This window comes from Rhipicephalus microplus, chromosome 8 (assembly GCF_043290135.1).
Source record: "Rhipicephalus microplus isolate Deutch F79 chromosome 8, USDA_Rmic, whole genome shotgun sequence".
Taxonomy (NCBI): domain Eukaryota; kingdom Metazoa; phylum Arthropoda; class Arachnida; order Ixodida; family Ixodidae; genus Rhipicephalus; species Rhipicephalus microplus.
The window spans coordinates 99,095,736-99,239,914 of NC_134707.1; the positions used below are offsets into that span (position 1 = coordinate 99,095,736).

Below are 144,179 nucleotides of genomic sequence, written 5' to 3' on the forward strand. Positions count from 1 at the left end.
GTTTCCGGGTCATTATTTAGCTTTTGTGCATATAGAATAGCAGTTATTTTAAACAAGCTTAAGACCAGCTCTGCTTTTTGGCATGTGAACATTTATGTAAGAAGCAGTGATAGTTGCTGTAATTTTTTCTCACAGAAGGTCATTATGCAATTAAGGCGCTTTACTCGTGAATTGCTGTATGTGCTGGTTAATAGTTAGTTAAAGCAGTTAGGTGCATGGATATTGACAACGATTGCTGATTAGTTGAGGTCACGCACTGGGAGCGACGATTAGACACCACTACTATAATAGTTCATTTTCAGGTGTGGCCTCTGTCAAACATCAGGCGAATTCTTCCTTGTCTTGGTTACAACCATTGAAACAAGAGCTTACCACTCGACCAATCAGCTGTAGAAAAGACTGACGATGGGTAAGTAGGTCCTTGCTGGGGGCGAGGTCCAACTTCCAGCATTATCAATGGAATAGTTAGCTCAGCAAGATCGCCCACAAGATTTATTGGAAGCTGTGGGCTGTTGTGGAAGAGCGAGAGCTGCCTGAAAGGAAAGTATTACGAAAGAGTGTTGGCGCGGAGTTTCTTGCTGTATATATATACGACCAAAAAAAAGTCTGTCGAGCGGTCTGAATTGCACGCAGGCAGTCATCTTACGATGCTCAAAACACTACATCACAGGCATGTTTCATGTTGCGACTAAAGAAGCGCATGACTTGTAGAGAAAAATAAAACTTATTCAAATTAGATACATCTAAGAGAGAAGGCGTTCATAAAATCGGCACATTTTCCGGTTTTCCGGTAATGTTCTTTTTGTGGTATTAATTGCCCCTTACTTTTTCTAGCATCCGCATAGTGATTGAGCTTGTTGAGGGGCTTATCACTATTTTACGCCGCTGAGAGGTCACTATCAATTTCACCAGGTGCACAACACTTTCATGTTCGGGTTCCCACCGACTTTGGCGTCTATGTAACGGCTCGTATTATCTACAACCATTCGAATGCACGCATTGGCTGCACTGGCCGATAAGCTAATTGTGAAACGTTGTTCTCACATTTGTCACTTAGTAAACATTGACTAGCTAATACTGAACGGTAAATGGTGCAGACATTGCATTGGCTAGCGATGTGAAGCTTGTGTTGCACAGAAATTCGATGGATGGACGGATGTGACTACTCAGTGTTCATTCTCTAATAATGAGGGAGCAAATTCACGGACGGAAAACACCATATAGGACCATGCAAGGCTCAACAAACTCACGCGGCAGGCGAGACAAGGCGACGCTTGTCGCGACAAAATAACAAATCCTGCTCAAATGCAAAACTTTAGAGGAAGGCTCACCAGGCTCAAGAATAATTGCAGAGACCAACATTTAGAATTTAATTCTGGGTGTGTGGTCGAAAAAGTCAGCCAATTTTGCGTTGCTTCTGTGTCGAACGAACAACACCTTGCTGGTCTTCCACCATTAGAGACTGGGACGCCCCCTCGACATAATCATGTGTTCACCATCATGTGTTGCAAATGAGCTAAATAATGTTTTTGGTTCAGTATTCACAGAAGAAAATCCCATTCCGTCTGACCTTAAGTTCACGACTCTAAATTCGGTCATGAACGATTTAATTATTTCACACCAAGGTATTGAACGAGCTATTGAAAGGCTCCCAAACAATTCAGCACCCGGCCCGGACGGCATCTGCTCTAAAATGCTAAAAATAGCAAAGCCTGTTATTTCTCATATTCTAGCTTCTTTTTTTCAGCAATCTATTGATAGTGGTAGCGTACCAGACGCCTTGAAAATGGCCCACACCACTCCTATCTTTAAATCAGGTGACCCCTCTATGCTCAGTAACTCATGACCAATTTCACTAACGAGCATACCATGTAAACTTTTAGAGCACATTATATCATCTGCAGTTATGACATATCTAACCACGAGCAAGTTCGTCTTACCAAGTCAGCATGGTTTCCAGCGTGGCCTTTCAAGCGAAACTCAACTATTCGAACTAATAACTGATATACACGAAGCGATACATAATAAAACAGACGTTGATGCTCTCTTTATAGATTTCGCCAAAGCCTTCGACAAGGTTCCCCATAACCGCCTAAATATGAAACTAAGCGCCCTAAATATCAACCGTAATATCTGTAAATGGGTTGCTAATTTCCTGTCCGATCGCTATCAGTCTCTTTTTGTTAATAATACCTTGTCTCCATTAGTAAAGGTAAAATCAGGTGTTCCGCAAGGTACCGTGCTAGGGTCAATCCTATTCCTAATTTACGTTAATGATTTAAGTAACCAATTGTCATCCCCAATCAGACTTTTTGCAGACAATTGTGTAATTTACAGACAAATTACTAGTCATATTGATACGAGTGCGCTACAGTCTGACATTAACCAAATCACCCGATAGTGCTGCCAATGGCAAATAGAAATTAATGTTTCAAAAACAAAGTATATTCAATTTACAAAAATTACGAAACCTGAGCTGCATTTTTACATCATAAACAAAAGGCTAGTGGAAAATGTGAACACAATACAATACTTAAGAGTTCACCTTGCACACAACCTCTCATGGAATGGTCATGTTGAGGCAATAGCCAGTAAGGCTGTAAGAGCTCAAAGATTTGTTAAACAAAATTTGCACTCTGCTAACCAATCCACCAAACTTCTCGCATACACAACCTTAGTTCGCTCGAAAATGGAATACGCTGCCCTTATTTGGAATCCAAAGCAGCAATACCTTATTCATAAACTTGAGGCCATTCAAAACAAAGCAGCCCGCTTTATCACAGGAAAATATTCTCGGCTATATAGCATAACAGCTATTAAAACGTCGTTGAAATTACCGACTCTCGAAATACGTAGGCTTATCGAACTGCTGTCTCATATCCACAAGCTTTATTTCAGTAAGTCATCTTTCTTACATTCACAGACTAAACCAGCTCATCGCAATTTTCTACGTGTGGATCATGCTTACAAAATACAGCCCATGTTTGCCCGTTCTAACTTCCTTCGTGACTCACCATTGTTTCTTGCGATTTATCATTGGAATAAACTACCAAGTGATGCTGTAGCTGTGCGTGATCATGACACGTTTGTCCGCAGATTAATGAAGATGTGGAATGTTGAATCGTAACATTTTGTGGCTTTATTTCCTTTAGTCTAGTTCCAGCATTACATCAGGTATCGCACACATTGTTTCATGCCATACCGACTGCTACATTACGATGTCTTCTTTGGTGCGAAATTTGTTTTGCATTTACGTTTTTATTACTTTTTTTCGTGTTCTGTGTGAATATTTCTGTTTTGCACATAAACCTGCTGTATTGTAACTAACCCCCTCCCCCCCCTATGTAATGCCCAAATGAGCCTTCAGGGTATATAAATAAATAAATGAATAAACAAATAAATCACTTTCACTGCAAAATTTTCATTATCAGCTGAACCTTTCTAGGTGTATTTTGACAGGTGCATGATCTGATTTCATTGAGCAGTGTTTTTTTTCCTTCACACATGTACTTCCTTCTGTTTCAGAGGCGCCTCCGGTCATTCCAGACGCCACAAAGTTTCCCGAACCAGTCCCTGTTGTCTCATGTAAGTGCTCCCCTACTCGAGTATGACCTTTTCAAAAAAAATTACGCTCCGTTGCTACAAGACACACTACTAATCTCACAGCGCCACTGTTCCATTTAAACCCATCTTTAGTGTTCCAGACTTCCTAAATGGGAGTAAAGCTATGGCTTAACACACCATCTTCATTTCATGTCTTTGTGGACTGTGAACTGTGCCTTGTCTATTAGTGCATGTCTGTGCTGGGCGGCAATTCTTTTGATATCTATAAACTCTGCTTATGTAAGTGTACGTAAGAGGACACGTCCCTTGTCGGCATTTATTACGTGTTGCATACGTCGTCTGACTCGTGGCTGTGAAGTTATTTGCACCGCTAAAAGTTCATTCTCTCTTCTGCTTTCAGCTGAAGGTTCCCATGATTCGTAAGTAATTAGGTTGCCCAGCGTGGAATTTTTATTAAATTGAAAATATGAGACCTATAGGGCCTTCATTCCAAAACTATTATATAAGGGTTAGGGTTGGCTTCTCACTGCTTAGATATACAACATTTGTTTATTTCGTCATAGAAATGGTTGACAGAGGTATTATTTCGAAGAAATGCTGTTCGGAAATGGTAGGCATATATAGATTTGCTGCGGCTAATAAGTCATCTATGTGTGACGTGCTGTTGTGGCCGTCGGAAGTATGTGAGTTCAGAGGTGGCGTAAAGGTGACGTCCAAACCCACTGGAGACTATATGGGAGTGCTAAACTATTTCCTTAATTTCTCAATGCTGCTCGAGCGCGCGTCAGTTAGGCGCTGATCACTTTGGATTTATTTGTGCAAAGGTGTGAGGCGTAAACCGAGCGTCGTCTGCTATCATTAGTGACACATTTGTACACATCGGCGACTGTAATAGTGCTCTTTTACTGAATGAAAGCTTATGAAGCATTCGAACGTTCTTAAAGTAATGTAATGAATGTCACCTTGTGTTTCATTTTCCGGCCAAAGTTTGATGCTGTGACAAATTACAGTAAAGAAAAGATGCTACGCGAAACGTTATCTCACGCATCAACTTTTTACTATATTTCACTATTTCGGAGCTAACCGAGTACCGATATGCCATCAACAAGTGAAGAAGCTGTTTTCCTCAAGACCACGAATGTAAACATGAGGAAAACTGGTCGCATGTGGCCCGCAAAGTTGTATCACGTGGGCCCCGTCACGATGAAGTTTGAACATTTCCCTCCTCCCCTCTAACCAGCAGCTTCACGCTTCCCGACTAAGCGATAAACTCCAACACGACTTTCTGCGTCTGCTGGTGAGCAACATTCTTCTAGATATTGGCGAGCTGGCTAGGGCTGTTATGCATCAAAAGTCTGATTGAACTTGTTTTCTGCTTTGAACCTATGTCGATAAATTGCAGCTTTGCGCAAGCCATGCTCAAATTAAACATTATTTATATTAGTTTTTTGATAATATCGTTAATGCAAGTTTGCAGTTTTCTTTTCGTCTGTAAAGTCTTTCATTTTCTTTGTTTTTTTTTCAAATATTTTTTTTCTTTCTCGCCGCTTTCTCAACTCATGGCCCCCTAATTGTAGGCTTCAAGCAAGTTGCCCCTGTACCTCAGAAAGCTTCTGACCTTTGATCTAGGCCTCTAGGCATATCACACCTGGGTGATGACGAAACAACTTTATGAGCTGGGTGTTGTAAGCCACGTTGTAAACGATTTTCATGCTACAGTATTTATACAAAATGAATTTCGGGTGGCCTTGTTGGTGCCTACGCTCACGAATGTGTCTTCTAATATATCCCGAGCTGTTTTAGTGTGTTTTCGTAATAAACGGCAGGCATAAACACTTGATGTAACACATTAGATGATCTAAAGCGATGAAAGCCGTGTTTTTATAGTTACTGTGGCACAGCAATTTTTTCCACAGTTAGCCTAACGCAACAACATAGAAAATAGGACACTAGCCACAACTGACCTCATTTAGTTATTTACAGTAGTAACGTAATAACATGGCTCCCATGAAAAGCGGCAACGGTCAGTGTCACCTGTATGCGCTGCAGGCTTGCTTTCAGCTACGAGATTGCTGCAAAGCAACTTTTCAGAAGTGCAAATGTTCGTGTTCCTTCAGAAAACTGACTTTGAGGATAACCAGCATCGATTGTGCTTTTTGTACACAATTCACTTGTTGAAAGTTTGCAACGTGCTACGAACGTTATCCAATATATGTTTCTTGCAGTGCTGCATCTTCCTCCTATTATAAATTTAGTTGATATGATTAACCATTTTTTCGCCCCAATTTAGTATCTTACCATCGAATGCTACAGAGGCCAATTATATTAATAAAGTAGTTGAATTATTCATGAATGATTTGATTGATATGTGGGGTTTAACGTCCCAAAACCACCACATGATTATGAGAGACGCCGTAGTGAAGGGCTCCGAAAATTTCGACTACCTGAGGTTCTTTAACGTGCACTCAAATCTGAGAACACGGACCTACAACATTTGCGCTTCCATCGAAACTGCAGACGCTGCAGCCATGATTCGATACCGCGACCTGCGGCTCGGCAGCCGAGTACCTTAGCCACTAGACCACCGGGGCGGGGCTAGTTGAATTAATCAACTTAGTTGCAAAACTTAGAAACATACCACCTCTTAAATTCACCTTGGAATCACGCTCAATTTATATATCTTTTCCTGCCTTAGAAACACCCAATAGGCGTAAAAAAGTCACTTTACCAGATTCACTTATTTACCATCAATCTTTACCCACTATTCTCAACTATGTAGTATACAGGTACAATGAATGGCAATGCCTCTAAATCCCAGGAAATTGATATTGTACCATTCTCCCAACGTTCATACTATTTCCCTGTACACAACATCCGGTGTATCGATCGAGGCCATTCATTCATTGCAATATTTGGGAGGGGCCTCAAGCAGTGACCTGGGATGCCGCATTCGTAATACTAACATTGTATCACTGTCAATAAAACACGTGAATTCTCTAGGCGCCACTTTTATGATTCCCCCAAGCACGTGAGACAACTAGCCCACTTATCACTCGTTAGACCAATGCTTCAAAACACCCCTCCCCTCCCAACCACCAACCTACTCCCACACCTCTGCGCTGGCAGCTGTCCAAAACCACGCAGCTAGATTCATTCGTTTCGCCCATCAGTACGAAGTTAGCGCAACAACAATGAAAGCAGAATCCAGCTCATCTAATTTGTGTCCGCGTTGTCACATTGCTGCTTTGTCTTTATTTCACAATTTTTTTCCCAGTGATCTCAGCCATGCACCCCATATCGTCCACGCCACTCACATCACGGTGAACGTGAACCAGAAGCGCAACGCCCATGTGCTCGCACCGTTTCAATTTCGTCTTCATTTCGTTCCCCGAGCAGCATCAGATTTGAACTGCGTTCCCTAGAGTATAGCAGCCATCACTATTTGATCAAACGTCTTGGACAATGCAACAAATTTGCTGTTTGAATGACGTCACCCAGCTGTACTGCAGATCGAAGCCATATGTTTTACCCCCCTTCAGGGATCTTCAAAAAAATTAGGTGATGTGAGCATTTGGTGTAATAAACTAGACAATTTCGAGGATAGCTTTGTTTATCACCCTGTGTTCACCTTGGCCCACTTTCTTTTTAATCTTTTGTGCAGTTTATTTATTGACCAAAATTGGACAAATGAACTTGTGTGCAGTGACTACGAATCTAGGGAAACCATGCTGACAGTTATCATGTGTCTGTGCCTGCTGGCACTGCTGGGCATTGTGGGCGCCCTTGTGCTTACCACAACCTATTTCGGTGAGTAATCACTTGTCACCATATGTGAAAAATAATATGTGTACATAGACGAGGAATACTAAATAGAGAAAGTAAAGAAACATAGCTGCGTAACTAAGGAAGAGAATGGGAAACCATCATTACTAAGTTGGATGGATGAAAGCAAAAAAGCTCCTCTAAAAACTTCGCTGAAGGCTTATTTCGGAGGCATTCTCCAATTACGAACGATTGTTCACCACTCTCGCCCAAGGGAAAGACACACGAAAGATACAATTTACCGGTGCTTTCTATGTGATAAAGATGTCTGGAATCTTGTGAAAATTGTTCATTGTTAAGGGCAACGCTGTGAGCCATTTAAAGGAAGAAAAGTCGCCGTAAGTTCAAGCGAGAAGAACACAGCAGGTTGTGTAGGAATAGGCAGAAAATGCAGCACGAAGGCAAGATAATCACTGGCTATGAAAGATATGACCACAGGCAAGAACACCGGGTACTGACGAGGACAAACCAAGAAATGAGCGGACCCAGACACTGTATAACTGAACTTCAGTGCTCACACGCTGGTGAAGAAACTAGGACGTTTCACAATGAAAACCAATATTATTAAGGACATTAATTTGAGGAAAGTCAAACGCTGGAGGTTGAGTATACAGTAGGCTGGCCAGGGAGTTTGAGTATTAAGTTTGTGGCAATAACGCTTCCACGAAATCACATTAAGGTGTTAGTCAAGCAACAAGAGAAAGGCTATTGCAGTGAAGTTTGCACGCATAATCGACATGATGGTTGTGTACCAGCGTTGTCTAAGAGGCAATATACTTCGCGTGATTCCACGTGAGATGTACTGACAAATCAACGTTTGATATTTTGGCAGGGTTTCAACAATATCTTGCCATAGTATACTTAAGTGATTAGTAAGGAATAGTAACATAGTAGCCGTATCAATCTTAAACGTGACACGTTCATCGTCTCTCGAATTCAAAAAGAAACAGTTATCAGACAAAAATGATAGCTTAATGAGATCAGCCACCTCTTGAACAAGGCGGGTCAATGTAACCAGCGTTAAGGTAAGTGAACCTGCACTAATAAGAATGTCCTAATAGAACATTGGTTTTAACGTATCTTTTTCTAGCTTGTGTCGGGAATGCGAAGGTGAAGGTTCCAAATGGTTGGGTTGGAGAAAAACTAAAATGTAAATCGTCCTGCACGTGACTGATTCCCGTCTCCTATTCTGCAGATGAGGATAACTCGGACGAGGCCTCCACGGACGACCTCGCTGAGATGAGCGGACCTTCATCATCTCCACCTTGGACCACCAAAGTCCGAGAACCGATCTCAACGAAGCGGCAAATGGCGAGCAGTACTACAAAGGTCACGATACATTCTATGCCTACTGCAGCATCTACAGGTAGGTGTCTGGTTTGTAAAATGCGTTACGTATACTCTAGTAGTTGTACAGTGCAGAGGGCAGCTTCGATGCTGTGTGTACGACAGAGCCTGAGAATACAAAAAGAATGATCAGGCGTGTGTAATACGGGCCATTTCTCGAACCATTGTCGGACTTGTGCCTGGCGAGCACACTTTTACAGCAATGATGAGATTGCCAAGTTGTGTGTCATTTTGATAGTGATGGCTATCGGCCAGAAATGAGATGTACAGTGTCTATGACCGCATCATCTGATGTGTCTCCCTGCAAAGAAACCGACTACCTTCATGACAAGTGTCCTACTCTTCTCAATCATGTTGTACCTTCTAATCTCGGAGCACGAGGTTTTACCTATAGGTGACCACACTTATATTTCTTGCCCATGCATTCAATAAACCAGATTTATTGGTCAGCAGTGTTAGTGCACGCGCATCTTTCTTTTGCCCGTGCATCTAATTTTGCTGAGAACACTGAACACAAAAGTTCGCGCACAAGCTAAGAAGCAAACCCTTCTACTAAAAGTTATTTAAATTTACAGGCGTTGGGGACGTATAAAACGGTCTCTTTCAAAGTACTTGCTACTTCTTGTGACCCTGTAAACCTTAGGCATGCCAAGCGTGATGAAAAACTCATGTTTCTGGAATCCTAATATTTTTACAGATAATACATATCCGACGACGAGCCCCCTAACGATGGCGCCTACAACGATAAGCACCATGACTACGACAAAGACGCCGAGAACAACCACAACGACAACAACGACGGAAGCGACGAGAGCCCCAACAATGACAACCTCAACGACAATAGCGGTGCCCTCTGGTAAGGCCGCATATCAAAGCCCAGCTCGCTATCTAGAACCCACGAAAACTTTTAAACGTGCACACAGCTCAAGCATGCCTCGTGCTGAACGGGGGATCAAATCAACGCTTCAAGCACGCCGGCACGCGCGCGCTTTGACTCCTCCGAAAATATGAATCTTCGTTTCGTGATGACCTGTTGATATGACATAAATGCTTACAATGCGGTCTTAAGACGTTCCGGTCAATGGAGATGGTGTGGAAAAAGCCACATTTAACATCCTGTCGATCAAGATGGTGTGAAAAAAGCCATACTTAACATCCGGTCGATCAAGATAGTGTGAGAAAGCCATTTTTAACATAGTGGCATAATCCGCAGGCACAGAGAAACACTGCATTATCAGCTAACTAGTAATAACATCACGTAGAGTTATGTATTATACTTTTTTCTTCCCCACAGTGCCTTTCAATTATCTTCCGTCTGCTATGACCCATTTTTAAAATAAACATGGAGTGTCAAGCCACCGTGGATATAACGAGAACCTCTATCAGTGCATCAGTGATGAAACCGGTCCTCCCAGACAAGAGAAATATGAATCTCTCAATAAATAGTTTGATGTCCCACTTCCACTGATAGCCCAAACCGCAAACATCAGATCATCGCGAGGTTTTCGCGTGTAGGTTGAATACATGCTATCGTCTGACCTTTCAGTTGCAAATCATCGTCTTTTTTGCTTTTGTGGAGCATTCTTTAGTTTTTCATGTCAAGCTTGAAGAACGACGCACGTTGCTGGTGTCCTGTTATTTTTGTAGACCACGTGTTTTCGACGACAAGCCCACGAACTATGACAACCAGAAGGATGAGTAGCACGACTACTGCCACCACTCCATTGATAAGTACCATGAAGACAAGAACGAGGAGAATGACTACAACGGCAAGAACAACTACAACAACGGCAGCTACCACAACCACAAGAATGAGTAGCACGACTACTACGACCACTCCATCGATAACTACCATGACGACAAGCTCGAGGAGAATGACCACAACGGCAAGAACAACTACAACAACGACAGCTACCACAACGACAGTGATTACAACGACAACAACCTCAACGACGACTACAACTACAGCTGTCCCCTCTGGTAAGCCTTCCATTTCATGAGGCAGCTTGTACTGCCCCATGAAATGACGTTACTTGTGTCCTGTTATTTTTGCAGACCACGTGTTTTCGACTACAAGCCCTAGAACTATGTCAACCAGAAGAATGAGTAGCACGACTACTACAGCTGCATTGACAACTACCATGACCACAAGTACGAGGAGAATGACTACAACGACCAGAACATTCACAACAACGACTACCAGCACCACAACGACAACCACAACCACCACAACGACATCGACCACAACCACAACAACAACGTCGACGACAACTACAGCAGTTCCGTCTGGTAAGGTCCATTTCATGGGGCAGCTTCTAATCTACAACACCGCGCATGCTTTCAAACACGCGCACAACTCAAACGCGCCTCGCAAAAAACAGGGGTTTAAATCCACAAGTTAAGAACGTCGACTTGCGCGCACTCTGAGAACAACAAAATTGGCAACTGTATTTTCGTGCAGGCTCGCTGATATAGCTTCAAAGTGTGCAATACAGTTTTGAGCAGTTCCGGTCAGTCAAGCGGCAGTCGGAAAAGGTCATGTTGTACCATGTAGTGCGATCCGCCGGCAAAGATAAATGCGAGCTCGTATGCAGGGAGCAGCATTACCATGTGAGTGAGGCACATTGTGACGCCAGGCGACAGGCTCGTGGGGACGCGGAAATAAGACAGTAAAACGGCTGTCAAAGCACAATGTATGTGTTTGTCTCTTTTTCGTATCAATTTTAGGTGAGTACATCACAGCACAACTGTTCTGAGCAGGTCACCTAACTTCTAAGTGGCTGGCGGAGAGTCAGATTCAACGGTTGTTACTTCAGCTAAGCTCCTTTGGATTGTATTCTGTCTGCAGTACAACTGATTTCGTGATGCGCATAGAATGTCACGCCACCAAGCAGATGTAACGAGAACCTCCATGGAGAGCATAACTAGAAAATAAACAGGCAACTCTGGTAGTCATTTGCTGGTACGTCTACGCTAGTCTGACGGTTAGCGTTTTGGTAGGACAGAAAGACTGCAACTTTCAGGTGTCCTGCATCAGAGACGCAATGGGTTCTTCATTACGCGAAAAACTTCTTGTCACGCTTTGAATGTAAGAGCATGACCAGGCTTTCTGTAAGTAGGGTAGTTGAATGTTGTCGTCTGACCTTATGACCTCAAAATTGTGGTTTTTTCCCTTTATATGGAATTCTTCAGTTGCGTACGTCAAGCGGGAAAAAGGAACGCACGTTGCTGTTCTTCTAATGCTTTTGCAGACCACACGTTTTCGATGACAATGCCCCGAACTAGGCCGAGTACAACGAGAAACACGATGACTGCCACAACCGCATTGACAACTACCCCAATGACAACTATGACGACGACGCCTACAACGACCACGATGACAACCACGACAGTGACTACCCCTTCGACGACAACGACCTCGACGACAAGTACAACTACAGTAGTACCCTCTGGTAAGGGCGAATTTTGCAGGGCAGCTCGCATTCTCACAACCCCGCGCATGCTTCCGAACGTGCGCACAACTGAAGCGCATCACGCCAGACACTAGGTTTCCAATCTATGCGTTGAGCAGGCCGGCGCGCACCTACTGCAAGTGCACTCAAACTGGGTGTCTTCATTTTGTGCAGGTCTGTTCATATTTCTCCAAAATGCGCAATGCAATCTTGAAAACATTCGGCAAAGTAAGCCGGGGTTGCGAAAAGCCTTGCCCTATTACGTAGTACTTTCCACAAGCACAAATAAACACGAACCAGAACTTGTGCGGAGGTGAACGAGAAATACGAAGCTCCCTCAGAGTGACTCATAAAATATAGTTTCAAGCTTCGAGCTCCCTCGGACTCACCGACGCAAACATTTTCCTGATCGGACTCACAAGGACTCAAACTCACCACAATTTGACTGACTCGGACTCACACTACTGGCTCGATTCGGGTCCGTGTCCTCGTGAGTGAACTTACGAGTCCTCTTGCCGAGAATTAGCTTTTCCAGCTTTTGTGTCAGTGCTCTTTCACACCAGTATCCCACGTAATCAGGTGTCTTTTACATGGCCCTGTTTACCTTAGAGTACGAGTTACGTGTGATTGCTAACCAGTAAGGACTTTTTGTCTTGTTCAAATGAATAAAGACATGAGGAATATTTATCACGAACTTCTCTAGGAGAGTTGCCGGGGTGTAGACAAAGGGCTCGCAACGTAATTTAAGCAACTGTTTATTGAATATTGAAATGACGTATGAATGATACTGCTTTGAAATACATGCGAGTAGACGTGAGTGCCAACCTGAAATCTTGTAAGGTTTAGAGTAATGCGGAAAATGAGTAAATCGCACCCGAGGTCGCAAAAATTGGGCAAATTACTCACCCTAGCTCAAAAAAGTATTGTAATGCTTTAGAGAGCAGGAAATTGCAGAAAAAAAGGAACTACAAGAACTTTCGGAGTTGTCCTCTGCTCTTCGAGGCTAAAACGGGAGTATTGCGGACCAAGACGTACCGAGCTAAACACGGAGGCACAGACCTGTTATGTAGTGTGCCTAGAAAGGTGGAGAAAACGGTTGAACCTTCGGTATTGCTCTGTAAAGAGCTACACCATAGAATGCAGAATAATGGCGCGCAATTTTTCAAAACATTTGGGTTTAGGGACACTGAAGTCAAAATAGACTTTAAACGGGTAGAAATAACGAGGAGGAGGTAACTGATTGGTGGCTAGACCCAAGGCACGAGTAAAAATGTATTCATATTTCCACACAATCCCCTTCGGGTAAAGGTGGAAGCAGTTTTTTTACTTGCGTATAGCATTCTTTACTGATGCATGTCAAGCGCGAAAAACAAACAACGCTGGCATTTTGCTGATCACCTAACATCTTTGCAGACCTAACGTTTTCGACAAGCCTCAGAACTACACCGCTTACAACAACGAGAAGCACGACAACGACAATGATGTCGACAGATAGAACAACGTCAACCACGACGACAACGACTACAACGACAACCACTACAACAACAACATCTACAACTACGACTACAGCAGTTCCCTCTGGTAAGGGCGCATTTCAGTTAGCGACTCGTAATCTACAACCAGGTGCGCGCTTCTAAACGCACGCACAGCCCAAGCTTGCCTCGTGATGAATCCAGCTTTTTACCCATACAACGGCTCAAATTTGTACTCAACATTTCGTGCAAAGCTGAGAGTGTATAATAAAAGTTTGTAATGCAGTCTTGAGCTCTTTCAGTAAATCAAGCTTATGTCGGAAACGGCGTAGTTTACTATATTAACAATACAGGCGGGCAATATGCGCGACTTCGCATTGTGCTCTTCTATACCTGAGCAATCTGAAACTGACACTACATTAAAATAGGCTGGTTAAGGAATTGTCGGAAATCTCTGTTATGAAGTGCGTGAGCGACGTATGAGTCGCTCACAGACGCGTTCGCTGGACGAACGCTAGGAACGTTATCCTAGGAGTACCGGCTGATTTCATTCCTATGCGTCATGTTGCTTGTTTCAGTACGTCATCGATAGATGAAAGCGCACCAGAAATTATTTGTAATTTCATACATAGTGACGAGGAAAGGCGCAAGTCTTCCAGAGGGGGAAACTCTGCAGATTTCTTTTTCCAGTATTCACAGAAACCATCTTGGGGAGGAGTATATTTCTCGGGACGTGGAAGCATCGAGATTGACATCCACAACAGCGATCAGCTGATTCCTCTGGAGGACCGAATTGCACTTCATGTCCCCTCGTGATTGAATGTATTTTTCACACTCGCAAGTCACCTAGGTTTTACGTAATGTATAATGTTCTCGAGCAGCGTAGAAAAAGCACGATCTTTTTTCGCATTGCATATATGGCAACTGATTGCGCATACATCTGACTCCAGAATCGAATAAATTACAATATCTCAGCACCACAACCCCTTGGGATTAGCCGGCCTTTTACCAAGCGCGAAGATTCCGTGGTGACATCTCTTTGGCGTTATTATACTATCATAAATTTCGGCAATGTCTGATGTCCAGATTACGTCACTAGTGTCGGTGATCTCGCGTCATGATGACATCATACGGTCAATTAATGAGGTGCTAGGTATCCTTCGTTTAACTGGTGTTCACGCAGCTGACGCTAATGCTCACTTTGTGTTGAGAATAAGTGACATATATTAAATGAAAACAAGTAAGAGATACACAGAAGATTTGTTCATTGATTCATTATTACTTACTCCCAGTGAAGTTGATAATCTGCACCGTAAGCGAGACAGCCATCTCAGAGGACATGTACCCGGACGACAAGTACTGCGACTACCTCTTCTACACCAACGTCATCATATCAAATAGCCACATTCAAGCGGAAAAGAACCCCGTCAGTTGGGATGTTTTCCAGAGGAGGAGCCCAAAGTACACGCGCGTGCAGCTGGGAATTTCATTCGACTTTCAGTAAGTCAGAAACTTAAGCAAGTCAGAAAGTCAGTAAGTCAGAAGCTGTCCGAAGCTAATTATGTTGTTGCAAGAATTGCCTTTGAGTTCATGCGGAGAAAAACTGTGCGAAAGTGCGTTCTGAAGGTACCCGTTATTGCTTTTATAGAAAGCAGGAGATGCAGCGAGGGCATACTGGTTAGCCTAACGTGCAAGAGCACGGCCGCTGAATCTTGTGCGCTTTGATCGAGCGGGCTATTAGGGCTATTTAGTCTATAAAAGTACAGTAAAACCTCAATATTTTGCAGTTTATGGCACAGTAAAATATCCTGAAGTTAGTCATATGTCAAATAATCGAAAGTAACAAAAAACAATGAACTCTTGTCTGTTCTATCTCTGTATTTTCAATCTCTTGGTGAACATATGGTCATTTTACATTAGAGTGATATAAATGGTACGCCTTTTGTTCTTCGCGAAATAGTTCACAATGTGAACGAGGCTCAGGCCCCCATGTTTTAGGTAGAAATGTCCTCTAAACAATACCCGTTTGCACATCATTACCCCCAGCATCACCACGCGCATGCGAGGACCATTTTCCAATCGAGAAAAAAAAAATACGGGAAGCGACTCATCAACTGTACATCAGATTGTAGCTGATCATTTGTACGTATTTGTAGCCTCCACACCATGGCTCTTATTAACTACAAAAGCCCAGTTGAATTCACAAAATACACTTCCTTTTCCAAAAAATTGAAAATACCCGAGAGAATATTCTTCGTATTTGCCAAAGTAATGACGGCACCTGTCATACCTCAAGCGCAGCCGTGGCCCTAGTTCAAGGTGCTGGGGATTGTCCATTATGAGTGTTTGTATCGAAAAAGCCACCTTGACATTTTGTACGTCATAGCGTACTGAACCATGCTCGAACAGGCTCTTTGCGGTAAGTGATTAGGCGTCATTAGTTCTTCAAACTGCTTGACAGGAATGCTAAATTTACAGTGTTTAATTGGATGCACTCACATAAGAAACAAATACGGCTTCTTAAGCTCTTCGCAACTATAGTAAAAGCCGATTAATCTGGTTTTCAAGGGACCGGGAAAAAGATACTGAAGTGAGCCGAATGCCAAATTACTGAAAGCAACAAGAAAACAATAAACGGGTGTGCATTCCTTCAATGCACGTATGTTTTCTTGGTGGACCGGTAAATCGCGCGCTAATTTTGCATAAGAGCTCAGGAAGGCACGAATTTCGTCATTCGCGACTTTGTGAACGTGGCACGAAGCCCCCATGTCTGAAGCAGAAACGAGGTCTGAAGAACACTTCACCATGTACCGTTACCACAAATACCGCCGGAGATACGCAACAATAATTTTTAAGCTTAAAAAATGGCGAGCAACTTATAATCTATGCTTGCTCCGTGGTAAGTACGTTACGTAGCTAGTGAGCAATTCATCATGCGGACCACCACTTATCTACTTGTGTTCCATTCTTTACCAACTAGCACATATTACGACGCTATTATCTTGATGTTTAGTATTGGTTAATTGCACCAGAAGTGCCCCACATAAAAATGCAGGTACAAACCAACGGCAGTTTTGGGTATTAGCGAATGCGTTCATGCTTCGTTACTTCACACAAAATCACGCTTCGTGCATGCCGTGCTCCGAGGATTGTCTCTTTTAACCGGCTTGTTCAATTAGACCTAATTAAAGAAACATTAATACCATTAAAATAACAATTGCTTATCGCGACCCGCCAACAGGTCCGTGTTATGCTGTTTTTTGTATTATAAAAAGTGTCCAATAAACGAGCTTATACTGCATACGTGCAGACACTTTAGGGTTTAAAACGGCGAATGTTTGGCCTACTCACTTTTATTTCCTTGTGGCATTGCTGAGCTCAGGAGCGAAAAGCGCAGCAACGATAGAAAGTCAGAAAGCACTGCTAGTGGGGTCCACCTACGCTTTCGCTTTCTCTTGCTGAAGGTGCAGTTCAAGCGTCCTCAAAATTTCTTTCTGAGCACATTCGAGTTTTTTCAAGTGACACTGATTTCAAGTGCTCTTTATTATCCAGCCATTTTAATGATTACTATATCAGTCATCAGGATTACGTGCCACATTTTTTTACGAAAGACTTCACAGCAAGAGCTTTTTCCTGCATGTGTGTCATTGTACTGAATTTAAAAAGCGCACTGGTTTAAATCGTATTTTGTTTTTGTTTTTTGGTTCGCGTGATTCTGTTGCTAAAACATATCAAATGATGACAACGCTTGAATTAGGTATTAGGAGAAGCCTTCGCGAAAGAACTTTTTTTCTGAATAAGTACCCTAAGGAGCAATTTATTCAAAATTAACTTTACTTCATGTGAACATTTGCCTCAAAAACTTTTACTTCGTGTGAACACTCCAATATGTTGAGGTGGTTTTTGTAATTGCCATATTACAATTGGAACTTACAATGCAGGAATGTAACGCCGAACGGTTTGGACAGTGCCTCCAGTGACCTTGACGCACTCCGGAAGGAAGGCATCAGGCACTGCGGGCTCCTCACCGTTTTGTCGTTTCAAAAGGACTTCCGGCACACACTTAGGAGCACTAAGGGTGTGCTTCAGGTAGGTAGTTAGGTAGGTAGGTAGGTAGGTAGGTAGGTAGGTAGGTAGGTAGGTAGGTAGGTAGGTAGGTAGGTAGGTAGGTAAGTAGGTAGGTAGGTAGGTAGGTAGGTAGGTAGCAGGTAGGTAGGCAGGTAGGTAGGTAGGTAGGTAGGTAGGTAGGAAGGAAGGAAGGAAGGAAGGAAGGAAGAAAGGAAGGAGCCAGGCACTTGACTGCAGCACCCTGCAAGAAAGGCCGCGACGACCTGGCTTAGCACACATTTTTTTCTCTCTCCTTTTTGTCTTTTTGTCGTCATTCTTTTCTAGGGGCTTTACTGGGCACCTACGATGCCGTACAAAGAACGCAAGAGGACAAGCTGGGCCTCCAAAGCACTGCGCACTCAGTAGGGACGTAAAGGCCGCCATCTGAGATTCTCTAGGGTCGCTGCACAGATGTGGCCTCATAATGAGTTTGGCATATTGATATGAACGTCAAAAATGAGGCATTGTAATGCCAAATACATACCCAGAATATTTTAGTTTGAATGATGGTTGTAGTTCTTGAAATTTTATTGAATGATTACTGGAGAGGCAAAGTTACTGTAAACTGCTATTATTAAAAAGTACGTCAGGGGCGCTCGAGACATGTACTTTTTGCTTAAACTGTGAATGATTGATTGATTGATATGTGGGGTTTAACGTCCCAAAACCACCATATGATTATGAGAGACGCCGTAGTGGAGGACTCCGGAAATTTCGACCACCTGGGGTTCTTCAACGTGCACCCAAATCTGAGCACACGGGCCTACAACATTTCCGCCTCCATCGGAAATGCAGCCGCCGCAGCCGGGATAAACTGTGAATGGACGCTGACATAAAGAGAGGTAGGTAGGTAGGTAGGTAGGTAGGTAGGTAGGTAGGTAGGTAGGTAGGTAGGTAGGTAGGTAGGTAGGTAGGTAGGTAAATAGGTAGGTATGTAGGTAGGTAGGTAGGTAGGTAGGTAGGTAGGAGTGTGTGTGTGTGTGTGTTTGTGTGTGTCTGTGTGTGTGTGTGTGTGTGTGTGTGTGTGTGTGTGCGTGCGTGCGTGTGTGTGTGTGTGTGTGTGTGTGTGTGTGCACGCCCGTGGCACTGAAGTGCATGAAACGTTTGTGTTCGTACGTGCAGTTCATAAAAAATGAACTCACAGCTCTTCCAAAACGACGAAGCAGACCATGCGACTTCGTTCATAGAGACTCTCAGCTTATATGTTTGAGAAAGGCAGCTCCTCTCCAAGTCCCCCCTTGATTCACCGTCGCCCGCTCAAGCGTTTCATATCTGCTTGACCTACACCAGCCTGTAGCCTTGTCAAGCTTTCTCTCGCGCATCAAGCACAGGACTGGAGCGGCGATGTTATCAATTCGGACTTCAGAAAAAAACATAATGACTAACGCGAAATTGTGCCTCTAGTACTCTTATATTGCTGCCGCTATTAAGTATAGGCTTCGACTAGTCGAAGTTTGTGCAACAGCACTCATTACGTACTAGAAACAGCTTTCCTTCCGATAAATGTGAAATACGGTAAATCTTGTCACATATGTTAGACCGGATGTACAGGACGGTGACGATGAAGGACATGCCAAGATTTCTGGCTGGTGAAGTGAAACGACCATGTAGCGACCCTAGGAGCTACCGTTAGTAAGCAGTGCCATGAAGTTTCACATCATCCCCCCTTCTCACTCTAACAAGACACCAAAAACTTGCAACTCCGCAACTACGAGGTATGAGAAAGTGTGGAGAAAGGCCACCCAGCTATTCCTCTTCGTAGAGGTCACAGAGCTTTGTTTACTAAACAGTCAATGACGCAAAGACGCAAGCGTGTTCGTTTTACCCAGTAAGCATAGAAGCTTATTGGGCAGATTCGCAAGCTCAGTGCGCGGCATGCGCGCTACTTTTCGCTTTCGCTTTATATCGCCTTTCTGCTCGTTACGACAGCTCTATTAAGTGCCGCCTAGAGTGAGTTTCACCAGGTTAATTTCGTACCCTTCAAATGTAACGCCATAGATAGACGGTGAGAGAAAAAAAATTGTGCTAAGCCAGGTAGTGGTGGGCGCTCTTATAGGGCGCTGGAGTCAGGCGCGCGTTTCTGAAATGTTTTTAACCATGTTGAATATTGGTAATTCTTGTTGGTTGCATCTATCAGTTACAAAATTTAATATTTTTTCGTTCCTTTTAGCCCGGTTTGAGCAATCCTAGTCTTGTTTTCACCTGTATTGGGTGATTTATTGGCAAGTGCGATGGTTCGGGCTAGTTGGTATGATATGACGTTAGTTATAGCGCGCGACAGAACGACGACTGCTTTCGTGCTATAACTATCGTCATATCTTATGAACTAGCCCAAACCGCCACACTTCCCAGTAAAGCACTCAATATAGGACATAACAAGACTAGCAATGTTCAAATCCGGACTAAAATTAACGAAAAATATGAGATACTCTAACTGCTAGATGCAACCAAGAAGTATTAAAACTATTTAACATCGTTAAAACATTTGGGAAACACGCACCTGATTGCAGCACCCTACAAGAGAGGCCGCGACGACCTGGCTTAGCACAGATTTTATCCTCTCTCCTTGTCTTTTTGTCATCATTCTTTTCCCGGGGCTTTACTGGGGTCCTGACGATGCCATACGAAAAACGCAAGAGGACAAGCTGGGCCTCCAAAGCACTGCGCACTCAGTAGTGATGTAGAGGCCGCCATCAGAGTTTCTCTAGGGTAACCGCAAAGATGCGGTCTCATAATGAGTTTTTCATATTGATTTGAACATCAAAAATGAGGCATTGTAATGGCAACTATCAACCCAGAATATTTTAGTTTGACGATTGATGTTCTTGAAACTTTAATGAATGATTACTGGAGAGGCAAAGTTACAGTAAACTGCTGTCATTAAAAAGTACGTAAGGGGCACTCGTGACATATACTTTTCCCTTAAACTGTGATTGGACGCTGACAAAAAGAGAGTTGTAGCAACCGAATACAAAAATCTCCAGGTGAGGAAGATTGGGATGAGGCCATGTGATTTTGTTGTATTCCGAATTCACGTTCTAGAGCAGCACGAAGGATTCTTAGCGCAAAAATATACATTATTAAGCTTGATAAAGGCAAACGTCTACCTTGTCTTAGTTTTTTTTTTTGTCAAAATATCAATTATCTTGCTCCAGTAATAGCGCACACGCTACCGCTGCGACAATGAATAGAAACATTATATGTGTGGTCTTGTTAGGACAATAGTAGTGTGCTCAAATATGCAACATTTATCGAGTTGCCGTGCTGCTTATCATTGCTGTGTGCTTGAAGTGTGGGTCGCGTGGTGATCGAGTACGAGAGGTGAACCGTCATTCGCCGGTGCAAATACCATCACGGCGACTGCAAGTCGATACATTCAAAATGCTAGCAGCCATGTGTTTCGATTTTGATGCACGTTAATTCAACCAAGGTGGTCAAAATTTTTCAGTCTTCGCACTATGACGTTTGTCACAATGATATTGTTGTGTGACGTATAACCATAAATATAAAATTATTTTTTTTGTGATGTTCCAGAAAATGAAAGAGATGCAGCATGAAGAGATAGCGAAGATTGTCCTCGCTCTTGGCACCTACGACTTCGCTAATATATATAGAATGAAGATGAAACAAGGATTCCGTGACGCAGTAAAGTAAGTAGTTAAAGCGTCCACTATCTTACTTTCACCTGGCCCTGAAGACTGAGTCTTCAACAGTTCATCCTAGTGAACTTTTGAGAGATTGTGATAAGACCCATATCTGTGTAACCAGGGCTTAAAAATGTTTAGATGTTCTTGTACAGAAACCGTATCAAATATAGGCTCACTAAGTAGGTAGATAATTTTAATTGGAAAAAAATAAATGGTAGTATTCGTTATAAATAATATTATGCGTTATAGAAGGTTAAGCACTACTTGGAAAATTACATGAGAACGCTAGGACGTGTTTACTTCGGCCTTACTTAGGGGAGACGAGGAATGTGTTATATTCTTCTTCCTTTTTTTAATATTTTTTGTTATTTCAGTATACTGCAGACCCTTTCAAACCAAGCAGCAGCGGTTGGTCATAATATGACTACAATGGTATCCGAAAGTCATGAAGGACTTCCAAAAAAAAGTTGAATACTGGTCAGTGCGTGAAACAGTTTCAAAGATCCACCACTTAGATAACTTACAAGCAATCACAATTGTAACAGAATTATGCGACATTGAATAGAAGTTAGTAATTCACAAATTAAAAGAAAAAATATTTTATAGTTTTTTTTAATCAAAATATTCTGCCATTTCACAGCTCTGCGCAAATGGTGGAAGGTTATTTCAGCAAGCTGTTGATGCTGGAACAACATAGTTTTTATGAATGTTCTTGTGACTTTCAAGTAGCCGTTATGTCCTGTGGTTAGTTTTGAGGAGTGTATCAAGGGTTGAAGTAGATTAAGTAGATGATTTGTTCTGGATTAAATATATCGGTCATGATGCAAACTACAAAAAATAGTTTAAAAATTACCACGCACAGATCATGACAAATTAATTCGAGCTTTTTACGGAGAACAATAATGCTACTGTGCCTGGAAGAATCCGAAAACAAAAATTGCACTGGCTAATTTTGTACCCACTCAATTTTTAAGGCATTTTTGGTGGGGACACCAATTGATGCTGACACATTCTGGAGCTGGTATAATCAGTGCCTTATACATGGTTAGCTTAACCCCAGTTCAAGCGTTTCGAAAACCTTCGTTAGCACTTTCAAAATAATAGCCACCTTATGCGGTTGTTAACTAGGTTGGGAACAGCATAAGTCCAAAGTATTTTACGTGGTTCCTACTTTTGATGATCTTTGAGCTTTCTAATATATATTGTCACGCACCAAGAGCCGTAGAGACAAGACAGGAAAACCGGGGCAGAAAGACACGAGCGTGTATCTTCAGAACGAGGCGCTAACCACAGTTCTTCTTCGTTCTCTTTGCCCTTTTTGGCTCGCTAGGGCTTGCTGGCTCACAACTCTAGGTGGCATTATTCCCCCTCCGATTATAGTATCGACTTGATGCTCATACACAAGGGGACGGCAGCGCCGATAAGGAAAAAAAGAGAGAAACGGTACCTATAGTGCGCAGGGCATATGCCGGTGCAAAAAAATTGTCTGAGATTGGTCATAAGAGAAAAAACTATTAACTGAATTCACAGTTCGTTCGAGACCCAACGGACAATGTAAAAAAAACAAAAATGTTTGCTGCCCGGGCACAATAAGGCGAGTATCACCGCGTAATATAAGGTTTTAAGCGGACGACATGCACAATCTCTGTTCGTGGTGAGTGGCGTTGGGTCGTTGCCGAGCCTCCGTCTGGAATAACTTCATAGTTGACCTCGTTCAACCGCTGTAGTACCTTGTAGGGTCCGAAGTACTTGCTCAGGAGTTTTTCGCTCAGACCTCGCCGTCTAACAGGAGTCCGAACCCTCACTTGGTCGACAGGTTGATAGGAGACATGTCGATGGTGGATATTGTACCTTCGAGCGTCTTCACATTGCTGCGATCTTATGTGCACGCGAGCTAATTGACGTGCTTCCTCTGGACGCTGAATGTAATTGTCGACATCAGGAGTTAGTAGCTCTTGCTGGTCGATGTCACAAGGAATCATAGCGTCTAGCATGGTTTGCACGTCTCGACCGTAAACGAGGCGGAATGGTGCGAACCTTGTCGTTTCCTGGGTTGCGGTGTTGTATGCAAACGTTACGTATGGCAGGATTTCGTCCCATGTTTTATGCTGCACATCCACGCACATAGAAATCATGTCCGACAGCGTTTTGTTCAGCCTTTTTGTCAAGCCGTTACTCTGGGGTGGTACGCGGTTGTCTTACGGTGGTTCGTGTAACTGAGCTTGAAGATGTCGTCCAACAGTTTTGCCGTAAACGCTGTCCCTCAGTCTGTTATGATGAATGACGGGGCACCGTGACGAAGCACAATGTGGTGTATGAAAAACTGGGCGACTTTAGATGCTGTACCACGTGACAATGGCTTAGTTTCAGCGTAACGCGTCAAGTAATCAGTTGCGACGATGATCCACTTGTTTCCGGAGTGAGACAAAGGAAACAGTTCAAGGAGGTCCATCCCAACTTGGTCAAATGGCGTACGCGGTAAATCGATGAGTTGTAAGAGGCCTGCAGGCTTTACAGGTGGTGACTTGTGACGCTGACATTGCGGCATCCTTTCACGTAGCGTTTCACACAAGCTGCGAGTTTTGGCCAGAAATGTAGCTGTCGAAGCCGGTCGAGCGTCTGTGAGTATCGCAGATGGCCGGATGTCGGCTCATCGTGGCAGGCTAATAGGATGTCATCACGAAGGTCTTGAGGGATGACTAGAAGATAAGATCTGCTGCCAACACCGGTGTTTTTCTTGTATAATATGGCGTGTCGTAAGCAAAATGATGGCAAAGTACGGGAAAGTGGACGAGGAACGGACGCGGTGCTGCCTTCTAACTGATCGATGATGGGCCTCAACTCGGGGTCCACTCGTTGCTTACTGAGGAGGTCCGCCTCACTGAGAGTGCCCAGGAAGGCGCTGTCGTCTTCTACAGCTGTATGGTCAGATTCCAGAGGTTCCCGTGATAGCGTGTCGGCATCTTCATGCTTTCTACCCGACTTGTATACGATGGTGACATCGAACTCCTGAAGTCGCAGACTCCATCGTGCTAATCGCCCAGAAGGGTCTCGGAGGTTAACCAACCAACATAAAGCGTGGTGATCAGTCACAACCTTGAATGGGCGCCGATAGAGATAAGGCCTGAACTTTGTAATCGCCCATATCACCGCGAGACATTCCTTCTCTGACGTTGAATAGTTGGTTTCGGCTCCTGATAGAGTGCGGCTCACGTAGGCAATCACACGTTCGACACCATCTTGTGTTTGCACCAGGATAGCTCCGAGACCAATGTTGCTTGCGTCAGTGCGCACCTCTGTGTCAGCGTCCTAACCAAAACGATCAAGTACAGGGGGAAGACAATCGATGCTGCAGTTCCGCAAAAGGAGTCGCTTGTTTGTCAGTCCACTGAAATGGGGTGTCGTCACGCGTAAGTCTGATGAGAGGCTCCACAACCTTAGAGAAGTTTTCAATAAAGCGGCGATAGTATGCTCAGAGCCCTGGAAATTGCCGAAGACTTTTTTTGTCTGTCGGAGCTGGAAAAGCGGCCACAGCGGCAGTCTTCTCGGGATCGGGCCGAACGCCAGCAGCGCTCACAGCGTGACCCAAGAACTTCAGTTCATTGTAGCTGAAATGGCACTTCTCAGGCTTGAGGGTAAGGTGAGCGGATCGTATGGCTTCAAAAACACTCCGAAGGCGACAAAGGTGCTCGTCAAAGGTTTCTGAAAAGACAACGACATCATGTAGATAGACGAGGCAACTTTTCCACTTGAGGTCAGCGAGAACGGTATCCATCATTCGTTGGAATGTGGCCGGAGTGGAAGAGAGGCCGAACGGGAGCACTCGGAATTCATTCAGGCCGTCAGGAGTTACAAAAGCCATTTTTTTCGCGGTCCCGTTCATCGAGTTCAATTTGCCAATAACCACTTTTGAGGTCGATTGAGGAAAAGTACTTTGCTCGCCTCAGCCTGTCAAGACAATCGTCACTCGAGGCAACGGGTACACGTCTTTCTTTGTGACGTTATTCAGCTTCCTATAATCGACACAAAAGCGAAGTGCACCATTCTTCTTCCTTACAAGGACCACTGGCAATGACTAAGGGCTGCTTGATGGCTGTATTACAACGTCTTGAAGCATTTCCTTCACTCGCTTTAGAATCGCGCGTCGCTCAGTTGGTGAAACGCGGTAAGGCTGTTGCCGTATAGGGTGCGCGTCTCCGTAGGTGGTAATACGGTGTTTGGTAATCGATGTTTGACGGGTTCTCGATGAACGTGCAAAACAGGCGTGGAATTCTATCAACAGGCCATTAAGCCTTCGTTTGTTTTCGTCAGAAAGCGTTGGATTTATATCGACGCCTCGGAGAGGTGCTTCGGCATTATCGGTTGCCTCGGAAGCAAAACACTCAGTCACATTGGTTACTGGGTAGGCATAGGCGATGACAGTACCAGGAAAAAGATGTCGGCGCTCGTAGCTGAAGTTCGTAACAAGTACCTCGTAGTGGGTAGCCTGTAGGTCTACTAGGCTTCGTGCTACGCAGAGACCTTAAGAAAAAAGTAGGGATCGATTGCTCTCCGCCACCATTTCAACGTGTGCTGATTTGCTACACGCCACTTGAACCATAACACTTGAGCGTGGTGGTATCGTCACAGCATCGTCAATTACCCGCAGACATACTCGATCATGGCTGGGATTATGCTCTGGTGTGGCGCCTTTTGTCGAGAACGTGACGAGGCGTTGTCGAATGTCGATGATAGCACCGTGCTCCCTCAGGAAGTCCATGCCAATGATCAGGTCTCAAGAACACTGACGGAGAACGCTCAAGCTGACAACGAAGGTAGAACCACGAAATTGTATTCGTGCTGCACAAACGCCGACTGGCATGACGATGTGCCCACCAGCAGTGCGAATTGGCCTGAGGTTTCAAGGCATCGTCACTTTCTTTAGGAGAGTAGCCTGTTTTTCACTTATTATAGAAAAATCCGCACGCGTGTCAACTAAAGCACTGACTTTGCGACCGTCGAGCAGCACTGGAATGTCTACTGAAATCTTTGCGGAACCAGCAGGTGTCGTCGTTCTCGGAGAATCGTCAGTTTGCGGAAGCGTCGGTAGGAGGCCTTGAGCTTGTCCAGTATGAGCGGCCTCGCCCCCGAAGGTCCCTGCGGCTAGTTTTCCCGGCGTGGACTGGGTGACCGACCCTGCGCCACGCTCGAATACATGCGGCGATTAGGAGAAATTCGCCGCGGTGACGGGGAGCGTGACTGGTGCAAAGATGACGAAGTTCCGCGCTGTTGAGCCACGTACTCTTCAATTTCAGGGGGCCGCTCACCGAACCTCGGTGGTGGCGAGTTCGTCAAAAATCCGCTTAGTCCAAGTTGTCGGTTAGGACACTGTCGGTACAGGTGCCCAGCTTTACCACAGTGGAGGCAGAGAGGACGTCGATCTGGCGCACGCCAGACTTCTGACTTCCGCGAGATGAGGTGAGGTGCGCTCTAATATGGCGCCGCTTGGACCGTCTGCAGCATGTCTGGGGCCACGGTGGGATACAGAATTGCAGGCGTAACAGGTTGCCGCAAGGCTTGAGCATACGACATGCGGGGAAAGTCACCGGGTGGTTGATAATCCCGCATGCAAGGCGGTTCTCTTAAGGCATGCCGGACTTCATCTCGGACAACGCTGGACAACGAGGAGGTAGTAGGCTGTGAGGGCACTGACAGCTTCTGGAGTTCTTCGCGGATGACTGAACGTATGATCTCTCGGAAGAAATCCATTTGCCACCGAAAGCTCCTAAGTAGTCCGTAGTTGAAGCGTTGACGTACCGTTCGTATGACGGGGCCCGGTGCCTAAGAGTGCTTTTTGAGTTACGGCTTCCGTGAAAAATTCTGACACAGTCCTGGGTGGACTGCACACAAGCCCACCGAAAAGCTGCTGTTTTACCCCGCGCTTGAGGTACCGTACCTTTTTTTCTTCTGGCATGCCGGGGTCAGCTCGGTGGAAAAGGCGCGTCATTTCTTCGACATACATCGCAACCCCTTCGTTCGGCAATTCAATGCGGGACTGCAGATCGCGCTCAGGTCTCTCCCGACGGTCAGGGCTGGCATATGTACCAAGAAGTCGGCGTTTGAAGTCTTCCCATGTTGTAAGAATACCTGCCCGGTTCTCATACCAGACACGTGCGCCATCCAAAAGACTGAAATAGACGTGCCGCAGTTTGTCTGCGTCGTCCCACTAATTGTGCACGGCAACAAACTCGTAATGAACAAGCCAATCTTCTACATCCTCAAATGCAGTGCCATGAAAAGGATTTGGCGTTCGCGGTGTGAGTAAGGTGCAACGAAGCGGCGTTGTGCCGTTCATACTGACTGGGTTGGTGCTGGTTGGGCTGGTCGGAGCTGCCATGTTGTTTGCGAGCAGTCCAAACTCAGGGGATAGCCCTCGGATTCTTCTTCTGGCGCAATGCACAGGTGTGACTACCGGTATGAAGCTTGTGTTCCTGCTATGTGGAGGAGTACGGTGCATAGAATGCCCAGCACGTCCACTAGTTTATCACGCACCAAGAGCCGTAGACACAAGACAGGAACAGTGGGGCAGAAAGACACGAGCGTGTATCTTCAGAACGAGGTGCTAACCACACTTCCTCTTCGTTCTCTTTGCCCTTTTAGGGGCGAAGCTCCTTAGGGCGTGGGCTGTGCGTCCCCTGTAGCCTGTATGTAGCCACCTCTCGTTTAGTTCTTGCAATGTCCACTAGATGGCGGTACCGTCTCCTGTATGTCGCCCCCTCTCGTTTAATTCTTGCAGTGTTCACTAGATGGCGGCACCGTCTCCTGCATGTAGCCACCTCTCGTTTAGTTCTTTCAGTGCTCACTAGATGGCGGGACTTGTAGCTGGTGATGAAAAGATGCAAGATGTTATAAACTAGACGGCGGTACTTGTAGTTGATGATGAAAGATGCGAGATGTTATAAAATAGGAATGATGTCACATATGGCACGTGTCATTGGTGGAAGGCAATCGTTCGATTTAGTGCGGCGACGTACGCTAGGGGGAGCATTGTAATAAAATCGAGTAGGCAAAATATACGGAAGATTCATGGTTTACCTGGTTTTCCTCCAGAGCTTCGCCCACTCATCATCATTCACTTCGTGCATATGGCGGCACTTTTTTTGGCTCGCTAGGGCTTGCCGGCTCACAACTGTAGGTGGCAATGTGAAAGCTAGGAGATTTTTTTCGTATACTTAAAGCTTGTAGCTGTAGTTTTTCTTGTGTTTTTTTTTTGTCATTATGCATTGAAGGCGCCTTGGCGGAAATTTCAGTCCTGAGGGATTAAACTTTATTTGTTTTTCAGTTTGACATCTGGCCCTGTACACAACGCAGTCATCTGCGAAAAGATTGATTGATTTGTGGGGTTTAACGTCCCAAAAGCACTATTTGATTATGAGAGACGCCATAGTGGAGGGCTCCGGAAATTTTGACCACTTAAGGTTCTTTAACGTGCACCCAAATTTGAGTACACGGGCCTACAACATTTCCGCCTCCATCGGAAATGCAGCCGCCACAGCCGGGATTTGATCCCGTGACCTTCGGGTCAGCAGCAGAGTACCTTAGCCACTAGACTACCGTGGCGGGGCGTCATCTGCGAAAAGACTAGTTTGAATGAATAAATCATTACTGCAAAAATGTCGTTATTTTTGATAAAACATCGATAAAAATTGACTCTAAAACTGATCGTTGTAAAATGATTGAAAGGACGTAGCACAAGTACTAGTGGTGGAGAACTTTCGGTTTTTGAATATTCAGGAAAATTTTTGTAAAAATAATAACTGCGAAGAAATAGTTTGTCTTAGTTCAAGATTTAGGTGCGACACACGTATTATCAGTGCGCAAGTTTACTTAAGACAAAAGCCTGAATACTCCACCAACAGACGTTGCTGATGAAATATGTAGGTTAATAACCAGACCAGGAATCACAATTACATTGCCCACAATTTGCAAGTTACACAGCACTTTCCACGCAAAATGTGGCAGCGTGTTTTATGTCGGAACACCGTCAACTTGATGGCGAGTTTAGCCTACACAAACGTAGGTGTGCCCTTGAGTTCAGTCGTACAAAAACAGCTGCGGGACAAGTAGAAGTTACGTATACGATGCTGAAGAACCTTGGATCAGCGAATAGAATGGCAATGCTAGAGCTATTTAGTGATATCTGTTTATCAGAGACCCTTATTGATTTATGGAAATTAGGGCGAGTAATTCTAGTCCTAAAACCAAGAAACACCCTTTTGTGTATTCAATCATTCTGCCCAGTCAGTCTCCAAACTGTACTTGCAAGTTGATGGAGATACGGGTATACAGGAGACTTCAATGATGGTGCGAACATAAAAGAAAGTGTCAGTTTATATGACAGGTTTCCGTCAAAGGCGTTGCACAATGGATGTGATATTACACATAGTCACATGTGTTGTGCATGAACTCATGTGTGGAAACATCAGAATAGCGGTATTTCTCGCATTTAAATTAAGAAAGCAGTCGACTCAATATGTCACGTTCACGCGCTGGCGGGGATGTTAGAACTTGGACTATGTGGTCGATCACTGCAATGAATCTCAAATTTCTTGAACGATAAGAAAATACACATGAAAACTAGTGAAAGATAAAGCAATTATAATTCCGTCACATAGGACATCCCACAAGGTGTTCTAAGCCCACTTATTTTCCTCAATTGTGTTATGGTGGCGTTACCGGGAAAGTTACCAAGCGGATCGAGGTATTTCCTCTACACAGATGACATCTGCATTTGGGCTTCAGTACCAGATACACGCGAAGTTCAAGCAGTGCTACAACGTGGTCTTGAGGTAGTCAACAAGTTTCTGAAGTACAGAGACATCAGTTTCTCGTATGCGAAAACAGCGCTATTGCCTTTCGCTAGACGACATATGAACAACTTCAAAATCATACTGGATGAACAGACGTTGACATTGGTGAAAGAACGTAAAGTTCTTTCTGTTACCCTTGATAGAGATCTGTAGTGGGCGTCGCACATCCGCGCTCTCGAAATAAGGACCAGCATTGTTTTAAACTACTACGTCAAAAAGCTGGCACAACCACGTTGGGGGGGGGGGGGGGCGATCGGTCTTTTTACTATTGCAAGTGCATAACACACTAATAAAACAAAAGATTGCATATTCAGCACCAATTCCACAGAACCTATCGCAAACTACTGACGAACGTCTTCCGAGATGACTGACAAGGGGGTCAAGGGTATGCATGGGTGTCCCACAGGCAACAGCGAGTTCTCTCGTAATAGCCGAAACGTGTCATCCGCCAATCTCCGTAATACGAACGGTCGAAACTTGTCGCCATGTTTCACGTATTACAACTCAGCATGAGACGCATTCATTGAACCTCGCACTTACAGAAAGAAATAATTGTAAGCTACAGAAGATTGCGCAGCAACATAAACCATTACTACCGAGGTATGAGGTCAACAGCGTAGATATTATTTTCCTCCTTGTACGCTGCCAAAACTAATAATACAGTTATCGGTCGAGGGACACGTTCGTGACAGTCGCATTGCAGCTGACACTATTTCAGATTTATTCCCTATATCCGCAGTATATACAAGTGTAGGCAGACGGTTCCTGCAATGCGAATTCATCCTCTTCAGCTTTTATCATCCCACACTTGGCATTAGAGCAGACATTTAAATAATTTCGAGTGACGTCCTCTACTGTTGCTTCATAGCATCTAAAAAAGGCACAAAAATGGGTCATTTTTAGCAATTCAGTGGTCTTTCTAGCGTCGCTACAAAGTGATAAAAACCTCTTTCAGAACGCTGACCAGTTATATGAGACCTCAAATAAACACGCAAAAGCAAGAAAAATAAACCACGTGATCAAGCTTAAATCGATTCTAGGTCATTGCAGCATTTTAAGAAACACTGAAGCGGACACCATGACCAATAGGAACCACATAGAAGAGAGATTTCTTCTGTCAATTTCACGCACTAAAATGCGTCTGGTTCTCAGACAGCTAATCTGCAGCCTCACCAAAGACAAATGGTTCAACAAAAACAATAAAAGTTCAGACAAGCTTAATAGACCCTTGCGTAAAACTAAGAAACCCACAAGACTTACGAGATATAGAAGAATTGGAACATTGGTTCGCCACCTACGGCTTGATACAACATTTACGCGACAGTTCCTACACTAGATAAATCACGCGCCAACTACAGAGGGCTCCTGCGCTCACCCAGACGAAGATGTACCTCAGCTGCTTCTGGAGTGCCCGAATTATGAAACACAAAGATAAGTATTACGAGGAAGTTTGTAACTTTTAGATAGGAGGCCCTTCTCAGTGGCAAAAATAATGGGTTCATGTGCAACTGTAGGCCTTCAGAAAAGAGTACTTGTCGCCCTCAAGGCGTTTCTTGAGAAAACAAATATTTTATGGAAATATTGACCTACCATACGCGATGTCGTCTTCATGCAAAAAGAAGTATGTAATATTTATATAGTGTGTTTCAGATGATTAATCATGTCTCAGCTGAACTGACCTTGTGTGTGAAAAATGTGTCCATATGTATCTATTAGGCGAATATGAACTGTTATGTGAGGTTAACTGAGCTGAGAAGTTTCGTTATTGTGTACTTTCACATCGCATGTTGTACACACTTGCATTTTGTGCTATAATTTTTGATCTTATGGCATATCTTGCCTACTAAGAAAAAAGGAGTAGCCAGTGCCACCATAATGACACCAACCTCTCCTATTTCATCAATTTAATAAAAAGAAGGCCAGCTGAGTGGGTGGACAGTTGTTGAAAGTTGTTGAATTCATTTAAAAGGCAGATTGTCTTCTTCTGGGTACCTAGCATCGTTCTGGTGCTCGGAAGTGGCATATCTCAACCGATCAATTCGCTGTACATAACTTCTCATAACCGCTTCGTAGAGATACGAAACACAATGTTAACATAAGATCAAATCAGGAATGCACCAGACCAACCAAGAAATGCACCAGAGTGTCAATACTAGACACATCTTTCACGGATATTAGGGTGGCCATTGTTTGTATTTCATTCGCCTATTATTTACGCATATTCAAGTTTCTGCAATGCCCGAGTTGATACAATTCAATTTCCTAAGAAAAACAGCCTTCTTTTGACTCAGGTAAGATGTATATTTTAAATGGTGATATTACCAGCAAAATGCTCTGAAGTCTACGGCGGAATGAATGTAACACGACATCTACTGACCACATTTCTGCCATGGGATTTATTACTGCTTTCCACCGAAAACGTGAACACCTTAGCGGATCCTTGTGCTGTTTACGATAAAAGAAATATCGTTAAGAGATGTCGCACACAAAGAAATGCTAGTTGGTCAGCTAGAGAATAAAGTAAGGTTGCTGACTTAACCATGCTAGTTTTCAGAAGCAGGTATCATACCTTGAAACACGTAACTATCAAGAATGGCACCTAATTGTTTCTAAACATTCCGTAATGAGAACAGAAGGCATACAGGTCAATCGGAGAAGACTAATTGCTAACTTGTACCTTTTTCTCTATTGACCTATGACATGAAACAGCCAACATGAAGCCACATTCGGATTATGCAGCAAACAGCCTGGCTTCAAGAATAAACTTACTTTCTGTGCTAGGTTTCCCGGTCGGTCTTGTAATTTCTCCTTTCGAGAGTCATCTTCTGTTGAATACACCTGCGAAAATGAGACACATCGGTGGGTCTAACTTAAGCAGCTACAAATAAATATATTTCTCCAAGAAATGCGAAAAAATATGTGAAAAGCATCATTATTAAAACTCATCTTAAGATGGTTAATGAATACTTTGGATAAGTAATCACCTCACTGTTATCCGTTAAACTGCTTCTTTTGAACACTGATGTATATCAGTGAACCCTTATCACAGCCGAAAAATTTCTTCCACGATACTCCAAAATTGTTCCAATATTCATTTCATTGTTCGGTTATTACCGGCTCTTTGCCTTAGGGAGTTTCCGTAAATGGAAGATTACTGTCAGCGTTCAGAACCGGCCACTCGACCAGCCCGCCGAAAAATGCTGGCCTAATAAGTTTGATGTCACTCATGAAAAAAATTTAGGTAAAACAATAGGTCAGCCAGTTTTATTGGTAAATAACTTTGTGCTCGCAGAACTATAGCGCGATAGTTCCAAAGCCAAGAATTTCGAACGTTGCTTCGGCAGAGTAAATTCACGGTAGACAATGCTGATAGCCGGCCAACGAGGACACACAGCAGGGCAGCCTCCGCTCGCGCGTTAGTACCGAAGTACCACCCGAGAGATAACTTCAGTATTGTGCTGCAGAACACTCATATTGAACGTATTTTTGTTCTTTGTTTAACAAAAAAGCATGAATGTTTCACAAAAAGCGCTTACGTAACCAGCGTTGAGTCTTGCATCACTCGTCGACAAAAAACTCTGCAGATGCACCTTATTGCACTCTTGTCGATTCAGAGTCACATCACGAAATTGTAGCGGTAGAAATGTAGTTACTTTGTCTTGAATGCTGATGCAGCCGTTTCGGCTTCATCACATTTCTACAAATACGTTTGTAAGACGAGCATACTTCTGGCGAAAATTCCGTCCACAACTTTTGTCATGTCCATAGCCGTAGGGCCCTCCTATCCTGCTACTTCTTTTCGAAATTTGCTTGGTGAGCAATCTTTTACCGAAAATAATGAATGGAAATAGGTGATTTTCCAACTAGCCAGAACCTTCGACAAGTGTGCTTTCAATATATAAATCGTTACTGGCCTGATTTCAGGAACTATTTATGGTTGGCGTGCCTCCGTGTAACTCACACCAGTCATTTTTTGCAGTAGTGGTTAAGCTCTTTACGAAAGTTATGCGGAAGCAGCATTCTTCCGAATGAAACAGCAATCAGGACTATGACATTATATTCCCTGTCACGATAGTGCGTACAGCAAGAACAGTGCATGCCCTCTTTTTTGTAAAAAGCAACAAAGCAACTTGCGAGCACATGGTCTGCCCTACAGCGCGGCTCAGTACAACATCACCAACGAGAGCTGAAGAGAGCGTGTACACTTAGGACCGGCACCACTGGTTGCGAGACGACAGTGGGATCTTAAACTAGCGTTGCTTGTACATTGGCCATGACTCGTTGTTGTTTTTTTGCCAATCCCTGACGCTTGGAGCGGAAGCAATTTTCGTAGCTGTCATTTGATGACACTGTAGGCAACTGCCACTGAGCGCAGACCACGAGCTCGCATGTTACCTTTCATAAAGGATAATAGTTTACAACACGCGCAGAGTGTTACCTTTGGCACAAAAGCATGCTGAAAGCGTGCACATTCCCACCTTTGGCAATCTTCAGGTGATCTACTGACTTGATGCGATACGAACATTTCGATTATGAATGTAGATGAGTGGCATATTGTTTGTTAGATATGACCTCAGCTGTGGAAATGCAACCAATTCAGCCTATTTGTGAACGTACTACCACGAACAGTGCTTCAACGATTCATGGTCAGTGTTTCCTCACTGCAGAAATTTGAAGGCAAATATCGTCATATTGATTGCTTCGGCGGGATGGATCAGTCCCCAAGGTGCCTGTGTCGCCGCACCGCCCAATCCAGTCAAAAGTTCGGACCAACACTACTTCGACCTGGTGAGTTGTCTCATTGCACGAGAGAGTGGTGACTTTTGGCGAATTTGTTTGTGCCGTTGCATCAAAGTCTGTCGGCACGTGAAGTAGCGGTACAATATGCAATGAAGTATGCTATGCATGTCATGCGACCAAAAAATCCTTTTTGGCTTTCTCAATGTATGAGCTCTAGGATAGGACAGCTTATATGCCAAAAAATTATTCAAAGTTGTGAGCTGCAGGTACTGTTGGCGCCACGCGCCACTTGCACATGCCACTCATTTCGTGCAATATCTACATCAGCCTTTACGTGCCCAATCGAGGACCTCACGATGTAATGAAATATATTGGTAACGAGCTCGCATAATAAACGAAACAGTAGTTGTGTGACCAGATATGTGCTAGCACGTCGTCTAACGGTTGACTTATGGCATTCATCAACTTTCACAAGTGCACGGATAGATGTTTTGGAACCTGACCCCCCACTAATCTTCCACTCGGCTTATCACGACGTGACACTACTTTCCTTGCCCATTATTGGTATGAAGTGGTATTCTCAAAGACATTCTTTTTGGCATGAAACGGCATTCCATATTCACTTCCTAATAAAGTGACTGACAGCCCGGTATGGGAAATATGGGAACGCAGCGAAACAGTCGAGCACTTTCTTAGCGACTTCACCCGCTTCAACTGTGAACGTGCGACCCTCTCAGCCGCCCTAGGACAGCTGGACAACCGCCGCCTGACAGAGAACAAAATACTGGGGCTCTTGGTCTACCCGCTGTACGTCATGAGCTGCTCTGAAGTCGTTGTGGAGGGTTTCGCAAGTAACGGAACTCACAGACAAACTGTGACTGTTGGCTGACAGCTTTGCTTCCAATAGTGCTCAAATAGTGCTCTAGTCACATCGTTTTCTCTACTGTCACCAACTCTTGTTCTTCCCTTTCACTCTTCTACACCTCTTCTCTCCTTCCGAAGCACAGGGTAGCAAACCGGAGCCTTATTCTGGTGAACGTCCCCGTCTTTCCTTTATTTTTTCTTTCTTAGTTCCTGAAGCATAACATGGCTCATACATGACGCAACAGAAGCAGCGTCCGCCGTAACGGTTATTGGATATGTCGAGTATGAGATGACGTCAGTGTACCATAATCATTTCTAAGGAATGCTTCCTGTGGGCGCTCGGAAATTGACAGCAGAGCCATCACGAGTGTCACTCGTCACCGAGGCGCATGAGTAACGCTACTGCGGCCTGTATGGAAGCGTGCCACTGCGCAGATTGTTTTGAAGGCGGGGTCCGTGAGGCCGTGTCGAGACCTGGGCCTTTTCGCGCTCAATCAAGACCTAGGCCCTTTACACCCCTTCTTAAGTTAGTGAACATCACTGCTGGACACTGCAGCATCTCAAGAAGCCGAAGTAAGCCATGTGGTCTTTCTGTGACGCCCCCATTCACACACAGGACACTTTTCTGAATATAAATAGGACCTTTCAACTGTTTTGGTATGTAATGCACGTATTTATTTTTGCTTCCTCGTGCAGTGATTGATAACGACCAACTTTTTTGGCCTAGCTGTTTGTAAGTTGTGGAAAGTTAAAGCTCGCCCCTTTGTTGCCGAACTCTCATTTTAAGATGCCTAGAAAGATTGTGAAGACAAGGTCTCCTATATTGTTTCTTACCTGACATGGCACCTGCATAAGGTCTGTTTGCAAAGAAGTTCAATACAAAGGTGTGTGCGCTGGGATATTTGCCTGACAGTTCAAGTGCTCATATTCTGTTCTGGCTGGAATTTTTCTTTTTTCGGTTGTGCCCAGTAGGTCACATCAGAAAATAGCGCCGCCAGTACGCCACCGTACAATTAAAACTAGGATGTGGAAAGTTTGTAGGCATAGCACGATGTTTAGTTCAAAATGTCAATTAAAAATTACAAAAAAATTATGCAGCAGGTTTCATGAAGCACTTATGGTAAGCTTTGTTCGAATGCATTTTCACTGTTCTTTTCAGGGACATGCTTGGTATGCAGTGTCACAGGGAAGCACATATAAGAAACCCTCAACAATCACTGGCATCTCCTTCGAAATGTCCGCCCTTCAATACGTCATGAATAACACAAGAAGATCACTTAATGTAAGCCTTTACAAGCCTTGCGTGTCCGTGATGAGACAACGGCAAGCGGTATGTGTCGTTCAGACCAATCTGTGTTCACTCTTTGCAACTGGTAGTGCTCTAAGGTGAACCGAAATAAAGAGAATTTCGACGAGCCCTTTCTTCCCTGCTTGGCACAACACAACTATAATAATAGACCGAAACTCAATGAAAGTAATATTGTGATTTGTAGCATAATGATGTAAATTTAAACAAAGTAAAGTGAACGAAAAGAGTGTTGGCAGGGATGGCAGCAGCGCCTTCCACGTAAGGTGTCCGTTGCTCTACCAGCTGAGCCACAACGGTGCTCAACTCCTTGTCGACTTTTTGGGCAGCATACGTGCATGGAAACTCTGGAACGTTAGTCAGCGCCATTAGCAGGCATGAAGGCGAGTGTCAAACACTGCTGCCAGCTGGAGTCATGAAGCACGTGATTATTCTACGTGCTCTGTGCTAACGAATAATTCCTCGCGTGCTACATGAAGGCATTCAGTCTAGCAAAACGAGAGTGCTATACAGGATCACGCGAGCTTCTCGCTTGGCTGCGATTTGCCCCACGTGGTCGTGACAGGAAGAAAATGCTCAGAGAGAGAAAGATGGCGTAAATCGGCAACAAAAACATGTCTGGCATCAAAAATGCATGTGCGGCATTTCAAACTGTTTTCTAGGAACAAGGTGCACGAACGTGTCAGCTCCTCTACTCAGCGAGCACATGAACAGTGCAGCAACGCCTGAGTGGTTGTCTCACTATCAGTTTTGCAACTGAACGTCACTCTATGTGATTCGGAGCAAAGAGCAGGTCAATCGTTCTCAGCTTTGATGGCATACTTAGCTACGGCTTAACTTGACAAGTATTTTTTATGTCTTGACTAGAAATGTGTTAATTGACGTGAGATTAGTGATTTCAGTTGTAGTGACCTACGTTCTAATTATTATGCATTTATATAGCATACTCCTAATTGGCACAATAACAGTGCTTGGTGTCTCAATAACACGGCTTCTATTAGGGAGATTTACAACAGCGTGAGCAGGCGTTGCGGACGTTGTGGCCGCCATATGAGTTTTAGAAGAGCGTGTGAGCCCCAGGGAACAGTCTAACTATATCTTTCCCTGGGAGAACTTGGCTCATAGTAAGTAACGCTATTGTGGGTTACAGCAACTGTTTTCCGCTTGAATATACCGGTCCAGTTTTATTGTCACGTTACGAAAAGATATTCGGCCATCATTCAAGACTTCCTTCACGTGCGTCTATATTCACCGCTGCTGTGGCACTGAAAATTTTACCGTTGCTTTTCTATTTCATTTCTTTTACTAGAGCTGATGAATGTGGAATTTTCAACACTTTCCGGGCGTTGAGCACTCTAGAAACTTGGTTTGTCAACCATCCGTGCGTTTCTTGTAGCGTGACCCTGCTAACAATAAAGCGCTCATTAGAGTCTATAATAAAGCTGGTAATAAAAAAACATCACGTGTGCAAATTAACAAACCACGTCTAAGATACTACATTTAAAAGAAATAACTGAGAAGTATTTCCAGTCATCTCCTTTAAAGTGCTATAAACAGTTCGGGAACATTCACCTCTCTCCCGTGGCGCCCAAAAAGATGGCATTACCACCGAACGAAACACAATCATAGCTCCTCGTACACACACTTTGCCAGTGCTTGGTCTCTACATCTGACGCGTAAAACTATCATGATGCAACTGGCTACAGACGACATATACAGTGTCAATTTTTAGGAAAGGATACACAGGAGCTCGTGGCCTTCAGTGGGAGCGAAAACAAGCACAGCTTCTTTTTGCGTCATCTCATGGCAAGCGAAACAAGCATTCTTTGGTGATAGAGAACCCCCTTCAAGGATAATACACAAGACGCTGGTAATCACTTTGGAGAGAGGAGGAAGTTGTATTCTCTCCGCTCGTTCCATATCACCAATGACTGCTTGTTTTGCTCACCGCGATAGGACACAAAAAGAAGCTGTGCTTGCTTTCGCTCCCATTTGAACGCGCTTCCAGGAGCTGCAGGAGTGCGCAGACAATGCGCTGCTATGTTCGCTTTCATAAAAATTGACACTGCACACAACTCCTTTAACCAGCAAGGTGACAAAGCAAGATTCCACCCACACTCAGCAAACACTGCACCCTTGCCTCAAACAAGAACGTCCTAGTCGGTGTTATGAAAGAACCAGTGCGATCTGCAAGAATGGGGATAATTGCGTGGTCACGTTGTGATAACGTTGCTCTGTGTAACCTTGTATATGTTTTTTAGGATGCTTTCATTTTGTCTACGCTTCATGCTTAACAGCAACATTATGTTTTACTGGCCAATGCAGCTAACTATGTAACAGTGTTTGTGTTCATTCATGTCAGCCTGTACAAAGCAGCCAATGCTTTGGTCAGGCTCTCCAGCCTTTAGATACAGCCTTGCCGTTTGTGTGAAATGAACATAAACATCAGTTCAATTCATATCACATCATGCTACGCACTTTCTCTGTATTCATAGTAGGGTAACTGATTTCAGTTTTTTATGTCACTTTCAGCTTTGTGAGCCCACCAATGTCGCTGACCGCACCGGGGAATATCTCGGCAGTCCGACGTTCACGTACGGGATTATATCTAATTCGTCGAAAGTACTTACACTCGGCGAGCTGAACAACACATTGGCTCTAAAGGTAAGTGGTAACACGGAGTCTCTCCTGCCCTTTTTCAAAGACCTCATAAATGAACTTTGTCGGGCCGTGTATGTGGAAACAAAATACAACAAAAGGCGTCTTCTAGACGGTCGCAGGCTGTTCTGCGTATTGAATTCTATGTGACTGATCCCGAGTAAAATGAGTGAAATAAAAGAATACCAGGCGCTTTTTATACAACCTTAACAGTGACTGATAGATAATGAAGCCAAAGATGATACAGTGCACGGTAAATGTTCTGTTCTAAATGTAAATTTGTAATTACGGGATAAACGGGCAGAAAGTAAAGTGGGCGAAGAGACTTCTTGCCACCCGCCGAAACCAAACCTCCAACATTGTGATAATGCGCCCAGTGTTCGGTCATTTGATCTACGACGGCGGCCGTCTGCTCACCAATTTATCGCGGGTTTTCGTGCATGCAAACCGGGGAGTGTTAGTCAATGCCATACGCTGCCATAAGGATCTGTGTAGAATATATTAGGAACAGTCATCCTCTATATGCTCTTTTGCGTGGTAAAACATTACAAAAAAATCTCTTAGTTTTCAGTAACCTTACATCACAAAAGGAAGAAATCTTTGTAATTTTCTTCATGTCTTATGTCTGCATGGCTTTCGCGATTTGTTACCGTAATTTGCGATGACTTATCTCGGAGAACAATTGTTAGCGGCAAGATAGTTGACTAATCTTCAAAGGTAAGAGGTTTGCTCTTTTTATGCATTCAACCCATTAAACAATGTTTAACGTTATATAGGTGGGAACATCACAAAATATCCTTCAGAAACACCTAAAATTTACCAGTGTGTAACTGATTCGATATTATGATATCCTTTTTCTTTAGTTTATGTTCGGTGAGTCAAGCTTTACCAGTAGTAAAATAATTGTTAATAGTAATGACGTTTTTGTGGAGAACAGAACCATGCTGTCTGCGCTTCTTTATTGATGCGTGGGCGAGAACACCGAATCGGTTTGCACCATTCGTGACGAGCAAGGGCAAAAACCAGAGAATTCTTTCTGCCTCGTCACTCACGTAAGCCGTGCCATGAAGCTCTCTTCTTCCTTTGCGCGGCGAAATGCCTAAGACTTGCAGGGCTCTGCATTGGCTCCCGCACATAGCGCTTTGTGCGACTCGTAAAATATATACCAAATAGCGACCGAGTGAAACCGACTCTAAGTATATGAGTGACAATCCACAGGTTGCCCGTTGAGAATTCCCTGTCATCATCATGTAAAAGATATATAGGCTATCTGGCAGAGATCAATGCGGCTATGGTTTACGCGCGTCAAAAAGCCAAAAGCAAGAGCGTTCCTGTCGTATTATGTGACTAGTGCTCCTGCAAACGTCTCCTTTTGTCGAGACTGCCAAGGCAGTGCATAAAAAACAAGCGCTCTAAAGGGATTGACACCTACAAGTGAGTGAGCACATGGGCAAAAAACCCCACTCCCATCGACCCTCATATGGTAACACCAAAAATCACAAGAAAAGAGGAAACTGTTATGTACATTTTTCTCATTCATCCACGTTCCTATTTCAAAAGACGCTTTTTCAGACCAGTAAACACGTGTGTCGCCTTCACAAGAAACTGCCTAGCGATGACGCCACCTCACATTGTCTGTCAATTACTTGCCACAACCGCACTTTGCCAGCTTGGCAACTATGTTTTTCAAACTATAAATGCGTAGCATTTTTTAGCGAACTTTGGCGACTTTGAGCTATGGTGATCCCACCGCTACTAACTGCAGCGGACGATCACCGCGGGTTCACGCTTAGCGAGCCACAGGGCCGCTATTCCGTTTACTCGCGTGTAGCGCACCACTCCACGTGCGCTCAACTAATAAAGCGTTTAGCGCAGCGCGGCAAATAGACAGTGTTCTAATGCAAAAGTAAACAACACTTTATTGCCTATGGCGGCACCCCGAACAACAGTACAACGTCCGCTCCCGGGACGCGGGTATCAAAGGCACCCGCACGCGGACATTCAAATAAGGGGAAAACCGCGAGCACGTCGCAGCTGGCAATGGCGAGCTTTGACACGCCGGTCGGGAAAAGGTCCCTCGCGGCTATGCTGCGCACTCTCACGATGGCCAATGGGCCTGGTCGGGAGTGTTAGGGCAAACCTCGTACGCGTAGGCCTACGGCAAGTGCGGCTCGTTGTGGTACGACCACTTCAAGCACAAGGCACCACTCTGGGCTTAGCGTACGCTACCGAAGCTAGCACTCAAGTAAACACGCCTGCCGAGGTGCCCAAGGCCACCCCGGGCAGGTTACAGTCCGGCGATTCCCAAAGGGGACGCGGACGAAGGAAAACACGTGCTTACCCGGCGGCGTCCACGGAGAGAGAGACCGCTCCTTCAGCGCGCGCGTACCGCGTGCCGTGCCCGCACGTGGCGCCATCTATCGCCACGTGGTGTTAACAGAGTGGGAAAATAAAAGGGTGTGGCCGTGTGGCGGAATGCCCGTGAAATGGTCGCGGGCGCGCCTCAGATCCCCACAGAGCGTATCTATCTATCTATCTATCTATCTATCTATCTATCTATCTATCTATCTATCTATCTATCTATCTATCTATCTATCTATCTATCTATCTATCTATCTATCTATCTATCTATCAATCTATCTATCCGTCTACTACTTTGGTATCAATACCGAACTTGGTATGGCAGAACATGACGTATAAAGAACATATTTGATAAGTCATAACGTGATTTATATTGCTACATGCATACTGAGAGTCTCGGGGGCGACGCACGTGTGTGCCTGATGAGGAAGACGAAGTGTGGTCGCCGCTCGCTCGCTGGTAAACTCGTCGCGCCATTACCGCTGGTTTCAAATACATCTATGCTACAGCCTCGTCGATACGGCGTCTCTTCTTTTCCGTAAGATATTTGGTGGAGGTGGAACGTTCCCCGTCCTCACCACGAAGCTTCGCAGTGGCCGCACCGTTCAGTCTCCGGCCATGGCTACCAATAAAAACAACCCATCAGCGTCTCCATCTGTAGCTCCAGCCACCACATACCTGACGATGCCCAGTCCCCGTGATCCCGGTACATTCTCCGCACAACCTGGGCTTGACGTTGACTACCGGCTTCGTATGTACGAGCGTGTTAGCCAGACACACCGATGGGACCCTACAATGATGCTCGCCAACGTTATATTTTACTTGGGTGGCACCCCACGTGTTTGGTTGGACGCCCTTGAGACCGAGCTCACCAGCTGAGATATATTCAAGGAGCGACTACGCGACCTCTTTGGGGACCCGTCCTGTCGCCAAATGGAAGCGCGAAATAAACTTGCCACTCGTGCGCAGTCCTCAACTGAGTTGCATGTCTCGTACATACAGCACGTGCTCGCATTGAGCCGGAAAGTGGACGAGCAAGTGACAGAGGGTGGCAAGGTAGGCCACATTCTCAAGGGCATCGCGGACGACGCCTTCAACTTGCTCGTGTATACCAACGTCACGACAGTAGATATGACCACTAAGGAATGCCGCCGCTTCGAAATGGCCAAAAGCCGCCGTGTTCTGCCTCAGTTTACGCGGCTACCAAACACGGCTGTTACGTCAACCTGCACCAATTTCGGTTCCACACCACCCATTCAGGACAGTGTGACACGTATAGTTTGACGGGAGCTTGAGGCGCAAAGTCCGGCACCATTTCCTCCACATACGCTTGACCATGGCGCCACACAAACACCTCCGGCGGTCTCCGTTATCCAAGAAAATCGCAAAGCTCGGTATTCCTGTTGCCTGCTCCGCCTCCCGACCCACCTCCAGACCAATTATAATAAATTTACAATTTTATTCCGCGATCCCGCGATAAGACGGAATGGAGAACTGCAGACGACAGACCAATCTGCTTCCGCTGCCACCGCCTTAGCCATATCTTCCGCTACTGCCACAGCACTTGGACGCCCTCAAACTAGAGCCCATTTTCCTTCACTCGACCATATGAGGACTCCCGTAGGTATTCGCCCAGTCGTGTGTACCCTTCTTTTGACGTCCTTAACAGCCGCTCCACCGCTCGTTCGCCGTCACCTCAAGGCCGCCGTTCTCCATCGCCCCAACCACGCCGCTATCCGTCGCCGGTCAACTATGGATCCTCTCGGACAGAAAAGTAGATCATGCAGTTCCGGGAGATAGTGCTGCATCAATTGTGACTGATCCAAATCCTCCATTGACGCTCTCCACTGATACGAACTTGATTGAGGTGTATGTGGACGGTATTTCTTTGACGGCGTTAGTCGATACCGGCGCTCAAGTGTCTATAATGAGTGCTCATCTGTGTTGCCTGCTCAAAAAAGTCCTCACGCCTGCAGCAACTAAAGCCCTCGCTGTCGCTGATGGTGGAACTGTGGCCATCACTGCAATGTGTACCGCTCACGTTTGTATTGCCGGCCGTCATGTCCCCGTTTTATTTACGGTGCTTGAAAACTGCTCTCACGACCTAATCTTCGGCACGGACTTCCTATCAACGCATTCTGCCCTCATCGATTGTGCCGCCGGTACTCTCTGCCTAGAACTTCCTCTTCTCCCGGATTCTCACCCTGAACTCCCGAACAGCTTGTGCACCACTGAGTTTTTCCAGATACCGCCTAAATCTCTCACATTCGTTGAATTGGCGACACCCTCTCCCGTGCTCGACGGTTATTATATCGTGACGCCGATTCCTGATGGTCTCCAGGCGCGCGACATTACTGTCCCACACTCCATCGTAACCATGGCCTCTAACCGAACATATTTACCTGTTATCAATTTTGGTTTCGTGAAACAAGTGCACCCTCAAGGAATATCGGTCGTCACGCTAAGACCCTTAATTGAAGACCACGTCACCAGGTTTGCGGCAGATCCGTGTCCCGATCACCCACGTCACTCGCAGGATGCGATGTGCCTCTATGCAACCTTACGCTACATGATCGCCCCGGACCTCGAACCTGGGAAGTCAGCCGTGCTCTTCCGCCTTCTGGCTTCATACCGCTACGTATTCGACATAGACAGCCGTCCACTCGGCCAGACTTCGCTCGCCAAGCACCGCATTAACAAAGGTGATTCTCAACCCATTCATCGGCGACCATACCGGGTGTCTGCGACCGAGCGTAAAGTAATTCGACAAGAAGTCAGCAAGATGCTAGACAAAGGAATTATTGAACCCTCTTCGAGCCCTTGGGCGTCCCTCGTTGGGTTCGTTAAAAATAAAAAATGGCGCGTGGTGCTTCTGCGTGGATTGCCACCATCTGAATAGAATCACAAAAAAGGACGTTTACCCTTTACCCCGCATTGATGACGCTCTCGATTGTCTCCACGGCGCCCGATACTTTTCTTCAATAGACCTACGTTAGGGCTACTGGCATATTGCTGTCGACGAAAAAGAGCAAGAAAAGACTGCGTTTGTAACTCCAGATGGCCTATATCAGTTCAAGTTTATGCCGTTTCGGCTATGCAACGCCCCGGCCATGTTCGAATGCATGATGGACTCTCTGCTACAGGGTTCAAATGATGAACATGTCTTTGTTATCTTGACGATGTCGTTGTATATTCCCCAACATTTAAGACCCAGCTTCAGCGTTTCTCAGCTATTCTCGACATATTCCGCACCGCAGGCATTCAATTAAACTCGTCGAAGTGCCACTTCGGATGGCGGCAAATTACGGTGTTGGGCCACCTTGTCAACGCATCTGGTGTGCAGCCGGACCAGGAGAAAATTGGTGCAGTCACCAGTTTTCCTGTACCCCGGTCAGTTGCAGACGTCCGGAGTTTGGTAGGATTTTGTTCGAAGGTTTGTGAAAGGTTTTGCAACCATCGCTCGACCCCTCACTGAGCTTCTGAAGAAATACGTCACGTTTACGTGGGGTACCGACCAAGCTGCTGCTTTTTCTCATCTAATCACGCTTCTGACGACTCCACATATATTGGTTCACTTTGACCCATCCGCTCCGACTGAAGTCCGAACCAATGCTAGTGGTCACGGGATCGGAGCCGTCCTAGCCCAACGCCAACGGGGAAACGACCGAGTTGTCGCCTACGCTAACCGCCTCCTCACAGCTGCTGAGCGCACCTATTCCATTACAGAGCGTGACTGTCTTGCTCTTGTTTGGGCAGTCTCAAAGTTCCGCCCATAATCATAAGGCACAAATTTTTTCTGTATTAACTACCCATCATGCGCTATCTTGGCTTACGTCACTGAAGGAGCCTACTGGCCGGCTCAGGCGCTGGGCTTTACGAGTGCAAGAGTATACCTACATGGTGACGCACAAGTCCGGACGCCTACATCAGGACGCAGACTGCCTGTTCCGCTACCCGGTTGCTGAGTCAAGCACTATGCCTGACACCGACACCGAGCCTAGCGTCTTTTCCCTTTCGCAAATGACATCCATCAGTGACGAGCAGCGCCATGATGCGTCCTTGCGTGCTATCATTGAGCGCCTCGAATCCCCATCTTCCAAACAGTTCCATCGCTCATTCATGCTCCACGATGATGTATTATACCGCCAAAGTATTGAGCTGGATGTACCGGCCCTGCTGCTTGTCATTCCGAAGCACCTTCACTCGGAAGTTCTAAATGAACTTCATGACCTTCTGACTGCCGGTCACCTTGGTGTGTCACGCACTTACGACCAAATACTCCAACGCTTCTTCTGGCCAGGGCTTGCACGCTCAGTCAGAAGATACGTTGCGGCTTGTGAGAAATGTCAGCGCCGCAAAACGCCATCGACACTTCCCGCCAAACGCCTTCAACCTCTTGACATTCCGTCAGAACCGTTCATTCCGCGTTGGCTTGGACCTACTTGGCCCTTTCCCCTTGTCTTCCTCGGGTATCAAGGGGATAGCTGTGGCCACTGACTACGCCACGCCTTATCACACGAGCTTTTCCAACAAGCTTCGCCACAGACGTCGCCGACTTCCTCCTGAAGGACGTCATTTTGCAACACGGAGCCCCACGGCAGCTGCCTACAGACCATGGCCGCACTTTTTTGTCAAAGGTCATAGCCGACATCTTGCAGTCATGTCAAATGAGACACAAGCTGACCACGTCATACCATCCGTAAACCAACGAACTCATGGAGCGTCTACATCTAACTCTTACAGACATGATTGTGAAGTATGTTTCACCAACCACACCGACTGGGATCTTACGTTGCCGTACGTCATATTTGCCTATAATTCTTCGTGCCATAACACTGCCAGTTATTCTCCATTTTTCCCTGCTGTTTGGCCGAGAACAAACATTGCCTCTAGACCCCGTCATACCGTCCCCTGCAGTACCGACCAGTTAATATGCCATGTACGCTATCACTCGGGCCGCTCACGCACGCGAAATCACCCGCACTCGCCTTCTTACCTCTCAAGAGAAGCAACGGCGTTTGTTTGACCAACGACACCGCGACGTATACTTTCCGCCCGGTTCTTTGGTCCTGCTCTGGTCTCCAACCCGTCAAGTTAGCTTGTCAGAAAAACTGCTCACTCCCTACACAGGTTCATACTGAGTCCTTTGTATCGTTACTCCTTTGACATATGAAATAGGTCCTGTCGCCCCGTCGCCTTCATGTGCCAAACAGGCTACCCATATTGTACATGTTGCGTGCTTCAAGTCCTACCACTCTCCTAGTGACGTAGATATTTAGATGCGTCGCGACGGCGCTTCTGCCGCCGGGGATTAGGCTACATGCATACTGAGATTTTAGGGGCGACGCACGTGTGTGCCTGACGAGGAAAACGAAGTGTGGTCGCCGCTCTCTCGCTAGTAAACTGGTCACGCCCTTACCTATTCTACAGCCTCATCGATACGGCGGCTCTTCTTTTCCGTAACAATATTTTATGGTCCTGCAGCTGTTGCAGTGGTTTTGTTCACAAGGCATGTTTCAAAACTTGTATGGTATGGCATGAATGCATGGAGAACATAAATGACAGACCCTAACATGAAAATCACGACACTCACGACTACATGCCACGCTAATGATGCGCTCGCGGCCTTTTCGCTAGCGTCACATATACTAAATTTGATATTAGAGTACGTGAATGGATAACGAAGGTATGTGACTGGTGCAAACATAATAATTATGAGATGCCTGTCATGTAACAGCATGACTACATGCCACGCTCATGGTGCGCTGAAGGCCCTTTTGCTAGCTTTACTTATACTAAATTTGGTATTACGGGACGTGAATGGATGGCAAAGGTATGATACTGGTACAGACATGATAAACATGAGAAGCGTGTCATGTAACAACATGACTACATGCCACACTGATGATGCGCTGGCATCCATTTTGCTAGCTTCACATATGCCAAACTTGGTATTACGTGACGCCAATGGATGACGAAGGCATGTGACTGATGAAAACATGATAATCATTAGGTGCGTGTCCTGTGAGAACCTGACTACATTCCACATCGAAGGCGCCAATACAATTCTACGTGACGCGGTGCGCATGCTCGCAGATGTTGCCACGGCAGGCTCTGGTTCTGCCATATACTCGCAGGTGCGCGCCGCACTGCGTTGCTTTGACGCATCCACGTTTTAGCGCGTTCAGTGTCCCTCCGTCGCAAAACGTAGTAGTAGTAGCCAACATTTATTATTACAAAACAGGTTGCCAGGGAGACCAGCCTCTAGTGGGTCAGCCTCCCTGCAGTACTAAATGGAGTCCTTAGTCAGGGACCCCATTGGTCGTGGCTGCTGTCCTGGCCCACTGTACCATGGCTTGTTGGGCCACAGGGTCCTGGCAACCGAGAAGGGCCACCTCACAGTCCTCTCTTGTTGAATTTCGGTTCGGCGGTAAAGAAGGATTGAGCTGGCATGCCCATACCTTATGGTAGGTGTCAGCCACCTCGGCACAGTAATGGCAGAGGCCGGAAAAGGAAGAGGGAGAGCGTGTAAGCACTTCCGAGCACAGTAAAGAAGTGGTAAATAGCCGGCAAATTCTGTCGTCCATCTTCCTGAGTCCTTTGCAGATTGGATGAAAACATCGGTAGGGGTCGCGGTGATAGGTAATTATCTCTCTATAAGTTAGGAGAGATATGTTCTCTTCTGGAACATAGCGGTCATCGGTGGGCCAGGCTGTGACCCGGGGAACGAGTGTGGAAGGCGCAGTGTTGTCTAGGTAACGCATCGTCGAGAAATGCAGCATGTGGCGTTTCGCGCCGGTTGCCGTCGGGCCGCGCCAATGAACGCGGATCACACCTGGCGTCAAACAATTTAGTGCTCTCGTTTTGCTATCATAGCGTCGCAGTGCCCAGCGTGCGCGCGCGTCAATGCTACATTGGAGTATATTGGGCCCTTCATGATGTGCTCGCGGCCGTTTTGCTAGCTCCACATATACCGAATTCGGTGTTACGTGACGTCAGTGGATGACGAAGTATTTGACTGGTGCAATTCATGATAATACTGGCACGCGTGTCCTGTAAGAGCAATACAACATACCACGCTTATAGCGTGCTCGCGGTCGTTTCGCTAGCTCTACATATACTAAATTTGGTATCACGTGGCGTGAAGAGACGACAAAGGCAAACGACTCATCAAAACATGATAATCATGACACGGAAGTCAAGTACAGCATCATTTACCTCCACCTCGTAACGTTGTGCTGATTTTAAAGTGACATATCAACATTTCTCCTTCGTGCTTCATATAGGATCGACTCCCACTGTTTGTGGAATCTGCCAATTTTTTCTTGCTCTCTTATGTTGCCCAATCTAGGTATACGAACAGCTGATAGAGGCTGTAGTAAATACAAAATAAGAAATGACAACAATCAGGTCTCGTGCACCACTATAGGATAAATACCTGCAGCTGTATTGTTTATTGCAGCAACTGGCGCTAAGGGATACACACTGGGGCAAACTCGGAAACCATGAATCGAAAAATAATATGACGAAAAATAAAATATTGTTTCTTTGCAATAACATTGTTTTCTATTTTGCCCTAATATGGATCCATTTCAAGTGAACCGATGACTAACCCAGCTACAAGTTTTTGCACAACACTTAGTTCTTGTTTGTGAAGCTTTGCGAGACGTGTTTATGTCTGAATTAAATTTCCTGCACTGCACTGTCCTCTTTTGCACTTCTTGATTCGCCGTATTGGCGCCCACTGATTGGTTCATACGAAACAAAAAGCAGATAGGTAAAAGCTATGTACTTCATCTGCTACTTTCACTGTCACCATCTGCCACACTTACGGAATCTGTTAAAGTAGTGGTCTAACATCAACTATCATATTTCGTCCCTCGCAGCTCACCTACGCAACGCAGACCTTCGGAGAATTGCGAGCAAATACAGCGTGGCTTCTTTACAACGTGCACAATCTGGGCATCGGAAATCAATGCGGCGATCGTCCGTTCGAAGTGATCAGACAGTTTTGTTACTCTCTGAAAGGCGCTTCAGATGAAATGTGCCGTGGCTGAGCCGCCTTTTTTATTTATAAGTGATTTTATAGATACTGTGGACACAAAGTCCATGCAAGGTAGGCAAAGCACATTAAAAATAAAATAATCTTATTGGTTAATCTACACTCTTTTTAGCTTTGTCTATTGTTAATGAAACATAAATTATTTATTAACGAAACATTGCCATAAATAAAAATATCTTATTGCACATCTGTATAAGCCCAGTGATCAACACGAGCCACACTTTTCAGGTTTTCTAGTTAAAAATCCGTATAGAATGGTCGGGTGGGTATTTTTCAGTGCCTCTTCAATTATCTTTTTCTCGTTACATCAATCTTCTTCTTGACCAATTAGCAGCTGCTGACGATCTGGCCTCCTTCCACCAACTCAGAATTTTTATTACGAAAATATGCTTCTACTTTTGGCCACTTTTCAGGACTTCGTAATAAAACCCTGTGCCTTGGTAAATAAAAAGAAATTCCCGAAAGCAGGCTATTCGATTAACACCGAGAAAAAATCTTGCATTTGTGCCAAAAAAATAGTTTAAATGTGAAGGTTTCAATTCTTCGGGCTTTCTCTTTTCGTACAGTAGCCCGTACTCACTATTATCCAGCTGCCGGTGTCTTATGTTTACCGTCTAACAGCAGTTTACATGACCGTATGGGCCAACCGTAGGCGTAAATGAAGAGTGGCGTTTGACACCGGTGAAACTCTCATAGCTGGGTGGCGTCACGTGCTTGTGTAGTGCTTCGAATTCTTCTAGAATTACACAATAGGAATCACTAGGAACCATTAGGAATCACTGCGAATGAGATCACGCTTCAAATGAAAAGCATTTCTTGGTCAACTTCGGTTAGTTCGAGGATATCTATCTGTCCATCTATCCGCCCGTCCGTTCGTCTGTCTATCTGCCTGTCTGTCTGTCCGTCTGTATGTCTGTGTGTCTGTCTGTCTGTCTGTTTATCAGGTCACTTACGACTGCACTTTCTCCGAAACGTGTAGGTAATTGAATTCGCAACGAAAATAATATGTCATGACATGACTGTACGATGAACATAAGTGACAGCTCATATGGTGAAAGTGATAAAGTTTTCGTCACAAGTAGTGTGTTCTAAATGGCTTGGTAGTGGTGCTGTAGTGGCGTTTCGTTATCTTTATATTGCATTTGTAACTTCATATACCAAAATATGTATCACAATACGTTTCTTACGACTCACACAGATCATAGATGACAAAATAAAAATAATGACATTAGTTTCAATCTTTCAATAATGCCACAAGTCAATTAAATGCTCTTGGGCACTACATCCTATCTAAGTATTCACGAAATCGGGTGGTGTTTTACTACACGAACTCAAAGTACTGATGCGCGCAAACGTAGCCCTTTTCCTCTACGTAGCATCTTTCCACTGTGCCATCACTACTTCAGTAAATTGCTGCGCGGTCTTTGAAAAGGGAAAAGAGAGAGCTTCCAAATGTGTCGAGTTCCATTAAGCCCCTTCCTTCTTGAAGGATTAAAGATCTTTTTCTGGCAACCAATACTTAAGGCGATTTACTAAGCTATTATTTTCATTCAATCATTATACATGCACGATTGTCCAAGAAACATTAAAGGAATGTTCTGCGTTAGTAGTGCAATGTTAAAACGTTAGCACCACGATCAAAGTACAGTGTCTAGAAATATATTTCAAGACACTGTAATCAAAGGTATGTAGATGCAGATCCTAAACTTGTGGCTCATACCCACTATGAAAGATTTGCCAAGTAGCGGGTAGCTTATCAAAGAGGAATACATATCTATTTAAGCACTAGCCAAACGAATAGTAACAGAAATATTGGTTTGTTATAAATTATTCCTGACCAAATATTCAGATAAATTAGTTCCTACTGAAGGAGCAATAAACTATTAATATAAAAAAAATTAATTAATTTATATGTGGTGTTTAACGTCCCGAAACCACCATATGATTATGAGAGATGCCGTAGTGGAAAGCTCCGGAAATTTCGACCACTTGGGGTTTTTAACGTGCACCCAAATCTGAGCACACGGGCCTACAACATTTCCGCCTCCATCGGAAATGCAGTCGCCACAGCCGGCATTCGATCCCGCGACCTGCGGGTCAGCAGCCGAGTACCTTAGCCACTAGACCACCTTGGCGAAAAAAAACATTTTTTTAATAGTGTACATTGGTTAACTGAGAACCTTATGAAATTGAGGTTATTCAGTAAATCTCTTCGACTGCATTGTGGAATCTTGCACGGCCTCGCACACTTTCCCGTTTCTATGCCCTAGGGTATGTGTCCCTAGGGAAGTAAATTTGACGGTGTCCAAGTTAATTCAAGAATTCGAAACAAAATTTTAGTGATATGTTTCTTAATGATGAAAATTTTATACACGATATAAAAAAGCGTTCCACAGTTTCTCCTTCTCAACACACACAGAAAAAACACAGCGGGGAGAGTCAAGCCCGCTCTAAACAAATAAAAATTTGTACGTGTTGTTACAAATTTTCTTTGTGTTCACTTTCTCAACCATATTTAGATGTAGATTGAACACAGTTTACTGAGCCACTTTCACTGGCCAAATTTCAGCAATTTCGTGGTACGGTTCTTGCTTTGAAAGTCTTTGCCATTATGGTGACCTCAATTTTCATATCTAAAAACTTTCTTTACCTTCCGCGTGGTTATTCTAAGCCTAGGAAGAGGAACGTCGGCTTATCTGGATATAATATTTTAGAGAAAAAAAGAGAACTTCCTACCTATTCAATTCAAGATATAGTTTCACACTTCGTATTTTCTATCAATGGTTGACTTCGTTTTATGTTCATTTTTCATTCTTGTTTATTTCGTACAAGCTCGTCATGCGTGAAGTCTTCTATATACCCTTCACTGAATAGCACCTCTTCTTTTCTTTCAGTTGCAAAAATTTTGTTCCTTTCATCAACCGCCGGCTTTATGGCTAATTCATTGTAGTGCTAAGAGTAGACATTCAAGCGTCAAGCAAGAAAGCAAGGAATCTGTTGCTTATAAACTTCGCAAACGCTTCTAGGGCTCACATGATGCAGAAAATTTACCTTCTACTCGGCCAAAGCCCTCAATTACTTGTATGCCAAGCGCGGACGTCAAGAATAAAAATAAGAAATGTGTTTCCCACAGCTACTGATCATCCAAGTGGGTAAGCGCCAATCGTTCAATCATCATCATCATATTCATCTAGGCTTTACCTCAGGGTAAATAGGTGTATGCCATGTAGAAAGATAAAAAAAGTTACAGCTTTGCCGCAAAAGCGAAAGAATGAACGCGATAGCAACAAATTGGAAGGTCACGCGCAAAATAGCAAGCAGATCGAAACGTTCCCCGCGTTTATCACACACAAAGGACGCACAAAACGTACTCACAGGTACAGAATAACGCGAATATAGTCTTAGTTGTTACTTCGCTGTGTCTGAGAAGCGCGCCTTTTTCGCGAATGGAGGCTGTGCAATGATTGCAGTGACATTTGTGCGACTGGTAACTACAATAGAATCGTTACGACGAAACTGAAAGGCTAGCCAAAACGTACGATTTTACCACTGGGAGATAAAGGTGTGCGATCTAGTGTACACACCCTTATTCTATAGCGAACTCTGGTTCTGTAGCGGTGAAGTCCGGTGCTTTGACAACCAGGCTACGGGTGCACGTCTTGTAAGGAGGCATATGAAACGATATAAAATTGGCCAGGAGTATTATATTGCTTTTAGACAATACCACTGCGCAATCATAACAGCTATAGCCCTATTGATCGGACACGTCTCAAACGTAATCAAGTCAATGAAAACCTTCGCAAAAATGGCACAAGGCTGCTGGAAATTCTGGGTACATGCTTAGTTGTACATAATCTCTATATTGTCCATTCCATGCCTGTCTTTCCCGTAACAATACATTTATTTTTTTTTGGAGTGTGCCAATCATTTTTCTCACTCGTTCAAGCCGGCGCGTTAAAGGCTTGGTGCATTTGCAGAATGGCGAAGGTTTGCGTTGTCTTTCGATCTGTAAGAACACCATTTCTGAAGTGATTCCTGTACAATACTGGTAGCAGTGCCCCTCAATCAAATGTTTTCTACGATTGATGGAAGCCACCCTGTGAATAACGATGTCGTTGAGGGTTTTATTGCATATGCACACTCAGTAGGTCTGGCTGTGCCTAATGATAGGGATGAGATGAAGCATCGTATGTCGCTACTCCCTCAAGTTTGTGCTTCCTCATATGGGCACATTCTTCATAATATGCTATTTCATGAAGTTGAGGCCTTCGTCCAGTAGTTCCATCCAATGACAGAGAAAAATTACTCGCTGTGGGCCTGTCAACTATACACCCATAACCTTTTAAGATGCATTGAGGCGTCTGTCTGACTCGCAACGACTGGCTGAAAGCAATTGAAATGCTGCATAATCTTGCCTATTGTTTTGCATGACTTTACTCGCAGAATGACTCAGATTAGCCGAATTTTTCGCTACTCTTTCAGAGGAGACGCCACTCATGTATGGCTTCCCACCGAGTTCCCAGCCAGACGCTTTGTACGCAAGTAAGTGCTTGAGAGAATATCTGCGAGCGAATCGTCTTATATAGTGAGGTTCATCGCAGCTGTTGCATAATGTAATGTGCTTGATTAAAATTAGGCCATTTGGACCGTCTTGCTTCCTAACAAAGAGGGGTAGCAAAATGTACAGAAAATTAAGAACACGAAGGAACCCAGTAAGAGCGCCAGAGTTTGAAGTAACTCTATTCCGACTAAGAAAACCAACCATGAAGGCTTGCCAAGTATGCACGAGTCATGAAGGCGTAGCCCGTCAGGACCCTACACCATAATACACTTGCCATAGTGGTAGCAACATTTGTGCAGACATCTTGAACTCGCACGGGAAATTGATAGCACAAGTTTTCTTATCCACTCGTAGTATGCGTCAGGCAACTGTTTATATTTCATGGCTGCCGCGACAAGGGGGATTTCCTTCATTTCAGGCTGAGGGCGTATTGTACTAACGTAGCCCATTATTACCAAAAATACTCTTGTTTTTTACGAAGTATTTTGAAGCTGTTTTTAGCTTTTAGCTTTGTCTGAACCTCAATTCAGTTATTTCATACAGACTTCTGCTTCGTTTTTGATATATTTATATATAAATAGGTTTGAGAAACACCGGGAAAGAAGCTGATAAACAATGTTTTAAGTAACTGTTCCCTCGTATTTACACTGAGTACTTGTAAATGAGGAATACCTAGCATAACCCAAATCTTTGAAAATCTTCGTAATATATGCTACATAGGCACTGACGTTTAAACCTGTAGGCGCTGCAACTCTTCCAAGCAAACTCACATAGGCAGTAACAGAAGAGTCCGCACAATTCTACAAATATAGTCCCATATTATTTAACCTTATGTCGTGCTTGCTATTTCTCCTAGCCTCGAAAGCCCATGAGCCGTAAGTTTTTTTGCCAAGAGCTTCATTTTTCTTTTGTTTCTAGAGTATATGATGCATGCAGTATTCTTCAGAGCAACATCGCAAGCAGCGCAGTAGTAGTTATCCTTGCACTTCCATTTCTTTGACTTATATTCACAAAGATTGTCGCAGTCGTGAGCTACCTGTTTACATGATTTTATCAAAAGCTACAAGAATATGCAGTGTATTCGGTTCAGTAGTGTTCAAAACTGTTTATGCTAGTAGGCGTAGAAATACACCACGAAAGTTCACCTGCACCATTTTTGTTTTCAGTTTATCAGATTCAGGTTGCAAGAACATTCAAAGTGAACCCATTTCTATGCAACGAATGCTGTCGAGAAATGGAAGCCTTCTCTCGCCAACTCTCACGGCCAGTCACGACGGGAGACTTACTCGTCGGGCTCCTAAAGAGTCTTATTAGTGTTAGGGAACAGGCGTGGCGTACATTGACCCCTACTTTTAGGCTTACAGCTGGTCTATTCACTGTCCATTTCCTAATCGCACCACCCAACCATCGTCTTGATTGCCGCATATCAGGAGCGCACCTCCAGCGAACGCCACAAAGACATAACATGCTATCATCGACTGAGGCAGATACATAGGAATGTATCTGGGGGTCGGAGTGAGATACGACGGGCACTAGTCCGTCATCAGGCCCCGTCTTAGAACAACAGTGCTGTTAAAAAATGATTGGCTTGGTGAATTCACACGCATGATTTTCCCTGCATTTCAAACTAATTCACCTGCAGAAACTGTAGAAGTAGCATGAGGAGTGAGTAAATGGTTATTTGCAAGGAATAACTTTGCAATAAGCAGGCAGATTTGGCTGATTTCTACTTATTTGGCCAGGTTTTAAAGCTCATAGTGCCGGAAAGACGTGGTGGCTAGTTGACCAGAGTTATCAGGTAGAAACACAAAACAAATCTTGAAGATTCAGCAAACTAGGCAAAAAATAGCAAAATGAGACCCAGATTTGTGAAACTAGCCAAAAGTAGGTAAATTGTGTAAAAAATAGCACTGTTTTTTATTCTAATGACCAATTGCAAGTAGGTTTTGTTGAAAATTTAAATTAGCGCATCATGACAACTTTGAAGTAAGAACTGCTGAGATTTAAGTTGAAATTGTTGGCTTCAGCAATCACTTCATGCAGGATGGTGAAATTTGTTGCAAAAATGAGGCTCTCGTTGCACTTTTTCAGTCACTTCGTTTAAAAAAAAACTTTTTACTGCCGCCTTGAAGCGAGCGGAAAAATGAGTGCCGCGTTAGTGTGTGCACAATTACATTGCTGCAATTTACGCATAAATTATCGTCACTTTCGCAATCATTTTTGCACAATTACGATGTCTCAACCGTAGATATTTCTTAATAAAAACACGCACATACTTTGTCGCATATCGAATTGCCATCAGGCCATTCCACACCAAAGGTTGATATGTATAGTTTAACGTCCCAAACCTACCATATGACTATGAGAGAGGCCGTAGTAGAGGGCTCCGGAAATTTCGACCACAAAGGGTTCTTTAACGTGCTCCCAAATCTCAGCACACGGGCCTAAAGCACTTCCGCCTACACCAAAAATGCAGCCGCAGCTGCCGAGATTTGATCCCGCGACCTGCGGATCAGCATCCGAGTACCTTAGCCACTAGACCACCGTGGCGGGGTCCACGCCAAACGTCTCAGCCATTTCGCTATCATCTCAAAGATTTTTGAAGAAAAAGTGACTGATTTGCAGCGTTGAAAGCAGTGAATTACAAAAATATTTTGGATAATTTTCTTTTTCACTTGGGTGCCCTCAGACCTTTTCATGATGTTTGCTCTAAAGGTTGTTCGAAAAAAAAACCTTGGAAGTACCACTCGCTCACTCTATGCCAAACTTGGTATGAATTTAAAATAAAAGTTGCTAAATAGGTTTTTTGAATCTAAGTAATATTAGCGCATTGTTTCTGTCACACACGCCCCAAATAATTTATTCATATTGAGTAACGACTGCATTTTTACACTGCAATACCGCACATCGTATAAATATCGGAGCGTTAGAAAGTTAGTCAACAGAAGATTTGCTTTGCGAAAAAGATCATATTAGACCTCTTAAATAACAAAGCTCAACAAAGCATACATGAATTTTTACAATATCGTAAATTTGTCTAAATTGAGAAAAAATTTACACCATGTGGCGGTCCAATCAAACATCACTTGTATATCTCAATCGCAAGCAAATATACATTACTTTTTACAGAGCATGTTTCATGGTTACAATTTATGTTTTGAAGAAGAAAATTATCCGTGAATGTCCCCGCTGACGGGTACCTTTCCCTTTGGTCATAACGTAAGCTTTCGCTTTGAAGGTCCTTGTTGCTTTCAAGAGTAAACTTCAAAAGCTCGTTTTTTTTTCTTAAAACGAAAATTTTAATGATGAAAGTTCCTATTTTAATAACTATTTATCTGCTTTTGAAATGAGTATAAATATGTTTTTGTAATTTGGTGCAAATTGTGTTTCACTGTGGACAAAAATCACAATTTTGTGAAATTCTTAATTCTTTCGTAAAGTTTAGCAATTTGAGGGTTCAAATTAAATTTATTGCCAAATATACCATCTGTGGAGTAAGTATTTGCAGCTCAGATATTCATACAGACGGCGATATTGCAATAAAAACTGCAAACGAAGATATGGCTAAACTCTCAGAGGCACATGCAGCAAAAAAATTGCACTAATATCACTCAGCTTTCAGCATCTTCCACCAGCACGTTTATTAACATGAAAATCAAATGTGATATGAAAAGAAAAAGCGGCACTTTTACGATAGAGTTTCTTACAAACAACACCAAGAAAATATACTTTTTAGTTTTGAAGGCACCACGTGACCATTTTTTTAATGTATTCTAACAAGGCACTGTTATGAATACAGTATATTAGCACAATTTTTTTTGAGTGCGAGGGTCGCCGAAATAATTGAGATGCTTGACGTAAAATGACCCCAATGTGAAGGAGTTGAGGGCGCGGTGCAAATGACACGCTTTCACTTCTTACGGTCATTGACAATTACAAAGGGAAGTCGCGTTCGGGAAAAGATGACATGAAAGGTGAATATTTGACCTACTTTTGTCTGGTTTGGGAGCCGATAACATTGCGAAAAAGGGAGACACTAACCAAATAAACCATAAAAAACTGCTTTTGTACCTTGAGGTAATCAACCATAAAGAAAACAGCTTTTTTACCTTGAGCCCACTCGCCACGTGGCCATCACCCCTCCCGCGCCATCTCTCGCTCTTTGTTGGCGAGAAGCCGCGAGCCGGTGGGCGCGCGTGCTGCGCGCGCCTCGAGAGTTTTGCGGCGCCTACAATGTGAACAGTTCGCCGCTTCTTGCCACGCGACACTTCCCGATAGTGTTCGCGTACCTTTCCTGGCTGTCGTCGACATTGCGAGTGTTGCGCAGCCGATTGCGTTCGCGAATGGCGTCGTCAACACCGACGAACCGTAAGCCAGGGAAGCCGACCGCAAGCGGCGACAGTGGAAGACCGGTGATATCGAAGAGGTGCGAGTAAAATACACCGATTGCGTTCGAGAATACAGATGGCGCTCGGGTAACATCTATGAGATGCCAGCCAAGGAAGCCGAGTGAAAGTGTCTTCAATGCGTCCCACCTCCCGTGTCTTCGCGTTTCAAACAAGCGTTAACTCGAGTAAACGCTACAACAAGTTTCACTTCAAACCACTCTTGGAGCACGCGCGTTAACACCCGAGTCCACCAAGTCAACGCCGTGCGCACCGCTGCTGCTTCGCATCCCATCAGGGATTCCTTTGGGAAAATGGTCTGTAGTTTTTTTTTCTTCCTGCAACAGTACACTGGTATGATTTAGCATCTGACATTCCTCTATTTCTGGTCTAACCATCCGCATCTCCCGACTTGAAAGTCACGTTCATTAGCCGGAACAAGAACCAATGAGTCTTATCACAAGTTTGAAGACGAAAAACACAAGAAGTGAACTACGAAGAGACGATCGTCACCGAATTATACCCTAAATAAAACGGGCAGATGGGTACGGAAATTATAAGTTACGTCAATTCCACTCAAATTAGCAGAGTGTACTTAATGTCACGCAAACCTCAATTAAGTGGACGAAAATGTAATTTGCCGCAAGCAAGAACCTAACCTGCAACCTTTTTCCTCAATAGTTTGAGCGTAGCGTCTTTTTTGCTTTGAAGAGGCTACGAATTAAGCAGAGACTGTCGGAAGCATCGACGCTGTGTCATTTACAGATGTGTGAAACACTACCAAGTTACGTTTACACAGTGTTCGTTAAGGCAATCAAACTCTTTATAACGAATGACAATGATCTTCTCATGTTAGATGATACATAAAGAAGAATATTTTAAAGTTTATAGTCTCTCTGCGGATATGTCAACGCAAAAATATCGGTCTGTTTATATATCTGTCAACTGAAATGGCTTATGTAAGGTCATATCCTCAGAGCCCACCATTATTGCTTAGGTTTCTGTGTTTACACTTGCGCGATTGTCGATTGAAAGGCAAATATTGTGCATATCTCAGGCGCATTTTCAGCACGTCAATATTCTGTGGTTTGTTTTTTATACTAGAAAGGCATACGTAAAAAGTTCTAAGAACTGTAGGATTTATTACACTGAGTGGATAATGCGAATCTATGCACAAAATTGCCAGTTTTTCAGGCTTTGCTAAGGCAATACAGCGCTGCCACCTACCTTGAAATCTGCAAAATGTGGCGTCCAAAATTGTGCGCGCATGGTGCGCGCTCGCTATAATGGAGACCATCCTGTCGTTTTCTGAGACTACCGAAAGATGCCGTTCATGCCTCACGCAGCACCTTCAGAATCTAATCGACTGATTTTCCCGCGTAACACCTGAAATATTTTATTCTATTCACTTTCTCCAGACGGAAGACTATTGTCTTTCGACGACTTTTGCAATCGAACATGCAGCTATGGGGCCAAACTTTCAGCTTTATATCCTCCGTATTCATCACACTTCTGTTCTAGAATGTTGGCTTTATTGCCCCAGTTTTCTCAGAGGAGCTTTGAAACGAATGTTGCTCTTCACTTCACCAAACCGAGCACAGTACTATCACTCGACTGGGAATGACGCAGTGTTTCTCACAATTAGATGCCGGTTATCGCTCACATGGGGCGAAACTTCTTGCCCAAAGGTGGCTCTGCCATCGGCATTCTCGAGTGAAGGTCAACTGCTGAGTGAAGAGACGGTCTAGAAGGGGGGGGGGGGCTAGAAATATTAAAAAATGATAGCTAAAGTTCTTTTGCAGTTGGTTCCAACAAAGTCCAACCATGTTGGCTATCCTCATGTGCGCGTTCCTGGGAGCCATGGCAATCCTTTTCACTCTACTTGCATTTATGACTTATGATACAGGTGAGCGCCCGCTAAGTATTCCACTTGTCCAAAATGCACGTGACAGACAGAAATACTGAATGATCTTGCTTTTAGAATAATGCTTCACCTATGTAAGCAGATATTCCTGATTTGTTGCCTAATTTACACACTGTGCTGATACAGTTGTCATTTCAGATGCTGTATCTATATGGCACCGTAATTTTTGCCCTGGCCAAGCACGAATTTTTTTCCCATCGGTAAAATTGCCTGATCACGTGCCCGGCACTTGGTGCTGTATTTGTGTATCGACCTCTTTGAAAAATTCTAGATCACATAGTACTGCCTGTTTTACTTGAGACTTTAAGCCACACTAAAATAAAACCATACCCGGAAAATATTTTGTGCGCACTTCTTTGCGTAATCTGGAATAAAGTGAACCCTTGCAGTTCGCTCAGTTAATGCTGCATTTTCCGCCAGAGCCAGGTGAGCTGTTACCAAAACAGTGACAAAGATGTACGGTAGGATGGCCAAAATGAGATAGGTTTTTTTAATAATATTAAAAATTTATATAGAATTTAACGTCCCGAAAGCACTATAAGAACAAGAGAGAAGCCGTAGTTGTTAGATACGGAAATTTTGACCACTTGTAGTTTTTTAACGTGCACCAAAGTGTGAGCTAACGAGCCTAAAATATTTTCGCCTTCATCGAAACTGCAGGCGCCGCTGCTGGGATTCGTTCCCACGACCTACGGAATAGTAGTCGATTGCCATAACCACTAGACCACCGCTGTGGGGTAAATTGTTTAAGGTAGTAAACTTATAATTTTACAGCCACTCGTTACCAAGAAGGCCCCCGGCCGTCTCTGCTCAGGGTGGTTGGTGAACTGCATTTCGCACGACACGAACTAGAAATGCTGTGAACAACAAGTGCTCTTAATTTACGTCTCGAAATAACCTTGTCAAGCCTTTAGGGGTGGCACAACATAGCGCAAACGTATACAAGGCGAGGAAAAGCCCGTACCGATCAAGCCCATCCGTCAACGGAACGTACAGTACGAAACATAACGGCATGAAAGCAAACGGAACTCGCACGCAACTCGTAGTAGAAGACGAGTCATCGACTCACCGTAGCAGACACACCAAACCTGCGTAGCCTCTACTTTGCAGCACTCACACAAGAAAAGCTTAGCGCGTCGCGTGACCACTGTAGCATACCATCAGTCTGCCGCCCCAAGAATCCACGCGCCCGCCTTACCTTTTTTTATAGTCTAGCCGCTTTATCCCTCGCCCCCTGGGGATTTTCCTAAAGATGCAAGTCGTCGCACATATGCACAATGTCACATGTTTTATCCTAGCGCCTCCTTTCATTGTGCGTCCTGCAGTTAAGGACCTATCAGCCCGACACCCCCACCGAAACAGTAATAGACACTGCAGTGAGTGTCTTTGCCCTCAGGCTAGTGAAGGCAATAATGAATGCCACATGAAGTTGAAAAGACTTAACTAAGAAGCAATCTCAGATTACTCTGCAGAGTTCGTTGGGCATTACAATTCGTAGCATGCAGTTATCTACACAGTTAGTCGGGCGCCACAACACATCACAATTCATAAGCTGTCTTTGTCCCGCTGGTTGAACAGAACGGGACGTGCCCGTATCGTGCGTCGGGTGTTACAAGAGAACCCTATACTATTTCGCAAACAACGCCTACATAGGACAGCAATGTCGATGCGAGCGGGGTAATGTGTTTACATGTTTAGTGGGCACTCGCAGCAAGCTTTGAGGTTGCGCATGTTTGACAAGCTCCTTAATGCAACAACGGTAAAGAGCTGATTTCAAATAAATTGCGGCGTCATCGTCATTGGTTGTGAGCAAAAATTGAGCAAAAAGCAAATGAAATAAAAATTCAACAAGCCACAGCTTTGCCGCAAAGGCGAAGCAAGTGATGCGATAGCAACAAATTGAAATATCCCGCGAAGAATGGCAAGAAGATCGAGACTTGCCCCGCGTTTCTCACGCACAAAGAACGCACAAAAAGTACTTATATGTACGGATCAAAGCGAATAAGCGTTTCAGTTGTTACTTCGCTGTGCCTGAAAAAAGCGCCTTTTTCGCAAATGGAGACTGTGCAACAATCGCAGTGCCCTTTTTGTACCTGTTAACTACAAAAGAATTCTTCCGATAAAACTCAAAGCGTAGCAAATATGTGCAAATCTCCGCACTCTAAGATAAGCGCGCGCGCTTGAGTTTACACCCCCTTATTCTCTACGTGGGCCAAAGTATGTGTGAGAAATGAGAGCCGCCGCGCGCTCATTGTGCCATCTTGCTGATGATGCTGAAAACACGATAGTTCCCCCACGAGATGCCCGCCAACAGCGGGAAGTGGTAGATATGAAAAGCTTGCTGTTTGAACGTTGAAGGAGGTACCTATAGGTGACTTACTAGTGTTATAAATTTGCTCTGTCGCGATGGTAGCGGTGGCGAAGAGCGGCGCACCGTCGAGCGGACTTCGATGAAGCCTTAGCCCGAAGGTGAAACAGGGAGGCAATCCGTTTGGAAAACAGCAACAAAAGTAGCGTTTACTGCAGGAGGTTGTTGTTTTACAGAGCCGGCCAGCACGACAACGTCGGCTGGGGCAAAATCTCCTAACATGGGGCCGGCTCGGCCTTAAATAGCGTCTTTGGTCCATTCTCTCAGACCAGTTCTCGGGCTCGGAGGGGGAGACGTAGCCATACCCGGAACTGCAAAGTGGTTCGGCGGAGGAAACGACGTTATCCCCGGACTGCACGGTTCTCCTGCACAGAAGGCGGCGCTGGGAGGGGGGAAGACAGTTCGTCGAAACAGGGCTCGATCTTGTGAGGCGTGCTCCCGAACGAGCAACATGTCTGTGGCACCACACTAGATAACGCCTCGCATTCACGACGCGGGGGTACCATGTTCGATTACGCGAGCCAGAGTCTTCTTTCTGGGATTTTTTTCTTCTTTGCATTTATATATATATATATATATATATATATATATATATATATATATATATATATATATATATATATATATAGAGAGAGAGAGAGAGAGAGAGAGAGAGAGAGATGAAATAGATGATCAGAGTTATGCCAGAATTACCCGCTCGTTTCCGGCGGCTCTCCGTGGCTCCTTTCTAGTTCCTCTCCTTCTTCTGCTTCTTGTTGTCTGTTGCTACCTCGTTCGCCCGCTTGTCTTTTTCTCTCTCTCTCTCTTTTTTTGGAGGGTCTTTAAACTGTGAGGGTGACCCTCTGCTACGGGAACTTGTATCATTTCACTTACAACCTCTGAAGAAGGCTGGTCCACCAGCCGAAACTGTTAGGATTAAATAAATATTTTATTGCTTTGTTTCCTATACTGCACCATTTTCGAAGTTTATAACTATATATATATATATATATTTATATATTTATATATATATATATATATATATATATATATATATATATATATATATACGGTGCATGACATTGACGCCGGCGACCACGCCGGCGGTGAATTCCAGCCGAAAGAGTCCATTTATTTTGCTATCGCAATGAAAATTCTGGATCCTAGTTTTGATCAAACTCGCTTCGTTTGTGTGGCGAGCACGTGTTCCCCCTGCAGCCTCACCTGACCTTGTGATTACAGTGAAAGTATGTTATTCTTGGAAGTCTGGTGAATATAACTGTCATCCTTAACAAAGACGCAGCTTATATATACATGAATGTAAATACCAGATGAAACATTGCCGTTATAACAGGTGCTACAAGAGTACAGGGCTAACATGTGTCAGAACATGGGATTATCATAATGACTTCATAGTTTAATGCCAGGCACCCACTACGAACTTCACACGCTACTGCAGCCTTAAGGTCACGTAGTGGGTGCATAGGTAGTTCAAAAATATTTCACAAACTCTGTGTTTTAATTACTCACAAGGAACAGAAGATCGCTACCACGTTTAGCTCCTGAAGGTGAAGCTTAAGGATTCCTCCTCCTTTTCTTTAAAGATATGCCAATCTAGAAATTCGCTTTTCAATCACCTAGAGATCATTCCATCGTGTGCGAGGAAGGAAGCAAACCATTTTGCGGTGGTTGCGGGCGGCGGAGCACTTCATCATGAACCGTGAACTCTATTAGTGGTCGCCTGCCCTTGTTATATATTAAGTGCAACGTTCCAGGCGGGCGAGGTCTAAGTTTTCTCTGGCCTCCCGCAAAGTTTAGCTCTAGCGACTAGAAATATTTCGCGCGATGATCGCGTAGTTGCAGCGCGATGATTCGGAATGATGGGTGAGTGCATGTTCGATAGGAAATCGTAGCTAGCAACATGGTAGGACGGTTGCCGCAATGAAGTCAGCGGAACAATTCACTACTCGCCTGGCGAATACCATTTCCTGTACGTGGACCCCCAGGTCCTTTTTCTGTAAAGGGAAAGCCACCAACATTGTTTGTTGATCAGGAAAGCCACCACGTTGTTGAGGATAGTCACCAGCAACTCTCTCAGTACTGTTTACATGACGGTGAAATGGTGTTATTTTGTGATGCACGCCCAAAGCTTTACATGGCTCCGCAAATATTGTGGCTTCAAATTATGTGGCACTATCTTTTATTAGCTGCTTTGAAAAACCAAAGCACGAGAATGTCTTCAGCAGACAATCTCATATTACAATTGAATCCAGCCGATGAAATGTGTATAGCTCTAGCCATTTCAAAAAATGATCAATGACTAGCAACAAGTCTCGACCCCGTTCAGCTGATGTAAGGTACGGGCCCATTGCATCACAAGCGATGGTTTACCATGATTACCTGCTTTCCACGGATAGCATCAGGCCCGGTGTTTTGTCTACGCTCTGTTTTGCGGTCGGTCAAGTAAGGAAAGTGCAAATGTATGTAATGACGTCATTACTCATGGGCCGCTATGCGGCGACACGACACGACTTTTTAAAAACTGTCTTGCGATCCCAGTGAACAGCGAGGCATAAGTCATAAAAGCACTCCAAGAAAGTTTTGCGTGGCAATCTAGAAATTAAAACGCGGGACGAAGACTCGCCATCGTGAGTCTTGAGTACGAGTGAATCGTGCTGTTAGCTGTGTGGCGTGTCAGGGTCATTCATAGAATATCATATGAGTACAGGTGTAGCCCACCATGAGAAAGGCAAAAATAAACACCAAGCAGACACACGCTTGACGGTAAGGGTTCGTCTCATGCTTTTCTTGTGCTCTCTGTCAGTTGCGCAACCCCTATATTTCACAAACTTTCTGTTGGCCTGCAGATTTGGATGATTCCAGTGTCTCCATGACAGAGGACCTCGGTGGCTAAGATAGAGCCTCCTCATACGAGTATCCATCACCGACCGTATTAGTCGTAAGAACCGTTCCAATGAAGCGGTACACGGGAGGCAGTCCAAGTACACGTTAACGACCGCCTGGGGTTCGTTAACGTGTACCGAAATCTGAGCACACGGGACTACAACAATTCCGCCTCCATCTGAAATGCAGCCGTCACAGCCGGGATACAAATCAGCGACCTGCGGATCAGCAGCCGAGTACCTTAGCCACTAGAACACCGCGGCGGGGTGGAAGACAAAATGAGAAACATCGCAGCAATTATGGGAAAGCCTAACTTGTTACGTTTAGCCTGAATCTTGAGCTTTGTCACGATGGAAAGAAGCAAGTCATCATTATATGTGGAGAAATATTAACACCATCTTCCCAAAGGCAACTCTGATGAGATGCGGAGCAGCGGCGCAGGTTTAACGATGCTGACGTGGGTGCAGCCGTGAGCGATAGAAGATTCGTTTGAAGCGATGGCTGGCGTAGGTCTTGTGGCACGTACAGGCATGCTTCAACGCGTACATTAGGAGCGCGTCAGTTTTATTGCACGTGAACCAACGATTCGGCAGTGTAGCGAGTGGTGGTCGCGGTAGCGTAGCGAGTGGCGGTAGCAGCAGCTTTTGTGGGCGAACCGACGAGGCGGCATTTGCAGGTGCTGCAGCGGGTTTGCGGCAGGTGATGGAGAGAGCGACGTTAGCGCGCACTGTGAGGGGAGCGTGACGTCAACGCGCAGCTGCAATTTGACCTACATGGTACCGCTTTAACACATGCGGTTAGCGGAACGCGTTGCGGCACGTTCGTACGGACGTACGCACGTACGTACGGTGTTACACACGTGAATCAAAGAACTACTTCGCATCTAAAAACGACGGACACAATCTGTGATGAGTGAATTAAAGGTGTTTTGAACTATCACTTTCTGTAGAAGAGTTTCCGGAATGTCGGTTGGGCCGTAAACTCCTGGAGCCCTCTTTATTGCGTTTCTTGTTTCGTGATCGAGACGTGGATGAAGAACTCAAAAGGCAGATACTAACTTGGAAGAAAGCGCAAGGGGGGACATAATGTTGTAGGTGGTGTTTTTATCGGGGATAGAACAAATCCCACAGCATAACATGACGATGGGTAAAGCGATCATCAGTCCAATATAATCGACAGTGTACATGGTAGTGTGGTAGTAGTGGCCCTTTGCCACTGAGTATGAGATTTGGTAGTGTGTCTGTATGTTAGCAGACCCGCGGAAATCCACACGGTTATACAGCACACTGCCTCCAGGTCAAATACAATCGGTGCTGTCATTATCAAGCTCGGTGCCGGATTTTCAGCTCACTTAAACGACAAAGGGGCATACCTATGGTGAGGTTTCCCTGTTATTGCCGCTGGCTTCGAGTTTTAGTGTGAATGTGGCTTCACTTAAGCGCGGCCAAGAAGGTTACAGCGGCGGGTGGCATATTGTCGTTGCTCAGCACAAGAAGCCACTGATGGCTACGCTCTTCTGCAGCGTAAGGCCGAACGCAGTTGTCGCTATTATAGGATGCTTCGTATTAGTATAAAAATAATGTTAAACACAGTCAAAGTGAGCTGTGGCTCGAAGTTTTGGCATGCGATTCGTTTTTAGATATTTTGACGACGCCCGTAGAGCCTCAACCCGCGGTATCGCCTCAAAATACATACACATCGCCTATTGTACACACTGCGCACAAGATGTATATTTTACCTTGTGTGGAGCGCTGCGCAGGCCACGCTTCGTCGCCGTGACTACGCACATGCAGCCACCCAGGCGTTCACGCTAAGGCAATCGGATAAAGATCTGTTGAACCAACGTGAGAACGACACAAACATGTTACCACTAGGATATAGATATCATCTCCAATAGAGTGCCTGCAGTACACTCCACTACGCGAAAGCTGACTAAACCACGTTGGCTTATCATGAAGACAAGATCTCTAAAAATTGAAACTTCAATGACGCTTATGTATCACGTAAAATCAACTAATCATTATCTTTTCTGTGTGGCACTGAGTTCCCCTGAAATTGTTTGAGTGTCGTTGCTAATAAATTCATAAATTTTCACTATGAATATTAGAGCTGCCTCTGCTTTTCTAGAATGCAGGGTCATGTAATCTTTCATAGGGGATTCAAGGTGCACTTTTTTGGTATGGCTCCTTAATGCTTAGGTGCTCAACCGCGAAATCAATAAACGCTGCTCATGTGAACACAAAAGTGTTTCATGCCGTGTCAACCACGGCTTCGCTTACGCATTAGCCTCACGGATATGTCGTTCTCAATTATACGCTAATATACTGCAAAGAAAAAAAAACGAAAAGACAAAGTTTCACAGCAGCGCGTCATACCAGGTCCCCCACACTGCTCTGCGCGCGACGCCAGCCACCACACAACTGGGTGAGCCTTCTCCTACCTGTGCCTGTTAACGGCGAGCCATTTGTAGACACCGTGTACAACTGGTGGTTGTCGGAGCCCAGCAACTTCAGCGTGTTTTCGGCACCAATAGCGAGATGGCACGAAGGGTGTGCGTTGGATGCGCGCTCTCAAAAAGTCATATGCGCGCGCGCCTCCACATGACGCGGTCAACGTTCGCATAGTATTCTCTCTTTAGCGTGGCGCTTCACTCGCGCTCGCGTTTCTCTCGGGGATTCGGGCGTTTTGTACATCTTGTGCTTCCACCACAAGATTTATTTGAAGTTGCCGTGGTTAAACACAGAAGGAATGGCATTTAATTTGCTGCTGCGGCCACGTTTACGAAAGAAACGCGCTGCTCACGCAGGGTGAAACACGAATAGTGAATGTTCGCACTCGTATTGTGTGTACATGTGCGTTCATTTTGGGCATATTTCTTTCTGTTACATCAGCGTGCTTTAGGTACTGAGCTGTGAAGTTGGGTTGTCCATGCTGGCTCTGTTTCTGCTCCTTTCTTTCGTGGTTTCTGCTTGAGGTGTTCGCTACTTGTTTCGAGCTGTTTGCTGCTATTCACATGGTATAGCTATTTGCTGCTGTAGAGTTCATTCCTTCCTCTTCGTGGTGGTATATTGCACAGTGAGAATGAACTTCTGAGATGACACGTTTCGATTTCCCGTGATACCGATTCCTAAAAAGAGGAATTAACCACGTTTTCTCATTATTTTTCGTAGCGCACCCGTTTCCACTGACAAGTCCTCCCACATTAGCGACTACAATGATGGCAACTACGACAACAGCTGCCACAGCAAGAATCATAACTATGACTACAGCAACACCTACTACAACCAGCCAGAGTACATCACGCACGATGGCACCTGCCACAGCGACTGCAACCACTACTGCATCCCCACCGATAAGAAGCATGACTACTACCACCTTACCAACCACCACAACAACTTCTAAAACAACAACCCCCATCACCACCACCAGTACTACCACAGCAACAACGACTACCTCTGCAGCAACCCCGACGATAGCGAGGACGACTGCAGCAACCATGATTGCGCCTACCTTAACGACTGCAACCACTACTACTAACCCCTTAACAATAAAAACCACCATGACTACGCCCACAACAACCATCGAAACAACCACCACCTTTGCAACTACAACGATGTCGACCACTACTACGACAACAGCAACCCCGACTATAGTAAGCACGACTGCAGCAACCACGATGGCGTTTACCCCAACGTGTGCAGCAACTACTACTACGACATCCAGAATGATAAGAACCATGACAACTAAGCCCACAACAACCACCGAAACAACTACCAGTACTGCAACAAACACGATGTCGACTACGACTACGACCACACCAACCCCGACTATAGCGAGCATAACTGCATCATCCACAATTGCGCTTATTACAACGACTACAACAACTACTACCACATCCACGACGATAACAACCACGACGACTACAGCTGCAACAACCCCCAAAAGAACAACCATGATCACAATGACTACAACCATTATGACCACTAGAATCCCGACTACAGTAAGCACAGCTAAAGCAACCACGATTGCGCCTATCTCAAAGACCGCTACCACGACTACTACATCCACAATAACAAGTACCAGAACGATTAGAACCTTAAAAACCACCAAAACAACCTTGAAAGCAACAACAAAGACCACCACAAGTCGAATAAATATGACTAAAACCACATCAACCACGACCACTGCAAGCACAAGTACTACTAAAAACACCACTACCATGACAACAACCACCAAACCCACCCCAGGTAAGAGACAATTCTTCATGTTCGTCTGCACGTAAATTGTCGCACAGATATAATCATTTGAAGCAATGAGTGAGATACATAGCAGTACTACATAATTTCATTTTCTCAATGCAATTGTGCACAGTCTGGATCCGCCAACACAATCAGAAAGCAGAAAAAGCTAGCCAGTACTGGAATTACTCGTGACAGCTGGCTTCAGTTACTCTTACGCACTTCAACGAGAAAGCGTTACCTTATTGCGTTGAAAAAAGCGGCGAAGAAATAGCCGCCTTCAAAAGCCGTGCCAAGAAAGCTCGAGACTTTGTTACCAGAACTCTCAGCGCTCTGAGCTTTAACGTCGTTCTCTCTAAAAAAAACATGTCAACGTATGCAGAATGCTTACTTTCTACCTGCTGGATGCGACGTGCCTCCCGTACCCGATGCGCATGTACCGCAGAAAAATAGCCAGTAAATTGTACTATAATATTGTTCATTACAGTGACTTATTAGTGCTGTAGCTGCTGCGCCCATGTCGCCAGTACCACTTAACTTGTTTTTCCTGCGCAGTTTTCCTAATAAGACACATCGTACGTTTTTCGGTCAAGTGGTCTTGTTGAGAAACACTCACGGTACACACCAAACACCATCTGTCCTGTGTATAAGAATCGCTCAGAAAAACCAGCCGCAGAGAGAGCAGCTTTGATTGACCACAACTAGATGCTCCACAACTACAAATTCCACAACTAGAAACTCCATAATTAGAAACACCGCAACTACAATCTCTGCAACTAGAAACTCCACAACATGAAACTCCAGAACTAGAGACTCCACAACTAGAGACTTCGCAACTACAAACTCCACAACTAGAAACTCCACAACTAGAAACTCTGAACCTAGAAACTCCGCAACTAGAAACTCCACAGCTACAAAGTCCGCAACTAGAAACTCTGCAACTAGAAACTCCGCAACTATAAACTCCACAGCTAGAAAATCCACGAATAGAAACTCCACAACTTGAAACACCACAGCTAGATGCTCCACAACTACAGACGCCACAACTAGAAACTCCGCAACTAGAAACTCTGAAACTAGAAACTCCACAACTAGAGACTCCACAACTAGGGACTCCACAACAAAAACTCCGCAACTACAAACCCGACAACTAGAATTTCCACAACTAGAAACTCCACAACTAGGAACTCCTCAACTAGACACCCCACAACTAGAAACTCCACAACTAGGAACTCCACAACTAAAGACTCCACAACTAGAAACTCCACAGATAGAAGCACCACAACTTGAGACTTCGCATTTAGGAACACGGCAACTAGAAACTCACCAACTAGAAACTCCGCAACTAGAAACTCCACAACTAGAAACTCCACAACTTGAAACACCACAACTAGATACTCCACAACTACAAATTCCACAGCTAGAAACTCCACAACTAGAAACTCCACAACTAGACACTCCACAACTAGAGACTCCACAATTAGAGACTCCACAACAAAAACTCCGCAACTAGAAACCCGACAACTAGAAACTCCATAACTAGAAACTCCACACGTATCAATTCCGCATCTTGAAACTCCACAACTAGAAACTTCACAACTAGAAACTCCACAACTAGAAACTCCACAGCTAAAAACTTCACAACTACAGACTCCGCAACTAGAAAATTCCGCAACTAGAAACTCCACAACCAGAAACTCCACAACTCAAAACTCTGCAACAAGAGACTCCGCAACTAGAAACTCCACAGCTAGAAACTCCACAACTATAAACTCCACAACTAGTAACTCCTGAACTAGAGACTCCAGAACTAGAGCCTGCACAACTAGAGACTCTGCAACTAGAAACTCCACAGCTAGAAACTCCGCCACTAGAAACTCCACAACTAGAGACTCCGCAACTAGAAAACTCCACAACTAAAAACTCCACAACTAGAAACTCGAACACTAGAAACTCCACTACTAGAAACTCCGCAACTAGAAACCCGACAACTACGAACCCGACAACTACGAACCCCCAACTAGAAACTCCACAACTAGAAACTCCACAACTTGACACTTCGCAACTAGAAACTTCTTAACTAGAAACTTCACAACTGGAGACTCCACAACAACAAACTCCACAACTAGAAACTCCACAACTAGAAACTCCGCAACTAGAAACTCCACAGCTAGAAACTCCAAAACTGGTGACTTTGCAACTAGAAACTCGGCAACCAGAAACTCAACAACTAGAAACTCCACAACTAGAAACTCCACAACTAGAAACTCCACAACTTGAAACACCACAACTAGATGCACCACAACTACAAATTCCACAACTAGAAACTCCATATTTAGAAACACCGCAACTACAATCTCCGCAACTAGAAACTCCACAACATGAAACTCCAGAACTTGACACTTCGCAACTAGAAACTTCTTAACTAGAAACTCCACAACTGGAGACTCCGCAACTACAAACTCCACAACTAGAAACTCCACAACTAGAAACTCTGCAACTAGAAACTCCGCAACTAGAAACTCCACAGCTACAAAGTCCGCAACTAGAACTCTGCAACTATAAACTCCGCAACTAGAAACTCCACAGCTAGAAAATCCACAAATAGAAACTCCACAACTAGAAACTCCACAACTAGGAACTCCACAACTAAAGACTCCACAACTAGAAACTCCACAGATAGAAGCACCACAACTTGAGACTTCGCATTTAGAAACACGGCAACTAGAAACTGACCAACTAGAAACTCCACAACTAGAAACTCCACAACTAGAAACTCCACAACTTGAAACACCACAACTAGATACTCCACAACTACAAATTTTACAACTAGAAGCTCCACAACTAGAAACTCCACAACTAGAGACTCCACAATTAGAGACTCCACAACAAAAACTCCGCAACTAGAAACCTGACAACTAGAAACTCCATAACTAGAAACTCCACACCTATCAATTCCGCATCTTGAAACTCCACAACTAGAAACTTCACAACTAGAAACTCCACAACTACAAACTCCACAACTAGAAACTCCGCAACTACAAACTCCACAACTGGAAACTCGACGACTTGAAACTCCTCAACTGGACACTCCACAACTAGAAACTCCACAACTAGGAACTCCACAACTAAAGACTCCACAACTAGAAACTCCACAGATAGAAGCACCACAACTTGAGACTTCGCATTTAGAAACAAGGCAACTAGAAACTCTCCAACTAGAAACTCCGCAACTAGAAACTCCACAACTAGAAAATCCACAACTTGAAACACCACAACTAGATACTCCACAACTACAAATTCCACAACTAGAAACTCCAAAACTAGAAACTCCACAACTAGAGACTCCACAATTAAAGACTCCACAACAACAACTCCGCAACTAGAAACCCGACAACTAGAAACTCCATAACTAGAAACTCCACACCTATCAATTCCGCATCTTGAAGCTCCACAACTAGAAACTTCACAACTACAAACTCCACAACTAGAAACTCCACAACTAGAAACTCTGCAACTACAAACTCCACAACTAGAAACTCCACGACTAGGAACTCCTCAACTAGACACTCCACAACTGGAAACTCCACAGATAGAAGCACCACAACTTGAGACTTCGCCTTTAGAAACACGGCAACTAGAAACTCACCAACTAGAAACTCCGCAACTAGAAACTCCACAACTAGAAACTCCACAACTTGAAACACCACAACTAGATACTCCACAACTACAAATTCCAAAACTAGAAACTCCACAACTAGAAACTCCACACCTATCAATTCCGCATCTTGAAACTCCACAACTAGAAACTTCACAACTAGAAACTCCACAACTAGAAACTCCACAACTAGAAACTCCGCAACTACAAACTCCTTAACTACAAACTCCACGACTATAAACTCTGCAACTAGAAACTCCGCAACTAGAAACTCCACAACTAGGGACTCCACAACAAAAACTCCGCATCTACAAACCCGACAACTTGAAACTCCACAACTAGAAATTCCACAAATAGAAACTCCACAACTTGAAACACCACAACTAGATGCTCCAAAACTACAGACTTCACAACTAGAAACTCTGCAACTAGAAACTCCACAACTAGAGACTCCACAACTAGGGACTCCACAACAAAAACTCCGCATCTACAAACCCGACAACTAGAAACTCCACAACTAGGAACCCCTCAACTAGACACTCCACAACTAGAAACTCCACAACTAGGAACTCCACATCTAAAGACTCCACAACTAGAAACTCCAATGATAGAAGTACCACAACTTGAGACTTCGCATTTAGAAACACGGCAACTAGAAACTCACCAACTAGAAACTCCACAACAAAAACTCCGCAACTACAAACCCGACAACTAGAAACTCCACAACTAGATGCTCCACACCTTTCAATTCCGCATCTTGAAACTCCACAACTAGAAACTCCACAACTAGAAACTCAACAACTAGAAACTCCGCACTTACAAACTTCACAAATAGAAACTCCACAACTAGAAACTCTGCCACTAGAAACTCCGTGACTAGAAACTCCACAGCTAGAAAGTTCGCAACTAAAAACTCTGCAACTAAAAACTCCACAGCTAGAAAATCCACAAAGAGAAACTCCACAGCTAGAAACTTCACAACTACAGACTCCGCAACTAGAAAACTCCGCAACTAGAAACTCCACAACTAGTACGCCACAACTAGAAACTCTGCAACTAGAAACTCCGCAACTAGAAACTCCACAGCTAGAAACTCCACAACTATAAACTCCACAACTACAAACTCCGGAACTAGAGACTCCCCAACTAGAGCCTGCACAACTCGAGACTCTGCAACTAAAAACTCCACAGCTAGAAACTCCGCAACTAGAAACTCCACAACTAGAGACTCCGACACTAGAAAACTCCGCAACTGAAAACTCCACAACTAGAAACTCAAACACTAGAAACTCCACGACTAGAAACTCCGCAACTAGAAACTCCGCAAATAGAAACTCCACAGCTAGAAACGCCACAACTATAAACTCCACAACTAGAAACTAAAGAACTAGAGACTCTACAGCTAGAAAATCCACAAATAGAAACTCCACAACTAGAAACTCCCTCAACTAGAAATTCTGCAACTAGAAACTCTGCAACTAGAAACTCCGCAGCTAGAAACTCCACAACTATAAACTCCACAACTAGAAACTTCAGAACTAGAGACTCCACAACTAGAGCCTGCACAACTAGAGACTCTGCAACTAGAAACTCCACAGCTAGAAACTCCACAACTAGAAACTCCACAACTATAGACTCCGCAACTAGAAACTCCACAACTTGAAGCTCTGCAACACGAAACTCTGCAACTAGAAAATCCACAACTATACACTCAAGTAGAAACTTCCCAACTAGAAACTACACAACTAGAAGCTCCGCAACTACAAATTCCACAGCTAGAAACTCCACAACTAGAAAGTCCACAACTAGAAACTCCACAACTAGAGACTCCACAATTAGAGACTCCACAACAAAAACTCCGCAACTAGAAACCCGACAACTAGAAACTCCATAACTAGAAACTCCACACGTATCAATTCCGCATCTTGAAACTCCACAACTAGAAACTTCACAACTAGAAACTCCACAACTAGAAACTCCACAGCTAAAAACTTCACAACTACAGACTCCGCAACTAGAAAACTCCGCAACTAGAAACTCCACAACCAGAAACTCCACAACTCAAAACTCTGCAACAAGAGACTCCGCAACTAGAGACTCCACAGCTAGAAACTCCACAACTATAAACTCCACAACTAGAAAACTCCACAACTAAAAACTCCACAACTAGAAACTCTGCAACTAGAAGCTCCACAACTAGAGACTCCACAACTAGGGACTCCACAACAAAAACTCCGCATCTACAAACCCGACAACTAGAAACTCCACAACTAGAAACTCCACAACTAGGAACCCCTCAACTAGACACTCCACAACTAGAAACTCCACAACTAGGAACTCCACATCTAACGACTCCACAACTAGAAACTCCAATGATAGAAGTACCACAACTTGAGACTTCGCATTTAGAAACACGGCAACTAGAAACTCACCAACTAGAAACTCCACAACAAAAACTCCGCAACTACAAACCCGACAACTAGAAACTCCACAACTAGATGCTCCACACCTTTCAATTCCGCATCTTGAAACTCCACAACTAGAAACTCCACAACTAGAAACTCAACAACTAGAAACTCCGCACTTACAAACTTCACAAATGGAAACTCCACAACTAGAAACTCTGCCACTAGAAACTCCGTGACTAGAAACTCCACAGCTAGAAAGTTCGCAACTAAAAACTCTGCAACTGAAAACTCCACAGCTAGAAAATCCACAAAGAGAAACTCCACAGCTAGAAACTTCACAACTACAGACTCCGCAACTAGAAAACTCCGCAACTAGAAACTCCACAACTAGTACGCCACAACTAGAAACTCTGCAACTAGAAACTCCGCAACTAGAAACTCCACAGCTAGAAACTCCACAACTATAAACTCCACAACTAGAAACTCCGGAACTAGAGACTCCCCAACTAGAGCCTGCACAACTCGAGACTCTGCAACTAAAAACTCCACAGCTAGAAACTCCGCAACTAGAAACTCCACAACTAGAGACTCCGACACTAGAAAACTCCGCAACTGAAAACTCCACAACTAGAAACTCAAACACTAGAAACTCCACGACTAGAAACTCCGCAACTAGAAACTCCGCAAATAGAAACTCCACAGCTAGAAACGCCACAACTATAAACTCCACAACTAGAAACTAAAGAACTAGAGACTCTACAGCTAGAAAATCCACAAATAGAAACTCCACAACTAGAAACTCCCTCAACTAGAAACTCTGCAACTAGAAACTCTGCAACTAGAAACTCCGCAGCTAGAAACTCCACAACTATAAACTCCACAACTAGAAACTTCAGAACTAGAGACTCCACAACTAGAGCCTGCACAACTAGAGACTCTGCAACTAGAAACTCCACAGCTAGAAACTCCACAACTAGAAACTCCACAACTATAGACTCCGCAACTAGAAACTCCACAACTTGAAGCTCTGCAACACGAAACTCTGCAACTAGAAAATCCACAACTATACACTCAAGTAGAAACTTCCCAACTAGAAACTACACAACTAGAAGCTCCGCAACTACAAATTCCACAGCTAGAAACTCCAGAACTAGAAAGTCCACAACTAGAAACTCCACAACTAGAGACTCCACAATTAGAGACTCCACAACAAAAACTCCGCAACTAGAAACCCGACAACTAGAAACTCCATAACTAGAAACTCCACACGTATCAATTCCGCATCTTGAAACTCCACAACTAGAAACTTCACAACTAGAAACTCCACAACTAGAAACTCCACAGCTAAAAACTTCACAACTACAGACTCCGCAACTAGAAAACTCCGCAACTAGAAACTCCACAACCAGAAACTCCACAACTGAAAACTCTGCAACAAGAGACTCCGCAACTAGAAACTCCACAGCTAGAAACTCCACAACTATAAACTCCACAACTAGAAAACTCCACAACTAAAAACTCCACAACTAGAAACTCTGCAACTAGAAGCTCCACAACTAGAGACTCCACAACTAGGGACTCCACAACAAAAACTCCGCATCTACAAACCCGACAACTAGAAACTCCACAACTAGAAACTCCACAACTAGGAACCCCTCAACTAGACACTCCACAACTAGAAACTCCACAACTAGGAACTCCACATCTAACGACTCCACAACTAGAAACTCCAATGATAGAAGTACCACAACTTGAGACTTCGCATTTAGAAACACGGCAACTAGAAACTCACCAACTAGAAACTCCACAACAAAAACTCCGCAACTACAAACCCGACAACTAGAAACTCCACAACTAGATGCTCCACACCTTTCAATTCCGCATCTTGAAACTCCACAACTAGAAACTCCACAACTAGAAACTCAACAACTAGAAACTCCGCACTTACAAACTTCACAAATAGAAACTCCACAACTAGAAACTCTGCCACTAGAAACTCCGTGACTAGAAACTCCACAGCTAGAAAGTTCGCAACTAAAAACTCTGCAACTGAAAACTCCACAGCTAGAAAATCCACAAAGAGAAACTCCACAGCTAGAAACTTCACAACTACAGACTCCGCAACTAGAAAACTCCGCAACTAGAAACTCCACAACTAGTACGCCACAACTAGAAACTCTGCAACTAGAAACTCCGCAACTAGAAACTCCACAGCTAGAAACTCCACAACTATAAACTCCACAACTAGAAACTCCGGAACTAGAGACTCCCCAACTAGAGCCTGCACAACTCGAGACTCTGCAACTAAAAACTCCACAGCTAGAAACTCCGCAACTAGAAACTCCACAACTAGAGACTCCGACACTAGAAAACTCCGCAACTGAAAACTCCACAACTAGAAACTCAAACACTAGAAACTCCACGACTAGAAACTCCGCAACTAGAAACTCCGCAAATAGAAACTCCACAGCTAGAAACGCCACAACTATAAACTCCACAACTAGAAACTCCAGAACTAGAGACTCTACAGCTAGAAAATCCACAAATAGAAACTCCACAACTAGAAACTCTGCAACTAGAAACTCTGCAACTAGAAACTCCGCAGCTAGAAACTCCACAACTATAAACTCCACAACTAGAAACTTCAGAACTAGAGACTCCACAACTAGAGCCTGCACAACTAGAGACTCTGCAACTAGAAACTCCACAGCTAGAAACTCCACAACTAGAAACTCCACAACTATAGACTCCGCAACTAGAAACTCCGCAACTAGAAAATCCACAAATAGAAACTTCACAACTAGAAACTCCACAACAGGAAACTCCACAACTAAGAACTCCACAACTAAAAACTCCACAACTAGAAACTCCATGACTAGAGATTCCATAAGTAGAAACTTCACAGCTATAATTTCAGCAACTAGAAATGCCAAAACTAGAAACTCCACAACTAGGAACTCTGCAACTAGAAAATCTACAACTAGAAACTCGAAAACTAAAACTCCAACTAGAAACTCAACACCTAGAAACTCCGAAACCAGAAACTCCACAACTAGACACTCCACAACTAGAAACTCCACAACTAGGAACTCCACAACTAGAGACTCTACAACTAGAAACTCCACAGATAGAAACACCACAACTTGAGACTTCGCATTTAGAAACACGGCAACTAGAAACTCCACAACTAGAAACTCTACAACTAGAAACTCCGCAACTAGAAACTCCAATGCTGGAAACTCCACAACTTTAGACTTTGCAACTAGAAACTCGGCAACTAGAAACTTCGCAACTAGAAACTCCACAACGAGAGACTCCATAACTAAAAACTCCACAACTAGAAACTCCACAACTGCAGACTCCACAACTACAGACTCCACAACTAGAAACTCCGCAACTAGAAACTTTGCAACTAGAAACTTCACAACTAGAGACTCCACAACCAGGGACTCCACATCAAAAACTCCGCAACTAGAAACCCGACAACTAGAAACTCCACAACTAGAAACTCCACAACTAGAAACTCCACAACTAGAAAGTCTGCAGCTAGAAACTCCGCAACTAGAAACTCCACAGCTAGAAATTCCGCAACTAGAAACTCTGCCACTAGAAACTCCGCAACTAGAAACTCCACAGCTAGAAAATCCACAAATAGAAACTCCACAACTAGAAACTCCACAACTACAGACTCCGCAACTAGAAAACTCCGCAACTAGAAACTCCACAACTAGAAACTCCACAACTAGAAACTCTGCAACTAGAAACACCGCAAATAGAAACTCCACAACTAGAAACTCTGCAACTAGAAACTCCGCAACTAGAAACTCCGCAGCTAGAAACTCCACAACTAGAAACTCCACAACTAGAAACTTCAGAACTAGAGATTCCACAACTAGAGCCTGCACAACTAGAGATGTCTGCAACTAGAAACTCCACAGCTAGAAACTCCACAACTAGAAACTCCACAACTATAGACTCCGCAACTAGAAACTCCACAACTTGAAGCTCTGCAACACGAAACTCTGCAACTAGAAAATCCACAACTATAAACTCAAGTAGAAACTTCCCAACTAGAAACTACACAACTAGAAGCTCCGCAGCTAGAAACTCCGCAACTAGAAAATCCACAAATAGAAACTTCACAACTAGAAACTCCACAACAGGAAACTCCACAACTAAGAACTCCACAACTAAAAACTCCACAACTAGAAACTCCATGACTAGAGATTCCATAAGTAGAAACTTCACAGCTATAATTTCAGCAACTAGAAATGCCAAAACTAGAAACTCCACAACTAGGAACTCTGCAACTAGAAAATCTACAACTATTAACTCCACAACTAGAGACTCTACAACTAGAAACTCCACAGATAGAAACACCACAACTTGAGACTTCGCATTTAGAAACACGGCAACTAGAAACTCCACAACTAGAAACTCTACAACTTGAAACTCCGCAACTAGAAACTCCAATGCTTGAAACTCCACAACTTTAGACTTTGCAACTAGAAAATCGGCAACTAGAAACTTCGCAACTAGAAACTCCACAACGAGAGACTCCATAACTAAAAACTCCACAACTAGAAACTCCACAACTGCAGACTCCACAACTACAGACTCCACAACTAGAAACTCCGCAACTAGAAACTTTGCAACTAGAAACTTCACAACTAGACACTCCACAACCAGGGACTCCACATCAAAAACTCCGCAACTAGAAACCCGATAACTAGAAACTCCACAACTAGAAACTCCACACCTATCAATTCCGCATCTTGAAACTCCACAACTAGAAACTCCACAACTAGAAACTCCACAACTAGAAAGTCTGCAGCTAGAAACTCCGCAACTAGAAACTCCACAGCTAGAAATTCCGCAACTAGAAACTCTGCCACTAGAAACTCCGCAACTAGAAACTCCACAGCTAGAAAATCCACAAATAGAAACTCCACAACTAGAAACTCCACAACTACAGACTCCGCAACTAGAAAACTCCGCAACTAGAAACTCCACAACTAGAAACTCCACAAATAGAAACTCTTCAACTAGAAACTCCGCAAATAGAAACTCCACAGCTAGAAACTCCACAACTAGAAACTCCACGACTAGAAACTGCGCAACAAGAAACCCGACAACTACGAACCCTAAAACTACGAATTCCCAACTAGAAACTCCACAACTAGAAACTCCACAACTTGACACTTCGCAACTAGAAACTCCTTAACTAGAAACTCCACAACTAGAGACTCCACCACGACAAACTCCACAACTAAAACTCCACAGCTAGAAGCTCCGCAACTCGAAACTCCACAGCTAAAAACTCAACAACTTGAGACTTTGCAACTAGAAACTCGGCAACCAGAAACTCCACAACTAGAAACTCCACAACTAGAAACTCCACAGCTAGAAACTCCACAAATTGAGACTTCGCTTTTAGAAACACGGCAACTAGAAACTCACCAACTAGAAACTCCGCAACTAGAAACTCCACAACTAGAAACTCCACAACTTGAAACACCACAACTAGCTGCTCCACAACTACAAATTCCACAACTAAAAACTCCACAACTAGAAACTCCACAACTAGAAACTCCACAACTAGAGACTCCACAACAAAAACTCCGCCACTAGAAACCCGACAACTAGAAACTCCATAACTAGAAACTCCACACCTATCAATTTCGCATCTTGAAACTCCACAACTAGAAACTCCACAACTAGAAACTCTACAACTAGAAACTCCGCAACTACAAACTCCACAACTAGAAACTCCACGACTAGAAACTCCTTAACTAGACACTCCACAACTAGAAACTCCACAACTAGAGACTCCACAATTAGAGACTCCACAACAAAAACTCCGCAACTAGAAACCCGACAACTAGAAACTCCATAACTAGAAACTCCACACCTATCAATTCCGCATCTTGAAACTCCACAACTAGAAACTTCACAACTAGAAACTCCACAACTAGGAACTCCACAACTAAAGACTCCACAACTAGAAACTCCACGGATAGAAGCACCACAACTTGATACTTCGCATTTAGAAACACGGCAACTAAAAACTCACCAACTAGAAACTCTGCAACTAGAAACTCCACAACTAGAAACTCCACAACTTGAAACACCACAACTAGATACTCCACAACTACAAATTTTACAACTAGAAACTCCACAACTGAAAACTCCACAACTAAAAACTACACAACTAGGGACTCCACAATTAGAGACTCCACAACAAAAACTCCGCAACTAGAAACCCGACATCTAGAAACTTCATAACTAGAAACTCCACAACTAGAAACTTCAAAACTAGAACCTCCACAACTAGAAACTCCACAACTAGAAACTCCGCAACTACAAACTCCACAACTAGAAACTCCACGACTTGAAACTCCTCAACTAGACACTCCACAACTAGAAACTCCACAACTAGGAACTCCACAACTAAAGACTCAACAACTAGAAACTCCACAGATAGAAGCACCACAACTTGAGACTTCGCATTCAGAAACACGGCAACTAGAAACTCTCCAACTAGAAACTCCGCAACTAGAAACTCCACAACTAGAAAATCCACAACTTGAAACACCAAAACTAGATACTCCACAACTACAAATTCCACAACTAGAAACTCCAAAACTAGAAACTCCACAACTAGAGACTCCACAATTAGAGACTCCCCAACAACAACTCCGCAACTAGAAACCCGACAACTAGAAACTCCATAACTAGAAACTCCACACCTATCAATTCCGCATCTTGAAACTCCACAGCTAGAAACTTCACAACTACAAACTCCACAACTAGAAACTCTGCAACTAGAAACTCCGCAACTGGAAACTCCACAGCTACAAAGTCCGCAACTAGAAACTCTGCAACTAGAAACTCAGCAACTAGAAACTCCACAGCTAGAAAATCCACAAATAGAAACTCCGCAACTTGAAACACCACAACTAGATGCTCCACAACTACAGACTCCACAACTACAGACTCCACAACTAGAAACTCTGCAACTAGAAACTCCACAACTAGAGACTCCACAACTAGGGAATCCACAACAAAAACTCCGCATCTACAAACCCGACAACTAGAAACTCCACAACTAGAAACTCCACAACTAGGAACTCCTCAACTAGACACTCCACAACTAGAAACTCCACAACTAGAAACTCCACAACTAAAGACTCCACAGTTAGAAACTCCACAGATAGAAGTACCACAACTTGAGACTTCGCATTTAGAAACACGGCAACTAGAAACTCACCAACTAGAAACTCCACAACAAAAAATTCCGCAACTAGAAACTCCACAACTTGAAACACCACAACTAGATACTCCACAACTACAAATTTTACAACTAGAAACTCCACAACTAGAAACTCCACAACTAGAAACTCCACAACTAGAGACTCCACAATTAGAGACTCCACAACAAAAACTCCGCAACTAGAAACCCGACAACTAGAAACTCCATAACTAGAAACTCCACACCTATCAATTCCGCATCTTGAAACTCCACAACTAGAAACTTCACAACTAGAAACTCCACAACTAGAAACTCCACAACTAGAAACTCCGCAACTACAAACTCCACAACTAGAAACTCCATGACTTGAAACTCCTCAACTAGACACTCCACAACTAGAAACTCCACAACTAGGAACTCCACAACTAAAGACTCCACAACTAGAAACTCCACAGATAGAAGCACCACAACTTGAGACTTCGCATTTAGAAACACGGCCACTAGAAACTCTCCAACTAGAAACTCCGCAACTAGAAACTCCACAACTAGAAAATCCACAACTGGAAACACCACAACTAGATACTCCACAACTACAAATTCCACAACTAGAAACTCCAAAACTAAAAACTCCACAACTAGAGACTCCACAATTAGAGACTCCACAACAACAACTCCGCAACTAGAAACCCGACAACTAGAAACTCCATAACTAGAAACTCCACACCTATCAATTCCGCATCTTGAAACTCAACAACTAGAAACTTCACAACTACAAACTCCACAACTAGAAACTCCACAACTAGAAACTCCGCAACTACAAACTCCACAACTAGAAACTCCACGACTAGAAACTCCTCAACTAGACACTCCACAACTAGAAACTCCACAACTAGGAACTCCACAACTAAAGACTCCACAACTAGAAACTCCATAGATAGAAGCACCACAACCTGAGACTTCGCATTTAGAAACACGGCAATTAAAAACTCACCAACTAGAAACTCTGCAACTAGAAACTCCACAACTAGACACTCCACAACTTGAAACACCACAACTAGATACTCCACAACTACAAATTCCAAAACTAGAAACTCCACACCTATCAATTCCGCATCTTGAAACTCCACAACTAGAAACTTCACAACTAGAAACTCCACAACTAGAAACTCCACAACTAGAAACTCCGCAACTACAAACTCATTAACTACAAACTCCACGACTATAAACTCTGCAACTAGAAATTCCGCAACTAGAAACTCCACAACTAGGGACTCCACAACAAAAACTCCGCATCTACAAACCCGACAACTTGAAACTCCACAACTAGAAAATCCACAAATAGAAACTCCACAACTTGAAACACCACAACTAGATGCTCCACAACTACAGACTCCACAACTAGAAACTCTGCAACTAGAAACTCCACAACACGAAACTCTGCAACTAGAAAATCCACAACTATAAACTCAAGTAGAAACTTCCCAACTAGAAACTACACAACTAGAAGCTCCGCAACTAGAAACTCCGCAACTAGAAAATCCACAAATAGAAACTTCACAACTAGAAACTCCACAACAGGAAACTCCACAACTAAGAACTTCACAACTAAAAACTCCACAACTAGAAACTCCATGACTAGAGATTCCATAAGTAGAAACTTCACAGCTATAATTTCAGCAACTAGAAATGCCAAAACTAGAAACTCCACAACTAGGAACTCTGCAACTAGAAAATCTACAACTAGAAACTCGAAAATTAAAACTCCAACTAGAAACTCAACACCTAGAAACTCCGAAACCAGAAACTCCACAACTAGACACTCCACAACTAGAAACTCCACAACTGGGAACTCCACAACTAGAGACTCTACAACTAGAAACTCCACAGATAGAAACACCCAAACTTGAGACTTCGCATTTAGAAACACGGCAACTAGAAACTCCACAACTAGAAACTCTACAACTATAAACTCCGCAACTAGAAGCTCCAATGCTGGAAACTCCACAACTTTAGACTTTGCAACTAGAAACTCGGCAACTAGAAACTTCGCAACTAGAAACTCCACAACGAGAGACTCCATAACTAAAAACTACACAACTAGAAACTCCACAACTGCAGACTCCACAACTACAGACTCCACAACTAGAAACTCCGCAACTAGAAACTTTGCAACTAGAAACTTCACAACTAGAGACTCCACAACCAGGGACTCCACATCCAAAACTCCGCAACTAGAAACCCGACAACTAGAAACTCCACAACTAGAAACTCCACACCTATCAATTCCGCATCTTGAAACTCCACAACTAGAAACTCCACAACTAGAAACTCCACAACTAGAAAGTCTGCAGCTAGAAACTCCGCAACTAGAAACTCCCCAGCTAGAAATTCCGCAACTAGAAACTCTGCCACTAGAAACTCCGCAACTAGAAACTCCACAGCTAGAAAATCCACAAATAGAAACTCCACAACTAGAAACTCCACAACTACAGACTCCGCAACTAGAAAACTCCGCAACTAGAAACTCCACAACTAGAAACTCCACAACTAGAAACTCTGCAACTAGAAACTCCGCAAATAGAAACTCCACAGCTAGAAACTCCACAACTAGAAACTCCACGACTAGAAACTGCGCAACAAGAAACCCGACAACTACGAACCCTAAAACTACGAATTCCCAACTAGAAACTCCACAACTAGAAACTCCACAACTTGACACTTCGCAACTAGAAACTCCTTAACTAGAAACTCCACAACTAGAGACTCCACAACTACAAACTCCACAACTAAAACTCCACAGCTAGAAGCTCCGCAACTAGAAACTCCACAGCTAAAAACTCCACAACTTGAGACTTTGCAACTAGAAACTCGGCAACCAGAAACTCCACAACTAGAAACTCCACAACTAGAAACTTCACAGCTAGATACTCCACAAATTGAGACTTCGCATTTAGAAACACGGCAACTAGAAACTCACCAACTAGAAACTCCGCAACTAGAAACTCCACAACTAGAAACTCCACAACTTGAAACACCACAACTTGAAACACCACAACTAGCTGCTCCACAACTACAAATTCCACAACTAGAAACTCCACAACTAGAGACTCCACAATTAGAGACTCCACAACAAAAACTCCGCAACTAGAAACCCGACAACTAGAAACTCCATAACTAGAAACTCCACACCTATCAATTCCGCATCTTGAAACTCCACAACTAGAAACTTCACAACTAGAAACTCCACAACTAGAAACTCCACAACTAGAAACTCCGCAACTACAAACTCCACACCTAGAAACTCCACGACTAGAAACTCCACGACTAGGAACTCGACAACTAAAGACTCCACAACTAGAAACTCCACGGATAGAAGCACCACAACTTGATACTTCGCATTTAGAAACACGGCAACTAAAAACTCACCAACTAGAAACTCCGCAACTAGAAACTCCACAACTAGAAACTCCACAACTTGAAACACCACAACTAGATACTCCACAACTACAATTTTTACAACTAGAAACTCCACAACTAAAAACTCCAAAACTAAAAACTACACAACTAGAGACTCCACAATTAGAGACTCCACAACAAAAACTCCGCAACTAGAAACCCGACATCTAGAAACTTCATAACTAGAAACTCCACACCTATCAATTCCGCATCTTGAAACTCCACAACTAGAAACTTCAAAACTAGAACCTCCACAACTAGAAACTCCACAACTAGAAACTCCGCAACTACAAACTCCACAACTAGAAACTCCACGACTTGAAACTCCTCAACTAGACACTCCACAACTAGAAACTCCACAACTAGGAACTCCACAACTAAAGACTCAACAACTAGAAACTCCACAGATAGAAGCACCACAACTTGAGACTTCGCATTCAGAAACACGGCAACTAGAAACTCTCCAACTAGAAACTCCGCAACTAGAAACTCCACAACTAGAAAATCCACAACTTGAAACACCAAAACTAGATACTCCACAACTACAAATTCCACAACTAGAAACTCCAAAACTAGAAACTCCACAACTAGAGACTCCACAATTAGAGACTCCACAACAACCACTCCGCAACTAGAAACCCGACAACTAGAAACTCCATAACTAGAAACTCCACACCTATCAATTCCGCATCTTGAAACTCCACAACTAGAAACTTCACAACTACAAACTCCACAACTAGAAACTCTGCAACTAGAAACTCCGCAACTACAAACTCCACAACTAGAAACTCCACGACTAGAAACTCCTCAACTAGACACTCCACAACTGGAAACTCCACAACAAGGAACTCCACAACTAAAGACTCCACAACTAGAAACTCCACACATAGAAGCACCACAACTTGAGACTTCGCCTTTAGAAACACGGCAACTAGAAACTCACCAACTAGAAACTCCGCAACTAGAAACTCCACAACTAGAAACTCCACAACTTGAAACACCACAACTAGATACTCCACAACTACAAATTCCAAAACTAGAAACTCCACAACTAGAAACTCCACACCTATCAATTCCGCATCTTGAAACTCCACAACTAGAAACTTCACAACTAGAAACTCCACAACTAGAAACTCCACAACTAGAAACTCCGCAACTACAAACTCCTTAACTACAAACTCCACGACTATAAACTCTGCAACTAGAAATTCCGCAACTAGAAACTCCACAACTAGGGACTCCACAACAAAAACTCCGCATCTACAAACCCGACAACTTGAAACTCCACAACTAGAAAATCCACAAATAGAAACTCCACAACTTGAAACACCACAACTAGATGCTCCACAACTACAGACTCCACAACTAGAAACTCTGCAACTAGAAACTCCACAACACGAAACTCTGCAACTAGAAAATCCACAACTATAAACTCAAGTAGAAACTTCCCAACTAGAAACTACACAACTAGAAGCTCCGCAACTAGAAACTCCGCAACTAGAAAATCCACAAATAGAAACTTCACAACTAGAAACTCCACAACAGGAAACTCCACAACTAAGAACTCCACAACTAAAAACTCCACAACTAGAAACTCCATGACTAGAGATTCCATAAGTAGAAACTTCACAGCTATAATTTCAGCAACTAGAAATGCCAAAACTAGAAACTCCACAACTAGGAACTCTGCAACTAGAAAATCTACAACTAGAAACTCGAAAATTAAAACTCCAACTAGAAACTCAACACCTAGAAACTCCGAAACCAGAAACTCCACAACTAGACACTCCACAACTAGAAACTCCACAACTAGGAACTCCACAACTAGAGACTCTACAACTAGAAACTCCACAGATAGAAACACCACAACTTGAGACTTCGCATTTAGAAACACGGCAACTAGAAACTCCACAACTAGATACTCTACAACTAGAAACTCTGCAACTAGAAGCTCCAATGCTGGAAACTCCACAACTTTAGACTTTGCAACTAGAAACTCGGCAACTAGAAACTTCGCAACTAGAAACTCCACAACGAGAGACTCCATAACTAAAAACTACACAACTAGAAACTCCACAACTGCAGACTCCACAACTACAGACTCCACAACTAGAAACTCCGCAACTAGAAACTTTGCAACTAGAAACTTCACAACTAGAGACTCCAAAACCAGGGACTCCACATCCAAAACTCCGCAACTAGAAACCCGACAACTAGAAACTCCACAACTAGAAACTCCACACCTATCAATTCCGCATCTTGAAACTCCACAACTAGAAACTCCACAACTAGAAAGTCTGCAGCTAGAAACTCCGCAACTAGAAACTCCCCAGCTAGAAATTCCGCAACTAGAAACTCTGCCACTAGAAACTCCGCAACTAGAAACTCCACAGCTAGAAAATCCACAAATAGAAACTCCACAACTAGAAACTCCACAACTACAGACTCCGCAACTAGAAAACTCCGCAACTAGAAACTCCACAACTAGAAACTCCACAACTAGAAACTCTGCAACTAGAAACTCCGCAAATAAAAACTCCACAGCTAGAAACTCCACAACTAGAAACTCCACGACTAGAAACTGCGCAACAAGAAACCCGACAACTACGAACCCTAAAACTACGAATTCCCAACTAGAAACTCCACAACTAGAAACTCCACAACTTGACACTTCGCAACTAGAAACTCCTTAACTAGAAACTCCACAACTAGAGACTCCACAACTACAAACTCCACAACTAAAACTCCACAGCTAGAAGCTCCGCAACTGGAAACTCCACAGCTAAAAACTCCACAACTTGAGACTTTGCAACTAGAAACTCGGCAACCAGAAACTCCACAACTAGAAACTCCACAACTAGAAACTTCACAGCTAGATACTCCACAAATTGAGACTTCGCATTTAGAAACACGGCAACTAGAAACTCACCAACTAGAAACTCCGCAACTAGAAACTCCACAACTAGAAACTCCACAACTTGAAACACCACAACTAGCTGCTCCACAACTACAAATTCCACAACTAGAAACTCCACAACTAGAGACTCCACAATTAGAGACTCCACAACAAAAACTCCGCAACTAGAAACCCGACAACTAGAAACTCCATAACTAGAAACTCCACACCTATCAATTCCGCATTTTGAAACTCCACAACTAGAAACTTCACAACTAGAAACTCCACAACTAGAAACTCCACAACTAGAAACTCCGCAACTACAAACTCCACACCTAGAAACTCCACGACTAGAAACTCCACAACTAGGAACTCGACAACTAAAGACTCCACAACTAGAAACTCCACGGATAGAAGCACCACAACTTGATACTTCGCATTTAGAAACACGGCAACTAAAAACTCACCAACTAGAAACTCCGCAACTAGAAACTCCACAACTAGAAACTCCACAACTTGAAACACCACAACTAGATACTCCACAACTACAATTTTTACAACTAGAAACTCCACAACTAAAAACTCCAAAACTAAAAACTACACAACTAGAGACTCCACAATTAGAGACTCCACAACAAAAACTCCGCAACTAGAAACCCGACATCTAGAAACTTCATAACTAGAAACTCCACACCTATCAATTCCGCATCTTGAAACTCCACAACTAGAAACTTCAAAACTAGAACCTCCACAACTAGAAACTCCACAACTAGAAACTCCGCAACTACAAACTCCACAACTAGAAACTCCACGACTTGAAACTCCTCAACTAGACACTCCACAACTAGAAACTCCACAACTAGGAACTCCACAACTAAAGACTCAACAACTAGAAACTCCACAGATAGAAGCACCACAACTTGAGACTTCGCATTCAGAAACACGGCAACTAGAAACTCTCCAACTAGAAACTCCGCAACTAGAAACTCCACAACTAGAAAATCCACAACTTGAAACACCAAAACTAGATACTCCACAACTACAAATTCCACAACTAGAAACTCCAAAACTAGAAACTCCACAACTAGAGACTCCACAATTAGAGACTCCACAACAACCACTCCGCAACTAGAAACCCGACAACTAGAAACTCCGTAACTAGAAACTCCACACCTATCAATTCCGCATCTTGAAACTCCACAACTAGAAACTTCACAACTACAAACTCCACAACTAGAAACTCTGCAACTAGAAACTCCGCAACTACAAACTCCACAACTAGAAACTCCACGACTAGAAACTCCTCAACTAGACACTCCACAACTGGAAACTCCACAACAAGGAACTCCACAACTAAAGACTCCACAACTAGAAACTCCACAGATAGAAGCACCACAACTTGAGACTTCGCCTTTAGAAACACGGCAACTAGAAACTCACCAACTAGAAACTCCGCAACTAGAAACTCCACAACTAGAAACTCCACAACTTGAAACACCACAACTAGATACTCCACAACTACAAATTCCAAAACTAGAAACTCCACAACTAGAAACTCCACACCTATCAATTCCGCATCTTGAAACTCCACAACTAGAAACTTCACAACTAGAAACTCCACAACTAGAAACTCCACAACTAAAAACTCCGCAACTACAAACTCCTTAACTACAAACTCCACGACTATAAACTCTGCAACTAGAAATTCCGCAACTAGAAACTCCACAACTAGGGACTCCACAACAAAAACTCCGCATCTACAAACCCGACAACTTGAAACTCCACAACTAGAAAATCCACAAATAGAAACTCCACAACTTGAAACACCACAACTAGATGCTCCACAACTACAGACTCCACAACTAGAAACTCTGCAACTAGAAACTCCACAACACGAAACTCTGCAACTAGAAAATCCACAACTATAAACTCAAGTAGAAACTTCCCAACTAGAAACTACACAACTAGAAGCTCCGCAACTAGAAACTCCGCAACTAGAAAATCCACAAATAGAAACTTCACAACTAGAAACTCCACAACAGGAAACTCCACAACTAAGAACTCCACAACTAAAAACTCCACAACTAGAAACTCCATGACTAGAGATTCCATAAGTAGAAACTTCACAGCTATAATTTCAGCAACTAGAAATGCCAAAACTAGAAACTCCACAACTAGGAACTCTGCAACTAGAAAATCTACAACTAGAAACTCGAAAATTAAAACTCCAACTAGAAACTCAACACCTAGAAACTCCGAAACCAGAAACTCCACAACTAGACACTCCACAACTAGAAACTCCACAACTAGGAACTCCACAACTAGAGACTCTACAACTAGAAACTCCACAGATAGAAACACCACAACTTGAGACTTCGCATTTAGAAACACGGCAACTAGAAACTCCACAACTAGATACTCTACAACTAGAAACTCTGCAACTAGAAGCTCCAATGCTGGAAACTCCACAACTTTAGACTTTGCAACTAGAAACTCGGCAACTAGAAACTTCGCAACTAGAAACTCCACAACGAGAGACTCCATAACTAAAAACTACACAACTAGAAACTCCACAACTGCAGACTCCACAACTACAGACTCCACAACTAGAAACTCCGCAACTAGAAACTTTGCAACTAGAAACTTCACAACTAGAGACTCCACAACCAGGGACTCCACATCCAAAACTCCGCAACTAGAAACCCGACAACTAGAAACTCCACAACTAGAAACTCCACACCTATCAATTCCGCATCTTGAAACTCCACAACTAGAAACTCCACAACTAGAAACTCCACAACTAGAAAGTCTGCAGCTAGAAACTCCGCAACTAGAAACTCCCCAGCTAGAAATTCCGCAACTAGAAACTCTGCCACTAGAAACTCCGCAACTAGAAACTCCACAGCTAGAAAATCCACAAATAGAAACTCCACAACTAGAAACTCCACAACTACAGACTCCGCAACTAGAAAACTCCGCAACTAGAAACTCCACAACTAGAAACTCCACAACTAGAAACTCTGCAACTAGAAACTCCGCAAATAGAAACTCCACAGCTAGAAACTCCACAACTAGAAACTCCACGACTAGAAACTGCGCAACAAGAAACCCGACAACTACGAACCCTAAAACTACGAATTCCCAACTAGAAACTCCACAACTAGAAACTCCACAACTTGACACTTCGCAACTAGAAACTCCTTAACTAGAAACTCCACAACTAGAGACTCCACAACTACAAACTGCACAACTAAAACTCCACAGCTAGAAGCTCCGCAACTGGAAACTCCACAGCTAAAAACTCCACAACTTGAGACTTTGCAACTAGAAACTCGGCAACCAGAAACTCCACAACTAGAAACTCCACAACTAGAAACTTCACAGCTAGATACTCCACAAATTGAGACTTCGCATTTAGAAACACGGCAACTAGAAACTCACCAACTAGAAACTCCGCAACTAGAAACTCCACAACTAGAAACTCCACAACTTGAAACACCACAACTTGAAACACCACAACTAGATACTCCACAACTACAAATTCCAAAACTAGAAACTCCACAACTAGAAACTCCACACCTATCAATTCCGCATCTTGAAACTCCACAACTAGAAACTTCACAACTAGAAACTCCACAACTAGAAACTCCACAACTAGAAACTCCGCAACTACAAACTCCTTAACTACAAACTCCACGACTATAAACTCTGCAACTAGAAACTCCGCAACTAGAAACTCCACAACTAGGGACTCCACAACAAAAACTCCGCATCTACAAACCCGACAACTTGAAACTCCACAACTAGAAAATCCACAAATAGAAACTCCACAACTTGAAACACCACAACTAGATGCTCCAAAACTACAGACTTCACAACTAGAAACTCTCCAACTAGAAGCTCCACAACTAGAGACTCCACAACTAGGGACTCCACAACAAAAACTCCGCATCTACAAACCCGACAACTAGAAACTCCACAACTAGAAACTCCACAACTAGGAACCCCTCAACTAGACACTCCACAACTAGAAACTCCACAACTAGGAACTCCACATCTAACGACTCCACAACTAGAAACTCCAATGATAGAAGTACCACAACTTGAGACTTCGCATTTAGAAACACGGCAACTAGAAACTCACCAACTAGAAACTCCACAAGAAAAACTCCGCAACTACAAACCCGACAACTAGAAACTCCACAACTAGATGCTCCACACCTTTCAATTCCGCATCTTGAAACTCCACAACTAGAAACTCCACAACTAGAAACTCAACAACTAGAAACTCCGCACTTACAAACTTCACAAATAGAAACTCCACAACTAGAAACTCTGCCACTAGAAACTCCGTGACTAGAAACTCCACAGCTAGAAAGTTCGCAACTAAAAACTCTGCAACTGAAAACTCCACAGCTAGAAAATCCACAAAGAGAAACTCCACAGCTAGAAACTTCACAACTACAGACTCCGCAACTAGAAAACTCCGCAACTAGTACGCCACAACTAGAAACTCTGCAACTAGAAACTCCGCAACTAGAAACTCCACAGCTAGAAACTCCACAACTATAAACTCCACAACTAGAAACTCCGGAACTAGAGACTCCCCAACTAGAGCCTGCACAACTCGAGACTCTGCAACTAAAAACTCCACAGCTAGAAACTCCGCAACTAGAAACTCCACAACTAGAGACTCCGACACTAGAAAACTCCGCAACTGAAAACTCCACAAGTAGAAACTCAAACACTAGAAACTCCACGACTAGAAACTCCGCAACTAGAAACTCCGCAAATAGAAACTCCACAGCTAGAAACGCCACAACTATAAACTCCACAACTAGAAACTCCAGAACTAGAGACTCTACAGCTAGAAAATCCACAAATAGAAACTCCACAACTAGAAACTCCACAACTAGAAACTCTGCAACTAGAAACTCTGCAACTAGAAACTCCGCAGCTAGAAACTCCACAACTATAAACTCCACAACTAGAAACTTCAGAACTAGAGACTCCACAACTAGAGCCTGCACAACTAGAGACTCTGCAACTAGAAACTCCACAGCTAGAAACTCCACAACTAGAAACTCCACAACTATAGACTCCGCAACTAGAAACTCCACAACTTGAAGCTCTGCAACACGAAACTCTGCAACTAGAAAATCCACAACTATACACTCAAGTAGAAACTTCCCAACTAGAAACTACACAACTAGAAGCTCCGCAACTAGAAACTCCGCAACTAGAAAATCCACAAATAGAAACTTCACAACTAGAAACTCCACAACAGGAAACTCCACAACTAAGAACTCCACAACTAAAAACTCCACAACTAGAAACTCCATGACTAGAGATTCCATAAGTAGAAACTTCACAGCTATAATTTCAGCAACTAGAAATGCCAAAACTAGAAACTCCACAACTAGGAACTCTGCAACTAGAAAATCTACAACTAGAAACTCGAAAACTAAAACTCCAACTAGAAACTCAACACCTAGAAACTCCGAAACCAGAAACTCCACAACTAGACACTCCACAACTAGAAACTCCACAACTAGGAACTCCACAACTAGAGACTCTACAACTAGAAACTCCACAGATAGAAACACCACAACTTGAGACTTCGCATTTAGAAACACGGCAACTAGAAACTCCACAACTAGAAACTCTACAACTAGAAACTCCGCAACTAGAAACTCCAATGCTGGAAACTCCACAACTTTAGACTTTGCAACTAGAAACTCGGTACCTAGAAACTTCGCAACTAGAAACTCCACAACGAGAGACTCCATAACTAAAAACTCCACAACTAGAAACTCCACAACTGCAGACTCCACAACTACAGACTCCTCAACTAGAAACTCCGCAACTAGAAACTTTGCAACTAGAAACTTCACAACTAGAGACTCCACAACCAGGGACTCCACATCAAAAACTCCGCAACTAGAAACCCGACAACTAGAAACTCCACAACTAGAAAGTCTGCAGCTAGAAACTCCCCAACTAGAAACTCCACTGCTAGAAATTCCGCAACTAGAAACTCTGCCACTAGAAACTCCGCAACTAGAAACTCCACAGCTAGAAAATCCACAAATAGAAACTCCACAACTAGAAACTCCACAACTACAGACTCCGCAACTAGAAAACTCCGCAACTAGAAACTCCACAACTAGAAACTCCACAACTAGAAACTCTGCAACTAGAAACACCGCAAATAGAAACTCCACAACTAGAAACTCTGCAACTAGAAACTCCGCAACTAGAAACTCCGCAGCTAGAAACTCCACAACTATAAACTCCACAACTAGAAACTTCAGAACTAGAGATTCCACAACTAGAGCCTGCACAACTAGAGACTCTGCAACTAGAAACTCCACAGCTAGAAACTCCACAACTAGAAACTCCACAACTATAGACTCCGCAACTAGAAACTCCACAACTTGAAGCTCTGCAACACGAAACTCTGCAACTAGAAAATCCACAACTATAAACTCAAGTAGAAACTTCCCAACTAGAAACTACACAACTAGAAGCTCCGCAACTAGAAACTCCGCAACTAGAAAATCCACAAATAGAAACTTCACAACTAGAAACTCCACAACAGGAAACTCCACAACTAAGAACTCCACAACTAAAAACTCCACAACTAGAAACTCCATGACTAGAGATTCCATAAGTAGAAACTTCACAGCTATATTTCAGCAACTAGAAATGCCAAAACTAGAAACTCCACAACTAGGAACTCTGCAACTAGAAAATCTACAACTATTAACTCCACAACTAGAGACTCTACAACTAGAAACTCCACAGATAGAAACACCACAACTTGAGACTTCGCATTTAGAAACACGGCAACTAGAAACTCCACAACTAGAAACTCTACAACTAGAAACTCCGCAACTAGAAACTCCAATGCTTGAAACTCCACAACTTTAAACTTTGCAACTAGAAAATCGGCAACTAGAAACTTCGCAACTAGAAACTCCACAACGAGAGACTCCATAACTAAAAACTCCACAACTAGAAACTCCACAACTGCAGACTCCACAACTACAGACTCCACAACTAGAAACTCCGCAACTAGAAACTTTGCAACTAGAAACTTCACAACTAGACACTCCACAACCAGGGACTCCACATCAAAAACTCCGCAACTAGAAACCCGATAACTAGAAACTCCACAACTAGAAACTCCACACCTATCAATTCCGCATCTTGAAACTCCACAACTAGAAACTCCACAACTAGAAACTCCACAACTAGAAAGTCTGCAGCTAGAAACTCCGCAACTAGAAACTCCACAGCTAGAAATTCCGCAACTAGAAACTCTGCCACTAGAAACTCCGCAACTAGAAACTGCACAGCTAGAAAATCCACAAATAGAAACTCCACAACTAGAAACTCCACAACTACAGACTCCGCAACTAGAAAACTCTGCAACTAGAAACTCCACAACAAGAAACTCCACAAATAGAAACTCTTCAACTAGAAACTCCGCAAATAGAAACTCCACAGCTAGAAACTCCACAACTAGAAACTCCACGACTAGAAACTGCGCAACAAGAAACCCGACAACTACGAACCCTAAAACTACGAATTCCCAACTAGAAACTCCACAACTAGAAACTCCACAACTTGACACTTCGCAACTAGAAACTCCTTAACTAGAAACTCCACAACTAGAGACTCCACCACGACAAACTCCACAACTAAAACTCCACAGCTAGAAGCTCCGCAACTCGAAACTCCACAGCTAAAAACTCAACAACTTGAGGCTTTGCAACTAGAAACTCGGCAACCAGAAACTCCACAACTAGAAACTCCACAACTAGAAACTCCACAGCTAGAAACTCCACAAATTGAGACTTCGCATTTAGAAACACAGCAACTAGAAACTCACCAACTAGAAACTCCGCAACTAGAAACTCCACAACTAGAAACACCACAACTTGAAACACCACAACTAGCTGCTCCACAACTACAAATTCCACAACTAAAAACTCCACAACTAGAAACTCCACAACTAGAAACTCCACAACTAGAGACTCCACAACAAAAACTCCGCAACTAGAAACCCGACAACTAGAAACTCCATAACTAGAAACTCCACACCTATCAATTTCGCATCTTGAAACTCCACAACTAGAAACTCCACAACTAGAAACTCTACAACTAGAAACTCCGCAACTACAAACTCTACAACTAGAAACTCCATAACTAGAAACTCCACACCTATCAATTCCGCATCTTGAAACTCCACAACTAGAAACTTCACAACTAGAAACTCCACAACTAGGAACTCCACAACTAAAGACTCCACAACTAGAAACTCCACGGATAGAAGCACCACAACTTGATACTTCGCATTTAGAAACACGGCAACTAAAAACTCACCAACTAGAAACTCTGCAACTAGAAACTCCACAACTAGAAACTCCACAACTTGAAACACCACAACTAGATACTCCACAACTACAAATTTTACAACTAGAAACTCCACAACTAAAAACTCCACAACTAAAAACTACACAACTAGGGACTCCACAATTAGAGACTCCACAACAAAAACTCCGCAACTAGAAACCCGACATCTAGAAACTTCATAACTAGAAACTCCACACCTATCAATTCCGCATCTTGAAACTCCACAACTAGAAACTTCAAAACTAGAACCTCCACAACTAGAAACTCCACAACTAGAAACTCCGCAACTACAAACTCCACAACTAGAAACTCCACGACTTGAAACTCCTCAACTAGACACTCCACAACTAGAAACTCCACAACTAGGAACTCCACAACTAAAGACTCAACAACTAGAAACTCCACAGATAGAAGCACCACAACTTGAGACTTCGCATTCAGAAACACGGCAACTAGAAACTCTCCAACTAGAAACTCCGCAACTATAAACTCCACAACTAGAAAATCCACAACTTGAAACACCAAAACTAGATACTCCACAACTACAAATTCCACAACTAGAAACTCCACAACTAGAAACTCCACACCTATCAATTCCCCATCTTGAAACTCCACAACTAGAAACTTCACAACTAGAAACTCTGCAACTAGAAACTCCGCAACTAGAAACTCCACAGCTACAAAGTCCGCAACTAGAAACTCTGCAACTAGAAACTCCGCAACTAGAAACTCCACAGCTAGAAAATCCACAAATAGAAACTCCACAACTTGAAACACCACAACTAGATGCTCCACAACTACAGACTCCACAACTAGAAACTCCGCAACTAGAAACTCTGAAACTAGAAACTCCACAACTAGAGACTCCACAACTAGGGCATCCACAACAAAATCTCCACATCTACAAACCCGACAACTAGAAACTCCACAACTAGAAACTCCACAACTAGGAACTCCTCAACTAGACACTCCGCAACTAGAAACTTCACAACTAGGAACTCCACAACTAAAGACTCCACAGGTAGAAACTCCACAGATAGAAGTACCACAACTTGAGACTTCGCCTTTAGAAACACGGCAACTAGAAACTCACCAACTAGAAACTCCACAACGAAAACTCGCCAACTACAAACCCGACAACTAGAAACTCCACAACTAGATGCTCCACACCTTTCAATTCCGCATCTTGAAACTCCACAACTAGAAATTCCACAACTAGAAACTCAACAACTAGAAACTCCGCACTTACAAACTTCACAAATAGAAACTCCACAACTAGAAACTCTGCCACTAGAAACTCCGTAACTAGAAACTCCGCAGCTAGAAAGTTCGCAACTAGAAACTCTGCAACTAAAAACTCCACAGCTAGAAAATCCACAAAGAGAAACTCCTCAGCTAGAAACTTCACAACTACAGACTCCGCAACTAGAAAACTCCGCAACTAGAAACTCCACAACTAGTACTCCACAAGTTCGCAACTAGAAACTCTGCAACTAAAAACTCCACAGCTAGAAAATCCACAAAGAGAAACTCCTCAGCTAGAAACTTCACAACTACAGACTCCGCAACTAGAAAACTCCGCAACTAGAAACTCCACAACTAGTACTCCACAACTAGAAACTCTGCAACTAGAAACTCCGCAACTAGAAACTCCACAGCTAGAAATTTCACAACTATAAACTCCACAACTAGAAACTCCGGAACTAGAGACTCCCCAACTAGAGCCTGCACAACTAGAGACTCTGCAACTAGAAACTCCACAGCTAGAAACTCCGCAACTAGAAACTCCACAACTAGAGACTCCGCAACTAGAAAACTCCGCAACTAAAAACTCCACAACTAGAAACTCAAACACTAGAAACTCCACGACTAGAAACTCCGCAACTAGAAACTCCGCAAATAGAAACTCCACAGCTAGAAACGCCACAACTATAAACTCCACAACTAGAAACTCCAGAACTAGAGACTCTACAGCTAGAAAATCCACAAATAGAAACTCCACAACTAGAAACTCCACAACAGGAAACTCCACAATTAAAAACTCCACAACTAAAAACTCCACAACTAGAAACTCCATGACTAGAGATTCCATAAGTAGAAACTCCACAGCTATATTTTCAGCAACTAGAAATGCCACAACTAGAAACTCCACAACTAGGAACTCGGCAACTAGAAAATCTACAACTAGAAACTCGAAAACTAAAACTCCAACTAGAAACTCAACACCTAGAAACTCCGAAACCAGAAACTCCACAACTAGACACTCCACAACTAGAAACTCCACAACTAGGAACTCCACAACTAGAGACTCTACAACTAGAAACTCCACAGATAGAAACACCACAACTTGAGACTTCGCATTTAGAAACACGGCAACTAGAAACTCCACAACTAGAAACTCTACAACTAGAAACTCCGCAACTAGAAACTCCACAGCTGGAAACTCCACAACTTTAGACTTTGCAACTAGAAACTCGGCAACTAGAAACTTCGCAACTAGAAACTCCACAACGAGAGACTCCATAACTAAAAACTCCACAACTAGAAACTCCACAACTGCAGACTCCACAACTACAGACTCCACAACTAGAAACTCCGCAACTAGAAACTTTGCAACTAGAAACTTCACAACTAGAGACTCCACAACCAGGGACTCCACATCAAAACTCCGCAACTAGAAACCCGACAACTAGAAACTCCACAACTAGAAACTCCACACCTATCAATTCCGCATCTTGAAACTCCACAACTAGAAACTCCACAACTAGAAACTCCACAACTAGAAAGTCTGCAGCTAGAAACTCCGCAACTAGAAACTCCACAGCTAGAAATTCCGCAACTAGAAACTCTGCCACTAGAAACTCCGCAACTAGAAACTCCACAGCTAGAAAATCCACAAATAGAAACTCCACAACTTGAAACTCCACAACTACAGACTCCGCCACTCGAAAACACCGCAACTAGAAACTCCACAACTAGAAACTCCACAACTAGAAACTCTGCAACTAGAAACTCCGAAAATAGAAACTCCACAGCTAGAAACTCCACAACTAGAAACTCCACGACTAGAAACTGCGCAACAAGAAACCCGACAACTACGAACCCTAAAACTACGAATTCCCAACTAGAAACTCCACAACTAGAAACTCCACAACTTGACACTTCGCAACTAGAAACTCCTTAACTAGAAACTCCACAACTAGAGACTCCACAACTACAAACTCCACAACTAAAACTCCACAGCTAGAAGCTCCGCAACTGGAAACTCCACAGTTAAAAACTCCACAACTTGAGACTTTGCAACTAGAAACTCGGCAACCAGAAACTCCACAACTAAAAACTCCACAACTAGAAACTCCACAGCTAGAAACTCCACAAATTGAGACTTCGCATTTAGAAACACGGCAACTAGAAACTCACCAACTAGAAACTCCGCAACTAGAAACTCCACAACTAGAAACTCCACGACTTGAAACACCACAACTAGCTGCTCCACAACTACAAATTCCACAACTAGAAACTCCACAACTAGAAACTCCACAACTAGAAACTCCACAACTAGAGACTCCACAATTAGAGACTCCACAACAAAAACTCCGCAACTGGAAACCCGACAACTAGAAACTCCATAACTAGAAACTCCACACCTATCAATTCCGCATCTTGAAACTCCACAACTAGAAACTTCACAACTACAAACTCCACAACTAGAAACTCTGCAACTAGAAACTCCGCAACTGGAAACTCCACAGCTACAAAGTCCGCAACTAGAAACTCTGCAACTAGAAACTCCGCAACTAGAAACTCCACAGCTAGAAAATCCACAAATAGAAACTCCGCAACTTGAAACAACACAACTAGATGCTCCACAACTACAGACTCCACAACTACAGACTCCACAACTAGAAACTCTGCAACTAGAAACTCCACAACTAGAGACTCCACAACTAGGGAATCCACAACAAAAACTCCGCATCTACAAACGCGACAACTAGAAACTCCACAACTAAAAATAAATCCCCGAACTAACCACGATTGCGTCATAAAACCATACCAAACAAATACTGACATGTTTCGATATTCTTTCTTCCCGGATGTCGTAGAAATGTGGAACAAACTACCAAACGCAATTGTTGTTTTAAACAATGTCACCGACTTCGAAAATGCTGTAGAGGCACACTTACGAGATTGTTGAGTTTGATGTAAGCGACCTCATGTCCATTATTTTGGAATATGTCAGTGAATTTTCAATTGTTATTTTGTATTCTGAATTGTATTAATGAAATACCTGTTTTCATTGTGAAGTGCCGAGTGTTACGCAACTTTATGTACCTTGTACATTTTTTATGTATGTAATTGTATTGTCCTCTCTGTTATGACCCTCTTGGAGGGTTGACAGTATTATTAAATAAACTAGAAACTCCACAACTAGGAACTCCTCAACTAGACACTCCACAACTAGAAACTCCACAACTAGAAACTCCACAACTAAAGACTCCACAGTTAGAAACTCCACAGATAGAAGTACCACAACTTGAGACTTCGCATTTAGAAACACGGCAACTAGAAACTCACCAACTAGAAACTCCACAACAAAAACTCCGCAACTAGAAACTCCACAACTTGAAACACCACAACTAGATACTCCACAACTACAAATTTTACAACTAGAAACTCCACAACTAGAAACTCCACAACTAGAAACTCCACAACTAGAGACTCCACAATTAGAGACTCCACAACAAAAACTCCGCAACTAGAAACCCGACAACTAGAAACTCCATAACTAGAAACTCCACACCTATCAATTCCGCATCTTGAAACTCCACAACTAGAAACTTCACAACTAGAAACTCCACAACTAGAAACTCCACAACTAGAAACTCCGCAACTACAAACTCCACAACTAGAAACTCCATGACTTGAAACTCCTCAACTAGACACTCCACAACTAGAAACTCCACAACTAGGAACTCCACAACTAAAGACTCCACAACTAGAAACTCCACAGATAGAAGCACCACAACTTGAGACTTCGCATTTAGAAACACGGCCACTAGAAACTCTCCAACTAGAAACTCCGCAACTAGAAACTCCACAACTAGAAAATCCACAACTTGAAACACCAAAACTAGGTACTCCACAACTACAAATTCCACAACTAGAAACTCCAAAACTAGAAACTCCACACCTATCAATTCGCCATCTTGAAACTCCACAACTAGAAAATTCACAACTAGAAACTCTGCAACTAGAAACTCCGCAACTAGAAACTCCACAGCTACAAAGTCCGCAACTAGAAACTCTGCAACTAGAAACTCCGCAACTAGAAACTCCACAGCTAGAAAATCCACAAATAAAAACTCCACAACTTGAAACACCACAACTAGATGCTCCACAACTACAGACTCCACAACTAGAAACTCCGCAACTAGAAACTCTGAAACTAGAAACTCCACAACTAGAGACTCCACAACTAGAGACTCCACAACAAAAACTCCGCAACTACAAACCCGACAACTAGAATTTCCACAACTAGAAACTCCACAACTAGGAACTCCTCAACTAGACACTCTGCAACTAGAAACTCCACAACTAGGAACTCCACAACTAAAGACTCCACAACTAGAAATTCCACAGATAGAAGCACCACAACTTGAGACTTCGCATTTAGAAACACAGCAACTAGAAATTCACCAACTAGAAACTCCGCAACTAGAAACTCCACAACTAGAAACTCCACAACTTGAACACCACAACTAGATACTCCACAACTACAAATTTTACAACTAGAAACTCCACAACTAGAAACTCCACAACTAGAAACTCGACAACTAGAGACTCCACAATTAGAGACACCACAACAAAAACTCCGCAACTAGAAACCCGACAACTAGAAACTCCATAGCTAGAAACTCCACACCTATCAATTCCGCATCTTGAAACTCCACAACTAGAAACTTCACAACTAGAAACTCCACAACTAGAAACTCCACAACTAGAAACTCCGCAACTACAAACTCCACAACTAGAAACTCCACGACTTGAAACTCCTCAACTAGACACTCCACAACTAGAAACTCCACAACTAGGAACTCCACAACTAAAGACTCCACAACTAGAAACTTCACAGATAGAAGCACCACAACTTGAGACTTCGCATTTAGAAACACGGCAACTAGAAACTCTCCAACTAGAAACTCCGCAACTAGAAACTCCACAACTAGAAAATCCACAACTGGAAACACCACAACTAGATACTCCACAACTACAAATTCCACAACTAGAAACTCCAAAACTAAAAACTCCACAACTAGAGACTCCACAATTAGAGACTCCACAACAACAACTCCGCAACTAGAAACCCGACAACTAGAAACTCCATAACTAGAAACTCCACACCTATCAATTCCGCATCTTGAAACTCAACAACTAGAAACTTCACAACTACAAACTCCACAACTAGAAACTCCACAACTAGAAACTCCGCAACTACAAACTCCACAACTAGAAACTCCACGACTAGAAACTCCTCAACTAGACACTCCACAACTAGAAACTCCACAACTAGGAACTCCACAACTAAAGACTCCACAACTAGAAACTCCATAGATAGAAGCACCACAACTTGAGACTTCGCATTTAGAAACACGGCAATTAAAAACTCCCCAACTAGAAACTCTGCAACTAGAAACTCCACAACTAGACACTCCACACCTTGAAACACCACAACTAGATACTCCACAACTACAAATTCCAAAACTAGAAACTCCACAACTAGAAACTCCACACCTATCAATTCCGCATCTTGAAACTCCACAACTAGAAACTTCACAACTAGAAACTCCACAACTAGAAACTCCGCAACTACAAACTCCACAACTAGTAACTCCACGACTAGAAACTCTGCAACTAGAAACTCCGCAACTAGAAACTCCACAACTAGGGACTCTACAACAAAAACTCCGCATCTACAAACCCGACAACTTGAAACTCCACAACTAGAAAATCCACAAATAAAAACTCCACAACTTGAAACACCACAACTAGATGCTCCACAACTACAGACTCCACAACTAGAAACTCTGCAACTAGAAACTCCACAACACGAAACTCTGCAACTAGAAAATCCACAACTATAAACTCAAGTAGAAACTTCCCAACTAGAAACTACACAACTAGAAGCTCCGCAACTAGAAACTCCGCAACTAGAAAATCCACAAATAGAAACTTCACAACTAGAAACTCCACAACAGGAAACTCCACAACTAAGAACTTCACAACTAAAAACTCCACAACTAGAAACTTCATGACTAGAGATTCCATAAGTAGAAACTTCACAGCTATAATTTCAGCAACTAGAAATGCCAAAACTAGAAACTCCACAACTAGGAACTCTGCAACTAGAAAATCTACAACTAGAAACTCGAAAATTAAAACTCCAACTAGAAACTCAACACCTAGAAACTCCGAAACCAGAAACTCAACAACTAGACACTCCACAACTAGAAACTCCACAACCAGGAACTCCACAACTAGAGACTCTACAACTAGAAACTCCACAGATAGAAACACCACAACTTGAGACTTCGCATTTAGAAACACGGCAACTAGAAACTCCACAACTAGAAACTCCGCAACTAGAAGCTCCAATGCTGGAAACTCCACAACTTTAGACTTTGCAACTAGAAACTCGGCAACTAGAAACTTCGCAACTAGAAACTCCACAACGAGAGACTCCATAACTAAAAACTACACAACTAGAAACTCCACAACTGCAGACTCCACAACTACAGACTCTACAACCAGAAACTCCGCAACTAGAAACTTTGCAACTAGAAACTTCACAACTAGAGACTCCACAACCAGGGACTCCACATCCAAAACTCCGCAACTAGAAACCCGACAACTAGAAACTCCACAACTAGAAACTCCACACCTATCAATTCCGCATCTTGAAACTCCACAACTAGAAACTCCACAACTAGAAACTCCACAACTAGAAAGTCTGCAGCTAGAAACTCCGCAACTAGAAACTCCCCAGCTAGAAATTCCGCAACTAGAAACTCTGCCACTAGAAACTCCGCAACTAAAGACTCCACAGTTAGAAACTCCACAGATAGAAGTACCACAACTTGAGACTTCGCATTTAGAAACACGGCAACTAGAAACTCACCAACTAGAAACTCCGCAACGAAAACTCCGCAACTACAAACCCGACAACTAGAAACTCCACAACTAGATGCTCCACACCTTTACAATTCCGCATCTTGAAACTCCACAACTAGAAATTCCACAACTAGAAACTCAACAACTAGAAACTCCGCACTTACAAACTTCACAAATAGAAACTCCACAACTAGAAACTCTGCCACTAGAAACTCCGTAACTAGAAACTCCACAGCTAGAAAGTTCGCAACTAGAAACTCTGCAACTAAAAACTCCACAGCTAGAAAATCCACAAAGAGAAACTCCACAGCTAGAAACTTCACAACTACAGACTCCGCAACTAGAAAACTCCGCAACTATAAACTCCACAACTAGTACTCCACAACTAGAAACTCTGCAACTAGAAACTCCGCAACTAGAAATTCCACAGCTAGAAATTCCACAACTATAAACTCCACAACTAGAAACTTCGGAACTAGAGACTCCCCAACTAGAGCCTGCACAACTAGAGACTCTGCAACTAGAAACTCCACAGCTAGAAACTCCGCAACTAGAAACTCCACAACTAGAGACTCCGCAACTAGAAAACTCCGCAACTAAAAACTCCACAACTAGAAACTCAAACACTAGAAACTCTACGACTAGAAACTCCGCAACTAGAAATTCCGCAAATAGAAACTCCACAGCTAGAAACGCCACAACTATAAACTCCACAACTAGAAACTCCAGAACTAGAGACTCTACAGCTAGAAAATCCACAAATAGAAACTCCACAACTAGAAACTCCACAACAGGAAACTTCACAACTAAAAACTCCACAACTAAAAACTCCACAACTAGAAACTCCATGACTAGAGATTCCATAAGTAGAAACTCCACAGCTATATTTTAAGCAACTAGAAATGCCACAACTAGAAACTCCACAACTAGGAACTCCACAACTAGAGACTCTACAACTAGAAACTCCACAGATAGAAACACCATAACTTGAGACTTCGCATTTAGAAACACGGCAACTAGAAACTCCACAACTAGAAACTCTACAACTAGAAACTCCGCAACTAGAAACTCCACAACTAGAGACTCTACAACTAGAAACTCCACAGATAGAAACACCACAACTTGAGACTCCACAACTACAGACTCCACAACTAGAAACTCCGCAACTAGAAAATCCACAACTTGAAACACCACAACTAGATACTCCACAACTACAAATTCCACAACTAGAAACTCCAAAACTAGAAACTCCACAACTAGAGACTCCACAATTAGAGACTCCACAACAACTCCGCAACTAGAAACCCGACAACTAGAAACTCCATAACTAGAAACTCCACACCTATCAATTCCGCATCTTGAAGCTCCACAACTAGAAACTTCACAACTACAAACTCCACAACTAGAAACTCCACAACTAGAAACTCCGCAACTACAAACTCCACAACTAGAAACTCCACAACAAGGAACTCCACAACTAAAGACTCCACAACTAGAAACTCCACAGATAGAAGCACCACAACTTGAGACTTCGCCTTTAGAAACACGGCAACTAGAAACTCACCAACTAGAAACTCCGCAACTAGAAACTCCACAACTAGAAACTCCACAACTTGAAACACCACAACTAGATACTCCACAACTACAAATTCCAAAACTAGAAACTCCACAACTAGAAACTCCACACCTATCAATTCCGCATCTTGAAACTCCACAACTAGAAACTTCACAACTAGAAACTCCACAACTAGAAACTCCACAACTAGAAACTCCGCAACTACAAACTCCTTAACTACAAACTCCACGACTATAAACTCTGCAACTAGAAATTCCGCAACTAGAAACTCCACAACTAGGGACTCCACAACAAAAATTCCGCATCTACAAACCCGACAACTTGAAACTCCACAACTAGAAAATCCACAAATAGAAACTCCACAACTTGAAACACCACAACTAGATGCTCCACAACTACAGACTCCACAACTAGAAACTCTGCAACTAGAAACTCCACAACACGAAACTCTGCAACTAGAAAATCCACAACTATAAACTCAAGTAGAAACTTCCCAACTAGAAACTACACAACTAGAAGCTCCGCAACTAGAAACTCCGCAACTAGAAAATCCACAAATAGAAACTTCACAACTAGAAACTCCACAACAGGAAACTCCACAACTAAGAACTCCACAACTAAAAACTCCACAACTAGAAACTCCATGACTAGAGATTCCATAAGTAGAAACTTCACAGCTATAATTTCAGCAACTAGAAATGCCAAAACTAGAAACTCCACAACTAGGAACTCTGCAACTAGAAAATCTACAAATAGAAACTCGAAAATTAAAACTCCAACTAGAAACTCAACACCTAGAAACTCCGAAACCAGAAACTCCACAACTAGACACTCCACAACTAGAAACTCCACAACTAGGAACTCCACAACTAGAGACTCTACAACTAGAAACTCCACAGATAGAAACACCACAACTTGAGACTTCGCATTTAGAAACACGGCAACTAGAAACTCCACAACTAGATACTCTACAACTAGAAACTCTGCAACTAGAAGATCCAATGCTGGAAACTCCACAACTTTAGACTTTGCAACTAGAAACTCGGCAACTAGAAACTTCGCAACTAGAAACTCCACAACGAGAGACTCCATAACTAAAAACTACACAACTAGAAACTCCACAACTGCAGACTCCACAACTACAGACTCCACAACTAGAAACTCCGCAACTAGAAACTTTGCAACTAGAAACTTCACAACTAGAGACTCCACAACCAGGGACTCCACATCCAAAACTCCGCAACTTGAAACCCGACAACTAGAAACTCCACAACTAGAAACTCCACACCTATGAATTCCGCATCTTGAAACTTCACAACTAGAAACTCCACAACTAGAAACTCCACAACTAGAAAGTCTGCAGCTAGAAACTCCGCAACTAGAAACTCCCCAGCTAGAAATTCCGCAACTAGAAACTCTGCCACTAGAAACTCCGCAACTAGAAACTCCACAGCTAGAAAATCCACAAATAGAAACTCCACAACTAGAAACTCCACAACTACAGACTCCGCAACTAGAAAACTCCGCAACTAGAAACTCCACAACTAGAAACTCTGCAAATAGAAACTCCGCAAATAGAAACTCCACAGCTAGAAACTCCACAACTAGAAACTCCACGACTAGAAACTGCGCAACAAGAAACCCGACAACTACGAACCCTAAAACTACGAATTCCCAACTAGAAACTCCACAACTAGAAACTCCACAACTTGACACTTCGCAACTAGAAACTCCTTAACTAGAAACTCCACAACTAGAGACTCCACAACTACAAACAGCACAACTAAAACTCCACAGCTAGAAGCTCCGCAACTGGAAACTCCACAGCTAAAAACTCCACAACTTGAGACTTTGCAACTAGAAACTCGGCAACCAGAAACTCCACAACTAGAAACTCCACAACTAGAAACTTCACAGCTAGATACTCCACAAATTGAGACTTCGCATTTAGAAACACGGCAACTAGAAACTCACCAACTAGAAACCCCGCAACTAGAAACTCCACAACTGGAAACTCCACAACTTGAAACACCACAACTTGAAACACCACAACTAGCTGCTCCACAACTACAAATTCCACAACTAGAAACTCCACAACTAGAGACTCCACAATTAGAGACTCCACAACAAAAACTCCGCAACTAGAAACCCGACAACTAGAAACTCCATAACTAGAAACTCCACACCTATCAATTCCGCATCTTGAAACTCCACAACTAGAAACTCCACAACTAGAAACTCCACAACTAGAAACTCCGCAACTACAAACTCCACACCTAGAAACTCCACGACTAGAAACTCCACAACTAGGAACTCCACAACTAAAGACTCCACAACTAGAAACTCCACGGATAGAAGCACCACAACTTGATACTTCGCATTTAGAAACACGGCAACTAAAAACTCACCAACTAGAAACTCCGCAACTAGAAACTCCACAACTAGAAACTCCACAACTTGAAACACCACAACTAGATACTCCACAACTACAAATTTTACAACTAGAAACTCCACAACTAAAAACTCCACAACTAAAAACTACACAACTAGAGACTCCACAATTAGAGACTCCACAACAAAAACTCCGCAACTAGAAACCCGACATCTAGAAACTTCATAACTAGAAACTCCACACCTATCAATTCCGCATCTTGAAACTCCACAACTAGAAACTTCAAAACTAGAACCTCCACAACTAGAAACTCCACAACTAGAAACTCCGCAACTACAAACTTCACAACTAAAAACTCCACAACTAGAAACTCCATGACTAGAGATTCCATAAGTAGAAACTCCACAGCTATATTTTAAGCAACTAGAAATGCCACAACTAGAAACTCCACAACTAGGAACTCCACAACTAGAGACTCTACAACTAGAAACTCCACAGATAGAAACACCATAACTTGAGACTTCGCATTTAGAAACACGGCAACTAGAAACTCCACAACTAGAAACTCTTCAACTAGAAACTCCGCAACTAGAAACTCCACAACTAGAGGCTCTACAACTAGAAACTCCACAGATAGAAACACCACAACTTGAGACTCCACAACTACAGACTCCACAACTAGAAACTCCGCAACTAGAAAATCCACAACTTGAAACACCACAACTAGATACTCCACAACTACAAATTCCACAACTAGAAACTCCAAAACTAGAAACTCCACAACTAGAGACTCCACAATTAGAGACTCCACAACAACTCCGCAACTAGAAACCCAACAACTAGAAACTCCATAACTAGAAACTCCACACCTATCAATTCCGCATCTTGAAGCTCCACAACTAGAAACTTCACAACTACAAACTCCACAACTAGAAACTCCACAACTAGAAACTCCGAGACTACAAACTCCACAACTAGAAACACCACGACTAGAAACTCCTCAACTAGACACTCCACAACTGGAAACTCCACAACAAGGAACTCCACAACTAAAGACTCCACAACTAGAAACTCCACAGATAGAAGCACCACAACTTGAGACTTCGCCTTTAGAAACACGGCAACTAGAAACTCACCAACTAGAAACTCCGCAACTAGAAACTCCACAACTAGAAACTGCACAACTTGAAACACCACAACTAGATACTCCACAACTACAAATTCCAAAACTAGAAACTCCACAACTAGAAACTCCACACCTATCAATTCCGCATCTTGAAACTCCACAACTAGAAACTTCACAACTAGAAACTCCACAACTAGAAACTCCACAACTAGAAACTCCGCAACTACAAACTCCTTAACTACAAACTCCACGACTATAAACTCTGCAACTAGAAACTCCGCAACTAGAAACTCCACAACTAGGGACTCCACAACAAAAACTCCGCATCTACAAACCCGACAACTTGAAACTCCACAACTAGAAAATCCACAAATAGAAACTCCACAACTTGAAACACCACAACTAGATGCTCCAAAACTACAGACTTCACAACTAGAAACTCTGCAACTAGAAGCTCCACAACTAGAGACTCCACAACTAGGGACTCCACAACAAAAACTCCGCATCTACAAACCCGACAACTAGAAACTCCACAACTAGAAACTCCACAACTAGGAACCCCTCAACTAGACACTCCACAACTAGAAACTCCACAACTAGGAACTCCACATCTAACGACTCCACAACTAGAAACTCCAATGATAGAAGTACCACAACTTGAGACTTCGCATTTAGAAACACGGCAACTAGAAACTCACCAACTAGAAACTCCACAAGAAAAACTCCGCAACTACAAACCCGACAACTAGAAACTCCACAACTAGATGCTCCACACCTTTCAATTCCGCATCTTGAAACTCCACAACTAGAAACTCCACAACTAGAAACTCAACAACTAGAAACTCCGCACTTACAAACTTCACAAATAGAAACTCCACAACTAGAAACTCTGCCACTAGAAACTCCGTGACTAGAAACTCCACAGCTAGAAAGTTCGCAACTAAAAACTCTGCAACTGAAAACTCCACAGCTAGAAAATCCACAAAGAGAAACTCCACAGCTAGAAACTTCACAACTACAGACTCCGCAACTAGAAAACTCCGCAACTAGTACGCCACAACTAGAAACTCTGCAACTAGAAACTCCGCAACTAGAAACTCCACAGCTAGAAACTCCACAACTATAAACTCCACAACTAGAAACTACGGAACTAGAGACTCCCCAACTAGAGCCTGCACAACTCGAGACTCTGCAACTAAAAACTCCACAGCTAGAAACTCCGCAACTAAAAACTCCACAACTAGAAACTCAAACACTAGAAACTCCACGACTAGAAACTCCGCAACTAGAAATTCCGCAAATAGAAACTCCACAGCTAGAAACGCCACAACTATCAACTCCACAACTAGAAACTCCAGAACTAGAGACTCTACAGCTAGAAAATCCACAAATAGAAACTCCACAACTAGAAACTCCACAACAGGAAACTTCACAACTAAAAACTCCACAACTAAAAACTCCACAACTAGAAACTCCATGACTAGAGATTCCATAAGTAGAAACTCCACAGCTATATTTTAAGCAACTAGAAATGCCACAACTAGAAACTCCACAACTAGGAACTCCACAACTAGAGACTCTACAACTAGAAACTCCACAGATAGAAACACCATAACTTGAGACTTCGCATTTAGAAACACGGCAACTAGAAACTCCACAACTAGAAACTCTACAACTAGAAACTCCGCAACTAGAAACTCCACAACTAGAGACTCTACAACTAGAAACTCCACAGATAGAAACACCACAACTTGAGACTCCACAACTACAGACTTCACAACTAGAAACTCCGCAACTAGAAAATCCACAACTTGAAACACCACAACTAGATACTCCACAACTACAAATTCCACAACTAGAAACTCCAAAACTAGAAACTCCACAACTAGAGACTCCACAATTAGAGACTCCACAACAACTCCGCAACTAGAAACCCGACAACTAGAAACTCCATAACTAGAAACTCCACACCTATCAATTCCGCATCTTGAAGCTCCACAACTAGAAACTTCACAACTACAAACTCCACAACTAGAAACTCCACAACTAGAAACTCCGCAACTACAAACTCCACAACTAGAAACTCCACGACTAGAAACTCCTCAACTAGACACTCCACAACTGGAAACTCCACGACTAGAAACTCCTCAACTAAAGACTCCACAACTAGAAACTCCACAGATAGAAGCACCACAACTTGAGACTTCGCCTTTAGAAACACGGCAACTAGAAACTCACCAACTAGAAACTCCGCAACTAGAAACTCCACAACTAGAAACTCCACAACTTGAAACACCACAACTAGATACTCCACAACTACAAATTCCAAAACTAGAAACTCCACAACTACTAACTCCACAACTAGAAACTCCACAACTAGAAACTCCGCAACTACAAACTCCACAACTAGAAACTCCACGACTAGAAACTCCTCAACTAGACACTCCACAACTGGAAACTCCACAACAAGGAACTCCACAACTAAAGACTCCACAACTAGAAACTCCACAGACAGAAGCACCACAACTTGAGACTTCGCCTTTAGAAACACGGCAACTAGAAACTCACCAACTAGAAACTCCGCAACTAGAAACTCCACAACTAGAAACTCCACAACTTGAAACACCACAACTAGATACTCCACAACTACAAATTCCAAAACTAGAAACTCCACAACTAGAAACTCCACACCTATCAATTCCGCATCTTGAAACTCCACAACTAGAAACTTCACAACTAGAAACTCCACAACTAGAAACTCCACAACTAGAAACTCCGCAACTACAAACTTCACAACTAAAAACTCCACAACTAGAAACTCCATGACTAGAGATTCCATAAGTAGAAACTCCACAGCTATATTTTAAGCAACTAGAAATGCCACAACTAGAAACTCCACAACTAGGAACTCCACAACTAGAGACTCTACAACTAGAAACTCCACAGATAGAAACACCATAACTTGAGACTTCGCATTTAGAAACACGGCAACTAGAAACTCCACAACTAGAAACTCTACAACTAGAAACTCCGCAACTAGAAACTTCACAACTAGAGACTCTACAACTAGAAACTCCACAGATAGAAACACCACAACTTGAGACTCCACAACTACAGACTCCACAACTAGAAACTCCGCCACTAGAAAATCCACAACTTGAAACACCACAACTAGATACTCCACAACTACAAATTCCACAACTACAAACTCCAAAACTAGAAACTCCACAACTAGAGACTCCACAATTAGAGACTCCACAACAACTCCGCAACTAGAAACCCGACAACTAGAAACTCCATAACTAGAAACTCCACACCTATCAATTCCGCATCTTGAAGCTCCACAACTAGAAACTTCACAACTACAAACTCCACAACTAGAAACTCCACAACTAGAAACTCCGAGACTACAAACTCCACAACTAGAAACTCCACGACTAGAAACTCCTCAACTAGACACTCCACAACTGGAAACTCCACAACAAGGAACTCCACAACTAAAGACTCCACAACTAGAAACTCCACAGATAGAAGCACCACAACTTGAGACTTCGCCTTTAGAAACACGGCAACTAGAAACTCACCAACTAGAAACTCCGCAACTAGAAACTCCACAACTAGAAACTCCACAACTTGAAACACCACAACTAGATACTCCACAACTACAAATTCCAAAACTAGAAACTCCACAACTAGAAACTCCACACCTATCAATTCCGCATCTTGAAACTCCACAACTAGAAACTTCACAACTAGAAACTCCACAACTAGAAACTCCACAACTAGAAACTCCGCAACTACAAACTCCTTAACTACAAACTCCACGACTATAAACTCTGCAACTAGAAATTCCGCAACTAGAAACTCCACAACTAGGGACTCCACAACAAAAACTCCGCATCTACAAACCCGACAACTTGAAACTCCACAACTAGAAAATCCACAAATAGAAACTCCACAACTTGAAACACCACAACTAGATGCTCCACAACTACAGACTCCACAACTAGAAACTCTGCAACTAGAAACTCCACAACACGAAACTCTGCAACTAGAAAATCCACAACTATAAACTCAAGTAGAAACTTCCCAACTAGAAACTACACAACTAGAAGCTCCGCAACTAGAAACTCCACAACTAGAAAATCCACAAATAGAAACTTCACAACTAGAAACTCCACAACAGGAAACTCCACAACTAAGAACTCCACAACTAAAAACTCCACAACTAGAAACTCCATGACTAGAGATTCCATAAGTAGAAACTTCACAGCTATAATTTCAGCAACTAGAAATGCCAAAACTAGAAACTCCACAACTAGGAACTCTGCAACTAGAAAATCTACAACTAGAAACTCGAAAATTAAAACTCCAACTAGAAACTCAACACCTAGAAACTCCGAAACCAGAAACTCCACAACTAGACACTCCACAACTAGAAACTCCACAACTAGGAACTCCACAACTAGAGACTCTACAACTAGAAACTCCACAGATAGAAACACCACAACTTGAGACTTCGCATTTAGAAACACGGCAACTAGAAACTCCACAACTAGATACTCTACAACTAGAAACTCTGCAACTAGAAGATCCAATGCTGGAAACTCCACAACTTTAGACTTTGCAACTAGAAACTCGGCAACTAGAAACTTCGCAACTAGAAACTCCACAACGAGAGACTCCATAACTAAAAACTACACAACTAGAAACTCCACAACTGCAGACTCCACAACTACAGACTCCACAACTAGAAACTCCGCAACTAGAAACTTTGCAACTAGAAACTTCACAACTAGAGACTCCACAACCAGGGACTCCACATCCAAAACTCCGCAACTAGAAACCCGACAACTAGAAACTCCACAACTAGAAACTCCACACCTATGAATTCCGCATCTTGAAACTCCACAACTAGAAACTCCACAACTAGAAACTCCACAACTAGAAAGTCTGCAGCTAGAAACTCCGCAACTAGAAACTCCCCAGCTAGAAATTCCGCAACTAGAAACTCTGCCACTAGAAACTCCGCAACTAGAAACTCCACAGCTAGAAAATCCACAAATAGAAACTCCACAACTAGAAACTCCACAACTACAGACTCCGCAATTAGAAAACTCTGCAACTAGAAACTCCACAACTAGAAACTCCACAAATAGAAACTCTTCAACTAGAAACTCCGCAAATAGAAACTCCACAGCTAGAAACTCCACAACTAGAAACTCCACGACTAGAAACTGCGCAACAAGAAACCCGACAACTACGAACCCTAAAACTACGAATTCCCAACTAGAAACTCCACAACTAGAAACTCCACAACTTGACACTTCGCAACTAGAAACTCCTTAACTAGAAACTCCACAACTAGAGACTCCACCACGACAAACTCCACAACTAAAACTCCACAGCTAGAAGCTCCGCAACTCGAAACTCCACAGCTAAAAACTCAACAACTTGAGGCTTTGCAACTAGAAACTCGGCAACCAGAAACTCCACAACTAGAAACTCCACAACTAGAAACTCCACAGCTAGAAACTCCACAAATTGAGACTTCGCATTTAGAAACACGGCAACTAGAAACTCACCAACTAGAAACTCCGCAACTAGAAACTCCACAACTAGAAACTCCACAACTTGAAACACCACAACTAGCTGCTCCACAACTACAAATTCCACAACTAAAAACTCCACAACTAGAAACTCCACTACTAGAAACTCCACAACTAGAGACTCCACAACAAAAACTCCGCAACTAGAAACCCGACAACTAGAAACTCCATAACCAGAAACTCCACACCTATCAATTTCGCATCTTGAAACTCCACAACTAGAAACTCCACAACTAGAAACTCTACAACTAGAAACTCCGCAACTACAAACTCTAAACTAGAAACTCCATAACTAGAAACTCCACACCTATCAATTCCGCATCTTGAAACTCCACAACTAGAAACTTCACAACTAGAAACTCCACAACTAGGAACTCCACAACTAAAGACTCCACAACTAGAAACTCCACGGATAGAAGCACCACAACTTGATACTTCGCATTTAGAAACACGGCAACTAAAAACTCACCAACTAGAAACTCTGCAACTAGAAACTCCACAACTAGAAACTCCACAACTTGAAACACCACAACTAGATACTCCACAACTACAAATTTTACAACTAGAAACTCCACAACTAAAAACTCCACAACTAAAAACTACACAACTAGGGACTCCACAATTAGACTCCACAACAAAAACTCCGCAACTAGAAACCCGACATCTAGAAACTTCATAACTAGAAACTCCACACCTATCAATTCCGCATCTTGAAACTCCACAACTAGAAACTTCAAAACTAGAACCTCCACAACTAGAAACTCCACAACTAGAAACTCCGCAACTACAAACTCCACAACTAGAAACTCCACGACTTGAAACTCCTCAACTAGACACTCCACAACTAGAAACTCCACAACTAGGAACTCCACAACTAAAGACTCAACAACTAGAAACTCCACAGATAGAAGCACCACAACTTGAGACTTCGCATTCAGAAACACGGCAACTAGAAACTCTCCAACTAGAAACTCCGCAACTAGAAACTCCACAACTAGAAAATCCACAACTTGAAACACCAAAACTAGATACTCCACAACTACAAATTCCACAACTAGAAACTCCACAACTAGAAACTCCACACCTATCAATTCCCCATCTTGAAACTCCACAACTAGAAACTTCACAACTAGAAACTCTGCAACTAGAAACTCCGCAACTAGAAACTCCACAGCTACAAAGTCCGCAACTAGAAACTCTGCAACTAGAAACTCCGCAACTAGAAACTCCACAGCTAGAAAATCCACAAATAGAAACTCCACAACTTGAAACACCACAACTAGATGCTCCACAACTACAGACTCCACAAGTAGAAACTCCGCAACTAGAAACTCTGAAACTAGAAACTCCACAACTAGAGACTCCACAACAAAAACTCCGCAACTACAAACCCGACAACTAGTATTTCCACAACTAGAAACTCCACAACTAGGAACTCCTCAACTAGACACTCCGCAACTAGAAACTCCACAACTAGGAACTCCACAACTCCACAACTCCACAACTAGAAACTCCACAGATAGAAGCACCACAACTTGAGACTTCGCATTTAGAAACACGGCAACTAGAAATTCACCAACTAAAAAACTCCGGAACTAGAAACTCCACAACTAGAAACTCCACAACTTGAACACCACAACTAGATACTCCACAACTACAAATTTTACAACTAGAAACTCCACAACTAGAAACTCGAAAACTAGAGACTCCACAATTAGAGACACCACAACAAAAACTCCGCAACTAGAAACCCGACAACTAGAAACTCCACAACTAGTAACTCCACAACTAGAAACTCTGCAACTAGAAACTCCACAACTAGAGACTCCACAACTAGGGCATCCACAACAAAATCTCCACATCTACAAACCCGACAACTAGAAACTCCACAACTAGAAACTCCACAACTAGGAACTCCTCAACTAGACACTCCACAACTAGAAACTTCACAACTAGGAACTCCACAACTAAAGACTCCACAGGTAGAAACTCCACAGATAGAAGTACCACAACTTGAGACTTCGCCTTTAGAAACACGGCAACTAGAAACTCACCAACTAGAAACTCCACAACGAAAACTCGCCAACTACAAACCCGACAACTAGAAACTCCACAACTAGATGCTCCACACCTTTCAATTCCGCATCTTGAAACTCCACAACTAGAAATTCCACAACTAGAAACTCAACAACTAGAAACTCCGCACTTACAAACTTCACAAATAGAAACTCCACAACTAGAAACTCTGCCACTAGAAACTCCGTAACCAGAAACTCCGCAGCTAGAAAGTTCGCAACTAGAAACTCTGCAACTAAAAACTCCACAGCTAGAAAATCCACAAAGAGAAACTCCTCAGCTAGAAACTTCACAACTACAGACTCCGCAAATAGAAAACTCCGCAACTAGAAACTCCACAACTAGTACTCCACAAGTTCGCAACTAGAAACTCTGCAACTAAAAACTCCACAGCTAGAAAATCCACAAAGAGAAACTCCTCAGCTAGAAACTTCCCAACTACAGACTCCGCAACTAGAAAACTCCGCAACTAGAAACTCCACAACTAGTACTCCACAACTAGAAACTCTGCAACTAGAAACTCCGCAACTAGAAACTCCACAGCTAGAAATTTCACAACTATAAACTCCACAACTAGAAACTCCGGAACTAGAGACTCCCCAACTAGAGCCTGCACAACTAGAGACTCTGCAACTAGAAACTCCACAGCTAGAAACTCCGCAACTAGAAACTCCACAACTAGAGACTCCGCAACTAGAAAATTCCGCAACTAAAAACTCCACAACTAGAAACTCAAACACTAGAAACTCCACGACTAGAAACTCCGCAACTAGAAACTCCGCAAATAGAAACTCCACAGCTAGAAACGCCACAACTATAAACTCCACAACTAGAAACTCCAGAACTAGAGACTCTACAGCTAGAAAATCCACAAATAGAAACTCCACAACTAGAAACTCCACAACAGGAAACTCCACAATTAAAAACTCCACAACTAAAAACTCCACAACTAGAAACTCCATGACTAGAGATTCCATAAGTAGAAACTCCACAGCTATATTTTCAGCAACTAGAAATGCCACAACTAGAAACTCCACAACTAGGAACTCTGCAACTAGAAAATCTACAACTAGAAACTCGAAAACTAAAACTCCAACTAGAAACTCAACACCTAGAAACTCCGAAACCAGAAACTCCACAACTAGACACTCCACAACTAGAAACTCCACACATAGGAACTCCACAACTAGAGACTCTACAACTAGAAACTCCACAGATAGAAACACCAAAACTTGAGACTTCGCATTTAGAAACACGGCAACTAGAAACTCCACAACTAGAAACTCTACAACTAGAAACTCCGCAACTAGAAACTCCACAGCTGGAAACTCCACAACTTTAGACTTTGCAACTAGAAACTCGGCAACTAGAAACTTCGCAACTAGAAACTCCACAACGAGAGACTCCATAACTAAAAACTCCACAACTAGAAACTCCACAACTGCAGACTCCACAACTACAGACTCCACAACTAGAAACTCCGCAACTAGAAACTTTGCAACTAGAAACTTCACAACTAGAGACTCCACAACCAGGGACTCCACATCAAAAACTCCGCAACTAGAAACCCGACAACTAGAAACTCCACAACTAGAAACTCCACACCTATCAATTCCGCATCTTGAAACTCCACAACTAGAAACTCCACAACTAGAAACTCCACAACTAGAAAGTCTGCAGCTAGAAACTCCGCAACTAGAAACTCCACAGCTAGAAATTCCGCAACTAGAAACTCTGCCACTAGAAACTCCGCAACTAGAAACTTCACAGCTAGAAAATCCACAAATAGAAACTCCACAACTAGAAACTCCACAACTACAGACTCCGCCACTAGAAAACTCCGCAACTAAAAACTCCACAACTAGAAACTCCACAACTAGAAACTCTGCAACTAGAAACTCCGAAAATAGAAGCTCCACAGCTAGAAACTCCACAACTAGAAACTCCACGACTAGAAACTGCGCAACAAGAAACCCGACAACTACGAACCCTAAAACTACGAATTCCCAACTAGAAACTCCACAACTAGAAACTCCACAACTTGACACTTCGCAACTAGAAACTCCTTAACTAGAAACTCCACAACTAGAGACTCCACAACTACAAACTCCACAACTAAAACTCCACAGCTAGAAGCTCCGCAACTGGAAACTCCACAGTTAAAAACTCCACAACTTGAGACTTTGCAACTAGAAACTCGGCAACCAGAAACTCCACAACTAGAAACTCCACAACTAGAAACTCCACAGCTAGAAACTCCACAAATTGAGACTTCGCATTTAGAAACACGGCAACTAGAAACTCACCAACTAGAAACTCCGCAACTAGAAACTCCACAACTAGAAACTCCACGACTTGAAACACCACAACTAGCTGCTCCACAACTACAAATTCCACAACTAGAAACTCCACAACTAGAAACTCCACAACTAGAAACTCCACAACTAGAGACTCCACAATTAGAGACTCCACAACAAAAACTCCGCAACTAGAAACCCGACAACTAGAAACTCCATAACTAGAAACTCCACACCTATCAATTCCGCATCTTGAAACTCCACAACTAGAAACTTCACCACTAGAAACTCCACAACTAGAAACTCCACAACTAGAAACTCTGCAACTACAAACTCCACAACTAGAAACTCCGCAACTACAAACTCCACACCTAGAAACTCCACGACTAGAAACTCCACAACTAGGAACTCCACAACTAAAGACTCCACAACTAGAAACTCCACGGATAGAAGCACCACAACTTGATACTTCGCATTTAGAAACACGGCAACTAAAAACTCACCAACTAGAAACTCCGCAACTAGAAACTCCACAACTAGAAACTCCACAACTTGAAACACCACAACTAGATACTCCACAACTACAAATTTTACAACTAGAAACTCCACAACTAAAAACTCCACAACTAAAAACTACACAACTAGAGACTCCACAATTAGAGACTCCACAACAAAAACTCCGCAACTAGAAACCCGACATCTAGAAACTTCATAACTAGAAACTCCACACCTATCAATTCCGCATCTTGAAACTCCACAACTAGAAACTTCAAAACTAGAACCTCCACAACTAGAAACTCCACAACTAGAAACTCCGCAACTACAAACTCCACAACTAGAAACTCCACGACTTGAAACTCCTCAACTAGACCCTCCACAACTAGAAACTCCACAACTAGGAACTCCACAACTAAAGACTCAACAACTAGAAACTCCACAGATAGAAGCACCACAACTTGAGACTTCGCATTCAGAAATACGGCAACTAGGAACTCTCCAACTAGAAACTCCGCAACTAGAAACTCCACAACTAGAAAATCCACAACTTGAAACACAAAACTAGATACTCCACAACTACAAATTCCACAACTAGAAACTCCAAAACTAGAAACTCCACAACTAGAGACTCCACAATTAGAGACTCCACAACAACCACTCCGCAACTAGAAACCCGACAACTAGAAACTCCATAACTTGAAACTCCACACCTATCAATTCCGCATCTTGAAACTCCACAACTAGAAACTTCACAACTACAAACTCCACAACTAGAAACTCTGCAACTAGAAACTCGGCAACTAGAAACTCTACAGCTAGAAAATCCACCAATAGAAACTCCACAACTTGAAACACCACAACTAGATGCTCCACAACTACAGACTCCACAACTAGAAACTCCGCAACTAGAAACTCTGAAACTAGAAACTCCACAACTAGAGACTCCACAACTAGGGACTCCACAACAAAAACTCCGCAACTACAAACCAGACAACTAGAATTTCCACGACTAGAAACTCCACAACTAGAAACTCCTCAACTAGACACTCCGCAACTAGAAACTCCACAACTAGGAACTCCACAACTATAGACTCCACAACTAGAAACTCCACAGATAGAAGCACCACAACTTGAGACTTCGCATTTAGAAACACGGCAACAAGAAATTCACCAACTAGAAACTCCGCAACTAGAAACTCCACAACTAGAAACTCCACAACTTGAAACACCACAACTAGATACTCCACAACTACAAATTTTACAACTAGAAACTCCACAACTAGAAACTCCACAACTAGAAACTCCACAACTAGAAACTCCACAACTAGACACTCCACCATTAGAGACTCCACAACAAAAACTCCGCAACTAGAAACCCGACAACTAGAAACTCCAAAACTAGAAACTCCACACCTATCAATTCTGCATCTTGAAACTCCACAATTAGAAACTTCACAACTAGAAACTCCACAACTAGAAACTCCACAACTAGAAACTCCGCAACTACAAACTCCACAACTAGAAACTCCACGACTTGAAACTCCTCAACTAGACACTCCACAACTGGAAACTCCACAACTAGGAACTCCACAACTCAAAACTCCACAACTAGAAACTCCACAGATAGAAGCACCACAACTTGAGACTTCGCATTTAGAAACACGGCAACTAGAAACTCTCCAACTAGAAACTCCGCAACTAGAAACTCCACAACTAGAAAATCCACAAATTGAAACACCACAACTAGATACTCCACAACTACAAATTCCCCAACTAGAAACTCCACAACTAGAAACTCCACACCTATCAATTCCCCATCTTGAAACTCCACAACTAGAAACTTCACAACTAGAAACTCTGCAACTAGAAATTCCGCAACTAGAAACTCCACTGCTACAAAGTCCACAACTAGAAACTCTGCAACTAGAAACTCCGCAACTAGAAACTCCACAGCTAGAAAATCCACAAATAGAAACTCCACAACTTGAAACACCACAACTAGATGCTCCACAGCTACAGACTCCACAACTAGAAACTCGCAACTAGAAACTCTGAAACTAGAAACTCCACAACTAGAGACTCCACAACTAGAGACTCCACAACAAAAACTCCGCAACTACAAACCCGACAACAAGAATTTCCACAACTAGAAACTCCACAACTAGGAACTCCTCAACTAGACACTCCGCAACTAGAAACTCCACAACTATGAACTCCACAACTAAAGACTCCACAACTAGAAACTCCACGGATAGAAGCACCACAACTTGATACTTCGCATTTAGAAACACGGCAACTAAAAACTCACCAACTAGAAACTCCGCAACTAGAAACTCCACAACTAGAAACTCCACAACTTGAAACACCACAACTAGATACTCCACAACTACAAATTTTACAACTAGAAACTCCACAACTAAAAACTCCACAACTAAAAACTACACAACTAGAGACTCCACAATTAGAGACTCCACAACAAGAACTCCTCAACTAGAAACCCGACATCTAGAAACTTCATAACTAGAAACTCCACACCTATCAATTCCGCATCTTGAAACTCCACAACTAGAAACTTCAAAACTAGAACCTCCACAACTAGAAACTCCACAACTAGAAACTCCGCAACTACAAACTCCACAACTAGAAACTCCACGACTTGAAACTCCTCAACTAGACACTCCACAACTAGAAACTCCACAACTAGGAACTCCACAACTAAAGACTCAACAACTAGAAACTCCACAGATAGAAGCACCACAACTTGAGACTTCGCATTCAGAAACACGGCAACTAGAAACTCTCCAACTAGAAACTCCGCAACTAGAAACTCCACAACTAGAAAATCCACAACTTGAAACACCAAAACTAGATACTCCACAACTACAAATTCCACAACTAGAAACTCCAAAACTAGAAACTCCACAACTAGAGACTCCACAATTAGAGACTCCACAACAACCACTCCGCAACTAGAAACCCGACAACTAGAAACTCCATAACTAGAAACTCCACACCTATCAATTCCGCATCTTGAAACTCCACAACTAGAAACTTCACAACTACAAACTCCACAACTAGAAACTCTGCAACTAGAAACTCCGCAACTAGAAACTCCACAGCTACAAAGTCCGCAACTAGAAACTCTGCAACTAGAAACTCCGACAACTAGAAACTCTACAGATAGAAAATCCACCAATAGAAACTCCACAACTTGAAACACCACAACTAGATGCTCCACAACTACAGACTCCACAACTAGAAACTCCGCAACTAGAAACTCTGAAACTAGAAACTCCACAACTAGAGACTCCACAACTAGGGACTCCACAACAAAAACTCCGCAACTACAAACCCGACAACTAGAATTTCCACAACTAGAAACTCCACAACTAGAAACTCCTCAACTAGACACTCCGCAAGTAGAAACTCCACAACTAGGAACTCCACAACTATAGACTCCACAACTAGAAACTCCACAGATAGGAGCACCACAACTTGAGACTTCGCATTTAGAAACACGGCAACTAGAAATTCACCAACTAGAAACTCCGCAACTAGAAACTCCACAACTAGAAACTCCACAACTTGAAACACCACAACTAGATACTCCACAACTACAAATTTTACAACTAGAAACTCCACAACTAGAAACTCCACAACTAGAAACTCCACAACTAGACACTCCACCATTAGAGACTCCACAACAAAAACTCCGCAACTAGAAACCCGACAACTAGAAACTCCAAAACTAGAAACTCCGCACCTATCAATTCTGCATCTTGAAACTCCACAACTAGAAACTTCACAACTAGAAACTCCACAACTAGAAACTCCACAACTAGAAACTCCGCAACTACAAACTCCACAACTAGAAACTCCACGACTTGAAACTCCTCAACTAGACACTCCACAACTAGAAACTCCACAACTAGGAACTCCACAACTCAAAACTCCACAACTAGAAACTCCACAGATAGAAGCACCACAACTTGAGACTTCGCATTTAGAAACACGGCAACTAGAAACTCTCCAACTAGAAACTCCGCAACTAGAAACTCCACAACTAGAAAATCCACAAATTGAAACACCACAACTAGATACTCCACAACTACAAATTCCACAACTAGAAACTCCACAACTAGAAACTCCACACCTATCAATTCCCCATCCTGAAACTCCACAACTAGAAACTTCACAACTAGAAATTCTGCAACTAGAAACTCCGCAACTAGAAACTCCACTGCTACAAAGTCCACAACTAGAAACTCTGCAACTAGAAACTCCGCAACTAGAAACTCCACAGCTAGAAAATCCACAAATAGAAACTCCACAACTTGAAACACCACAACTAGATGCTCCACAGCTACAGACTCCACAACTAGAAACTCGCAACTAGAAACTCTGAAACTAGAAACTCCACAACTAGAGACTTCACAACGAGAGACTCCACAACAAAAACTCCGCAACTACAAACCCGACAACTAGAATTTCCACAACTAGAAACTCCACAACTAGGAACTCCTCAACTAGACACTCCGCAACTAGAAACTCCACAACTATGAACTCCACAACTAAAGACTCCAGAACTAGAAACTCCACAGATAGAAGCACCACAACTTGAGACTTCGCATTTAGAAACACGGCAACTAGAAATTCACCAACTAGAAACTCCGCAACTTGAAACACCACAACTAGATACTCCACCACTACAAATTCCACAACTAGAAACTCCACAACTAGAAACTCCACACCTATCAATTCCCCATCTTGAAACTCCACAACTAGAAACTTCACAACTAGAAACTCTGCAACTAGAAACTCTGCAACTAGAAACTCCGCAACTAGAAACTCCACAGCTACAAAGTCCGCAACTAGAAACTCTGCAACTAGAAACTCCGCAACTAGAAACTCCACAGCTAGAAAATCCGCAAGTAGAAACTCCACAACTTAAAACACCACAACTAGATGCTCCACAACTACAGACTCCACAACTAGAAACTCCGCAACTAGAAACTCTGAAACTAGAAACTCCACAACTAGAGACTCCACAACAAAAACTCCGCAACTACAAACCCGACAACTAGAATTTCCACAACTAGAAACTCCACAACTAGGAACTCCTCAACTAGACACTCCGCAACTAGAAACTCCACAGCTACAAAGTCCGCAACTAGAAACTCTGCAACTAGAAACTCCGCAACTAGAAACTCTACAGCTAGAAAATCCACCAATAGAAACTCCACAACTTGAAACACCACAACTAGATGCTCCACAACTACAGACTCCACAACTAGAAACTCCGCAACTAGAAACTCTGAAACTAGAAACTCCACAACTAGAGACTCCACAACTAGGGACTCCACAACAAAAACTCCGCAACTACAAACCCGACAACTAGAATTTCCACGACTAGAAACTCCACAACTAGAAACTCCTCAACTAGACACTCCGCAACTAGAAACTCCACAACTAGGAACTCCACAACTATAGACTCCACAACTAGAAACTCCACAGATAGAAGCACCACAACTTGAGACTTCGCATTTAGAAACACGGCAACTAGAAATTCACCAACTAGAAACTCCGCAACTAGAAACTCCACAACTAGAAACTCCACAACTTGAAACACCACAACTAGATACTCCACAACTACAAATTTTACAACTAGAAACTCCACAACTAGAAACTCCACAACTAGACACTCCACCATTAGAGACTCCACAACAAAAACTCCGCAACTAGAAACCCGACAACTAGAAACTCCAAAACTAGAAACTCCACACCTATCAATTCTGCATCTTGAAACTCCACAATTAGAAACTTCACAACTAGAAACTCCACAACTAGAAACTCCACAACTAGAAACTCCGCAACTACAAACTCCACAACTAGAAACTCCACGACTTGAAACTCCTCAACTAGACACTCCACAACTGGAAACTCCACAACTAGGAACTCCACAACTCAAAACTCCACAACTAGAAACTCCACAGATAGAAGCACCACAACTTGAGACTTCGCATTTAGAAACACGGCAACTAGAAACTCTCCAACTAGAAACTCCGCAACTAGAAACTCCACAACTAGAAAATCCACAAATTGAAACACCACAACTAGATACTCCACAACTACAAATTCCCCAACTAGAAACTCCACAACTAGAAACTCCACACCTATCAATTCCCCATCTTGAAACTCCACAACTAGAAACTTCACAACTAGAAACTCTGCAACTAGAAACTCCGCAACTAGAAACTCCACTGCTACAAAGTCCACAACTAGAAACTCTGCAACTAGAAACTCCGCAACTAGAAACTCCACAGCTAGAAAATCCACAAATAGAAACTCCACAACTTGAAACACCACAACTAGATGCTCCACAGCTACAGACTCCACAACTAGAAACTCGCAACTAGAAACTCCGAAACTAGAAACTCCACAACTAGAGACTCCACAACTAGAGACTCCACAACAAAAACTCCGCAACTACAAACCCGACAACTAGAATTTCCACAACTAGAAACTCCACAACTAGGAACTCCTCAACTAGACACTCCGCAACTAGAAACTCCACAACTATGAACTCCACAACTAAAGACTCCACAACTAGAAACTCCACGGATAGAAGCACCACAACTTGATACTTCGCATTTAGAAACACGGCAACTAAAAACTCACCAACTAGAAACTCCGCAACTAGAAACTCCACAACTAGAAACTCCACAACTTGAAACACCACAACTAGATACTCCACAACTACAAATTTTACAACTAGAAACTCCACAACTAAAAACTCCACAACTAAAAACTACACAACTAGAGACTCCACAATTAGAGACTCCACAACAAAAACTCCGCAACTAGAAACCCGACATCTAGAAACTTCATAACTAGAAACTCCACACCTATCAATTCCGCATCTTGAAACTCCACAACTAGAAACTTCAAAACTACAACCTCCACAACTAGAAACTCCACAACTAGAAACTCCGCAACTACAAACTCCACAACTAGAAACTCCACGACTTGAAACTCCTCAACTAGACACTCCACAACTAGAAACTCCACAACTAGGAACTCCACAACTAAAGACTCAACAACTAGAAACTCCACAGATAGGAGCACCACAACTTGAGACTTCGCATTTAGAAACACGGCAACTAGAAATTCACCAACTAGAAACTCCGCAACTAGAAACTCCACAACTAGAAACTCCACAACTTGAAACACCACAACTAGATACTCCACAACTACAAATTTTACAACTAGAAACTCCACAACTAGAAACTCCACAACTAGAAACTCCACAACTAGACACTCCACCATTAGAGACTCCACAACAAAAACTCCGCAACTAGAAACCCGACAACTAGAAACTCCAAAACTAGAAACTCCGCACCTATCAATTCTGCATCTTGAAACTCCACAACTAGAAACTTCACAACTAGAAACTCCACAACTAGAAACTCCACAACTAGAAACTCCGCAACTACAAACTCCACAACTAGAAACTCCACGACTTGAAACTCCTCAACTAGACACTCCACAACTAGAAACTCCACAACTAGGAACTCCACAACTCAAAACTCCACAACTAGAAACTCCACAGATAGAAGCACCACAACTTGAGACTTCGCATTTAGAAACACGGCAACTAGAAACTCTCCAACTAGAAACTCCGCAACTAGAAACTCCACAACTAGAAAATCCACAAATTGAAACACCACAACTAGATACTCCACAACTACAAATTCCACAACTAGAAACTCCACAACTAGAAACTCCACGCCTATCAATTCCCCATCCTGAAACTCCACAACTAGAAACTTCACAACTAGAAATTCTGCAACTAGAAACTCCGCAACTAGAAACTCCACTGCTACAAAGTCCACAACTAGAAACTCTGCAACTAGAAACTCCGCAACTAGAAACTCCACAGCTAGAAAATCCACAAATAGAAACTCCACAACTTGAAACACCACAACTAGATGCTCCACAGCTACAGACTCCACAACTAGAAACTCGCAACTAGAAACTCTGAAACTAGAAACTCCACAACTAGAGACTTCACAACTAGAGACTCCACAACAAAAACTCCGCAACTACAAACCCGGCAACTAGAATTTCCACAACTAGAAACTCCACAACTAGGAACTCCTCAACTAGACACTCCGCAACTAGAAACTCCACAACTATGAACTCCACAACTAAAGACTCCAGAACTAGAAACTCCACAGATAGAAGCACCACAACTTGAGACTTCGCATTTAGAAACACGGCAACTAGAAATTCACCAACTAGAAACTCCGCAACTTGAAACACCACAACTAGATACTCCACCACTACAAATTCCACAACTAGAAACTCCACAACTAGAAACTCCACACCTATCAATTCCCCATCTTGAAACTCCACAACTAGAAACTTCACAACTAGAAACTCTGCAACTAGAAACTCTGCAACTAGAAACTCCGCAACTAGAAACTCCACAGCTACAAAGTCCGCAACTAGAAACTCTGCAACTAGAAACTCCGCAACTAGAAACTCCACAGCTAGAAAATCCGCAAGTAGAAACTCCACAACTTAAAACACCACAACTAGATGCTCCACAACTACAGACTCCACAACTAGAAACTCCGCAACTAGAAACTCTGAAACTAGAAACTCCACAACTAGAGACTCCACAACAAAAACTCCGCAACTACAAACCCGACAACTAGAATTTCCACAACTAGAAACTCCACAACTAGGAACTCCTCAACTAGACACTCCGCAACTAGAAACTCCACAGCTACAAAGTCCGCAACTAGAAACTCTGCAACTAGAAACTCCGCAACTAGAAACTCTACAGCTAGAAAATCCACCAATAGAAACTCCACAACTTGAAACACCACAACTAGATGCTCCACAACTACAGACTCCACAACTAGAAACTCCGCAACTAGAAACTCTGAAACTAGAAACTCCACAACTAGAGACTCCACAACTAGGGACTCCACAACAAAAACTCCGCAACTACAAACCCGACAACTAGAATTTCCACGACTAGAAACTCCACAACTAGAAACTCCTCAACTAGACACTCCGCAACTAGAAACTCCACAACTAGGAACTCCACAACTATAGACTCCACAACTAGAAACTCCACAGATAGAAGCACCACAACTTGAGACTTCGCATTTAGAAACACGGCAACTAGAAATTCACCAACTAGAAACTCCGCAACTAGAAACTCCACAACTAGAAACTCCACAACTTGAAACACCACAACTAGATACTCCACAACTACAAATTTTACAACTAGAAACTCCACAACTAGAAACTCCACAACTAGACACTCCACCATTAGAGACTCCACAACAAAAACTCCGCAACTAGAAACCCGACAACTAGAAACTCCAAAACTAGAAACTCCACACCTATCAATTCTGCATCTTGAAACTCCACAATTAGAAACTTCACAACTAGAAACTCCACAACTAGAAACTCCACAACTAGAAACTCCGCAACTACAAACTCCACAACTAGAAACTCCACGACTTGAAACTCCTCAACTAGACACTCCACAACTGGAAACTCCACAACTAGGAACTCCACAACTCAAAACTCCACAACTAGAAACTCCACAGATAGAAGCACCACAACTTGAGACTTCGCATTTAGAAACACGGCAACTAGAAACTCTCCAACTAGAAACTCCGCAACTAGAAACTCCACAACTAGAAAATCCACAAATTGAAACACCACAACTAGATACTCCACAACTACAAATTCCCCAACTAGAAACTCCACAACTAGAAACTCCACACCTATCAATTCCCCATCTTGAAACTCCACAACTAGAAACTTCACAACTAGAAACTCTGCAACTAGAAACTCCGCAACTAGAAACTCCACTGCTACAAAGTCCACAACTAGAAACTCTGCAACTAGAAACTCCGCAACTAGAAACTCCACAGCTAGAAAATCCACAAATAGAAACTCCACAACTTGAAACACCACAACTAGATGCTCCACAGCTACAGACTCCACAACTAGAAACTCGCAACTAGAAACTCTGAAACTAGAAACTCCACAACTAGAGACTCCACAACTAGAGACTCCACAACAAAAACTCCGCAACTACAAACCCGACAACTAGAATTTCCACAACTAGAAACTCCACAACTAGGAACTCCTCAACTAGACACTCCGCAACTAGAAACTCCACAACTATGAACTCCACAACTAAAGACTCCACAACTAGAAACTCCACGGATAGAAGCACCACAACTTGATACTTCGCATTTAGAAACACGGCAACTAAAAACTCACCAACTAGAAACTCCGCAACTAGAAACTCCACAACTAGAAACTCCACAACTTGAAACACCACAACTAGATACTCCACAACTACAAATTTTACAACTAGAAACTCCACAACTAAAAACTCCACAACTAAAAACTACACAACTAGAGACTCCACAATTAGAGACTCCACAACAAAAACTCCGCAACTAGAAACCCGACATCTAGAAACTTCATAACTAGAAACTCCACACCTATCAATTCCGCATCTTGAAACTCCACAACTAGAAACTTCAAAACTACAACCTCCACAACTAGAAACTCCACAACTAGAAACTCCGCAACTACAAACTCCACAACTAGAAACTCCACGACTTGAAACTCCTCAACTAGACACTCCACAACTAGAAACTCCACAACTAGGAACTCCACAACTAAAGACTCAACAACTAGAAACTCCACAGATAGAAGCACCACAACTTGAGACTTCGCATTCAGAAACACGGCAACTAGAAACTCTCCAACTAGAAACTCCGCAACTAGAAACTCCACAACTAGAAAATCCACAACTTGAAACACCAAAACTAGATACTCCACAACTACAAATTCCACAACTAGAAACTCCAAAACTAGAAACTCCACAACTAGAGACTCCACAATTAGAGACTCCACAACAACCACTCCGCAACTAGAAACCCGACAACTAGAAACTCCATAACTAGAAACTCCACACCTATCAATTCCGCATCTTGAAACTCCACAACTAGAAACTTCACAACTACAAACTCCACAACTAGAAACTCTGCAACTAGAAACTCCGCAACTAGAAACTCCACAGCTACAAAGTCCGCAACTAGAAACTCTGCAACTAGAAACTCCGCAACTAGAAACTCTACAGATAGAAAATCCACCAATAGAAACTCCACAACTTGAAACACCACAACTAGATGCTCCACAACTACAGACTCCACAACTAGAAACTCCGCAACTAGAAACTCTGAAACTAGAAACTCCACAACTAGAGACTCCACAACTAGGGACTCCACAACAAAAACTCCGCAACTACAAACCCGACAACTAGAATTTCCACAACTAGAAACTCCACAACTAGAAACTCCTCAACTAGACACTCCGCAAGTAGAAACTCCACAACTAGGAACTCCACAACTATAGACTCCACAACTAGAAACTCCACAGATAGAAGCACCACAACTTGAGACTTCGCATTTAGAAACACGGCAACTAGAAATTCACCAACTAGAAACTCCGCAACTAGAAACTCCACAACTAGAAACTCCACAACTTGAAACACCACAACTAGATACTCCACAACTACAAATTTTACAACTAGAAACTCCACAACTAGAAACTCCACAACTAGAAACTCCACAACTAGACACTCCACCATTAGAGACTCCACAACAAAAACTCCGCAACTAGAAACCCGACAACTAGAAACTCCAAAACTAGAAACTCCGCACCTATCAATTCTGCATCTTGAAACTCCACAACTAGAAACTTCACAACTAGAAACTCCACAACTACAAACTCCACAACTAGAAACTCTGCAACTACAAACTCCACAACTAGAAACTCCACGACTTGAAACTCCTCAACTAGACACTCCACAACTAGAAACTCCACAACTAGGAACTCCACAACTATAGACTCCACAACTAGAAACTCCACAGATAGAAGCACCACAACTTGAGACTTCGCATTTAGAAACACGGCAACTAGAAATTCACCAACTAGAAACTCCGAAACTAGAAACTCCACAACTAGAAACTCCACAACTTGAAACACCACAACTAGATACTCCACAACTACAAATTTTACAACTAGAAACTCCACAACTAGAAACTCCACAACTAGAAACTCCACAACTAGACACTCCACCATTAGAGACTCCACAACAAAAACTCCGCAACTAGAAACCCGACAACTAGAAACTCCAAAACTAGAAACTCCACACCTATCAATTCTGCATCTTGAAACTCCACAACTAGAAACTTCACAACTAGAAACTCCACAACTAGAAACTCCACAACTAGAAACTCCGCAACTACAAACTCCACAACTAGAAACTCCACGACTTGAAACTCCTCAACTAGACACTCCACAACTAGAAACTCCACAACTAGGAACTCCACAACTCAAAACTCCACAACTAGAAACTCCACAGATAGAAGCACCACAACTTGAGACTTTGCATTTAGAAACACGGCAACTAGAAACTCTCCAACTAGAAACTCCGCAACTAGAAACTCCACAACTAGAAAATCCACAAATTGAAACACCACAAATAGATACTCCACAACTACAAATTCCACAACTAGAAACTCCACAACTAGAAACTCCACACCTATCAATTCCCCATCCTGAAACTCCACAACTAGAAACTTCACAACTAGAAATTCTGCAACTAGAAACTCCGCAACTAGAAACTCCACTGCTACAAAGTCCACAACTAGAAACTCTGCAACTAGAAACTCCGCAACTAGAAACTCCACAGCTAGAAAATCCACAAATAGAAACTCCACAACTTGAAACACCACAACTAGATGCTCCACAGCTACAGACTCCACAACTAGAAACTCGCAACTAGAAACTCTGAAACTAGAAACTCCACAACTAGAGACTTCACAACTAGAGACTCCACAACAAAAACTCCGCAACTACAAACCCGACAACTAGAATTTCCACAACTAGAAACTCCACAACTAGGAACTCCTCAACTAGACACTCCGCAACTAGAAACTCCACAACTATGAACTCCACAACTAAAGACTCCAGAACTAGAAACTCCACAGATAGAAGCACCACAACTTGAGACTTCGCATTTAGAAACACGGCAACTAGAAATTCACCAACTAGAAACTCCGCAACTTGAAACACCACAACTAGATACTCCACCACTACAAATTCCACAACTAGAAACTCCACAACTAGAAACTCCACACCTATCAATTCCCCATCTTGAAACTCCACAACTAGAAACTTCACAACAAGAAACTCTGCAACTAGAAACTCCGCAACTAGAAACTCCACAGCTACAAAGTCCGCAACTAGAAACTCTGCAACTAGAAACTCCGCAACTAGAAACTCCACAGCTAGAAAATCCGCAAGTAGAAACTCCACAACTTAAAACACCACAACTAGATGCTCCACAACTACAGACTCCACAACTAGAAACTCCGCAACTAGAAACTCTGAAACTAGAAACTCCACAACTAGAGACTCCACAACAAAAACTCCGCAACTACAAACCCGACAACTAGAATTTCCACAACTAGAAACTCCACAACTAGGAACTCCTCAACTAGACACTCCGCAACTAGAAACTCCACAACTAGGAACTCCACAACTAAAGACTCCACAACTAGAAACTCCACAGATAGAAGCACCACAACTTGAGACTTTGCATTTAGAAACACGGCAACTAGAAACTCTCCAACTAGAAATTCCGCAACTAGAAACTCCACAACTAGAAAATCCACAACTGGAAACACCACAACTAGATACTCCACAACTACAAATTCCACAACTAGAAACTCCAAAACTAGAAACTCCACAACTAGAGACTCCACAATTAGAGACTTCACAACAACAACTCCGCAACTAGAAACCCGACAACTAGAAACTCCATAACTAGAAACTCCACACCTATCAATTCCGCATCTTGAAACTCCACAACTGGAAACTTCACAACTACAAACTCCACAACTAGAAACTCCACAACTAGAAACTCCGCAACTACAAACTCCACAACTAGAAACTCCACAACTTGAAACACCACAACTAGATACTCCACAACTACAAATTCCAAAACTAGAAACTCCACAACTAGAAACTCCACACCTATCAATTCCGCACCTTGAAACTCCACAACTAGAAACTTCACAACGAGAAACTCCACAACTAGAAACTCCGCAACTAGAAACTCCGCAACTACAAACTCCACAACTAGTAACTCCACGACTAGAAACTCTGCAACTAGAAACTCCGCAATTAGAAACTCCACAACTAGGGACTCCACAACATAAACTCCGCAACTACAAACCCGACAACTTGAAAGTCCACAACTAGAAAATCCACAAATAAAAACTCCACAACTTGAAACACCACAACTAGATGCTCCACAACTACAGACTCCACAACTAGAAACTCTGCAACTAGAAACTCCACAACTAGAGACTCCACAACTAGGGAATCCACAACAAAAACTCCGCATCTACAAACCCGACAACTAAAAACTCCACAACTAGAAACTCCACAACTAGGAACTCCTCAACTAGACACTCCACAACTAGAAACTCCACAACTAGAAACTCCACAACTAAAGACTCAACAACTAGAAACTCCACAGATAGAAGCACCACAACTTGAGACTTCGCATTCAGAAACACGGCAACTAGAAACTCTCAAACTAGAAACTCCGCAACTAGAAACTCCACAACTACAAATTCCACAACTTGAAACACCAAAACTAGATACTCCACAACTACAAATTCCACAACTAGAAACTCCAAAACTAGAAACTCCACAACTAGAGACTCCACAATTAGAGACTCCACAACAACAACTCCGCAACTAGAAACCCGACAACTAGAAACTCCATAACTAGAAACTCCACACCTATCAATTCCGCATCTTAAACTCCACAACTAGAAACTTCACAACTACAAACTCCACAACTAGAAACTCTGCAACTACAAACTCCACAACTAGAAACTCCACGACTTGAAACTCCTCAACTAGACACTCCACAACTAGAAACTCCACAACTAGGAACTCCACAACTATAGACTCCACAACTAGAAACTCCACAGATAGAAGCACCACAACTTGAGACTTCGCATTTAGAAACACGGCAACTAGAAATTCACCAACTAGAAACTCCGAAACTAGAAACTCCACAACTAGAAACTCCACAACTTGAAACACCACAACTAGATACTCCACAACTACAAATTTTACAACTAGAAACTCCACAACTAGAAACTCCACAACTAGAAACTCCACAACTAGACACTCCACCATTAGAGACTCCACAACAAAAACTCCGCAACTAGAAACCCGACAACTAGAAACTCCAAAACTAGAAACTCCACACCTATCAATTCTGCATCTTGAAACTCCACAACTAGAAACTTCACAACTAGAAACTCCACAACTAGAAACTCCACAACTAGAAACTCCGCAACTACAAACTCCACAACTAGAAACTCCACGACTTGAAACTCCTCAACTAGACACTCCACAACTAGAAACTCCACAACTAGGAACTCCACAACTCAAAACTCCACAACTAGAAACTCCACAGATAGAAGCACCACAACTTGAGACTTTGCATTTAGAAAAAAGGCAACTAGAAACTCTCCAACTAGAAACTCCGCAACTAGAAACTCCACAACTAGAAAATCCACAAATTGAAACACCACAAATAGATACTCCACAACTACAAATTCCACAACTAGAAACTCCACAACTAGAAACTCCACACCTATCAATTCCCCATCTTGAAACTCCACAACTAGAAACTCCATAACTAGAAACTCCACACCTATCAATTCCGCATCTTGAAACTCCACAACAGCAAACTTCACAACTACAAACTCCACAACTAGAAACTCCACAACTAGACACTCCGCAACTACAAACTCCACAACTAGAAACTCCACGACTAGAAACTCCTCAACTAGACACTCCACAACTAGAAACTCAACAACTAGGAACTCCACAACTAAAGACTCCACAACTAGAAACTCCACAGATAGAAGCACCACAACTTGAAACTTCGCATTTAGAAACAAGGCAACTAGAAACTCACCAACTAGAAACTCCGCAACTAGAAACTCCACAACTAGAAACTCCACAACTTGAAACACCACAACTAGATACTCCACAACTACAAATTCCAAAACTAGAAACTCCACAACTAGAAACTCCACACCTATCAATTCCGCATCTTGAAACTCCACAACTAGAAACTTCACAACTAGAAACTCCACAACTAGAAACTCCACAACTAGAAACTCCGCAACTACAAACTCCACAACTAGTAACTCCACGACTAGAAACTCTGCAACTAGAAACTCCGCAATTAGAAACTCCACAACTAGGGACTCCACAACAAAAACTCCGCATCTACAAACCCGACAACTTGAAAGTCCACAACTAGAAAATCCACAAATAAAAACTCCACAACTTGAAACACCACAACTAGATGCTCCACAACTACAGACTCCACAACTAGAAACTCTGCAACTAGAAACTCCACAACTAGAGACTCCACAACTAGGGAATCCACAACAAAAACTCTGCATCTACAAACCCGACAACTAGAAACTCCACAACTAGAAACTCCACAACTAGGAACTCCTCAACTAGACACTCCACAACTAGAAACTCCACAACTAGAAACTCCACAACTAAAGACTCCACAGTTAGAAACTCCACAGATAGAAGTACCACAACTTGAGACTTCGCATTTAGAAACAAGGCATCTAAAACTCACCAACTAGAAACTCCGCAACTAGAAACTCCACAACTAGAAACTCCACAAATACAAATTTTACAACTAGAAACTTCACAACTAAAAACTCCACAACTAAAAACTACACAACTAGAGACTCCACAATTAGAGACTCCACAACAAAAACTCCGCAACTAGAAACCCGACATCTAGAAACTTCATAACTAGAAACTCCACACCTATCAATTCCGCATCTTGAAACTCCACAACTAGAAACTTCAAAACTAGAACCTCCACAACTAGAAACTCCACAACTAGAAACTCCGCAACTACAAACTCCACAACTAGAAACTGCACGACTTGAAACTCCTCAACTAGACACTCCACAACTAGAAACTCCACAACTAGGAACTCCACAACTAAAGACTCAACAACTAGAAACTCCACAGATAGAAGCCCCACAACTTGAGACTTCGCATTCAGAAACACGGCAACTAGAAACTCTCAAACTAGAAACTCCGCAACTAGAAACTCCACAACTAGAAATTCCACAACTTGAAACACCAAAACTAGATACTCCACAACTACAAATTCCACAACTAGAAACTCCAAAACTAGAAACTCCACAACTAGAGACTCCACAATTAGAGACTCCACAACAACAACTCCGCAACTAGAAACCCGACAACTAGAAACTCCATAACTAGAAACTCCACACCTATCAATTCCGCATCTTGAAACTCCACAACTAGAAACTTCACAACTACAAACTCCACAACTAGAAACTCTGCAACTAAAAACTCCGCAACTAGAAACTCCACAGCTACAAAGTCCGCAACTAGAAACTCTGCAACTAGAAACTCCGCAACTAGAAACTCCACAGCTAGAAAATCCACAAACAGAAACTCCACAACTTGAAACACCACAACTAGATGCTCCACAACTACAGACTCCACAACTAGAAACTCCGCAACTAGAAACTCTGAAACTAGAAACTCCACAACTAGAGACTCCACAACTAGGGACTCCACAACAAAAACTCCGCAACTACAAACCCGACAACTAGAATTTCCACAACTAGAAACTCCACAACTAGGAACTCCTCAACTAGACACTCCGCAACTAGAAACTCCACAACTAGGAACTCCACAACTATAGACTCCACAACTAGAAACTCCACAGATAGAAGCACCACAACTTGAGACTTCGCATTTAGAAACACGGCAACTAGAAATTCACCAACTAGAAACTCCGCAACTAGAAACTCCACAACTAGAAACTCCACAACTTGAAACACCACAACTAGATACTCCACAACTACAAATTTTACAACTAGAAACTCCACAACTAGAAACTCCACAACTAGAAACTCCACAACTAGACACTCCACAATTAGAGACTCCACTACAAAAACTCCGCAACTAGAAACCCGACAACTAGAAACTACAAAACTAGAAACTCCACACCTATCAATTCTGCATCTTGAAACTCCACAACTAGAAACTTCACAACTAGAAACTCCGCAACTAGAAACTCAACAACTAGAAACTCCGCAACTACAAACTCCACAACTAGAAACTCCACGACTTGAAACTCCTCAACTAGACACTCCACAACTAGAAACTCCAAAACTAGGAACTCCACAACTAAAAACTCCACAACTAGAAACTCCACAGATAGAAGCACCACAACTTGAGACTTCGCATTTAGAAACACGGCAACTAGAAACTCTCCAACTAGAAACTCCGCAACTAGAAACTCCACAACTAGAAAATCCACAAATTGAAACACCACAACTAGATACTCCACAACTACAAATTCCACAACTAGAAACTCCACAGCTAGAAACACCACACCTATCAATTCCCCATCTTGAAACTCCAGAACTAGAAACTTCACAACTAGAAACTCTGCAACTAGAAACTCTGCAACTAGAAACTCCACTGCTACAAAGTCCACAACTAGAAACTCTGCAACTAGAAACTCCGCAACTATAAACTCCACAGCTAGAAAATCCACAAATAGAAACTCCACAACTTGAAACACCACAACTAGATGCTCCACAACTACAGACTCCACAACTAGAAACTCGCAACTAGAAACTCTGAAACTAGAAACTCCACAACTAGAGACTCCACAACAAAAACTCCGCAACTAAAAACCCGACAACTAGAATTTCCACAACTAGAAACTCCACAACTAGGAACTCCTCAACTAGACACTCCGCAACTAGAAACTCCACAACTAGGAACTCCACAACTAAAGACTCCACAACTAGAAACTCCACAGATAGAAGCACCACAACTTGAGACTTCGCATTTAAAAACACGGCAACTAGAAACTCTCCAACTAGAAACTCCGCAACTAGAAACTCCACAACTAGAAAATCCACAACTGGAAACACCACAACTAGATACTCCACAACTACAAATTCCACAACTAGAAACTCCAAAACTAGAAACTCCACAACTAGAGACTCCACAAGTAGAGACTCCACAACAACAACTCCGCAACTAGAAACCCGACAACTAGAAACTCCATAACTAGAAACTCCACAACTAGAAACTCCACAACTTGAAACACCACAACTAGATACTCCACAACTACAAATTCCAAAACTAGAAACTCCACAACTAGAAACTCCACACCTATCAATTCCGCATCTTGAAACTCCACAACTAGAAACTTCACAACTAGAAACTCTACAACTAGAAACTCCACAACTAGAAACTCCGCAACTACAAACTCCACAACTAGTAACTCCACGACTTGAAACTCTGCAACTAGAAACTCCGCAATCAGAAACTCCACAACTAGGGACTCCACAACAAAAACTCCGCATCTACAAACCCGACAACTTGAAAGTCCACAACTAGAAAATCCACAAATAAAAACTCCACAACTTGAAACACCACAACTAGATGCTCCACAACTACAGACTCCACAACTAGAAACTCTGCAACTAGAAACTCCACAACTAGAGACTCCACAACTAGGGAATCCACAACAAAAACTCCGCATCTACAAACCCGACAACTAGAAACTCCACAACTAGAAACTCCACAACTAGGAACTCTTCAACTAGACACTCCACAACTAGAAACTCCACAACTAGAAACTCCACAACTAAAGACTCCACAGTTAGAAACTCCACAGATAGAAGTACCACAACTTGAGACTTCGCATTTAGAAACAAGGCAACTAGAAACTCACCAACTAGAAACTCCACAACAAAACCTCCGCAACTAGAAACTCCACAACTTGAAACACCACAACAGATACTCCACAACTACAAATTTTACAACTAGAAACTCGGAACTAGAAACTCCACAACTAGAGACTCCACAATTAGAGACTCCACAACAACTCCGCAACTAGAAACCCGACAACTAGAAACTCCATAACTAGAAACTCCACACCTATCAATTCCGCATCTTGAAGCTCCACAACTAGAAACTTCACAACTACAAACTCCACAACTAGAAACTCCACAACTAGAAACTCCGAGACTACAAACTCCACAACTAGAAACTCCACGACTAGAAACTCCTCAACTAGACACTCCACAACTGGAAACTCCACAACAAGGAACTCCACAACTAAAGACTCCACAACTAGAAACTCCACAGATAGAAGCACCACAACTTGAGACTTCGCCTTTAGAAACACGGCAACTAGAAACTCACCAACTAGAAACTCCGCAACTAGAAACTCCACAACTAGAAACTGCACAACTTGAAACACCACAACTAGATACTCCACAACTACAAATTCCAAAACTAGAAACTCCACAACTAGAAACTCCACACCTATCAATTCCGCATCTTGAAACTCCACAACTAGAAACTTCACAACTAGAAACTCCACAACTAGAAACTCCACAACTAGAAACTCCGCAACTACAAACTCCTTAACTACAAACTCCACGACTATAAACTCTGCAACTAGAAATTCCGCAACTAGAAACTCCACAACTAGGGACTCCACAACAAAAACTCCGCATCTACAAACCCGACAACTTGAAACTCCACAACTAGAAAGTCCACAAATAGAAACTCCACAACTTGAAACACCACAACTAGATGCTCCACAACTACAGACTCCACAACTAGAAACTCTGCAACTAGAAACTCCACAACACGAAACTCTGCAACTAGAAAATCCACAACTATAAACTCAAGTAGAAACTTCCCAACTAGAAACTACACAACTAGAAGCTCCGCAACTAGAAACTCCGCAACTAGAAAATCCACAAATAGAAACTTCACAACTAGAAACTCCACAACAGGAAACTCCACAACTAAGAACTTCACAACTAAAAACTCCACAACTAGAAACTCCATGACTAGAGATTCCATAGGTAGAAACTTCACAGCTATAATTTCAGCAACTAGAAATGCCAAAACTAGAAACTCCACAACTAGGAACTCTGCAACTAGAAAATCTACAACTAGAAACTCGAAAATTAAAACTCCAACTAGAAACTCAACACCTAGAAACTCCGAAACCAGAAACTCCACAACTAGACACTCCACAACTAGAAACTCCACAACTAGGAACTCCACAACTAGAGACTCTACAACTAGAAACTCCACAGATAGAAACACCACAACTTGAGACTTCGCATTTAGAAACACGGCAACTAGAAACTCCACAACTAGAAACTCTACAACTAGAAACTCCGCAACTAGAAGCTCCAATGCTGGAAACTCCACAACTTTAGACTTTGCAACTAGAAACTCGGCAACTAGAAACTTCGCAACTAGAAACTCCACAACGAGAGACTCCATAACTAAAAACTACACAACTAGAAACTCCACAACTGCAGACTCCACAACTACAGACTCTACAACTAGAAACTCCGCAACTAGAAACTTTGCAACTAGAAACTTCACAACTAGAGACTCCACAACCAGGGACTCCACATCCAAAACTCCGCAACTAGAAACCCGACAACTAGAAACTCCACA

At 43.0% G+C, this 144,179-nt stretch overlaps 3 protein-coding genes across 4 annotated transcripts; all 3 read left to right on the top strand.

Annotated features, from left to right (window-relative positions):
- Positions 1-405: 405 nt before the first annotated feature.
- LOC142768333 (uncharacterized) lies at positions 406-18,130 on the top strand. The gene is made up of 13 exons (XM_075870302.1): positions 406-409; positions 3,526-3,585; positions 3,965-3,983; positions 7,226-7,371; positions 8,582-8,752; positions 9,431-9,589; positions 10,381-10,713; positions 10,789-11,022; positions 11,985-12,185; positions 13,599-13,766; positions 14,950-15,157; positions 17,599-17,746; positions 18,050-18,130. Exons 1-13 carry the CDS (start codon positions 406-408, stop codon positions 18,128-18,130), a joined length of 1,932 nt encoding a protein of 643 aa, XP_075726417.1.
- A 305-nt stretch (positions 18,131-18,435) lies between these two features.
- On the top strand, positions 18,436-50,597 carry LOC142768686 (uncharacterized). Of its 2 annotated transcripts, none has more exons than XM_075870696.1 (6): positions 18,436-18,606; positions 21,299-21,414; positions 34,928-35,048; positions 37,024-37,194; positions 39,703-39,834; positions 50,076-50,597. In XM_075870696.1, the coding sequence occupies exons 2-6, from the start codon at positions 21,302-21,304 to the stop codon at positions 50,244-50,246; spliced, it is 708 nt and encodes a 235-aa protein (XP_075726811.1). In that variant the 5' UTR covers positions 18,436-18,606; positions 21,299-21,301; the 3' UTR covers positions 50,247-50,597. The 2 variants fall into 2 exon arrangements, with proteins under 2 accessions (XP_075726811.1, XP_075726812.1); XM_075870697.1 differs by having other exon boundaries at positions 37,024-37,146.
- Positions 50,598-52,921: 2,324 nt separating this feature from the next.
- Positions 52,922-66,471, top strand: LOC142768687 (uncharacterized). The gene is made up of 4 exons (XM_075870698.1): positions 52,922-53,403; positions 54,734-54,793; positions 61,000-61,103; positions 66,336-66,471. Exons 1-4 carry the CDS (start codon positions 53,285-53,287, stop codon positions 66,380-66,382), a joined length of 330 nt encoding a protein of 109 aa, XP_075726813.1. The 5' UTR covers positions 52,922-53,284; the 3' UTR covers positions 66,383-66,471.
- Positions 66,472-144,179: the final 77,708 nt, after the last annotated feature.

Bases quoted from the DNA above. Each gene is read 5' to 3' on its own strand.
- LOC142768333 (XM_075870302.1), top strand. The intron at 10,714-10,788 runs GTAAGCCTTCCA...TTATTTTTGCAG, and splicing joins AACTACAGCTGTCCCCTCTG to ACCACGTGTTTTCGACTACA. The intron at 17,747-18,049 runs GTAGGTAGTTAG...ATTCTTTTCTAG, and splicing joins GCACTAAGGGTGTGCTTCAG to GGGCTTTACTGGGCACCTAC.
- LOC142768686 (XM_075870696.1), top strand. From the start codon at position 21,302: ATGAAAGAGATGCAGCATGAAGAGATAGCGAAGATTGTCCTCGCTCTT. The intron at 21,415-34,927 runs GTAAGTAGTTAA...TCCTCACTGCAG, and splicing joins GGATTCCGTGACGCAGTAAA to AAATTTGAAGGCAAATATCG. The intron at 37,195-39,702 runs GTATGTGTCGTT...TGTCACTTTCAG, and splicing joins TGATGAGACAACGGCAAGCG to CTTTGTGAGCCCACCAATGT.
- LOC142768687 (XM_075870698.1), top strand. From the start codon at position 53,285: ATGATGCAGAAAATTTACCTTCTACTCGGCCAAAGCCCTCAATTACTT. The intron at 53,404-54,733 runs GTAAGCGCCAAT...CTACTCTTTCAG, and splicing joins GCTACTGATCATCCAAGTGG to AGGAGACGCCACTCATGTAT. The intron at 54,794-60,999 runs GTAAGTGCTTGA...GTTCTTTTGCAG, and splicing joins GCCAGACGCTTTGTACGCAA to TTGGTTCCAACAAAGTCCAA.